This window comes from Spinacia oleracea, chromosome 6 (genome assembly GCF_020520425.1).
Source record: "Spinacia oleracea cultivar Varoflay chromosome 6, BTI_SOV_V1, whole genome shotgun sequence".
In the NCBI taxonomy this organism is placed as follows: domain Eukaryota; kingdom Viridiplantae; phylum Streptophyta; class Magnoliopsida; order Caryophyllales; family Amaranthaceae; genus Spinacia; species Spinacia oleracea.
In genome coordinates, this window is record NC_079492.1 from 148,861,715 (window position 1) to 149,004,533 (window position 142,819).

The window sequence follows — 142,819 nt, forward strand, 5'->3', positions numbered from 1 at the left end:
CTAAAGAGTCTCTTAGCAGATCTACGGATTTGAAGAACTCGCAAAACTAAAGAGTCTCTTAGCAGATCTACGGATTTGAAGAACTCGCAAAACTAAAGAGTCTCTTAGCAGATCTACGGATTTGAAGAACTCGCAAAGTCAAAGAGTCTCTTAGCAGATCTACGGATTTGAAGAGCTCGCAAAAGTTAAAAAGTCTCTTAACAGATCTACGGATTTAAAGAGCTCGCAAGATCAAAAGGTTTTTGGCAAGTCTACAGAAAGAGGAGCTCGAGAAATCTACGGATCTAAAGACCTAAAATTGCGAAAGTACAAATTGAAAAGAAGCAGCCAAGTAACAAACATTCATTTTTTATTCAATATTTGGGGGGAGTACAAATACACTGAAAACCTCAAAAATTGAAAACAAAATGAAACAGTTAAAATCGGCAGCCATCAACAGACAATACCGGCCTACCGAAGTACTAAAGAAAGCAAAAAGAAATGAGTACAACGCAGCGCCGAGGCAAAAGGGGGAAAAGCAAGCACATATTCGGAAGTCCTCAACTGGAACCGACCGACTCTGAAGAAGACGACTGCCCGAATCCCTAACTCTTGGGAGTCTCAGGAGCGGCCCCTAGGGGAGCATCCTTCGAAGAACCCCCAGCAGTGGTATCACCTTCGGAAGTTGCCTTCTGGGCCCGAGCCTCTGCAAGAGCAGCTTGGCGTTCAGCTTCAGCTTCATCTCGATCAGCTTGGCATTCCACCAAGTGGTCCTCGGCCTGCATCCATAGAGGAACTTTCTCGTTCCAAGGGAAGTGAGGCATGTGCTTCGCAAACATGCGCCGAGCACCCAGGATGCCGTTCCAATACTGCTCTCTACACTGATCAGCAGTGTAGAGGTTGACTCGCTCCTGCTCCAACTTCCGAACATAGTCATCCTTTTCCCGAAGCTTCAGCCGAAGGACAGGCACCTTATCAGCTTGCTGCTGGATCAGCTCCCGATGCTGGACAAAATGGTGGAGCCTTAACTCCGCCTCTTTATGCTCCTTGTCGGCCGCTTCAAATTTAGACTTCATCTCCTGGAAGAGTCTATCTTTTTCCTCAAGTTCGCTAGCGAACTTAGCGGCCATATCCTTCTTTTCCTCAGCAAAGGAAGCGATCTTCTCAGCATCCTCTTCAACTCGGAAGATGAGCTGGCCAACCTCGGTCCCGATCTTCTCAGCAGACTCTCTAGCCTCGCGACTATAGTGAAGGTACAGCTGCTTGAGTTCCGTAAGCTCGGAGAGGAGTTGCCCAGCCTTCTGGTCCAAAATGGGAATATCACGAGCATAAGCCTCACGATATTTCCTCAGTTGTTTCTCCTCAACCGAGCTACACTCGGAAGCGAACGAAGACCAGAAAACAGCCTGGGAACGAGAGAAAGATGAGCAAAATAGGAAAAACATAAAACAAAAACACAACTCAAAGAGAAAAATCTAGCAAATTACCTCGTTCAGATAGTACTGGGCCATCATAGCCGGATTCCTCTCTTCGGCCCCAGGAACCCTCCACTGCGGGTTAGCACGAAGCAGATTCTCCCGAGCAGCCTCGGGGCCCACCAAGGATCCCACGTGAGCCAAGGGGTCCTCTCCCAAAATCGGAGCCCTGGCATATCGAGCCATCGTCTCCCTTACTTCTTCGGGGATCCGTTTTAGCGGAACATCCGAACAGGGATCAGCATGGATCAGCCTATCCAGGGCCGAGGTAGAAGTAGAACCCAAAGTTGAGTGGCGCCTCTTCCTCGTCAAACCTTGCTCGGGCTGCTCCTCCTCTCCAGCAGAGGGAACCTCCTTCTGAACCTCGGGGACCGCAGCTTCGGGGCCCGAGAGATCTATCATCTCCTTGTCTGGACTCTTCTCCCTCTCGAAGGGAAGATCAGCAGACTCCTTCTTCTCCCCAGCTACCTCAGGGACATCCGAACCAGGAACAAAATCGGCTTCAATCGCCTCCATCACCTCGGTGATATCCTGGATTTCGATCCCCAAAGCAGCAGATGGTTTAAGGGGAGAAGGGATGATATCTTCCTCGACCAGCGGCTGATCCACGGGCGGCGGTTCAGCAACCACCACACTCTTTAACTTCTGCCCTGGCAAGGGCATGAAGTGAAGAAGATTCTTAGGAGGAGGCATGACTTCCGAAACCGCTTCCTACATAGCAAGCGTTCAAAGATTAGTTTCCGAAAAAGGGAGAAACGAACTACAAAAAATCCAAGTCAGAACAAATACCTTCTCCGAGGGCTGAGAAGCCTTCGCTTTCTTCGGATGCGTGGACGGCCTCAAAAGAGTGCTACCCTTCCTTTTGCGTTGATCCTAAAAAGGGGAGACCAAGGGTCAACGAATATAAAAGAAGAAAAAGGAAGAAATAGAGAAAAAAGCGGGAAATACCCGGTTCCTAGATAAAGTGATATCTATCCGAGCCGGAGATGAAACCGAAGGAACGGCACGCGGCACAGCGTCAGTCCCAGGACCCTAAAAAGATGGTCCAGGACCAAGACGTTAGCCGACGGCCAACCGAAAAGAAAAAGATAAACAGAAAATCGAGCTTATAAATGAACACTCACCGGGTCCGAAGTTGTCTTCAACTCAGGAAGCACAACCTTCACAGGAACAGCTTCAACAGAAGAGGCGGAATCCCACGGATCAGCTCGAACTTCGGATATCCGAGCAACCCCCGAAGGAGACAACACGTAATCCTTCAGACGAGGATTACGAGGGTTATCTTTTCCGAACTTGTACTCGGGAGCCGGGTCGTGAATAGTCTTCAAATCCAAAGAAATGCCCAACTTCTTAGGATCAATGCAGCTAAAGCCGTACTCTGCAAAAACAAAGCACAAAACATGTCAGCAAAACGAAACAGGAAAGAGGACAAACTCACTGAAAAAACGGTCTCAGCCGAAAGACACCTACCCCTGTCAAAAATCCTGCTGAGACCGGCAACAGCAAAAATGTCCTCCCTCAAAATGTAATTGAGATTCGGGAGCCAGCTAGACGGCAGTCGATGGTTATCCTCTTGAGCCAAGAACCACTGGAGGAGGTCCACATAGTGGCGATGGTTCCGATCTGGAGCTGCCACACCCCTCATATCAGGATCAGGAGCCACGAACCACTTCGGAGGACGATAAAAGTTGGGATGCTTCGGATCCGTCGGCACACGGACGAGCAACCACTCCGTCTTCCAATTGTGGTCAGAGCTAAGGTAGGGGTACGCCGTGATGTAGTTCGGATCCCCCCTCTTTCGGGACTTCTTGTTGACAATGGTCCACCAACCATACCCATCACCCTTGGAAGCATGGTTGAGAACCAGATCGTGAAGATCCCGAAAAATAGCGACAGAGCAAGGGAAATTGACGAAGTCACACACCCATCTAAATCCGATTATGTGCCTCATAGATTTGGGTGTGAGCTGGGCCAAACTAATGTTGTACGACACCAAAAGCTCGGATACGAACGGATCCAAAGGAAAGCGGAGACCATTCTCCAAATGGTGAGTATACACGGAAATGAACCCCCTCGGTGGATGAGTCACCCGAGGACGCTCTTGTTCAGGAAGCTCGCACCAGTACCCCAAGGCATGCTGAATTCCGTATAGCTCCTCGGCCTTCCGATGATAATTCCCTAACTTCGCTTCCACCAACCAGTCACCGCTGACCGATTTCTCCAACGGACCGTCGATCTGCGTGGTCTCATGCAAAATTGAGGCATACTTGCCCTTCGGATCAGCTTCCGTCCAATGAACTGGAAACTCGGAGTAACGACGACGAGCACCCGAAAAGCCAGCTCTCTCACCAGAGGTTGCGCGTTCATCTTCGGAAGCATCCCAACCAATCGAACTCTTCACCAACGGCCTCTCCGAAGGTCGACCCCTCGAAGATTTCGGTAACCTCCCCGAAGGCACGTTCTCTCTCTCACTAGAGGAACCAACAACGAACTTGCTTTTGCCCCTATTCTTTGCCATGGTCGCGAAATCTCGATCTAGGGTTTAGATTGAGGGGTAGAAGGAAGAGCGAAGAAAAAAAGAGAACTCAGAAGCAAATTACCTTTTTCCGAAGCGGAATTCGCCGATAAAGCGAACAACACAAGTTCCCGAAGTCTAAAGTTGGCCGAATTTCGTAGATCTGAAGAAGCAAATTGCACTGCGATCGCCGGAATTTAGAGAGAGAATGGGTTTGAAATAAGGAGTAAAAAGTTCAAAAGGAGCAAAGCACCCAGTATTTATAGAAAAGATAAAGGGCGCATCAACTTCCTCAAACCCACGATCTCCATGACACATTACAATTCCCAACACTTGTCATCAATGCAAATCATCCCTTTTCAAAAAAGAGAGGGAACCTTCGGACTTCTGACAGCTGGAAACCCACCCATTTAATTCTAAATGGACCGGGTCTGGGGGGCATGTTGTTTGGGCTCCCAATTGATTCTCAATTGGGCCACTAAGTCCAAAGCCCAATGGCTCTAAACGACAACATCAAACCTACCAATGGCTATTCAGCCATCCATTAAGGCCCAAGGCCCAATAACAATAAATGACCTATGGGCATTTATTATGCAAACACTATAAATAGGCCGCCAAGGCTCACACCTCAAGGTACGTCCAATTTATCGCCTTAAGACTACTCTTCTAGAGAACTTCTCTCTAGAATCCGAGCATCATTCTTACTTAGGCATCGGAGGGGCTTTCCTCGGAAACACCCCCGAGGCTAGTGACTTTGCTCTTGTGCAGGTGAATTCGGACTCCACTCATTCAAACAAGCAAGATCTTCAACACATACAAAAGGGCCTTCATTCGAAGCCCATTGTTTCCATCTTTACAACACCGGAACACACGGATCTGTACAAATTAGTTTCATTCAAAAGAAAATGAAAGATAAATTTGGAAGTACAATGGAGGGCCATCATCAAGCCCATGATCAATAATTGAAGTGTAAAGTGATGGTTCATATTTTATGGATCATTCTCATCTGCAAACTGATCGATCTACTTTCCTATTTCTGCAGATAAGCTGCATTACAGATTTACAGCATGCAAAAGAGAAAACATTATTGTTGCTACCTTTTATGGCCCCCCATTTTCCAGTTGTTTAAGTCGTTTAGATTCTGAATTGGGTGCACGTAATGTGTCCGTATATTTCGAAAATTTAATTTGTAAAATTATTGTAAAATTATTTTTTACCACCTAAAAAAGTAAAACTTGTCTTTTACCACTTAAAAAAAAAAAAAACATGTTTTTTACCACCAATTTTATACACTCCTTCCACGATTTTCTTTAACTACTTCATCCTCCTCTCTTCATTTCCATTGAATTTTGTTAATTTTGTGAATTGATAAGAGAAAAAATCATGTGAATTTATAAAAATAATGAAGTAGGAGAAGATAACGGATTTAAATACATGAAAACGTGGAATACAAGAAAAATATTAGATGTAATATCGTTATTGTGTCCCTCTATATAACGGTTTCATCTATTTTTTCCATTTTTAGATGGTAAAAAAATAAGCTTTTAATGTTTTTAAGTGGTAAAATACAAGTTTTAGTTTTTGGACGATGATATAGGTCGCAAGTTGCAACAACATTTAGTTGTCGCAATCTTACGTGTCGCAGTTTAATTGGTACATATAGGCGCCACGTATGCTATGCGTCATCATAATATTTTTACTATCAATGTAATATATTTACTATGAAAATATGTAAATACGGTAGTCGATATGAAAAAGGAAACAAATTAGAATATTAAGATTTTCCTACATTTTTTTATAACATGTATAATAGGGTATATAAGTTAAATATTTTAATTTCCAATTTAAATCATGACACATAAGCATGCCACGTCATCATTGTGACACGGCTTAAAGGTCGCATGTTGCGACCTTTATCATTTTCGTTAGTTTTTTATGTGGTAAAAAATAAATTTTCGATTTTTTAGATGGTAAAAAAAAGTATATCCTTAAGGGTATTATTGATATTTTACGTGGACACCAAATTGTTCAAGAGTTGCCTTGTATAATTGAGATCAATTAATTAATGAATTATTAAGAGTAGCAAATTATTATGTCTAATTGATACAACATTATCCTATAAAAATAATTAAGAAAAAAACATTATGACAATGATTGATTAAAAAATTAAAATAAATTAATACCTAATATTTGGTTTGGATGGAAACGGTTCATAGTTGATGAAATGGCATTGATTAACTTTGACTTTAATACATAAAGTGAGATTAATTATATAATGTGGTTAGGGTAAAATCTGACGGCTAACTGTTAAGTGGAAGTACTTACTTAAACAAGTAGAGAGGACAACAAACTGACCTATTCAGAGTTGAAAGTATACAGATTAAGCCAAGTTTGAAGTTATTAAGTCAACTCTTTTATTTTCGTGAATGAAAATAACAAATTTCAAAAATTCACAAGAATTGTGCATTACTACAACTTGCTTTTATTGTTTAGTTGACCTAGACTATTCCTTCACGATTAGGTTATACCCTACTTTTTTTGTCCGGAATTAATAGTTGTGTTGACTAGCAACTTTTTAAAAATACATGTCCAAGACACAGTTTTAGCGTCGAGGATTATTTTGGTACTGTTAAACAGAAAAGGGTAATATTATTGGACGATAATATAGAAAACCATAACATAACTATAATGGATATAAGATTTATAATGGTGGATTCCTAAACCAACACTAGTTCCACATTCCTAAACATACGTAACTCTAACACGTACCTTTAACCACATACTAATTAGATTTCTTAGAAGAAGTACCTTTTTTTTTTTGCAAAATACATTTAACATTTTGACTTTTAAGTTAGTCAATCAATGTCTAACTTTATTTATCAATATCTCTAATTATATACAGATTACTAGCAAAAATTATAAAAAATTAATATTTTAAAAATAATACCTCATTTGACAACAATTGGTATGTAATAGTGGAAAAGTTAACTATTTTGATGAGTGTATGACTGTCTCCGAACATGCTAGAATGCTAATGGGCAATTGGGAATTGTGGGCCGGACATAAATTCCAGCCTACAAATCATAGAATCAAATTCAAGGGTAAACCCAAACGGCCCAGCCCATCTCCAAAATCTGTTTACATCGAATTGAGGGACCTGCTATGCTAATACGGAGTATCAAAGTGGCACTGTTGGAACATTGGATCAGTACTCTTCTAAAAGTTCAGGATAGAATATAGTATAAGCCCAGTATTTCACTGGGCCTGAGTAGCTCACCCAACTTTTCACTGGGCCTGTTTGGTAATGAATCTAGGAAAGGAAATAGATTGAAAACATTTAACAAGGAGAAACGATTATGTCAAGTGTTATCATTATTTGTTGTTGGTATACCTAAGGAAGGCAACCCCTTGTATCAAATTAGGGATTGAGGACGGTAACACTTTGTTACTACAAGGTTAAGAGTGGTAACTGTTATAACGGATGCAAAGAAAGAATAAAGAACGTAATAAAGAACGCAGAGAATTTAACGTGGTTCACTAACAATGTGTTAGCTACGTCCACAGGCAGAGGGTAGGAAAGTTTTATTGATCTTGAGGAATACTGATTACATAATACGAATAGGTTATGACCTAAAGAGTTTATATAATACTCTCAGCGAGATCCTCGTGCTGGGACGTTGCAGTAGGGGATTGACCGATTCAAGGCATTATTCTAACAGTAACAAAGTGTGGTAATGCCGTAATGATTATCCTTTGGAAATGAATTTTGCTACTCATTTCTCATACCAAACAATAGGTAATGGAATTAGCTACTTCGTAATTGATTCTATTTTCAACCCTTGAAAAATATTATACCAAAATAACCAAAATGCTCTTAATAGTATAGAAATCGGTGGTCAATGTTGGAAAATTAGGGTCAACGTTGGAAATCCGGCACAAAGCCAGTCCTCACAAGTCACAACAATGTGTCTTCTTTTTTTTCTTTTTTTTTTGGTTAAACACAACAATATGTCTTTAAAATCTTCCAAAATCATATGAAGTTTTAGAGACATATTTTTGAGATATATACTTCATATGTGGGATTATGTTTGGGCCTATTTGTAACATTTGTGTTCTTACAATCAGAAAAAATAAATCACCTGCCATTTGGCCCAATTAAAAGTGTAATCAATTTTTGCAACATGGATTGAGAGACGGGCAGTAGCATTTTGACTTAGTCGAGTATCAAGACGCTAATTGCAAATTTTGTAAGTGTTTGTCAAGTTAACGGTTCAGGTAACGGTTTGATATCTTTTGTCAAATGTTAAAAGAATTAATGTTGAAAATAGCGGATAAATTTATGATAAATTTAAGTAAATTTGAAAAAAGTACATATAGCTTTTATTGTATTTACAATATCAACAACTACCCTTTTACCGAACCCTCACATTGTAACCCGTTACTTTAACTAGGGGTGAGCACGGTTCGGGTAACCGAACCGATAAGCTTATCGGTTTGGTTACCCGAAACCCGATAAAGGCAAAACCAATACCCGAAACCGAACCGATAAGAATCGGGTACCCGAAATTCCGGATACCCGAATCAATTATCCGAACTTAACCGAATTTTGATTAAATTTATAATTTGATTCCCAATTTTTATTATGCAGCACTTATTTTTATAAAAAAAAATGTTTAAATCAGATATAGCATTAATATGGTCCTTCTATGGGCACCATACTCCATAGTTGATTATCTGCTTATGAAACCTGTAGAGGGGCTATGATTACTGAAAAATATATGACGAGATGTTGTATAAATAAAGTACTCAACGCTCACGATTCGGGCGTAACTAATTAATCAACTCCATTACACAAGATAAAATAAAAATAGTTCTCAATTAACCAACATTACATATATAATTTTCCACAGAGGCAAGACAAAAGCTTTAGGCATTTCAAGCTTGATCTTTGAAAATCTGGTACAGAAACACCATCCTCCAATTTAACTTGAAACTTCAAGTAAGTAGCAACAAAGTTGAGGGACACCAGCAGCAGGAAGAGTTCTTCAAAAATACAAAAGAAAAGAAAATTAAGATGTGGAGGATAATTAAAACAATAAGACAATAGAAAAACAGAATGTTACCTACATAGCAGCAACTTTAATCATCATGAACAATCAAACTCAATCACCACCACAACATTTAGCATATTTAAACTAATTCACACAAACCCAGATGCAAAAATAAACCAAAATGCAGAATAAGGTCTCCTATTCACTTTCAACTTGATTCACAAAGCTAGCCTACGCAAATTGTTACAGGTAAATATGTTCCCTAGCATTGTTTATGAAATGACAAGTGCAGATGGGTGCTAAGTGCTAACTGCCCTATCTACATTAAGAGTCGTTGGAGAGCATTATCTCTTCATAATAACATGCTGAACAATGGCTTTAATGTTGTAAACTTTAGTGGGCTACATCTGCAAGGTCCATGCCCAAATGAACCCCGTTATTATTAATTGGAAGTTAAAGAATCACAAGGTCGGTCAAAGTACCATCAACAATTAACATATGTCTTACTACAGTTCTTAACTCACCCTTCACCCCTTCAGCATTTTAAGCTCAATAAAATCAAGAAACTGACAAATTAATTAATTCTAAGCTCAAATAGATTTTGAAATATGAAATATGAAATATAACAATTAACAAATCCTTGTAAAAATAATCTACAAACAGTACCCTGAATATTAAAAGAAGTAAAATAATTTAGTGAATGCATTTTAATCTACTTACTTACACCAAGTATTAACCTGTAAGAAAGAGTGGAATAGTAAACCAAGTCATGATAAATTGATAATTAACTGCTCTCACAAGCAAGAATTTCCTATAAATATGATGTATATAGCATCCGGGATAAAAGAGACTAATCTAAACATTGATTTGCAATCCACAAAAGGCCGGTTAAATTACCGTCAACAATCAACAATACTTCTTAGTTCTTAACTCACCATTCAGCATTTTAAGCCCAATTAAATCACGAAAATAACAAATTAATTAATTCTAAGCTCAAATAGATTCAAATAATGAAAAATAACAAATCCTTGTAAAAGTAATCTACAAACAGAGTCAAACACCATGAATATTGAAAACTCACGATAACAAAAAAATTCAGAAATTAATCACATTTAAAGTTAAAGATGGAACTAATTACCTTGAAAACTCCGACGAAGTGGTGAACGGCCGGTGACGACGGTGAGTAGTGAGTGTTGATGAGATGATGGAGAATAGTAGTATGAGATCTAAGACCCAAAGAAGAGATGATGGATATCTCAGATCTGTAGAAATATAGAATGAGAAGAGAGAGAAAGAGAGTGAGTGAGAGGATGAGCGATTGAGCGGCGGTCTGGAGAGTGGATGAGACCAAGAGAAGGAATTAGGTTATTCCACATTTGCGACTCAATATACTTCTTTTCAGCTTTTTTTTTTAAAAAAAAAATTGAAAACTGAACCTTTTCGGGTAATTCGGGTACCCGAATCTTTGTTAACGGGTATCGGTTACCCGATCCGTTAACAAAGTTTCGGATCGGGTACCCAAACCGAAATCGTTATCGGTTCGGGTACCCTAATATTCGGATCGATTTTGGTTCGGATTTTCGGGTTTTTGGTTTTTCGGATAGTTTTGCACAGCCCTAACTTTAACAACTAATTGTTACCCGTTACTATTCACCGCTATGGCTAATTTTCAAAATTTTAAGTAGGATTGAAGCTCTAACTCTCTAAGTCCCTAACATCAAAAACAATTTTTAACCCCAAAGTTAAAAACATCATAAGAACATTTGTAATCATCGAAATACATTCACCTTTCGGCGCAACCCGCAAATCCCGTTATAATGATGCTCATAATTTTTTCAAAAAGTCCCCTTCTCAGTCTTCAATAAACCCCACAAAAGAAATAAAAAATTCTTGGCAAACGTAAAAGAAATACAATAAAATAATTTACAAACCAATAAACAAAAAATTACATAAAAAAGTCCATACAATCCAATGTAGTTAAACTCAAATTACATTAACATGACAATTACATAAAATTAGTAACATTATTGTTATTAATTAAGTGTAACCTTGCTTATATTTTCTAAAAATCTCCTCCGTTTTAGCATTCCTAAACGCACAACAGCCAACAAGATAAACACAAATAAGCGCGATTAGCGTAATAATTAAGATTATATTAGCCTTCCTCCATTGTCTAGCAAGACTAGCAAGTAAACCAGCTTTACAAGATTCACAAGAGTAACAAAGTTGGTTTTGTTCATTGTTCCATGACAAGCAATCCATATCAGCAGCTGTATCAATTGGGCTTATCCAAAATGTTGGGTTTATGAATGTGTATCCACATGCTGTTGGTGGTTTACAACATCCTGTCTGAAAAAAAATAAAAATAAAAGTTTGGAATAACATCAATACAAAGGAAAGAATATATTTAGGGTTTATTTAATTAATTAATTAACATTGATTTACTTAAGAGTACATAGATTCTTAAACATGTGACATGAGAATTTGAGATGTATTACATGGGTGGAGGAATCTTTAACTTTTTTGATCTGTTTTTTTACAGATCTGTGTTACCCTAGGCGATAGAATATCGTATGTGATACAGTTACGTTTTAGTATCTTAATTAATACCTAACAACCGTTAATGTTACTGTATCCGTCGTCAAATTATAGTGTTCATTTTGATTTACAATAAGTAAGACTAGGTACGAGTAAGTTTCTGAAATAAGGTGAAGATAACTAGTCCTATATGTTGAAAAATAATTACTCCCTAGATGAAATTCTCCATATCATTGAGAGTGAGGGCTCCCGAGTTAATTTTAGTGATAAAGAAATATTACCAATCAAATGGCAATTTCGTAAATAATTGATTTTATTACGAAAATGCCATTAAATGCATGATTCAAATACATTGAAACATACGTTCAGTGACAAAAATCATATTTCATCCGTTCTACAATACATGAATCATTTCTTTTTGCACGTATACCTACACGCTTCTTTGAAAATTAATATCTCTAAATACGTATAAGTAAAAAATTATAAAAAAATTTGATATTTAGAATCCTTGCATTAATACGAATTTAACAAGATGTCACTTGACTATGTGTTTTCTTAGTGAAAGAAAGATTGTAAAGGTTGATTGATGAATAGTGCGCAAGTACGTAATATCACCTATAATTTTTCAGCCAAACATTTACGAAAATGCCATTTGATCGGAAATGTTTCCCAACCACTAAGATTAAACTTGAAAATTGGAATTTCTCATTGACACTATTGAGAGTGGACAAAAAGGATTATCTATCATCTTTTCTTTTTGAAAGAAAAGCTTAAAAGAGGTTTATACCTCAATTTTTCCATTTCTATAGCTTCTAACAGATCTTAAGCTATCTACTCATCTCAATCACAATACAAAATATAAAATCCAAGTTACATTTTAAAAAGATATAAACAAAAATGTATGAACATTGAGTAAAATTACCTGGATAGGAGAAAGAGGAGCATTGAAAAAATCTTGAGCCATAGTATAAGTCTGGTTTAACTCAGGACAAACACTAGTAGAGCTCAAACAACTCTTAATCAAAGCCCACTTAAACGGGCCATGAACCCTCCTTCGAAGAAAGCCCGAGAACCCATCAAGCCTGTACTCCAAGTAACCCCGGCTAGGGGCCGGGTGACCCGACCCTCTAGAGGTAACCATGAACACAAAAACAACCAAACAAGCTAACAAAATGATCAAAACAAGCATACCAATAAGGTAAAATATAAGCAAAGGGGCATTACGCCAGAACCCGCCCACAAACCCGGCTAGGGCAACTACAAGGGTCAATGCACCTATGATAATAACGGGCCATTGTAGGATCCGAATACATGAGGTTTCCGGGTCACTGGCTAACCATATTCCGGTACCGATAATGGGGATTGCAAGTAGTATGCCTAGGAAGTTTATGGCTCCTATCACATTGTTGCTTAATGCCATTTTTTTATGAGGGTGTTTTCGACTTTTCAGGGTGGGAAATTCTTTCTTCAATTCAATTCAAAGTTGAGGCTAAAATCTGCATTTCTAACATATGAAAATGGGGTTGTTTTAATGAGGAGATTTTTTTGGTTTTGTGATAGAAGGAAGGTTTTTAGGTAATGTAATGTACTAATGTGTAAAAGGTTTGTGTTTTGGAATAAAAAGTCTAAGATTAAAGCAGTATAATTGGATGTACTTTTTTGGCTTTTGTTCTGTTTTTGCCAGATTGAAGGGTTGGAGATTAGGGATTGTTGTTTGTCCTCGAGATTGGGATAATTGGAGCCCATTTGTGGGGTAGGGTATGTTTTGGGCTTTTTTGTTTGTTTATTTTGGATCATGGCTATGAAGCCCATCTAAATCTCTTGCAATAAAGTTCAAGTAATTAGTGTTGTGATAATTAAGGTTTGCAAGTATGAAAGAATCTAAAGTTAACTGAACTTTGTTTGGAACTAAACTGGAATGAATTGAATTACTCGATATAGTATTAGAATAAACTGAACTAAATTGAACTAAATATGACTATATGCTGTTTGCCCTGCTAGTCTGACCCAAAATTGTCTAGGTGTGGGCATATTTCTTGGGCCCATTTTGTGGACATGACTCGGCTTGGCCTGATTTTAAATTTGCTAGGTGGTTCAAATTTAAAATTTTAATTATAAATTGGCATGACCCGAAATAGCGTATCCTTGCACCCAGTTGTCCCGACTCGACATCATGGAGTGATTTTTTTGTTACGGCCTGATCCGTCATTTGATTAGTCCTAAATTGAAATTAAATTGAATCGAAAAATTGAAAACTAAGTCTAAAAGAACAAGGATCGATTCGTGTTCTTCTCAATTAACTAAATTCACCATTAGTTTAATCAGACTTATTTTCACTGACCAAAAAAGGCATTAGGATTTCATTCATGATTAAAGGTCGTATCTCTATTGGATTCGTCAATAACTCCAACTTACAATCAAGTACCTCTTACGAAATATGTCATAAACTAACCTAAGTTGGGAACCAAAAATAACCAGGTAAAATTAACTTATTCTCCGCGTTTTGAAAAATAAACTATATTTGAAATATACATTTGAACTAGTAAAATAGACTTGATATGCTAAAATCCGACCCTCTTGCTAAAAGTAAATATAAAATTGTACTTATTCTACCAAATCGATATGATCCAAACTTGACAAAACTCGAAACCTTTCAAAATTTTGAACCAATACCATTCTTTGTAGTTTCAATTTCCATGTTTCGAACACTTGACTATAAAAATTAAGCTGACGTGACCTCAAACTGCTTGACCTTTTTTACATGCACATTTACACCTATTGAATTATGTGTCTCGGTGCATCGACCTATATGGCTATATTACCGGACTTGGAAATCCATATCGGACACGAGTACGTGTCCAAATGTCAGACACAACTATTTTGTGAAAAAAATTGCATGATATTAGTCCAAAATGAAATGTCCAAGTATCCATATCCATGTCCGAATATCGAGAATTTGGTACGCGTATTTGATGTAAAATGAAGAATACTGGTAACAGACAACGACTACAACAACCTCAACAATTCAGCATTCAACAACAACCCCAAAACGTCACGTTTATAAGTAAATGAATCCATAAAACTCATAAAACGTTGCGTTCCAAGCATAAAGGAGAAAAACTAAAAACGAAAGGAGAAGAAACACGTTAAAAAATCCAGGACTCAGAAACAGGAAAGGTAACCTTATCAATGGAGGCAACAACAGCAAGAACAAGTTCTATCCTCTTCTCTCACCTCCACTCATCACTCCCATCTCCCTCACTCTCTCCTTTAACCAAATTCCCATTTAAATCTTCATCTTCTCTAATTCATCTTCGCATTTCCAATTCTACCCTTTCATCTTCACTCAAATTCCCACTCTATCCCTCCAAAAACAGGTCTACCTTTGAACTACAATCTTCTGTTGAAGGAGTGGTGGCACTAGAGGAAGAAATTCCCAATGAAACCCAGGAAAATATCCAAAAGAGGAAACTTTATGTGGTTAATTTTCCCTTTTCTCTTTCTTCTGATGAATTGAAGAAGTTGTTTAGTGAGTGTGGGACTGTCAAGGATATTGAGGTAATTTCTTGATTTTTGAGAGTAATTTTTGTTTTAATTTGGTGTGTTGAGAGCCGCAAAGAACGATTTCAGGTCTAGGGTATTACCCCCAACTAATTATTGTTTTATTTCTGATTTTGTTATTTTGTTTAATGTTGTTTTTTTGTTGGGATTTGTTTTAGCTGATTAGGGATAAAGATGGGAAGAACAGAGGATATGCATTTGTTACAATGGATTCTGGAGATGAAGCTCAAGCTGTTATTGATAAATTTCATGCTAAGGTAAATATAATTGTCTCTTTTTTGTTAAGAAGTTTGTTTCTTTATCACTTCTGTTGTGTAATTATATGTTGAATGAATTGTGATAATTGAACAAAAAGAATTTAACAATTGAATTATGGGATGTTTGAATTTGTGTTATCTTTCCACCAAAAATAGGGGTGGGAGTAGAAGGAAGAAATATATGGTTCATAAGGGTGTCTCAAACATAATCTATTCATGTTTTGACAATCTAAAGTGTAACTAGTAAGGTCATTGTTGCATACTTTACCTCCCCGAACACGACCTTAGGCAGGACAATGGGGTGTTTGTTGACCGTTTTGTTGTTACATTATGACATTGATATGAGAAGAGTAGAGTTATTGGAGAAATAGTATGATATGATGCCATGAAATTCGCGATACTTTTTAATATAAGTGGACTTGTTACCTATTACTCTATTAGGCTTTATTGAAATACTAGTAGGTTATAGATGAAAAGATAAATGAAAGCCTTGTTACAACAGATTGCTGCATTGTTTGGATTAAGTCTATTAAGATTAGTTGAAATGTGGAATATTCTACAGTTTTATGCTGTTGAGGTTTCTGAATGGCAATAACGATTGTTATTGAAGATTGGATGACTTTCTTTGGGGTAATTTGAGCAGTCTCTTATGCTGTTTGAATAGGTGGAAGATGCTAAGAGTGTGTGGTGAGAGCAGATATACGATAGATAAATAATGGGAATTTGTCAATGATAGACAGTGTCTGTTGAATATGAGTCCAACTGAGTGGATCTCAAGAATAATCCATGAGGACCATGACCTCTTGTGTTTTACAGGTTGCTGTTAAGGCTCCGTTTGGTTTGGTGTAAAACGTTTTCGGTGTAAAATGATTTTCCATGGAAAACACTTTCCAAGGAAAAACACAATTCCAAACTAGCTTTCCTTTGTTTGGTTCCTTTAAAGAAAATGGGAGAAGATGGTGAAGATTGAGGGGAAGAAGGGAGAGGGAGGTAAGGAGGAAAGGTGGAAAACTGGTTTCCCTTCCTTTCAAATGGAAAAGGTTTTTCATCTTTGAGGGAGTTACGGAAAATTGTTTTCTATCCCTTACCATACCAAACAACGTAAAATGATTGAATCGTTTTCCATGAAAACGTTTTACACCCTACCAAACGGAGCCTAAGTGCTAAATGTAGTTTCCTTGGACAACTTTACACGGAGGTGATACACTGATACATGCATTTAACTGCAAGGGAAGTTAGTATGGAAGGGGGCAAAGGCGAATCAGTGGGTAATGATGTAATGTGCAGCATAATTGTTAGGGAATCCTTTCTCACTTTACTAAGATAATGTTTCAGAAAAGAAACAGGCATAGCCTCTCACTTGCAGAAACCACCAGTAATATTTTGAAAAACAAGATTACTCTATCTCTGTCCTAATTTCTGATGCTCTCTTCCCTTTACCCCAAACCTCATAAACACGAGAAATAGAGAGATAATTGAGGCTCTGATATCTTTCTGTGGATGTAGTTTGTGACTTTGTGGCTAATTTCTGACACGGTCTAACCTCTGTTAATCTTAGTAACCTCTCATGGTATGATCTAGTATGTTACGGAGAGAATTTATAATGCCCTCATTCAGTCCTTTTCAAGAGTATAGAAGTGCTGTTTTGCTGAACAGCTATTGACAAAGTGGAAAGAGAATAATCAAAAGTTGCATTACAAAAAGTTTGCTAAATTCCTTATTTTATTAGTTTTAACTTTTAATTGGTCAAAAGGATGGCTTGGCTATCTGAGATGGCCGTACAAGTTATTGCTGAAATTTGCACCGGATATCCATCTTGAAATTTAAGGAAAGGCTTAAAGTGTTAACTGGCTGTCATGGATCGATAGTGCCGTCCTACCTCTTTCCCATCCATGTAGTGTTTTTCTTCTTCCCCTAAGTTACTCTTCCATACTCTTTGCTATTGTATGAAGTACATTTTAACTATGAGCATAACAAAGGAGCGTTTCTCTTGGTTTTTATATGTGATTTATGTCAACCTATCATTCCATTGTTCATTTGGTGGGAGTATGGAACACATTTTTTTCCCAAATACTTCCCTTGGCGAAAATTGTACTTGCCTTGATGTGTTGTTGGTTATTTCTTGGTAAAAGTTGTTGCAACAGTTTTGCAACTCTTTTGACAAATAAAAGATACTTCGTATCATTTATCTCAATATAGAGTTTGGACTTTGGAGCTTGCAGGGGTTCTTAACAGAGATGATATAAATAGTGTCGTAAACCCTTCAAATATGTTTCCTATTTCGCCCTGTTAGGATGGCGATAACTTAGAAATGAACATAACCACTCTCTAATCATAAGTTCATAACCACTGAAGTTATTCTTGTTAGGTACAATAGCAACATTCTTTTCGTCGAAAACAAGCTGATAAAAATTAAAGAGAGATTTCTCTCTGCTAAGATAAATTTTAAATTAGATTTTCTTTCAGATATAGCTCGATTCATATTTCATTGCAAATGAAATGAATATTCACATTCTTATCATACTTGAGTTGAAATTTCACTAACTGCGTCATGTGTTTTGATGTTTCAGGAATTGTCAGGGAGAACTATTAAGGTGGAGTTTTCAAAGAGTCTAAAAAAGCCTCGACCTAAAACTCCTGCAATTCGTCCTGTTAAAGAGACACATCATAAACTTTATGTATCAAATTTACAGTGGAAAGCGAGATCCATTCACCTCAAAGAATTCTTTTCAGCCGATTTCACACCTGTTTCTGCTAGGGTTGTTTTTGAGAGTAGTCCATCAGTAAGATCTGCTGGATATGGTTTTGTTTCATTTAGCACAAGGGAGGAAGCGGAGGCTGCGCTCTCTTCTTTGGATGGAAAGGTAAGGGCTCGTTCGGTATCACTGTCAGTTTTTGGTTTATTGGTTTTATAAATCATATGATATATACTGAATCATGAACTAAAAAATAATCATACATATAGTAATCATATTAATTTTGTAAACTGGCAACAAAAAACTGAAAACAAAAAACGATACCGAACGGGAACTCTTTGTTTTGCTTTTAACCTAATACCCTGTCAGCCGTTATGAAAAAGACTCATAGAACTCTTCCCTTAAAGTTCAGGGTTTTATTTATAGGTATTCTTATCAGTCATATAAGTTAGTTTCGTTCTTGGTATTGCCACTGATGAATTTCAGTCTGAATTGAGTAGCTCTTGGACTTCAGTTCACTGCTTGAAGCAATTCCAGCAATACCTTTTAACCATAGTGAAGGCTGAAATGGAATTTGATGTGCCAATATCCAATGCTTTCGCCGTAATCCAATGCCACGGGATTTAGAATGAAATAAATCAAAGGACTATTAGCAGAGTTATTCTTGGAAATACGAGTGCAGTTTTTTGCTACTTTTAAGCAATATGACAACCTTTTCCAGACATCTCAATATAGGAGTATAAGAGTGACTGTTATTTTCAGAGCCACGTAAAGCTAATATTGTCATACCTGGCTTGTTTCTGAAGCTTATATTCTGTATTGTGGATTAACTAGCATGTATCAACTAATCAACTGTCTATAAGCAACTTCTGTAAGAGCATCTCCAATGGTTGTAGCTAGGGACTAGCTTGAAATTTATAAAAGTCTCAAGCTAGTAGCTAGACCATTGGAGTGCAAATATTAAATTAGCTTGGCCAAGCAAATTAGCTTAAACAACCTAATTTGCTTGACAACTAGCTCCCAAATTTGTCAAATAATTAATTGACAAGTGGGACAAGTGAAACTAATTTAATTAACAAGCTAGTTGCTATCCATTAGAGCACAAATTAACTAAACAATGAAATAGCTTAAAATCTTATGTGGCACAACAAGCTAATTGTCAAATTAGCTTACTATTAGAGATGCTCTAAACATGTAGAGCATGTTTGGTATAACACTTTTCAAGTGTTGGAAATGGAATCAATTAACTAATTCTATTACCTGTTGTTTGGTATGAGATATGGGTACGTAACACACTCCATTTCCAAAGGGTAACCATTACCACCAATTTGTTACCTCTAGTAACCTTGTGGTAACAAAGTGTTATCGGTTATCCTCCTCAATCCTTAATTTGATACAAGGGGTTGCTTTGCTTAGGTATACCAAACAACAAATAATGAAAACACTTAACATTACCATTTCGCCTTCTTAAATGTTTCCAATCCATTTCATTTCCTAGATTCATACCAAACATGCACGTAATATGATGTCTGGAACTTTGATGGTAAAGTAGATTCATGTTGCTCGTCTGTAAATTTAATAAATTAAATTTTGATATAGGAATTATTGGGGCGTCCAGTACGCTTGAAATTCAGTGAACGGAATAGTGATGTCGAAGCTACAAATGAAGAGAAAGAGACAGATAACTTGGATGAATCTACAGTCGTGATTAGTGAGAAAGAAGTTTCCGATGATCAGCCTGACGAGTCATAGTCTCATATAGGAAGAAGTCGTGTTCTCAGAAATCCGGTGTGTACATTTTTGCTATATTCCATTATTCTTCTGCACTAGATGCTTTTTCAACCACTGTTATGCTCATTATTATCATTACTGGTATTATTTTTGTAACACATGTGCCTTACCTTAGTAAACCCTAGTGTAGAACTTGTAATTGCATCTCAACTTTTCATTTCATAGGTATACAGCAAGTGTATAATATTTCCATGAATACAGATTTGCTGCAACTGCAAGAAACATACTGTACTTTCTATGTGGGTAGTGTTTGCCCCTTTTGCAGAATCTGTATAGTTTTCATGTGGGTAGCTATTATTCAACTTATTGTGACTCAACTTATATTATCTAAACTTATCTGAACTCATCTGAAATTAACTCGTATGAAATTAACTGAACTTATTTTGTGCATATTGGAATATGCTAGGATTCCTGTAGATAAATGTTTACTCCTTAATTGGCTATATAATGGAGTTTAAACTCCCCTATTTCATCATCTTCTTATCTAAATTGAGCTAATTACATAGAGATTATTGTACTTTGAGCCGTGTGCCGTCCACGAAAAGATAGTTGTTGACATCTATGGCTGTTAGTGATTGAGGTTTTGATGAGGGAAACAATTACTACACTCAACCACATTCTTGGGTTTTTCTTGTTATCCTTATCACTTTGCAAGTTTTGCATTGATAAATATGGTTAAGGAGTATTATTCTTATCAACTCTCTACTTCCCAACTATCCCACATAAATGTCTAAGGCAGTTGTATTCTTGTGAGAGCTATTCGATTCCAAGATTCAATCACAATGCATTATCCATTTTAGACAGAAATTTGCATTCAGAAAACTGTATGTGAAACTGTCATAATGTTACTGTTATGTGGCGGAAATAGTTGGCTGAAAATAAGGTAGCAAACACCACTCGAACCACCCTGTATCACATTAAGGTCTTGTTCTCTTCATAGGACCCGGTCTGATTTTTCTAGTTTCTGGTTTGGTATGAATGTTTATGTAAACTAAGGCATCGGTCGTGCCGGAATCGATATCCTATTTCCAGCTGAATGAGGGCCGCACAGCCGTCAACCCTTTTTAAGTGCAGTGCCTAGATACAATCTTCTGGTCTTTCGTCCGCTATTCGAATTTCTCTCTTAGAAAATGGCCCCGGCCCCAGCCGGAAAGAGTAAGACCGGAGATTATGTATGTTTTCTGCGAGTGTTTTTTTGCTTTTTTGGTCTGATCTGGTATGACTTATCTGGTCCGGTGGTCTGATATGGTATGATTTTCCCGTTCTGATCTAATAAGCAATAAGAATAAGGTGATTGTGGGATGAAAGCCTAAGACTTGTCTTATTTTCTTTTATTTTAGGTTTAATAAGTTAATATTCCATATTGTATAGGATAAGTTGAGTTTGCTTCGGATCTCATTCTAGTATGTTGAAAAACTCCGTTATAAACTTGGGTGTGACCCTTGAACGTATGCCCAAGCACATGGACAATGTGTGGCAAACGTGCTTGGACAAAACGGTTTCAATAAAGTATGGTACGTATCTCCTGTAAAGAAGAGTTGTTCATGGACGGGACAACTCGGATGATTCGATTTATCGGATCCTCGAAAGGGGGCTAGTATGTACAACGTTGAAAACTTGGATGGTTTTCAAGACTCAACTAATTTGGTCAAGGTGGGGTACATGTTTCTTATCCAAGATCATTTCGAAGTTATTGAGTTTTCCAGCTTCCACCAAAATATTTCGTCGTCTTTCCTTTCAAAGATTCGTTAGTTTGGAAATTCCGGAAAAGTGATTTCGGTACACCAATTTTGAGAAGAAAATATTCTATGTTTTAATTAGATATAGATATGTTAAATCAGTACAGTAGTGTGTCAAATTCAGTTTCCGGAAAATTCTTTATTCACCAGCTTGTTGAAGCTCATCTATGAGTTAAAAGCTTTTGTACCCGATTGTCTCAAAAGAAACAACAAAGAGGGTAGGGCCAATGTTGACTACGTTTCCTAACCCTCTTCAAATACACACCAATCATTATTGATTTATTGATATACTTTGTGTATCTTTCATCAAAAGGTGTAGTTGTAAGTTGTAAGTACCTTTCATAGGGGTTAATAATGCCAATCTTCACAACAAATTTGCAGCCCGTATGTAACAACAAATCGTGTACGAGTCCGTCTCTAAAAAATTTAGGTTCTGTTCTATTCACCTTACTCTTATTGCTTATAAGATCAGATCATATCAGAAAAATCAAAGCAAGTCAGATTAGAAGAAGCAAAAAGACGCTCACGTAATTCATTTACATTAGAATAGACTAGATTCGATAAAACAGAACAAAAACAAGAAAAATCAAATCAGGTTAGGTGAAAAGAACAAAGCCTTATTGTGATCAAACGGACTTACAATGTATTTGTAACCTTAACTACAACTCTTTAAGGATCCTAATAACTATGTTAAGGAAAATCTTGAAACTTATTACCTTATACCATATTATTCATCATGTACTTATTTTTAATGGGTAAGAAGAAATGATCCTACTGAACCAACACCTAACACGTGTATTCATCGTGGACCTGTGAAACCATACACTCCACATAGTTTTGTGACATTAAAGTATAAAGATCATAAAAGATGAGAAGCTTAAAATTTAAAGGCACCTTGACCTGGTCCTGTGGTGTCCTCTTGTTCTTATTGTGGCTCAACTAACTTTATCTTTTAATTACAAAATATTCCATTCACCATTTATATTTCTTTGAGATCTTGGTATATTCTTAAAGTTCTGTTATGCTAGATTTAAGTTCAGATTTGTATATTTGCTAGATTCTTTAATTTTACTCCACAATTTTATTTCCATAATGTGATATGTGATATAAAAGGGTACACAAATATTATCCACATACAGAAGAATGGACAATCTCAAGTTCATGGGGGTAGAATGAATGTTCTGATATATGCTGTAAATTTGCAATGCCCACAGTTCTACAATGCAAATATGTTTTCCAGCTCATTTATTTCTTCCATTTTTGTCTTGCACGTACAAGATGCACAATACACTTATCGTAAACCAAGACACAGAGTAACTTTTACCCCTTTTTTATAACTTTTACCTGATTAGGTACAAGTAGTATACAACACAACTAAGGTATGGGTGCACCGTGCACCCTCTTACATTTTCTCCTTGTATTTGCATTATAAAAGAGAGAGAATATCAATTGACATAAAAATACCTTTGGAGTTTGGATGCACCTAAAAATTTCAACTCAGTGTGTGGCAAAGCATCACAAGAGAGTACGCGACAATTTCACCAAAAAGAAATTGGGACAAATTTAGTTTATCAGATGATGTTTAATGTCTCTCGTTAAATCAGTGTGAGACAGTTTCATACTTTTGAGAAAAGATGTGTATATTAAATATTCTTCATGCATTGAAGTATATAATGCTGTTGATTTCTATTGTTTGTGCAGTGGGACAGTGGTCCTAACTAACAAAGTATCCTATGCCTCTAATAAAAAGTATACTTATTTGACAATTTAGACATGCTAATTAAGTAATTTTGATTAAAGAGATTCTTAAATTTATAAGCATATATTTATCTCATTGGTTAATTGTGGGATGTAGTACGACTTAAGGGCCTTTGATAGGAATGGAGTGTTATACACACCAAGCTGACATTCCTTAGCACTATAACATTCTGATTTTTGATAGTGTATTTTTACTTTTTTTTTATTCTTAATAAGGAATTAATGTGACTAATTGGGGTTTTTTTTTTTTTACATAAGTAATTGGATCATTTAGAGAGGTTGAAACTTGATCTTGGTGGAGTATAGAGATTATGAGGAATCATTTGCTTTTAGCAATATTTGCTTAATAGTAAAGAACTCTTTAGCAGCCACTCTCACTGACCGGGTTCTTAGATACAATCTCGATGTTTTTATTCAAAAATTATCACCATATTTTACTACGATAACCTCAGATGAGATAAGCTTTAGTGCAAGAAAGTACAAGGAGTAGCTCAATTAGTTGGTTTTGCTAATCATCGAACTTTTTGTGTTTGAGGTGATCAGTTTTTAAAGAGACCGGATCATATCAGATTAGATCTGAAAAAGTAAAAAACACTCACATAAAATATTAAGTCCAGACCAAAAACTAGAAAAATCATACCAAATCAGATAAAGAGAACAAAACCATAAGTTTTGACAGAGCATAATTGGTTATGATTGTACTTGGGAAAAGCAAAATCAAATCAGAGAGCTGACTTTTATTATCAAGTTGATGATGTTTAAGGAAAAATAATATTCTTTTAAGACATGTTTAAGATTTAATTAATTGCTTCTTTTACACATAGAAGGTGTATGATATGTAAGAACATAAGGTTTGAATCATGAAAGAATATATGCTTGTTGCTACTTGCTAATGCCTAGTGGGTTTACCACACTTTGGACATATAACCCATTTCATTTAATTAATTAATTTATATGATCAGTTTTTATACTGTAGTTAGTGTGTTAAGCAAGGTTTTGTTTAGTCATTTGAGTACAGAAGAATGAACATACTACATAATCTTGTTTCCAACCTAATTTAGACCAATGAAATAGTAGTACGGATTTACGGAATAGGAGTAGTAAGTTTCTATTTTCTGATTTCTTTGGGCATGTGTTTCGGATCAAATCATAGCTGGGTGCAACTGCAAGGGGGTCCACCAACTCCCTAAAAATTCTGGATACGCCACTGTCGACCACCTCGAAAAAAATTCTGGCTACGCCACTGCATATAATTATGGTGGTGTATAACGTTGCCGTTTTATGTTCCTGGTATATTAGATGATTGTGATTATTGCGGAAGTTAATTAATACATCTAGAGATTAATTTATCGTTACGCTGCAGGCAGTGGCGGATGTTAGGGCGGAAAATTTTGTAATGTATTTTAGTTATGTCGCCCTAAAATTTGTGTATAATTGTACTAAATTACATACTATATTGCTTAATTTTTCTACAGATCCCCCTCATAAAACTATTCAAGATCCGCCACTTATTACAGGGCAAAGGGCATATAAGTAAATTCCAACTCCGATATACAACTAACTTTCTACCCCATTCCCCCCCCCCCCTTCAATCATGTTAAAGAAGATTGCCCTCATGGGCCATATGTTAACATTTCTACACTTGACTCACAAAAGTGATTAGGAGAAGTGTACAAAATTTGGGCAACCAGAAAACAAAGGCATTCATTACTTTCATGAATTCCCAACTATCCCTAAACCTTAGTCAACAATTTTTCTAACCCCTTCACTTTCTTTCCTCAAAAGAAATGCTAAAGTAGTAAAGCTAAAAAGAAAAAGGAGGGAAAAAAAAAAACAATTAGATATAACACCCAAACACCCTTAAATCCCCTCATTTCCCCTGTATTTTCCTCCTCCTATGTTCAATCTTGCTAAAAATTTGATAATACCAATAAATATTTCAATTATTTGAGATAATATTATAAACAATCTTATGCAATTTCTAGGAAAACCAAAACCATTGTTACCTTACATGAACATAGAAGACTGTTCTCTAAGGTTATGCACCACAAACTGCCCTAAATGGTGTGATGGTATTTTCATACCGTTAACTCCACCACCACCACCACCTCCATTTTCTTTCCCTGAAGAAAACTCTCAACTTAGCCCAACTTTCTCACCTCTTGTAATTGCAATCATTGGAATTCTTGCAAGTGCTTTTCTTCTAGTAAGTTACTATGCCTTAATCTCCAAGTATTGTGGAAAAAACAACAACAACAGGGTTAATCAGCTTTCGAGTAATAATGGAGGAATAATTGTTGATGATGATTATGATGGTAATGGTAACCATCAACATGAGCCATGGTTTGTTACAACAACTGGGTTAGATGAAGGTTTGATTAAAAGTATCACCATTTTTAAGTACAAAAAGGGTGATTGTTTGATTGGAAGTAGTGGTAGCAGAAATGGTGAAAGTGATTGTTCTGTTTGTCTTGGTGAGTTTGTTGAAGATGATGATTTAAGGCTTTTGCCTAAATGTAATCATGCTTTTCATGTTAGTTGTATTGATACTTGGCTTAGGTCTCACTCTAATTGCCCTCTTTGTCGCGCTAATATAATCTCCTCAGCTTCATTAGTGGTTGCTAATATTGATAATAATAATAATAATAATAATGGTGTTCAAGTTCAAGATCATAATGGTGTGTTAGAAAACCAGGGTCAAAGTGAAGAAGGGAGTGATTTTCTTGTAGAAGAAGCAAGTGGGAATTTACCAAAAACCCCATTTCGAGCTTTGAGTGATCTTGGTGTTAGAGGTTATGGAGGAGAGGATACAATGAGAAGGTCAATTTCCATGGATCATAGATATGAAGCTCGAGTTTCAATTCCTGATCAATATCATGATCAATCTTTGAAAAGGGTAGCCGGTGAAAGCAGCAAGTTTGGTGTTTGTAGTGGTGGTAGTGGTGGTGGTGGTAGTAGTAGAAGGGTGGTGTTGCACGGTGTTTCGAGTGGTAGATTTTTGTTCAGTAAACATGGCAGAGGGAAAAATGCAGTGATAATTCCTCTATAATGATACAGTATTACAGTATATCACACCCCAAAACAAATGTAAGGGAAAAAGAAACTTTTTTCAGATTGTTAAGAATTGTAAGAATTATGATTTTGCAGATTGTCTTATACTAATTAATTTGTTTGATGTAATTTAGATGATTAGGACTGAAAACCTTGTCTTAGAATTATTTTTTCTTTCCTGTTTTTTTTTTTCACTTATAATTTTGATTTTAATGGGAAGTTGGATGACTTTCCTGATTGTGACCTGCACACCTTGTTTATATGAATATATTGTTTTAGGCATTTTCAGATTGGTTATAGACTTATAGCTGTTCTACTTGTTGTCTGGTTTGGCCGACTTTAGGGCTTACTCTCTGCGTTCCATAATGTTCGGTATGGATAATCTGGGTATTATTATTATCAGTAATGGAGGTAAAGGAGTTCAATTAAGCCAGACATCAATAAAATAAATGCTTCTTCAAGATTTGTCTCATAATCACTGCAACATTGACAATGTCTCCTTAAAGTCGAACCTTAGTTCTAATACAATTTGTTGGGCGCCTGCGCGTGTACTTCTTTGACATTGCCGAAGGTAGTCACTCTCTGTGCACCACTCAACTAATGCTCGAGGAAGGTCGTGTCAAGGTTCTTAACTCGGCCTTTAAACAATAGGGTTGTCAAATCGGGTCATTGGTCGGTTACGGGTCGGGTATAATCGGGTAAGGTATAATCGTATGATGTTTTGTACGTGGTCATTGTGCTCATGCGGAATTGCAGATTTAATGTGTGAACCTTTTTTTTTTCGGGTCACTTCGATTTTTGTCAAAAATCAGTTAAATCGGATTATTTTTTGACAGCCCTACTCAACAGGGCCAGTGCAAGGACTGAATCCCTTTCTGCTTGCACAACTGCACATGTACCATCAGATTCACGTTCCATTTGTATAGCACTGTGTAAATTTACTCGTTAAAAGCACTTATATTCTCTTACATAATGTGGGCTTGTATAAAAAGGCTGTAGGAATGTTTTCATATCATCAAATGGGCCGTTGATAGTTAAAACTTAAAAGTACTGTCAGTAAAGCCCAAAGCCCAATAAATACCAAATTGGGCCGTTGAGAGTTAAAAAAATGTTAAGGAAAATGATGCAAGATAATGTTAATATGGCTGGCTGGAAAGCCTATTTTAATTAGCAACTGTTCATATTTGAGAGAGGGAAAAGAAGAAACAAACAAGAATATTACAGTGTTACCTAATTCACTAACCCACCTCTTTAACCACGATTCAGAACGTGTGAGTTATTGGTACGTGGTGGTACGGTACACTTTTGGACGAGTTTAACAAAACTATAAACTAACTACGTGATGAATTATGTTATAGTACCTCCTTTTTACGTACCAAAACGTGTTGTGTTTCGGGTAACACTGGAATATTACAGTGTTACCTAATTCACTACCCACCTCTTTAACCATGATTCAGAATGTGTGACTATTGGTACGTAGTGGTATGGTACACTTTTAGACTGAGTTTAACAAAACTATAAAATATGTGATGAATTACGTTCTAGTACTACCTCTTTTACGTACCGGAACGTGTTGTGTTTCGGGTAACACTGGAATATCCCAAGAAACAACATCTTGGAGCATTGGCGGATGCAATGTTTGCTGAGTGGGGTCACTTGACCCCACTTGGCTGAAATTTTTTGCATAATTGTAATCAATTTTTGATTAATTCGTATTAAAAAGTACTTGATTTTGTTAATTTTTCAGTAATTTTGTAATAGTGACCCCACTTAGTACAATTTCTAGATCCGCCACTATCTTGAAGCTTAATAAGTTAACAAAGAAGGAGCAACATCTTGCTCAATTATTCTAAGCATGTGATGAACTGCCTCTGTAATACTATCTACAGTAGTGAGCTGGCACCCTTCTTCTACCTGCAAAAGAACATCCAATTCCATAAAGCTAAAACTGTTTAAACTTCCCCAAATTATGACCAGATGATGGCATCTCTATTTTTAGCAAACTCAACAAACATTGAAAACTAGCCTTTCCCCTATAAGCTAGGTAGGTAGTACTAAGTACTTTTATTTTTGCCAATAAATGAAGCTAAATTTGCACAATCATCAATTCTTTTCTTAATGACCATTGTTCGGCAATTAGAGTTTAACGTTTGGCTGTTTACTTTTTGCATTAGCAATTAGTTGATTCTCGTTTTGTTTAGCAGGTTAGATTGCAAATTTAACTAGTTGTTTGTATAAATGTATTTAGTAACGCATAGAGGTTCGCTAAAGTTGTTAATTATTTTACTTTTATGTACTCCTTTATAGCATTTATTTAATTTTGTTAGGTAAGAATAGTAATTATGGACAAAAATGTTTTTACAATGTTACATTAACAATTCTAAGCAAAAAGTTGGTGAAATGAGTCATTTTCAAAATGAGAGGTTTTATCTCAATCATCTTTTCAATATTTTTTTTTTACTAAACACCCCAACCTCTAAAAGACTAAATGTGGTCCAAACCTCTAAAAACCCTCTAAACCTCTCTTTACCAAACAAGGCTCTGATGTGTTACTCCAACCATAATCCCAAATATTCTCTGTAATAAGGAACGGTACCTTTTAAGGTATACGGCTAAAAATGGCAAACAGGTTGATCAGACCGGATTTGGTTTGGGTTAATTATGTTCATATCATATTTGAGTCCTTAATGCAGATCAAACTGAAGTTATCTAGTTTCATACACAATTCGGGTGAGGTATATATCGGTCAGTTTTGCCAAGACTATGTATAGTACACTATAAATGCATATAGAAAATGTAACAAAATGTGGCAAATGCAAATACATACCTTCAAACTGATGGAATACAGGACTAAAGGGTCCAATGTGGTGACACTGAGATGAAGAACAGTGAACCGAAGTGTTTGGAAACCAGAAACCAATTTTGATAACTGTCTTGGATTTTTCTTCGAAAGGATTCGAAGATTTGCATGGGTTTCGATCAAGGTGACCTCGATTTCAGCTACTTCAGCTTTGCTCTTTAAGGTATACTTGTTACCAACTTCAGAAAAAGTTTGATCAGAATCTGTGAAAAATTCTGGGAATTGAGTTGACAATGTGCTGTTGTAGGTTGTGGTTGGAGTATTGTTACTGTTACTGTTACTGTCACCGGTTTCTGATTTCATAATTCCTGTTTGTTGCAGAAAGATCATCTTCTGAAGTTCAAGGGATTGTACAAGATGTTCAAGCTCCTTCACAAATTCTATGGCACCACCAACTATTGAGGCCTGATCACCCTGCAAAAACATTGACATCAAATAAGGAACATTTACAGAAAACTAAATTTTATGTGTTTGAGTGAACTGTGAAGTGACTAATTCTGTTAAGCCTTAAACTATAATTGTCAATCTTACAACAGAGAAGAGTTCAGAATCAAATCCAAGAAGAAAAACAATATCCCTACATCCCAAAATAGAACTAATTTCTTTTTAGTTCGTCCCAAAATGAAAGGTCATCACTTTCTAAATTTTGTGAACACAGTAGAAAATTTGAACTTTCTCATGCGAATCTTGATCATAATACCATATCCTAATGAGAATTCCTGAGAGAGATTAGAATAGTAAGGTGAAGATATAAAAATTTAAACAGAGAAGAGTTCAGAATCAAATCCAAGAAGAAAAATAATACTCCCTCAGTCTCAAAATATGACTCATTTCTTTTTAGTTCGTCTCAAAATAATAGGTCACTTTCTAAATTTAGTTAACACGGTATTAAATTTGAACTTTCTCATGGACTCTTGATGATATCCTTAACTAGGATTCCTGAAGATATAAAAATTTAAACAATGAAGATTAGTTACGGTATTTTAGCTCTAAATTCGTTAAAAGGACCACAAATAGCCCGTATCAAATCAACAATTATTTAGGGACGGAGGAAATAATAAAGAGATACCCAAAACAGAATAAATAAAAAGTCAAAGTTCTCATGCATGTTTACATCAAGCTCTCATCCAAGACAGTTTAGTTTATGCATTATTGTTTATAAATAATGTTAGCAAGAACAGTAAAAAAAGTTATGGAAATAATAATACTTACCCTTTGAGCATAAGATTCAGGCATAAGAGAACGAAGAACAGCAAGGTGTTCATTCATCTGTTTCCTGCGATTCCTCTCAACAGTAATGTGAGTCATCCTCTGTGTTTCAGCTTCTTCTTTGTTCTTGCTAACTTTTGGCCTTCTCCTTCTCACCTTCCTTCCTTGTACAACACCTAAGTTCACCCTCTTGCTAGCTGTTCTACTACTCGGACACTGATCCATGGATCCCAATCCGGATATACCACCAAGATTTTCAGGGTTTTCCATTACAAAAAGATCATCCATAATGCCAAAATTACTTCCATATATAGGAGCATTATTCAGAGTTTCATAGACCATGAAGTTGAAGAAATCATTATAGTTAGGCATCATTTCTAGGGCCATCTTAACCTATGCATAAAATAAAACTAGGCTAACAAAGAATTTTCTTTTTAGCAAAGAAAACAGAGGAGTAAACTGAGTAAGAGGATTATTGTTCTTATATCAGTATGAAACTTAAGAAAGGTATAAAAATTCAAAAAATAGATGAAAGCAAGAAAAGGGATGCACGTGAGAGGGGGAACCTGTTTCAGGAAATATCTGAGTATTTCTGAAATATCAACGGTGCTAATATGAGTTTAGAGAACAGAGTAAGTTTTGTTTTTGTTCCACCCTTCAAAATTCATAAGGATGTAATGTATACCCAAGAAACTGCCATGGTTTTCTGCTAGGGATGGTGAGAAAGGGGACCCTACAAAAGTTGCATGGAAATGAGAATACTTACAAAGTTACACTATAACAAGCTGTGGAATAGCTACATAACATAATAGGGACCCTTGAGAGAGGGAGGGAAGGTCCTTAATTTGTCAGGTAAAACCCACAGATTAGACGCCTAAATGTACCACTTTGTCACTCACAAACACACAAGTCATTATCGGCTAATTTGCCTTAACTTGCGCATTATTACATTTAACTAAGGCTCTGTTTGGTTCACCTGATGATATTAACTTATCTGAACTTGTTTTCCTTAACTTATACTGTATTTGGTAATAGTATAAAAAAAACTTACTTTTTTGTGAACTTATCTAAACTTATTTTTTCTGAACGTGTGCAAGTTTATATAAACTTAGCTTTTCTGAAATAAGTCAAAAATAAGTTAAAGTAAGTTGAAACAAATGGATCCTAACTTTATTGCCCAACATAACATAAACTAGTGATGTAGCTGAAACAGAGGAACTATGTTCATTTTGATTCTTAGGGGTCGAACTTAAGTAATGGTAGAATATAGTTCACCAAACTACTAGACAAAGACAATAGACAATTGTTTAGCGACTAGATAAATTGGTGGAAACGATATAATTATTTCACCACTAAATAAGAGGTCACTCTTTAAATTTTGTTAATTACGTTTTAAATCTTGTACATCACGAGAAATGATTTTGTCACTCCAAAAGTTAATTTGACACTTCTTTCGTAACTTTGTGATGTGATTAGGAGAAGTGCCAAAAACTTGATTCGGAGTGCCAAAATCAATTGCCTTGATGTAGCATTCACAATCTAAAAACAAAGAGACTACTACATAAGCAAATGTGGGGATGAAAAAGAAAATTGAATTTAAGATAATTATGGTAATTTTATTTAATTTCATAAAAATAAACCTGATCAAATGTACCAAATTATTTAGATGACGATAGACAGAAATCCAACTCTACAGAAAGAGTGAAAACAAACAGATACACTGACAATTACATAATGCACGTAAATCAGCAAATTAAAATCAAAGATTGTGTAAAGTTTAAACCATGAAAAGTCCATTGAATGTGACCAAGTTTAACAAAAGAAAGCGATATATGATTAGAACACTAACATCCATATGGTCCCGACCCGAACCCGTAGGGAATCGACATTAGTCATTCACACCACTCAAAACCCTGTTAAGAGAAGAGATTTTATTGAACTGGAAAGGAAAGAAACTGTTTTCCTAAACAGGTGAAGAGGACATGGTGGTGGACCTTATTGGGCCCATCATGGACCCATTATGGTCCAAGATGCCAGATTACGCATCAGAGGGTTCCATGTGAAATCTTACCCCTCAATATAAGTACATGATTATGATTATATAAAATGTAAAGAAAAATAAGGATATTGTTTCGTTTTTCTGATGTTTCATATCATACATAATAATAATAATTATTATAATAATAATAATACACAGAATAAGGACAATATATAATACAATCCCAAGACTAATCTCTTTTCTATTCCAGTGTCCTTTTTTGCCAGCTGATAGAAAGTCATACCAGAAAGCTAACCTTTGCATGAGGAGAAACAAACATACAAAAAAACATCTTCACATTATAATGACCTGTAATATTGTGATTATGATATTTTTTATAAATATTATAGAGACAAATGTCCCCATGATAAACAATGAACCAGATACATGTGGCCGATACGGATTGCGCCCCGGGACCGACAAATCAAAATATGCAATGTAATTTGAAAATAAACCTGTGAATTTGTATTTATCTGTTCTGCAGAATACATATTATTCAGAAAGACAGCATCAAGATTAGGAGAAAAATGTTAAAGCTTTGGGAACTGATGAAGTCTTAGTCTGTTTTGATTTCTGGTCAATGTAAATCAGATCAAGCAAATTGTTCAATACACATTACACATTCATAAAAAAAAAGTTTATAAATAAAAGATAATGATAGAAATCAAATCATAAAATAATTTGAAACTGGGGTATGGTGCTGAAATGATCCATCACTACCAAAACTTCAACCGGAAATTATAAAATTTTGCAAGTCCAGTGAAAAGACACAGAACAAATGCATATAGTAGTAAAATAGCCAAGGCTTGATTTGAAGAGGCAAATAGAGTATCAAAAGATAAGTTTACCAGCCCTGTTAGCAGATTTGCCTGCACAAGAAAAAAGAAAAAAAACAGAGAAGAATTAAACCTAAAATGTACAGATCAAGAGATATATAATACGAGAAAATAAATATAAGTAACTGAAAATATAGAAAGTTCACTTACCAGAAGAAAGGATGCTAATAGATTTTGGTCAAAAGCTGCTTCAAGAGCTGTGAAATTACTTCCAGGAACGAATTCGGAAAGCATAAAAATTGCCAGAACCTACAAATTTTAGCATAGTTTACAAGGAATTATAAAAGATGAAGACAGTCAACATAATAAAAAGGCTACTCGGAAATTTTGAAATATTAGCAGTTTTCCCGTCAGCTAAAGGTAGAAATTTACATAATAAACTGAAATAACATTGGCCAATACCAGCAATTCAACTTGTAACTTTCATTGTACACAAGGAGAGATAATAGAAAGGCAGTGGGAATTGAATCAAATAAATCAAAACCAGTTTCTGTTTAGAAAGGTATTGAATTAAGGAAATGATGATGGATCTTCAGAGTAATCAGCACTTATTGTTCTAAATGGACGGTCAAGGTAATGCATCCCTTTAATGTTCTTTTTCCACTACTATCATATGTCAGTTAGGGTGCTATAATCTACCATTTGGTACCTCTCCAATTCAGCTACATATTAACAGCAACTGAATCCTCCTTTCAGTCTCTTTTCTCAATTTGAAGTACACAACAAGAGTCTTAACATGCCAATGTAGATATTGAATTAAGAATAAAAACAAATCTTAAGTCATGTAATACAAAGAAATAAGTAGGTATTAGGTCCACCGAGAAATAGAGTTTGCACATAATAAGGCACAGGCCAGACTTTTCCAGGGAATGAGAAGATTGGGACTACTTACATGGTTGTTTCCTTAAGTTTAAGCAGAGCAGAGGGGAACACACAAGAAGTCTAATGTGCATTTTGTATTCATCAAGATAATTTTGGAACTATGGAATACTTTTTTGAGGTTTTATCATATTGCTTCACCACATCCAGAAAAAGTGGTTCACTTGCTTTAGAACTAATAAGGCATCTCATAAATTTTCAACAGGAATGTTCAGCAATAATGCTAGAAACAAGCTTTAGACATGTTATAACTTATGTGGTTCATTTGCTTTAGAACTAATATAGCATCTCATAAATTTTCAACAGGAATGTCCAGCAATAATGCTAGAAACAAGCTTTAGACATGTTATAACTTATAATGGTTTATCCATAAGAAAACAAAAATACTGCAATTAATATAAATTGGGCTCACACTAACCCCACTAAGCATCGGCCACAACCACTGACGTAGTTGAGTTGAGGCTCTAAGCTGCAGTAGAGATCCATAACAGAAGGCTATTCACCTAGTTTATCTAGAATCTATTGCAACCATCCAACAACAGAAAAGTGTAGTTAATTCTCTTGTTAAAAAAGTAACTGTAGTATACTTGATTGTTCAGGACATTAACTAATTCCATTTCCTATAGGCCTAAAAACAGCAATTTTACTCTGGGATTGGAGTCCTTTCAGAGTTCAGTATATAGAACGAGGGTCTCTAAAACCCAATGGTGAAGGTTCAAATCCTACTAAGCATAGTTTCCAATATTATAACTTTATAAGAAATGAAAACTAATTGTTCAAATTGCGCTTTCTTTTACATGGTTTAGAACTTGACTTAAAAAAATTAGGCTTTGATAAGAGATTCGAAAAGACTCTTAACCAATAGAAGTTTAAGTCATACATTATAAAGATGACGTAAGATACAATACCACACCCAAGAAAGATCTTTCTAACCAAATTGATTATATCAACTAAAAAGAAAATAAAGGGAAGAGGTATACCTCAAAAGTTACAGCCAGCACAAGCATCACATACGCCATGTTGCACTGAGAGAAAATATAGTAAGAATTTACTTAATTCTGCAAAATTAAACAAGAAGCTAAAAAATCAAATCATAACCAAGCAGTATGGTAACTATACCATTCTTCGCGAGACTTGTTCCACATGCTGGTTTAAAACCAGAGTCAACAACCTACATTGTTCAGAAATGCTTAGCTGCAGCTAAAACCACCTAATGGAAACTACAAATAAGTTCAAGGAAAAAGATACTATACCAGAGTACAACAGAAATGGCGCAAACTTCCTTTCTTGTCTGCTGATCTCTATGTGAAGAACAAGAATTGTTCTTAAAGAATAGTTGGTAGCTCAGCTGAACACCAATCAGATACATACTCATATATCCTAAGAATTAGAGACCCGTTAATATGTTGACAGAAATACACTCTTTAAACATCATAGGATGTTCAAAAAAAATTAAGTACAAAGAATTAAATTCAAATAAATTGTTTTCGTGAAAGGCAAGAATAATGGATCTAAAAATTAATGCACACATTCAAGAAACAACATCTAATGATACAGTTGATTAGCAGGGAATTTTAGTTCCACGCCAACCTGAACTAGCAATTTTTCTTATTTTTCTGCCATAAATCAAAAGTTTTCAAGGAGCACAAAAGCGAAAGGAGACTGCTTAATGGCACTTACCAAATATACTGAAGACACCTTCCTTGTTTTCGCTTATAATGTCCAATCCTCTCACATCAGATAGCAGATATTTGTTTAAGCCCTGCACCAAAAAGATTTGGTACCCTGAAGGACTGATTAGTCAATTGAATTAACTGGGTATGGGTAGACTACTCATAACTGTCTAAAGTATAATATCAGCAAAAAGGAAAGGGAAATTAATAATAATAATTGTGAGGTTCACAATGTTCATTTAGTAACCTTTACTCCATAGTTACTGCTCACGGTAATCCTAAGGTGTTTAAGAATTCACATCACACCAAAACCATTAACTTCACCGATTTTATAAACTTCAGTCAATATTACAAAAACTTTTAATCTATTACCAACAAATTCATGTTTTGATTTTAATTCTGACAATCGTAAGGTGCTTAAGAATTCACATCACACCCAAAGCATTAACTTCATCGATTTTATAAACTTCAGTCAGTGTCACAATAACTTTTAATCTACCACCAGCAAATTCATGTGCTTATTTTAATTCTTATAAGCACCGTAAGCACTCTTGCTCCCTAGTTTTGTATAGTGCAGCGCAACGCTAGAGTTTAAGGACTGAAGAAGTTTGATTAGCTAATCCCCCCCCCCCCCCCCCCGGGGTTAGGGGCGGGGGTGAAATATGAGAAAATTTCACAAGATTGTAATGAATTTGGAAAAAAAAAATAGCTATTTCTAGCAAGAGGTCTTCTAAAGACTCATACTCACCCAGTCACCCGTCCCTTATTGTTTCCCTCATTTTCCTTTTTGGGTTGTCCCTTTGAATTTGCCCAATTCTATATAGGGACGACTACTTAACTCTCACACCACTATATTTGGTCCCACCACTTTTCTCTCTCATCAACTCCTCCCAACCAAAAATTATAAAAGTGACTTCACTCCAATGGGGCAAACAAAAGGGGGCAGAGGGAGTGGAAATCAAGGTTAGCGCACGAATTTGTTCAGCCTCAGATTACTAAGTTTTGCAAACTATAGACCCGAGGTTATAAAACTAACAGAGTTAAAGACTGACAAAAGATGGAATGATGTAAACTTTTACAAGCCTCAGGCTGCCATTGTGCATGAACTATGGGACAAGATAATCATATTAATTATGAAAAAAATACAAATAACCATGTAAAATTTTCCACAACGAGAACATACCTGTAAGAATGGACAGACCAAGAATCCCACAGTATTGTGGATGAATATTTATTGCTGATGTCAGAAGCGAGATTGCAGCAAGAGTAAAAAAGAAATTCCAGTGCACACCATATTCCCCCACATGGACCTAAAATGACAAAATGACTAGCACGTGTTACAACTTACAAGAGCCTCTTTGACTAACAAACAACAATACGCTACATTTTCAAGGGTATGTTTACAAAGCCACACTATCAAAACCAAGTTAAACTAGTACTCCCCAGTTAGGACTAAAATACAATGGACATTTAATAAACCTGCACAATATACTCTCAGTCAGAGGTTACTAACAATAAATCTCTATTGAGTTGTCTTCAATTGGAATGTATGATTGTCAAATGGGAAAACTAAACCAGATACAGGGTTATACAAATTTCTTAACAATCTTCACCTGATAATCCACTCCTGTAGTTGAAACGAGACGAGCAAAACCCAACAAGATCAGTGGACAAGTAGACTGAAGGGCAGTCTTCCATCCTCTGTGGTCACATAAGCAACAATGGGAATTAAATCCAGGGAACTAAGCTAAATATTGTTCTAGTAAGGATAATATGGTGTATATAAAAATAAAAATTAAATTACAATGCAGACATAAATTTCATAATAAAAAGTATTTTCTCCCTCAAGCCAGAAATCAATTGAGCACATGGGACAGAATGGACAGTAAGCCAAAGAGAAACGTACATAAAGTACATAAAGTACATTAGAGCCATTGAATGAATTGAAGACGCAAAAGCATTTTGGTCTAGATTCTAACCCAATTCATTTCAAAACTACATAAGCTCCTTTTTACAAATAGCTTGAGAAATTAAAGCACAAAAGCAGTTCATTCTACTTATGCATCTCTCGGGGAAGGAACAGAAGATCATGAAGTCTAGATGAAAACCACTTGCAAAAAATGAGTCAGAAACATTGATATCCCAAAGAAACAGAAACAATATCACAGATGACACTTACGTAATGAGGAGAGGGAATGGACAACCTAAAAAGCACCTACTTTTTAGCGTCTCTATTTTGTTCAACGTAATCTACTTCTGGTTTCAGCAATGATTCTTACCCTTGCCTAGTAATTATCCCATTTCCTCCAATAAAATACTTTTTTTTGCCCAAGATTAATCCTTACAGTTTCGTGGATGTTACATGTCAAGCCTAACAACAACAAAACTCACCCTGAATAAACATTACGTGCGTGTCGTGAAACCAGGGCATTTGCCACCACAAATGATCCCACGCCAAGATCCATCTGATACAATCATACTCAAAGGGATAAGTTACCAAAAATGTTAAATGGCCATCATAATGATTTACCATAAGGCAAATTGGTGAAGATCGGGTCACACTGAGTAAGACAGCAAGAGACAGTCAATATTTTACAGCCATGTGGGATTTTGTATAACTTTCAAAAACTATTAACTTTTCAAAATTTAAAGAAATACATAAACAAAGATAATATGACCAAAGCACTAAATTAGAGATGGTGAAAAAGAAAATGTTGAAACTGATTTCAACTTCAAAATAACTGTGGACCTTAAATTTTGAAGTGTAGGTAATACAATAATAATGCCCACTATATGTGGAAAAACAATTGGCGCTTTTTGGTTTTGGCTTCCATAATTTACTTCATGCATCACACTTTGATGCAGTCAAGGTCTCAGGACGATGAATATAGAACTATACATAACTCAGTCAGAACTGTGAGACAGTGACAAGTACAATGCAGAAAGGCCTTAATTACAAGAACTTTTGCATTTCCTTTCTTATTCAATTTCAAATTGTACATGCTGCATTATCTCACTGGTCTTCAATTCAAAGTTCGCCCATAGTATTTGCAATCAACCAGAAAGCCAAGAAACTTCCCATAGAGAGATTTTATTGATCTTTTCTTTTGAATTCCAAAATTTTGTGAGTTAACTAAAGGTAGGAAAAAATACTTGAGTCTACAACACTCTTACCCAACTAGTTCCATAGGTCTCTGTCTTCGCATATTTTCGAGGGAATATTTTGAAGTCAACAGCAAGTATACATACACATGTAATTATCATCTGCAGCAATCATCCTTGTGAGACAAGAGGAACCTTATGAGAACGTAATCTTAAAGAAGTGAAAATTCGTCAAAAAATTAAAACAAAAACAAGGTGAGACGTATACCATGACAACTCTAAATGATGATATACTTTTCCTTACAGTATCACGTGGTTGGCCGCTTCCAGAAGATAAAAAGATATTATATCTGCACACAGAACATTAGAAGGTTGTAAACCACCAAATTCATGTACCAATAATCAATAAGATATGTCAATCACACTTTGCATGACATTATAATTACCTTTTGACTAACATACAGAAGAGAAGAAAGAATGTCAGTGATAGTGCTAGTTTATGTACATATTCTGACAAAACCTGCAATCCAAAACAACCTTTTGTCAAGTTGATTAATTTATCTTTGACTGAAGTATATTAAATATTGAACAATATACATGTATGATAACAAATTTCAAAGCATTTATATGCCTACTGCCAACAAGTTCAAAATAACACGGCATATAACATTACAACCCAGCACTCAGGATCAATTGCTTCAAGAGATTGGTTTGGTGTGTCGTAAAAACAAAATAAAACTTAAATCCGGACTCAAAGTAGAACTAAAACTTAATACAGTCCAGCCTTAAGCAAAACAACCTGCACAAACAGTGATTTGTGAACAACAAACATACTGGAAAATATTAACACGCGGCTGGCTCTCGCATTGCAACGTACTTATGTACCTAACATTAATATACAACAAGATAAACAACTCACTTGTCTTCATGATGATTTTTCTTTTCTGCACTTCCAATTAAGCTATTTTTTCACTTCAACAGTTTAAAGAAGGAGATATTATTTGCTAGTAAATCACTTCTTGAAGATGAAGCGGAAGTGCAGGAGTAGTGAAGGACATAGACTTTTACAATGTACTCATCCCAAACAAATTTAACTATTCTACAATATGCTTTCACACGGAAGTTTTGCAAAGATCATGTGTCATAATATAGGGGTCTATACCTAAATAGTGTTGTTACTTGTTAACAATATATTCCTCACCAGAATACAAACCCAAATCTCAACACAATATATTAACAATTCACAGCCCTTTTCATTCACAAGCCCAATACTCAGCCAGGTAGGATCTCAAGAGTGGGTGCCATTGTGGTCTCAAGTAATTAGCCAGTCGGTTTGGCTTCTTAGACACGGGTATTTAGAAGTTTGTCAAGAAAACATTCTCAAACTAGGGATTTGTTTACCAAGCAATCCTATTGAAATAATGTAGATGAAAGAGGAAGCAGCTCTATGAAACCCACACTTTGAAGACTTCCACTGATGGTTTACTAATGTGAAGTGTAAAACCGCACAATGCACAAAAGGAAAATTACTGAATAAATCCAACCAAGACTGATGTTGGGCAAACATTGAGTCCAATGTAACAGACATGTTTACCAAGAAAGGGCATCTTCTCATAAGCCAGCAATGGATTAGCAGTTTGGAACTAGAAGACAGTTTTAACAGTGAAAGCAGACCAGTCGGCGACTGAATAACAATGGGATCTTATGCATGATTTGAATCAAAACAGGAGGGAGAAGATATAGCACTGAGAAAATTTAGATCAATTATACTGAAGCAGACAAGGATATGTATAGATGAGGTCCTCATACTTGTTTCCTTAACATTATATGGCAGTAACTTACAGTGTGGACAAAGAGGATAGGAACAACAATGAAGAGAAAATCCACAGCCACTGACACCATGTAGGAACTGGAAGACTTTGCAGTAGCTGAATCACTATCATCTTTCTTTGACGACCTCTGTGAAATAATGGAACCTGAAGAAAGAAGATCAGTCTTCTAATCATCCGCAACAAAGAATAATGATTCATCCACAGACTGGAAGACATAGAATGGACACATAGGACCACATTTTCAATTTGTCTTAATTACTTCCTCTTCGTTTGATAAGCAATACTACACAGAAAATTCTTCAGACAATTTTTGCCCAAAGAGAACAGAATGTAAAAGGAAAATGTAACGGCAGTTGTGAACCTGGATCGGAGATGAGAAAAGAAGATAACAGAGCTTCAGAAAGGAGGGGGGGGGGGGGGGGGATCAACGCTGCATAGAAGTTTGAATTTGACTATCATGACATGTAGACAGAACAGAAACAGGAACAAACATGGTCAAGATAAGCCCACTTTATCCTCATCGAGTTCAAACTTCACAAACGGGAAGAAACAATGAGAAATAGGCTTGTATAGTGCAGAAATAAGGCCAATGCTGACATCTCATCTGCTCTGCCAAAAACAACATTTACTCTGAAGTTTTAATTATCAAAGTACGCTAGACGAAATTTCATTTCAATGAAAACTACAAAAGAATATCCTCATGTTATCCTTCAAGGCCAGGTTGAATCTACATCCTCACTGAAGCACTCAAAAGCTGTGACGAGAAAATGAGAAAGCTGGAGAAAAAAGAACCCTATAAGTTATAACAACTAAGGTTTTGAGGCTGGAATCTTTAATTCACTAAACAGTCAAGGATGGGGCTTAGAACACAACCAACAGATGCTGTTATTTTTCAGCAGAAAGCTGGAGAGAGCGGAAGAAAATCGTAAAGCCAGTAGTTGTATGACTTGTATCTATGATACTTTGGATTCAAAGAAGACTTTTCTTAATATAATTGGATCTCTACTGCTTTACAATGTTAACATTGCAAGCTTACTTTCCAACCGCCCGAGACTGAACTTCCTATTTGCCTTATACTGTTTCTCCACCTAACAACTAAAATCAGGAGGGAAAAAAAGGGTAGAAATTTGGCAAAACATAGTGCCAACTGCCAAGAAAGTTTTAGACACTATCACAAATACTTCCGGAACATGCATCAACAATAACCCAATGCCTCTAGAGATTGAGGCTCCCACCCTTGGCAGGGAAAGGGAGTCGGTTTCATGTAGTTCTCCCTTTCCGTTATCACAGTTTAGTGAATTCAATTTGATGAACCAGGAAACTCCTTTGGTTAATCATGTAAATAACGAAGTAGGCATAGGTCACAATCAAACCACGCTTTGCCAACAGGCCCAACACCTTCTCTCCATAATCACAAGGGTAAGTATGTATATTAGCTGCCTAGTAACTTCGGCATAGGTGATAGTCTCGTACGAAGCTACAGTATTTCCTAACATCCATTTTCCTTGGTCTTCCTTACTGCTTTCACAAGGATGCTACTCAACCAGATCTTAAACATCATCTTTCATCTTTGTTTTCCTTAGTCTCTGAGCAAACCACAAATATGCTACTTCATATTAACCTTCAACCACATGATCAATTCTTTTCATTCACTCCCCAAATCTCATCCCAATGATTCCAGCAGCCACATTGAGTCGGGGTAACTAAATTATAAGTTTATAACCTAATTCATTTCAATACTATAACACAAACCCTAGTCTGTTGTACTCCTTCGGAGAAACTTCCCAATTGCACAAGAAAATTCATACCTAATACACAATTATCCTAAGAAAATAATCAGTAGCTAGTTCCAACAACTCCCGTAACACTAATTAAATGCCGCTAATTCAAAGCCAAAAATACATACCAGAAACATAATTTAACCCAATTGCACGCCGAATCAGCACAATTACCTGAAAATTAGGGTAAGAAATTGCAACAGAACTCAACAAATGTATTCCATTCCACAATTAAGAAATTAAGGAAGCAGAAATGTTGAAGAAAACATACAGGAATAACGAGTGCGAGTGAGAAAATGTCGAGTAAAGATGATCCAGATAAGTTGCTAACAAACCTAACAGTGATACAAACATGAAACTAAGAGTCAATTAAATCAGATTAGACTCTGTTGAAATTGAATAAGGAGAGAGAAAGTTGAAGAAATGAGTAACTGTTCTTTGAGATGCTTGTTGTGGTTGAAGGACGTTGTTGCAGATGAATCCGCCATTGTTGATGATGTATACGGCTCTGCTATTCAAGTTCTGCAATTTCTTTGAGTTAAGCGGAAGCGCGGGTAAAGTTGGTCATATACGAGACATGAGGAAGACGATGTTCATTGAATCTGGAGATTGGAGACTAGAGAGGAGAGAATGGTAAAAAATAAAAATAAAAAATACAAAAACAAATAAAAAGTCTTTAGATTACTCTTAAGTTCTTTACCCTCGGTAATTCTTGGCCCTTATTAACTTAATCAGGATTTCGTGGATACCAACGAGTTTAATTGGTAAAGTCTTGAGAGGTGGTATTCCGTATTAAAGATCTGAGATTAAATCTCGTCTACATTATTTGTGTAACGTTAACCTAATTGTAAATATCCATCTATCATCCACGATCCATTCAACTGTTATTCTTACATTGAATGTAGTTTTGTGTAACCTCATCGGCAATGGGTGAGCATGGGTTGGGTACCCGAACCAATAACATTATCGTATCGGGTAACCGATAACCAATAAGGCTAAAATTGATACCCATGATCGAACCGACCGTTAAGTTCGGGTACCAATACTTCGGGTACCCAAACTTTCGGATCGGATATCGGGTACCCGTTATGATATCTAATTAGATAAAAAAGACTTTATAGCTAGATTATTGTAATATCATTAACACTAAATACCAACGTTAACCCATGATTTTGACTACATTACTAATGAAATTAGAATTTACTCATATACATACCATTTAGGATTCTGAGCTCTTGGCAAAAAATATTTAAATTGGGAAAAACTTAAAAAAAAGGGCTTATCGGATCGTTATCAGGTACCCGTTATTTATAAAATGATATTCGTAACCATATCCAATAACCAAATTTTGGATCGGGTACCCTAACCGATAACCATATCGGTTCGGGTACCTTCTTTTTCGGATCGGATACCGGTTCGGATTTCGGGTTTTTGGTTTTTCGAATAGTTTTGCTCAACCCTAATTGGCATCATATAAAACATTGTAGTTTCGTGTAATTTATTTTTTAAAGAATTGAGAGGAATAATTTCACGATTATTGTTTACCTAATTAAACACATTAATGTGGTATGTTTTGACAAAGGGTTTAGAAATTGCATACTCTAATGCCATTATGAGTTCTATATAGCCAACTTTTAAATTTATGTTAGGATGAAATCTAACTCTATAATCCAACCGGTACAGAAATTGTATCTTCAAACTGCAAGTATTAACATAACACGATCCCCCGATAAAATGACCCAACGTACTTTCTGGAAAATCCGTTTCATCTACTCCGTACGAAATAGTATAGACTTCCCCTGTTTTAGAATACTTGCTCCATTTTGATTTCTTACACTAAATCTGACTACATTTTATTACTAAATGTAATTATTTTAATTATTATTGGGTTAATCTCTACGTATGTTTTCAAAGTATCGGCTTTTTATAAACTTTTTCTAACAATTAAAGTGATGAATATCCAAAGTTATTTCGTTGGCAAACATAAAATAAAAAATGGTGCATGTACGGGTGAATAATTTTCAAATTCTTTTGAATGGTTAAAATGCCATGACAACACTTGCAAATGCACAAACAAGCAACATAAGAATAGATATATCTTGATTAATAAAAATTGTTGTACTCTGTATTTCTCTGTTACATAATGATATTATATGTAGCAAAACATGCATTAATATTATCAATCTCCTACAAAATTTGATTTAAATATATAATCTAAACCTACAATAATAATAAAAATCCTAATCTAATAAGGGACCATCTCCTTTATTTTCAAAAGCAGAAATCTCTCCAAAACCTTCATGCCTTGTTCTTGATGTTTTGCATGAAACCTCCTCAAATGTTGTACAACTTAATGTAACTTTATGACGATGCCTTCTTTTGATGAGTTCTTTGACATGATCCGGTATTCTCAACGTGTATTTATCGGCCTCTTCTCTAGGAGCCCTATCCCTAAATATCGAATGTCCCGTTGTATGTGATCTTGCAAACTTCACGCATTTCAATGCACAATCTTCACTGTTCTTCTTATTATCATTCGCGTCATAATCCTCCTTAATCACGATGCTAATAGCATCATTATGATTATTATGGTTATGATTATTATTATTAGTATCCAAAGAGGATGTATTTTCCTCGATAATATCATGATCTACATTATTGTTTCCAATACTACCATTTCTTCTAATACTTCTGTTGTAGGGAAGTTTCTCCGGTGATTTCTCCATTTCCAAGGTATCCAGGTTTCTCCGACAAACCGGACACGATTTATGTAACTCGAACCATAGATCTATACACTCTCTGTGAAAGACATGACAACAACTTGTCAATAGTCTAAGGATATCATCATCATCAAACTCACACAAACATATAGCACATTCAAGGCCATATTTCTCACGTCTATAATCTTTTACACTTGAATATGTAAAAGTAGGAAATGAGTTTACAATGGTTAAATCTAGGCCAGGAGGAGTTAGGGTTGTAGTAGTAGTATTTGGATTAATAGGAGTTCCATTAGGAGTTTGCCTATTATTTAAAGAATTGACTATATTTTCTAAAAAACATCTACAAAAATATATGGAAAAGAAACCTACAAAAAACATAACTAATAGAAGTATGGTTAGAACAAGTGTAACCGGTGGTGTTGGGTCTTGAGGGAATTGTGGGTCCGGAAGTGGCGATTCCGTCATCGACATCGGCGTGTTGATGATATACGGCTTGGTTATTGGCCGGGATAATGGTCCTCCGGCCTCAGCTTTTTGCATCTGAAACTTACTGAGTTACCAAACAACCATTATTTTTTTACCGTGATTGAAATTTGTGACTTTTTTTTTGTGAGGAATGTTTTGAGAAACTATAACTAAGGAGAGAAAAAGAAGATGTATGAGATTAGTGGGGTAGATCCTTAAATAAAGGTGTGACGTGCAAATAAAGTCAAGTGTGTAAGAGTTATTACCATATAAGTGTTGAACGAGTCCTTTGTGAGAAGAACAAGGGAATTTGTTGAGGAGGTTTATAAACATATGAATTATAAATTATGGTTTTTCTTGTCAAAGAGATAATAATTAGTGGTTTACAATGTTTTTGCTACAAAACTTGAGTTTAATACTTTACGCAATTTCCTCGAGTTGTCGCATATATATTGCAAGTTTAATATACTCGATCTAATGCGTTATTTTTCTTCTTAAATTTTAAGTACTACTATGTAAACAAAATTGGTTAATGTTAGAGTTCTATATGACTGTACATTTGGATAAAATGTACTCATATATGCACATAATAACAACGCATTTAATAGTTATATTATAAAGTATATGAAATGTGAATATAATATTTTGTCCGCCTTGGTTTATTTCCTTATAAAAATAAAATAAAATAAATAAACACCAATACTTCGTATAATATACAATATATATTGTATGACACGTATTACAACAAATCTCGATTTTATTACTCAATATTGTACATGATGTATTAGATAATACAACAACAAATCTTAATTTTAAATGATAGAGTTTAGACTAATTATTTACGTAATACGAAGTATAAGCTAACTCTTGAGGACCGTTGGCGTAATTTTAAGAGACTTAATTTGTAAACAAGTTGCTAGAAGGTTCTAGAGTGTTGTGACGTTGCTGAAGAAACAGAGGAACATTCTAATACTCCGTAGTTGATCATGCATAGGATGTGAACATTTCTAGCAAGTTGGAGAAACAAATTTAACATTGAAGAGTATGAATAGAGAAGTGTGCGTATGTTATTGGTTCCTAAGTGTTGTATGTGTAGATCAAAATGTTTACCCCATGTATAGATGGGAGTGAGTTTCAGACCAAAAATATTTTTGTACAATTATTTGGTACCCATTTAGAGATTTTTACTATACCCTGTTAACGTGTCAAATTTGTTTAAATTAAAAAAATTATTTTTGGAAAAAAAAATCATTCCTAGCGAAAGAAATAAATTATTTTCACCCACCTGTGCAATTATTTACCTCTTCAGTTTCCTTATAAAATGTCATGTATGAGATGCGTGCATAAACATTAGTGTGCTAATAAACTAACTTACATACATAAAAAAAACTAACCTGGGTAAAAAGAAAAATATAGAAATTAACAATCTTTCCAGTTTTCATATAAAATGTCATAAACACTAGTGTAAGTAATAAACTAGCCTATTTAAAGTGAAAAAATATACCAATTAATGAGCGGATATAATTTCAATAGTAATTGAAATGATTAAATTTTTTTCTGCTTATTATACGAGTTAAAGAAAATAGAGATTCACAGATTACAATTACATGGACTTGTTTTATGGTCAATTATTATGAAACAGTTTGTGTCGAAAGATATAGGTTTATGAGAAATAGTATAAATAGGTTTTGCTACAACAATTGTAAAACCACAAAGGATTGTGTTTAAATGGAAGACCGAATATCGATATACCAAAACATTTACTCCGTAAGAAGATACGTATTTGATGAATGCGTACGGAATAAGAAATTACGTAATTAATGAAGACTTACGCACTTCTTTTCAGAGGCACGTGTGGATAACTTAATGCAATCCTGATTGTATTTCTTATAGTAATTGATTATGTTGCGTAGGCTCAGATGAAATCATAGGAAAAAAAAGTTCACAGCAACCGGTTTATAAATGATTAACTTTGTCGTAGATGAACTTGCAATGGATGACTTCCACAAACAAGTCATGGGATCCGATCTTATATGAAACACTTGTAATATTTTATGGCGTTACTACACTCGTAATATCTCATGGCGTTTACAAAAGCTCTAACTTCACCAAATACTCCAGGTACTGCATCAACATTTCTTTGCTTAACATTTGCGCTAAAACCTGAGCGTGCTAGTTGAAATATGTTGATGGAGCATGGGTAAGATTCACAAGGGTTTGGCCGACCCGTTAAAGATTTGTTCAACATAATTTTGTGTATCATAAACAACGATATAATACCCCGTACAACATATAACTATCATGTGATATATTACATTACAACTATTGCGCATTTATATCATATGAAAACTACTACTACATATACGTATGTGTTAAAATCTACAAGTACGTACAAAGATACCTCCTTTTATAATATATTGCTAATTAATAAGTGTATGTATCATCATCATCTTGTCGCCGCATGTTATAATTTATCTATATCTAATTATGTATAGATATTTATTTACAACATATTGTATGACACTTCTTTTATTTAACGAAAGAATGGAGCAGCTTGCGCTTTGGTATTTTGTTATGCTTTCAAGGTAAGTAAAACTTTGAATTATAAGTTGATATCTTGATCATCATGATGAGATTCAAATTCCATGATCAATTTCTTCAACTTCTTGTTGGTAATCCTTTGTTGAATCGTTTTGTCGTCCTCTTGAAAACTGTGCGTACAAAAACACTATGTAAATATTCAAATCCATACCTAAATACTCCGTATAATATTGAAATAATTGTGATAATGTAACAACTAATTAATCTCGGGTTTATAGGTCATGTACCTTTGGGCTTGTACGGGTGCCGAGGGCAACAAGATCTTAGCGAGCTTAATCGCGCTTTCAGGGCGATTAACGACGTGATTAAAGCATAAGTATCGTCCATAAGTTGAAATGTCTTCAAAAACACAAATGTGGGCATCAACCAAGAAGTTCAAATCAACGGTCACTAATACTCCATCTTGGTACATCTCAGCCGCTCCTTTTAAGTAAGGGTGTCTTATGGAAAGATCAGACACCAACAATCCACCGTTGATTGTTACCATGCTAATCCCACGGTCCATTGCCAATGCCCATGCACTCTTCTCGGCTAAAGTCTTTGACAATGCATGCCATAACTATAGAATAACATTTATTCAAATTAGTCTTTAGTCACATTTTAGAGTTTGACTTTGAATTTTCATAGTCAAATTACTATTCTTACCTTAAATTTACGACAATATCCCACATCACTCCAGTGCCTCTCGTCGAGTTCTGACATCATCTGGCGATTTTCTCTCCAGAGAATGGTTGCTGCCGATGACGTGAAAACAACTTTGTCAATTGTGTCAATCTGCGCACACGCTTCTAACACATTGTGTGCCGCTCTTACTTCCGTATCCACTGTATATTCCTGAATCACAATAATTTTAAAGATTAAATTTTTATTACATTGACTTAAAAGCAATTTTTGCAAGGACCATGACCTAATGAGTAATGACCAACACCAATTAATAAAGGGGACAAATGAGCAAATAGACCCACAACTTTTGCTACTCCTTTTCTTTAAGGAGACACAATCTTGTTATCCAATTATCCCTAACTTCTAGAATTCCACAATTTGGTGTCAAGCCATGTATTTCCACATTCGTTGGCATAAACTAATGTGATATTATATGGACTTGGACACCATTAACGCCTTAATTGAAAAGTTAACACTTCTATTTTCCACTCTTAAGTCTTCAAATGTCTACTTGAATTGTATGCAAACTAGGAATATTGGATTAGTGCATAACAATTTTGACTGATAGCTAGACCTTCTTTCACGCTTTTGTGCTACTAGAAAAGTAGGGATTTCTAAAAGTACTATGTACGAAGTATATTTTGAAAGCTACTTATGAGTCACAACATATCTTAAATTTAGTGGAAAAAACAACTCTGCCAGATGCTAGTCATGCAACTACTTATACTTACTTTGATTTTACCAATTTTTTGTTGGTTCAGTGGTGATTGAGACTAAATTTGGTAGGAAGGATCCGTGTTCGATCCCCCGCAACAATAATTGGAAGGGGACTGAAACCTATCCACCCAAAACTCGCCCCGAATCCGGATTAGCCCCTAAGGGTGAACTGAGTGCTAACACACACAAAAAATACCTACTCTGGGTTTTTTTTTTTTTTTTTTGATAAGGAAAGAAAACTTAGGCGGATTACCTGACACCATACTTTCGAATGGGTGAATTACAATGACTCATTTTTTATAATTGTATCATTTGTTATTTCACACTTGTAAATGCATAACTTTAGTCATTAATACTTTAATTATTCATTAGTTAAAGTTATAAAAAAAATTGAAAATATATATGTGGACGAATCTAACAAAATCCCAAATAACTATATAATTTCTTATGTGTAATTTTTTTTTTTTAAAGGAGGAAATATAAGGTGTGTTCCACACTTTTGCTAGATCTTTTCAACATTTGCAAAGAAAAGGTTGCAAAAACACACACTCCATTGCAAGTTTGCAACTAAATTAGCTTTAATCAAGTTTGTAATTTGATCACATCATCACATGCCACGATGTGAGTGATGAGAAAGGTAGCTAAAATGGACGGTGATTGGTTGATTATGTACACAATGATGTAATAATCATGTGGAGGAAAGTAAAGAATATGGTTGATTCAAATTAATTGTTCGATCTCTCCAACCTAATAATCGGCTGTTGTTTATTTAAAGCATTTCAAATCCAGCTTCAATTTTGCTGTATTTAAGTTCAAGGAGATTGATAGGTAACCATCCTAATCTACTTCCAAAAGTTGCAACTCTTTTCCAAAAGTGGCTTAATACATGGACGAAAACGGTTACAGTTACTTTCTCTGTTTCTTTTTGTTTATGATAGAATACTTCATTTTTTCTTATTTTTAATAAAAATACAGAGTAGTCTATTAGACTTTTTTTTTTTCTTTCCAATTGTTCAAATAATTTTTAATAATATCCCATTTTTCAAATTTCATAAGTAGAATTTTTTAACTTTCTCAAATGTATTCCAAGGAAAAATGTGTACTATATTGGACTGGCAAAGGGTAAATTTTAAAATGAAGGATAATTATAATATTTAACACAATTCAATAAATATTAATCCTACAATCAAGCCAAATTCGTCTATGGATATTATATCTAATGGTGCGTTCTATTCACCTAATTTTGACCTTTTTTTTTTTTCCTGAAGTTAACTGAATTTATCAGAACTTATTTTAGTTATAAGGATTTTTTGGATAAAACCACCTTTTAAAGTTCAACTTTTTGAAATAACCACCTTATATGTTTTTTTTAAAAAAAAACCACCTTAAACTTCCAAAGTTTAAGAAATCACCACCTTCTGTTAACTTTCGTCAAATGTTCCGTCAGTGGGCCCCACATCCAACGGCCAAACATTTGGAAGTTAACGGAACATTTGACGGAACATTTGACTGAAGTTAACAGAAGGTGGTGATTTCTTAAACTTTGGAAGTTTAAGGTGGTTTTTTTTTTAAAAAAAATATATAAGGTGGTTATTTCAAAAAGTTGAACTTTAAAAGGTGGTTTTATCCAAAAAATCCTAGTTATAAATTGTACTTAGATAATCCTTATTTTTTCATGAACTTCTATTACCTGAACTTATCTGCATTTATTTTTCCTGAAATAAGGCGAGAACCGGGCCTAAATTATTCATTAAAAAAGTAACTTGCTAATAATAGAAAGAGCAAAGATCGAAAATTTTGTAGTTTTACTAAAATTAGTACTTAGTACTAATCTAGGTTGTTTATCAAGAAATTATTATGTCATAAGTTTTGTTAAAGGAAATTAATCTTTTTTTATCATAGTACTTAATTAAGCTAACAAAAACCAAAAAGTGGGAAAAATGAAACTTACATCATAGACAGGTTGATCAAAAGGAAGTTCAAAGTTATAGAACAAAGCAGAGCAACCCTTCAAAACATCAAGTATACTATGATAATCAAACACATCACAATCAAATATCTTCAACCTTTCTTTTCCATCATCATCACTTAACCCCTCCAATCCCTTCACTTCACCTATAATAACATACAAAAAACATAATGAATTAATAAATTAACCTCAATTAATAATCAAAATTAAGCTAATTAATCAAAATCATTGCTAATTAATTACCGTGAGGTTGAACCGCGGCATGAACAATGTAACCACGTTGAAGAAGCCGGTTTACGAGACTCGAACCGAGTGAACCGGACGCATCCATAACACATACTGTGTTTGAAATGGGGATGAATGATGCAGGGGCCATTTTTGGTGGTTTATGTTGGTGGGAAAATTGTAAGAGTAAGTTAGTGAAGAGAGTGTATTATTTATTTATATAGTTATGAAAATAATAATAAATAATAATGGGGTTTTAATAGAAGAAGTTGGTTTAACATGAAAGATGGGTTAAGTTAGAGTTTATATATATAGTATATATAAAGAAGAAGAAGAAAGGAAGAGCTGGCATTCAAAGAGTGTGGGATGGTGATATATTATTAAGTTGGGGCGGAAGAGTTGGTTGTTAGAAGGGGAAATTAATTAATTGTGTTTAGTCAACGTGTATGACTTTTTTTTAGGAAGAAGAATATTAGATGAAGCTAGACCTGATTAAAAGGCGGGTCGGATCGAGTTCAACTTATTTAATAGAGGATATTAAGGGTATACTCGTAATTGTATAAATCGCTGACATTTTTATGAAAGGTTTGTTAGGTCGGTGTTTTGAGTTTTTACGATCCAATCTGCACGTGGTTCCCCCTGTACAGATTTAGGGGGTGTAATAGAGGATACTAAGCGTATACTCGTAATTGTACTACTGTACGATATTTTTATATACATGAGTCTCAGGCACCCGTATTAGGGTAAGCCGTATCATTATATTCACACTATTATATCGGGTCGGGCTAAGCTTTAAGTCGATTTTGTGTTCCAAAACCCTTCATTTCGGGCATAAAGTAGCGTTTTTTTGAGCTATTTTCGGGTCAGGGTAAGGCTCCGTTCTATTAGACTTATTTTGTCTGAACTTATATTAACTGAACTTATCGGAATTTTTTTATCTGAAAAAAACTTATTTTGACTGGAAAAAACTTATTTATGTGTTAAAATATCTGGAAAAAACTTTTTTTTTCTTAACTTATAGTATCTGAACTTATCTCACTTTAACTGAATTTATTTTTTCTGAAATAAGTCAAAATAAGTAACAAAAGTGTAGTTTTACGTTGCCTAAAACCCGTCAATTTTTCTTATAATCGAGCCCGAAATGAAAAACATGCCTAAAAATTCTCATTTAATTTTGGATCAGATCAGGTCGGGCCGGGCCGGACTCAATTTGATCAGGTTTAGATGAAGCTAAGAGCAAGATTAGCGCTAGTATAAGCTAAGACTTCCACGTCATCTTTTTTATTTATTTTTAATTAATCTGATTCTTGTTGAGACCCTTTCAGACTTACTTAATTTTTTCACTTCACCCCTCATACTCATTCAAGACTCCTCAAACTTATGAAAATAATAAAATAAAAATAAATAAATAATAATAGTTAAGATTAAATGTACTGTTTAAACGTCTTAAGTAGAGTTTTGGAATTCCAAGACTCTTGCTCAGACTTTTGTCATACTCTTCCACTTAAATGGGAGGTCTTAAGTTAATACTCAATAAGACTATTGCTCAGACTATTACTCAGACTACCGCTAATCTTGCTCTAAGGTCAAGACTCAGGTGGCTGGAAGTTGGGAAGGGGGAAGTTATTAGTTAATTATTATTATTATTATTATTATTAACGAAGTGGTGTTATAGGAGTTAAGCTAATTAATTTAGGGGATGATTTGAGGGGGAGTTTGGTAGAAACGTGTGTTTGTGAGAGTAGCCACATTGGCAAGAAACCCTATCTATGCCTTCTATAGTTCTATGTTTAATGTAGGGAGGACATTATTACACCAACAGGATGTGTTGAGTTCGAGCCGTGGAGGATTTAAAGACGTGTCTTAATTTATTGCGTTTGTTATTTGAATGTCAATAGACTCAAATAGGAACATACATGAAGGATGTGACCACCCAAAATTGCAAACCTTGTCATTGGATTAAGTCTTGCTTAATTTAATAGTAGGGTGTTTTGTAAAAAAAATCGAAATCGCGAACCGTATCAAAAATCGGAAAATCAGATTAAAAGCATGGTCAACCGACCCGGAAAAATTAACATAAATGTACGGTACAATAATCAAACATGTAAAAATAGTGGTTAAACAGATTGGTTATGACGCAATTTAGAAGGTGGACCATGGTGCACATAGAGCATGGTGCACCTTAAGAACACTAGTATATAATTGAAAGAACATCTGGTTACTAGAAAAGAACATGAGTATTTTTTTTTATTTAGGTTTTTAATAAATAGTAAAATAATATATTATTTTTATAACAAAAAAGTGAAATATTATATCGCATGTTCTTTCGCCGTAGTGTCATGTTCTTTTGTTTATGCACATATGTTCTTTTGGTGCACCATGCTCTATGTGCACCACGGTCCATAATTCACGGATTGTGGTTATGATTACCATTTTTGACAAAACGGTTAATCGAAAAAGAAAAGAAAAAAGAAAATATAACTTCCTCCATATTTTAATACTCGTAACATTTAGACTTTTTACACTATTCACATACAAAATATTCTACTTTGACTACTTTTCGTGATTTATAGATAAGATAAAACATAGACAAGTGAAATTTTGTTAGATTCATCTCAATGTGTGTATCAAAATTTTATAATTTAATTAAGTTAGAGGGGACAAAATAACAATATTATGGCAGTTAAGTTTTTTAGTGTAAAAGTTTTGTTTGTGCTGGCCCAATAAATATGAACTTGTGTAATTTAAGTCTTTGTTCTGATATTTCTTTTTTCCCCTTTTCCTGATCTTCAATTTCGAAATGTTATTTTTTTTAAATACGGTAAAAGAGATTAAAGAAAAAAAACCGAGTACCAATTTATGGTTAATAGGATATATAACCACATTGAAACCGGGATTAACCAGTCAAACGGTAACCGATTTAAACAGTAACGTTATGATTCATGAAAATGCCGAACCAAAGTAAGTTTTGAGACGGATAACTACCTACAAATAGACCTGTTAAACGGGTCGGTCGGGTCGGGTTGTAAAAAGTTATTTTGGGTTTGAATCGGGTCGGTTACTTTCGGGTTCGGGTCGACCCAACGGGTTGAGAGATTTTAAAATGCGAATTATATTTTCATTAATTTAGGTGATAAATATTCAAAATATGGGCACAAATACACAAGTTTATATTTAGTCAATTTCAACCATAAAAAGGACGTATAATTCAAATTAAAATTATATTACACACAATAATAGTAAAAACAACGTGTTTATTATGCTTAAATTTTCTCATAATCTCATTTATTATTATAAATACAATGATTTTCAATCGGTCTGGTCCAAAACGGGTTCGGTCGAATTTTGACCCATTACTTTTCGATTTGCTCGGGTTCGAAAAAAATTGAGTTACGATCACAAAATCTTGTTCAAGACCCAGTATTTTCGGATCGAGTTCAGATCGATTTTTGACATGTCTACCTACAAACACCCCTACTTGATAGTATAAAATAGGTAGTATTATCACAACCACAAAGCATGTGTGGACCCACACAAGTAAAAAAAAAAAAGGGAGTTTAACATTTTTTTGTGGGGAGGAGGGTGTTGTTTGGTAGGGAGGTTGGTTAGTTCCGTGGGGTGGAGGGAGTGAACGTACAAGCTACAAGTATAACATTTCGGGAAATGATAAATCCAAGGAAGAATTTCACTTCTTCCAAGGAAATCAACTTAAAAAAAATTGGATTTCCTTGGAAGAAGTAAAATTTTCCTTGGATATATCACTCCCTCACATTTCATCCATGAAACTAGAAATTGCTATTAATTACTATGTTGTTGAAATGTTCGAGTGAGCTGGCCAATTTGCCTACCAACTTAAACATACTATTTTCACTCAAATTAATCTTTTATGTTAGTACAATTTACAACTCATAGCTTTGCATCAGGGACAACAGAAGAATAGCTGGCTTATTAATTCAGCAGCAATAGTTTTATAATACAAGTAGTTAGGGTAAAATGGTAACTTCACTTATTTAATGAGTTTGGTTTACGCAAAAAAAAAAAAATACCTTTGATTTGTGAGAACCAAACTAGTATGTTGTTGGTACCAAATGATATGCAACAATTGTAGAAAACACATACTCCGTATATTGTTATTTTATTCTTAGTATTGTCTTAAAGACAAAACTGACTTCTTCGTAGCTAGAGCACAACACAACTCGACCCAGCACGTCACATATAAGAATTCACAGGTCGTGTTTGGGACACAATTTTTTTGGGTGTAAATGTGTCTCAAACGCAACAATAAATTACAAGAGGGGGAGAGAGTTCGAACTTGATATCTATCATACACATGCCCAATCTTTACTACTAGACCAACATGACTTTGAATAATCTACACAATAAAATACATTTAATTGAGCGAAATTGGGCTGATACACCTTACGTCACGATACAAGGGCACGTGGCTTGAGCTTCCTTTTAAAAAAAATTGGCCATGATGGCACAAAACAAAATTAGCGGGCTTGACATGGGATGAAATGTACCTATTTAGACCCCAAGACATACTAGATGGACACGAGATAAGGACCACAACCATCTTTATTCTTTTAAGTTGGACTACTACTAGTCTACTACCATTACTCCGTATCATTGAAAACAAAAAGAGTATAGTTATGAACTTATGAGTTATCATCCCATTAATTGGTGATGTCACTGATGAAGTCACTTGGTTTGGCTTGTTTTTTTTTTTTTGACGGAGGTTTGGCTTGTTAAAAGAGAAGCTCAACCATATTTTGTTAGAATTAAATTTATGTGACATTCTGACCTTTTCCTAATTTTCATGAAAGTTAATGTATTTTGAATTTTAATTTAGTGGGAGTAATCTTAACTTTGTCCAACAACAATTTATCAAACTAGTAGTCGTAGCTGTTTTATTTTGAAGATTAAGCCTCTGGTGTGCAATAGACTGAATAGAGTACATGACTTTTGACCCAAAAAAAAAAAAAAAAAGTCCAAATTGACTTTTGTTCTTAATTTCTTACTACGTGACTCTTAGTTTTGCACTTTTGACCGTTTGTAATTTTAAACTATTGTCTTTTACAGACTATTCCCTTGTGTTATTCAATAGTTGTTTTAAAAAAAAATTAAAAAAAAGTTACAAAAATGGTTTTAATTAAGGTGGAGTTATTCATGCAAGAATGCATTTGGAATTTTTTAAGGATGCGTTCTATTCACCTAGTTTTCACTTATTTTTTTTGAACTTATTTTAGTTAACTGGACTTATTAGAACTTATCAAAACTTATTTAGTTATATATTATACTTGGTCAACCCTTATATTTGTTGAAGTTATCTTATCTGAACTTATCTGAACCGATTGTATCTGATCCATAACCGACCGATGACCCGATTTGACAGTCCTACCTGCAATCGAATTAAAGCTCATGCTTGTATTATTGGACTTCTACTCCATAATTTATACTACCTCTGTTTCAGAAAGTTCTTTATGCTTTGAAAATTGTGTCCAAAGTATAAAAACTTTGACCGTAAATTCTCACCATTATATACATCAAAATGTTACATGTAAGATCTTGTTAGATTGGTCTCGAAATGTATTTTCAGAGTATCAAATTTTTATAATTTTTTCACATACAAAATTGGATATATTAGTAGTTAAATATTGCATTGGAGTCCGTGTAAATAGTAACTGTAATTTTTTTTTTGAAACGGATGTAGTATGAACAAAGGTCCAACACCAATAGGTCCATTAGGCAATTTCAACCTAGAATGTTTGCATAGACTATGGGTTGGACCGTTTTTCCTCAAAACAAAGAATGGTCCAATATTACCAAATCCTAATCCATTATCCAACGTCCAAATAGACTTTCAATCTCTGGTTTTTGGTGCGAAGACTTTGATTATCTGTACTCTGTAGCTCACACACACAAAGTGAAGGAGAAAAGGAAGAAGAAGAAGATCGATCTAAGAAAGTAATCAATTAGTAAAGATGAGTGCAGCAGAGATTGAATCAGAAACCCCAACACCTTCGTCTTCATCTTCTTCCTCAAATTCAACTACCACAACTGTTAATACTCCCACGATCGGCTTACTTTTATCAAACACAGAATCAATACGCTCTTTCCTTAATCTATCATCATCATCGTCATCAAATCTCTCTGAAAATCTCCGGAAATCCGCACTTTCTCTCTCATCCCAATCATCAATTCCTTATCAATCTCTGCGATCCATCTGGGCTTCCTCTGATTCCACCACCAGGCCCTCTCTTTCACTCCTCCTTCGCGGTTCTTCCTTCCTCTTCACCAGCCCTGAACCTCGAGAAAAGGTTAATTCACCTCATTTTATTTTCCTGGGTACTTTTATTTTGATGTTACTTAGCTAATTTAGTTTATGTTTGTAATTTTGTTATTTTCTGAATGTGGTTGAAGTTGCATTTTCTGGTTACTTCCGTTTTGATGATAACTATGCAATTTAGTTTCTGGGTATTTTGTCATTTGGTGTGGTTTTGGGTGAAATTGCATTTTGTTGTCATATTGGATTATTTGATTAGGGATTTAGGGTTATTTAAATTCATTAATGTTGTTAGAAACAGTTGTTTGTTGAATAGTCTTTTCAGATTATGTGAATTTTGACAACGATTGATGAGATTATTGAAGTGTATGTGTAACAAGGTTAATTATTGCTGTAATGCTGGTATGCTCCTGTCATGTCCCATTTTTCTTTGGGTATATTTGTGTGTAGTTGTAGTTGGCATTGATTATTCGAAAGTTTAGGGTTATTGGATATGACTGAAAAAGAAATCTGAACTGTATACAGTTATCAGAGGCTATGATTTGTTGATTGGTTACTGGTTATGTGTATTTCAGTGATGATTGATGGAGTAGTTGAAGTTATGTGTAACAAGTTTTGGTTCTTGTGTTATAATGCCTGTACTACTTGAAAGTTTAGGGTTACTGGATATGGTTCCTTTGTTTAGCTGATAGAGCTATCCTGAACAGCCGGAACTGGTTAGCTGTTTTTCTGATGCTTATAGTTTTTGGTTATGTTTAGAGCGAAGAGCTGAAAGCAAGATTGAGGAAGCTAGAGGAATTGGCTGAGAGGAAAGCATATGCAGAACTTGTGAAGGATATTACTCCAAAGAAGCCAAATGAGCCTTTCTCATCTTACAAGGACCAGCTTGGATTTGGTATGTAACATTGAACTTTTGCTTGCTTTACTCACGTCTTACTAATTGTAGCTCAACCTGTACGCTGATATTATACTTTGTATCTATTGTTATTGATGTTTCCTTAACAGGATACTTGTTAGTTGTTACTACGTGCTTTCAGTTTTGTGCTAATGTTGGTTCCATTTGCTCTTCTTTAAGAAATTGTTGCTTACAATCATTGTAAATTTGGTTGATAATATTTCAACTGCAATTTGTGTCAAGGGCTTTAGGTTCTTATTAGAAGTGAAGTTCACACCTCAACTGACGGGTCAACAGACAACCCCTACATTATTGTGATAGTGTGATGTACTAAAAGCTAGATTAGATTGATTTCAGGTTTAAGTCCCTTTAAAAGGAGTTCCTTGATAAGGAGTACTCCCTCCGTCCCGGAATACTCGACCCGGTTTGACCGACACAGAGTTTAAGGGACTTGAATTGACTTATTTAATTTAATAGGTAGTAGTTGATAGTGGGGTATTATTTTAATGTAGTTAGTGGGAGGTGGGTTAAGAGGTGGGGTTGGGGGAGAGTAGGGGTTGAATTTTTAATTATTTTTTGTATGGAGTAGGGGGTAGGTGGGTTAATAGGGGTGGAGTGAGAAATAATATAATATTGTTAGAATATTTCCATTTTTAGAAACAGGTCAAGTAATAAGGGACGGTCCGATAAGGAAAACAGGTCAAGTATTCCGGGACGGAGGGAGTAGTACCCTTCGGAGATTTACAAGTGCACTTAGAATCAAGTTGATACCTAAACAATTTCCTTCTTTAGAAATTTCTCTATTCCTACTTATCCATGTTGTATAAGCGTCTGCTTCTTCATTTAGGTCCATTCTCGATAAATTCATCCTTTTGACTTTTTCCAGCGAGTTACTCGTCCATTTTTATAGTTTTATTCATCTCTTTTCACAGTTTTAACTTTTAAGTGGTGAAATAGGTTGCACATTTCATGATCTTGTGAACTATAACGGGGAGTTTGCTTTGACAAAGGGAAAGGGAATGACATCAAAAAGGGAAAGGAGGAGAAAGGAAAGCAAATCTCATTGATTTGATATGTTGTTTGGGTTAGAATGTTAGAAAATTTCCAACAGTAAGTCAGTATTGTAACCATCCTTCCCTTTCTACAGTAACCACCACCTTTGCCACCCTCTTTCCCTCTGTGTTGCTCCACTTCCCTTCGCCTGTGCTTCATTCCCATTCCCTTCTCCGCGTTCCCTTCCCCTCCATTTAAGGTAATTTTTCTCCCCTCTCTCCTCTTTCTCTTAGATCAGGTGGCTGGTTTAGGGTTGTTTGGTAGTGGGGTTGGTGTTTCAGTTGGTTGGGGTAGCGGGGTTGGTTTTTTGGGTTGTTGGTTTAGTACTTTAGTGTTTTGAGTGGTGGGTTTGGTATTCCGGCTAGTTGGTGAGGTTTTTAGGGATGTTGTGGTGGCTTTTTGGATGGTTGAAGTTGAATGTTGTGGGTGAGGTGGTTTTTCGGGTGGTGAGGCGCTGGTAAGAATGACAGTGGTGGATCGGTGCTGATGAGGGTGGTGATAATGGTGGGATGGTGCTGGTGGGGCACTGTTGTTGGGGGTGGTAGTATAGAGAAAGGGAATGAAAATACCGTGTGGGGAGTCAGATTAGAGGACTTTGGGGGTAAAGGGAATGATTAAAATGACAATACAAACAACAACATAGGGAACTTGTTATGTTCATTCTCTTTCCCTTTCCTGGATACCCTTAACCAAACCCCCCCCTAAGAGTTGTTTCTCTGTTTTCTGCGACTTGTCGTTTCAGTGCCTATTAAAGTTCTGAAAAGTTTGCAGTTTGGAACTGCCTGAAAGCACCAGGTATCCAGCTTTTCTAATGTTTCGTGCTGGATAAAGGTTTTCTCTTGACTATGATTTATGACCTTACCAAACTTGTGGCAAGATCCTCTGTCTTGCCTTGTTTATTGTTCTCTTGAACCCCAGCCTCCTGAAAAGAGGTTTTGTTTCCACGAGTTAGGATGACCGACCAGCTTGAATGTCCGGACTTTTGATTTGTAGAAGCTTCAAAGGTTATAGGTTTCTGTGATTAAGGAATGCAAGCTCACTTCCAATTTGCCTGTATTCACTTGTTAAGTTGATATCCGATCTCTGGAGTCTGTAATTTGAAACCACCTCACTGTATTAAACTAGCCACTCTCCTAATAACCTAGGCCCATAGTTTAAGCTAGACTTAATGGAAAGCACCTTATTCCACTATATCATCTTAGATTTTCCATCGAAAACTTCCATCAACAATTACTTTGATTGAGCCATGCAGCAGGTAGAGGATCTCAAGCTGTAACACTAATATTCATGTAGTTGAGTTTTTAAATTTGAGGAAATAATAAATAAATTGTTATGAATCTAGCACAAGATAGAATAATAGTGATTGTTACTTGAATTTCTTATTAGGCTCTCATTTGAGCCACCACTAGGACTGTACCTTGGACTTGGTTGCAGCAGATATTGTTTCTTGAAGGTCGTGAAAAAAGTATCATAATCAGTATTTAAAAATAAAATAAATAACATAACAAGGTCGGGTGTGCTTTAGTATCTCCTATTTCTTCGCTTCAAATAATCCAAATTGTCACACATAAACATCATACCATTCACATCATGCTTTAGAAAAAGTGAGCTTAGACAACAAATGTTTGATTTTTCAGTACTGAAATATGAAAACTTCAAAGGCATTTAACTTCATCAGATAGATTATATCTTGCCTCCAAACCTTAATTTTGTGGAGGACTCAAAATCTGAAATTTTGGATTTCTAATTTTTCAAATAAATCTCTCATGTTTCCAACTTTTTGTCATTGTACATAAACAAATCACTCATGTTACCAACTTTATAGGCATATTCTCTATTCTGTAAGTCAGCTGGACTTCATATCATTAGCATATTATGTAAACTCTTATATTATCAAGGATTCCATCTGAAAGATATTGGACCCAAAATCATATTTTTTTTCATATTCATGAAGCTCTTCCATTAAAATCAAGATGAAACTTGCCATTTGCGTTTGCATACTATCCAATTATCACCCACTCTCTCCCGTTAAACTGCATAGAGTTTAGTAAGTCTCCAATCTCCATCACCATTCTCTGAAATAGTTAGGTTCTTGTTCCTTTTAGTCGCTACTTTTAGTCCCTTCCAATTGCTTTTACTTAAAACCCTGGAAACAAACTAACTTCCCTTTCACCCATGCTTTACCACCTATATAAGTTTCTGCTCCTTTTTAGTATTTTATTAGTACACTTCAACAGGGAGTTGACTTAAGTTGCATAATAACCTTGTCACGAGACTCGTGACATATTAAATGACCGAGTTTCACCAAAATGGAACTTTTCTGTTTGCAAAAGGTTAATTATTCTCCAACTTCTCATTGATGTACTGACCCATGGTCCACCAATATCTAGAACTGAAGTTTTGTTTGCTTAAACTAAATTTGGAATACAAATTTTGGAAACTAGACTAGTAATTTCCAGTTTTCTGCTGTCAACTTTCAAGTTTAACATGATTAATTTATGCACGGCTAGTTTCAAGTTCATCGTGCAACATATATCATACACATTTTTTAATCAAAACCTAAACCTGAAAAGTGGCAGTGTACGGAACTCCCTCAGCTGCTTGGTTGAAGAAAAGGAAGATCAACATTCAAGCTGTGTATAAAATGTACTTTTTGATAAAAATAAAATAAAATAATTTCTTCTATCCATGATTTAACTTGTCAAAGATCATAGAGTGCGCTTCATGTATTGCTTGTTCAGATTCTGGCTTTTTGTAGTACTCCGTATCAAGCATGTTTATGCTATCTGCTTGCTCGCATATGGTTTATATTCAGCTCTATCTAAGATCATGGCAACTTTTTGCAGGTTTACATGTTGTGGTCATAATGTTTACTGGTTTCCTATTTGGATACTTCGCCTTCAACGCATTGTTCGACCACAATCCCGTCATGGTAATTTACTAATTTATTAGAATTCACATAAAAACATGCTTTAAATTGAAGTGGTTAAATTGCTAACACTTTTAACTTCAATTTTCAGAGTACTGCAGGAGGCATCCTGGGTTTGGTTTTCGGCATGCTTGTGGAAACACTTCTTTTCATCATTAGGACTAATGATTTCAGTGATAAATCACCGTCTTCCCATTCTCCTTCTAACTTGACGATTAAGAAAAACCAGTAGACTACCAAGTCTCGTTGTATACACTTTTTTCCGAATAAGTAAAGTTCATTTTATTGTATACAGAAAAGAGTAAAAGTTATCAAAGTGGATACCTTTACTTAGTTGACAGGTTTTTTCAATCCTCGCGAAGAAGAAGGAACACTGCACATGTTTTGAAGATTGCTTAAGATTTTTTTTATTTTGTTTTGTTAAGTTCTTGAAGGAAGCTTGCAAATCTTCACTGAATCTGAATTTACCAATATATGTTCAGGAATGCAACTAGTTGATTGGATATGTGGGTGAGATTTCTAGGTTGAAGTGGCTCAGTTAAAGTTGTACGGAGTAGTAATTTTTATTATGTTTGATTGAGTTTCAGGTTGGTTTGTGTCATGTTGGGTCTAGTATCAATAATCTTGTACAAAATCATACGGGCATCAGTTTCAGTTCAAGTCAAAACCGGGTCATGTTGATTCGGGTTACAATTCAGATATCAAATCATGTATTGATGTATGCATAAAGATGGCTTTGGGTTGGGCCTCCGCCCACATGAAAAGTCCGGCTTGACACGGACACGGAGTCCTAGTCCGGGCCTGGCCGCATTTTTTTGGAAAAAATACGATAAGTCGCGACCAGACACAACAATTAAAACATAAATTTAGTAAATTTAGGCTCAGGTACGACGGCTCGGCACGTGGGCATGTGGCGTGCTTTTTTGAAATTTTCAGCCCTGGAGTGTACTGGCCCGTTAAGGCCTACGGCTCGCAACCATCTTATGTATGTATGTATGCACCAGTTTTGCCAGATCTCGTTGGATAACTCGTTAATGCATCCAATGCAAAGCAGTAATGAGTGAATTAGTGATCATGATAGTTTCGCCCTTTATTTTCGGGGTAGATCAACAAAACTTGCTCATCTCTTTAAGTTGGGGGTATGACCCGGAGATGTTAAATCGGGTCATCGATCGGTTACAGATCGACTATAATCAGATAATGTAATTGTACATGGTCATTATGTTAATGCGAATTGAATGTGAATTTTTTTCCGGGTCAGTTTGATTTTATCAGAAAACAGTTGAATCGGGTCAGTTTTTGGCAGCAGTATGAAAATCGGAGGTAAAAGCATATTGTCTTGTGGTCTCATGATCGGAAATATCTCATGTGATAGCGTGAATGTAAATATCTTAAAATCACATGCAAGCTACAAAAGTGGGTATTGACTATTGAGGTTCGCTGTACTTGTTCTTCTTTAATTTTCTATTGTAATAATGTAATTATCTTTGGTTATTATGAGTATTTATCAAGTTAATGCTTTTACTTATGTGGGCAAAATTCTCATGTGAAAGACCAAAAACAGGGGACAAATACGAGGTTATTGAGGAATAACCCATATGACACGAACATCCCGTGGTCACATCAATGCAGTAAAAGGAACTTAGAAAATCCCGTGCAAACTACACTCATCATTCAAAATATACAGGATATTTTCAATTTTCTCGGCAATTGAAAATTAAGCACGTCTACCGAGAAGTTAATCGAGCAGCAGATTGAATAACAAATGTTGGTCATCTAATTAACAACACTAATATGTTATTCTCCCTCGTGCGGAGTGGCTCCTAATATGTTATTCTCCTTTCCTTTTCAAAAAACAAAAATAATATGACATGAACATAAATTATCCGATTTGATATAATTAACTTGTTTATCACACTATGTAATCGTGTTACGTATGTTAAGTATTTTTTTTATACAAGTTCTAGTTTGATTTTGATGTTTCTTGTTTCTTTACAAGGTTTACAAAGAGGGGAATGGATCGGACCATAGTTTTATTGCCATTCCAATGAAATGAGTATGCCGAGACACCACTAGAACAAACCAATTGTGATGGAAAGCAACAATCAATTTCTCATTCATCGTTGAAAATATAATTTATTTAAATATTTGGGGAAAAAATAACTTAATTCTATTATTGTTGTCAAACTCCCAAGTATAACCCACATATATTTTGGGAATATAGTAAAATTCTAGGCAATAATAATGGTTCAATATATGATTGTAGAGGGGACCTTCATAAGAAGCCATAAAAGGGCACATAGTTTGGACTAATAATATTATTTGTGGCTTTGTGCGGTTCATCCTTCTTTTAGCCGAAATGTAAGCAGTAAGGAATCTAAGGATTAACAACCTACTAAATTATAATTAGCACCTATCACATGTTAGACAGTTTAGCTACACAGGTCAAGATTGAGTCAATCTCAAGCATTTTTGCAGTTGACGGGGCTCGACCATGTGACATCCAAGTAATGATGAGTTTCCCATCAACTTATTTTGGTTATGTATTCGGAATTTGTGATGAACATATATACATAATACCTAAAATAACTTTGGGCGAATTTGATAATATATAATTGATTTTACGACTAAAACTTCATATAAAAACAATTTACATCTCTTTCATTTTCTAAATTAAGGCCCTGTTCTGTTCATTTTATTTCCACTTATTTCAGGAAAAATTAGTTCAGTTAAGTTCAGATAAGATAAGTTCAGAAAAATCAAGGGTTGACCAAGTACAATATATAACTTAAATAAAATTTGATAAGTTTTAATAAGTTTAGATAATTTCAATTAAATTCAGATAAGTTCAGAAAAAATAAGTGGAAATCAAGTGAATAGAACGTACCCTAAATAAATCGATCTAGTTGAATTACTACATGCCTCCAAGTTGTGAACAATTGAACCTAATTTCATTCAAGCTCGACTTATTTGTTAGTCAAACACAAAAAATTAATTAAAGTATGCTCCTTTTTACGTACTCAAATAAAGCTTTGACCAATATTGATCAATACGTATTAACTAATATAGTGCTGCATTTACATTATTTTTTTTTGATGTTACCACCCGTTTTATCCTTAGAGCTAATTTGAATTCGGATCGAATTCTGAGTGGATATATTACAGATCCCTCGTAATTATTATTACGGAAGATTAAACACGCGACCGCCCTACTAAATTTAGTCTCAATCACCCTTGAATAAAAAGACAATTAGTTCTATTTACATCTCTAACAGCAGTGAACATTTGAGTTACTCTTTATGAATTATGATTGAATTATTTATGATTGAATTATTTATAGTAGGACTTCGATCTATCCTTCTATCTATAGAAATCCGTACCAGTATGGTCCTTTTTGTCGTTTTATTCCAAGTGGCAATCTATGACTCCTCCAAATTGCATTTTCCACATTACACGTATACAATATTCACCCTTTTTTCCCATTAAAAAAACATACACACTCACAGCCGCCTCCTACGCGTGTGCCTTACGCTCAGCTAATCACGTGAATTTTCCTACACGTGTCACCATCTCATTCATCTTCCTCTTATATATATCCTCCTAAAAGTACACCATCTTTTTACTCAGATCTTCTCCTTCAATTCAATTCCCTCAAAACTCGAAATAGATAAAAAAAATTCATGAAATCTGCACTTTCAAGAACCGGCTCAATCCCGGTACAAACCTTAAACCGGACCCCTTCACTTAACGGAAGCATTCCTTCGTCCCCAAAAGTCTCATTTCGGTGTGAAAATAGTGGGTTTACTAAAATTAGGCTGTCTAACTCGGATACTGATTTGATCCGATCCGAGTTGAGGAGCTCTCGAGTTACCCGAGTTGGATCGGTGTCGTTCCCTGATTTGGGTATGATTGTTGAGGAGGAATTGGCTGGAGGAATCGGAATTGGAATCGGAACCGGAAATGGGAAAGGGAAAGGGAATAATTACGGAGGTAAAGGAAAAGGCGGGAGTAATAACAAAAATAACAGTAATGAGAAAGGTAATATTGGGGATTATTACCAAAAAATGCTCAAGTCAAATCCTGGTGATTCTTTGCTTTTGAGAAACTATGGGAAATACTTGCATGAGGTAAATTTTATTACTTCCGAAATTAATAATGACATGAGTTTATATTGGAGCTCGTAAATGTGTCGTGTCGGGGTCGGGTTATGTTCGTGTCGAATATAAACGGTTTTTACACCACTAACCCAACCCATTTAATAAACATGTTGGGTCGTGTTGATCCGCTTACCTAATCGTATCGGAAACTCTTGATATTAATTCGTTTCTTCGTGTCTGTTTCGTGTAGTGTTGTTGTGTTTGTTCGATTAAGTTGAATGCATCATAAAATTTATAACCCTAATACATTAAGTTTTTGGTTGTTTTTTCGAAAGCGGTTTAAGTCGTGTCAGTTTTGTGCGGTGAATCTCAACACTAACCCGACTCATTTAATTAAACGTGTCGATATCGTGTTGACCCGTTTAATTAAACGGGTCGTATACCTTGACACTATCCCGCCTTTTTCATCCCCGGTTCGTGTCGCATCAGATTTTACCAGCTCTATTTTATATACGAGTAATATAGATAGTTATGTATCTAACAAGTTCAGATAAAATAAATCATAATTTTAATGTTTGTTGGGATTGATTGGTTGATAATGTTTTGACAAAATATATGTATAGGTGGAGAAAAATGTGGAGAAAGCAGAGGAATGTTATGGGAGAGCAATATTAGCAAATCCAGGAGATGGAGAATTATTATCATTATATGGGAGTTTAATTTGGGAAACTTCTAAGGATGAAGATCGAGCTCAACTTTACTATGATCAAGCTCTTCATGCCTCACCTAATGATAGGTACATTAATTTTTATAGATTATTCTTGCGTGGATCTGGTCCACAATAATATTAGTGTGTAACGAAAATCAATAGTTTTATCTAGCACATTTTTACGTTCATAGGGATCTGTATTGTTCATATAGTAACTATCGTAAATTTAACACCAAAATTTTTAGACATAATAACCATTTTTTACAGTAACCTTATGTTTTTTAAAGCTATTGGACTTAAATCACATTATTCAAGAGCACAACATGTATCAACGATACTTTTTTATATATTTTTAATAATAATCCTAATAAAATGCCAAAATAAATTAAGAATATGTTATTGAATTTATTTTAAGATAGATTCACAATAAATTTGGTATGGTCCAAGTCCCTTTAAAAATTGGTGAACTTTTATTTATTTTTTCTATTAGTGATAAAGATATATGAATATATCATTGTATGAAAGTTATTTCATCTAAATATATTTACAATTTTTATTAATTTTTTTAATATATAGCACGGTATTGGGATCATATGCACACTTCTTATGGGAAGCAGAGGATGATGAAGAAGATGCAGATATTATGAAGCTTGGAAATGATGTTGTTCTTCCTGCTATGGTTGGAGCTCACTAATTAAACCCTTGGCCCGATCCATTAATCCGGACAATTTTCTATATACAACCGGTTATATAACGTATAAATGTTATTTTCTTACTTGCTTACTTGCATCTTATGATCACATGGGTAAAATAATCGTTCAGAGTTCTTGGTAGGACAATCAGTTGTACGATGAAAATTCCTCTTTTAAAGTGAGGATGTAAAAAAAAAAACTTATTTTTTTGTTAGTTTTCTTGCTTTTACTAACTTCTAAGTATTACTCTATTACTCTAGTAGGCAATAAATAGAATTCAAGGATGTAACAAGAAATACAAGACTATGTAACAATTTTCTTTGTACGAATATGACCGAATAAAGTTTGATCTTTGATGAGCTTAACAATATTTTACCTAGATGATAAAGGTCATAAGTTGCGCCAATATTTAGTAGTCGTAATCTTATGTGTTGGAGTTTAACTGGTACATATAAACGCCACGTAGACTATGCGTCATCAAAATATTATCAATGTAATATTTTTACTATAAGAATATGTAAATAAGGTAGTCGATATAAAGTAAGAAATAAATTAGAATATTAAGATTTTCTATATTTTTTTGTAACATGTATATTAGATTTTATAAAATAAATAATTTATTTTTCCAATTTGAATCATGACACATAGACATACTATGTCATCAATGTGACACGACTTAAAGGTCGCATATTGCGACGTAGCTTTATCATTTTCGTTTTATCTATGGGTGATTTGACTTAAATTTTGATATTTCTTGTGCCCTAACTACCTTAATTGTCACGTGATCGAGACTGTCCCTTTCGGCTGCTTCATAATCCAGCATAATCTGATCTTGGATAATGATCTTATCTTATCGATTGAGTACATTATTGTGATGACTAATTGAAAAAGGGTCTTTTAGACTTGACTAATTGTTAGCTAGATGATCGAGCATACAAGAATTTTTTTTTTTTTTTTGAGGGAACTCATAAAACGGTGATTCGATTAATAAATCGGTTGCAGCTATATTTAAAATGTCAGTCGAGAAATCACACATGTAATCCGCATTACATTTCTTTGAGATAAGAGCGATAAAAGTTTTATTCAATAATGTGGCACTGCATTTCTTCTCAACGCACCCAAAACCGTTGCATTATTACTTAAGCTTTTAGAGATAATTTAAATTGTGAAATTATCGAGGACATAGTCTATTTAACAGGGGACACCAAAATGTCATTTACTAAAATGACCTCAAGAGTTCCCTTATAGAATAGAGATAAACTTTAGTAGATAATTTAACTAATACTCCAAAGATCTTATCATCTTGTCCTTTGCTTTTTAAACTTCATAGTATTACTTCTTCTACTCTTTCTCAAACTTGACATTTGAACTTCATTCATCACTTGATCCCTCCTCCTCCTCCTCCTCCTCCGCCGCGACTTGCCTTTCAGATGAACAGAAACTTGCCCTTTCTTCAACCTTACACTCTTTCCATGATTCATTCTTCGCCGTCTTCTTGTCTCTCTCCATGATTTTCTCTTTCTACCAAGACTCGAACCATAATCGTTGAAACCACCACCCTCGTCAGCTGAACTAGAAGATGTACTAATGTACCCTAACTCAACATCCCTACTTAGTTGTCGCCTAAGACGACGTCGTCTGCCACGATAAACCCGTTTGGTGTACCGAATCTTATGCCAACAAAAACAACAAATGTAGTCTAGTGTCAAGCATGAAGTTTCACAAACCGCCCAACATAGCTTACATAGTGTCTTTGCTATGCATTGGCATAATCCCAACTTATATAACAAGTACACGAAAATTAGGCCTACAACAATCAACAAGTTACAATAACTTAATTACAAGTTATACTTAAACATGTACGTAGAACAAAATTAGATGTAAACAAATAATTATATAGTGTTACATTTACTCATTAGTCTCACCCTATAAAGTTAATGATATGACCGATGGTACAATACATATTCACCAAAGTTTTATTGATCTTCTCGTTCCTCAACCTTAGTTGAGACCCTTAAGTTGGGACCGCCCGTGATTAATCAAAATGTGAGATATTTTAAAGAAGATAAGATATAATTGAGACTGGTAGCTTCAATTTTTCCTATATATTTTAAAAATACCAATCTTATAACATAATCTTTGACAACTTTTTTTTTTTCGTATGATCAAATTTAAACAGTATGTGTGCGGTGTTGTGTATAGCGGTATAGGCAACTTTTAATTTCAGAGAACAATTAAATCTATAGGTGAAGAGAATACAAATAAAGGATCTTACATATGTATAAGAGACAACAAGCTAGCAGAAATTTCACCAAGTCGGCTACGCAAATGTGCTCGACAAAACAAACAACATCCCATCTTCCATCACACACGTCCCTATAACATCAAAGTATCAAACCAATAAATATTATTTTTTCGCTCAATTGAGTCAGAAGGGCAATAAAAACTCATTGGTACAATCAAAGTAATTAACAATAACATAACCATATTACATTAACAAATCATATTGAATATTATTCAATTATGCGGTTAAGCCCAATTGCCAACTAACGTTACCTAAGTTTCAAAAGTGTACCCAAAACACTAATACAAGAACATAACCGTTCGATATTGCATAAACGGTTTGAAGCTTTGTAATTTTTAAATAGTCTTTTAGAGTTTTGGCGTTTCCTGTTTGATTGTAAAACGTTTCTCAGATTGTGTCTATTTGCACTTGGCCTCTTAGACATAATCCAGTTTTACGCTTACTTGATTATTTCAATTATTACTTCTTAGAAGAAAAAAAATTAGAAAAATAAAATGCAAACAAATTAAATGGGAGAAAACTTACTGGCATGATCGACCAAAGACGGATTTGAATGGTGTTGCGATAACATTTCCGATCAAAGAACCAATGTCACTTAGAACTTTGCTTGTAGAGTTCCCCATAATAGTTCTACAATAACCACATTCACATACTCCTAATTATATTTTACTAATCACCATTAACTTCTAACTTCCCTTTCATACTTCTAAAATCTTGCTCAACCCTATTTTTTCGGGCTTTGGGGGGAAGAAAGAATGAGAAAATGATGAACAGAAAACTAATAACCACTCTCTTAACCGAATTTTTCCAAGTGTAAGTTAAAAATGGATTATGCTTTAAAGAATAAGTTAACGCTTAAGTAATCGGATTAATAAGTTTACGCATAAAAAGAACAAGTTAAATAATAATTTTGCTAAAAAGAACTTGTGTTGTTCAAAGGAGATTTTTTATGAAGTAGAGGACTTTGTGATGGAATTTTTTTTATGCTTTAATTTATAGTAACCTATTTTTGACAAAATAAAAGACAAAATAAGTTAAACCATATAACTATATAAGTGATTAAGTGGGTCGTGGGTCGTGGATAGTTGACACACAATATATACATAATGGACACATTACATAATGGGTTGTGAGTTATGTGGGTCGTGGACGTGGTGGGTTGCGCAGGTTGAGTGGGTCCGGTGGGTTTGGACAACCTTTGGGGCCTAATGTGCCTACAATCGGTTAGGTGGGTTTGGTGAATTTAGACGGGGTTCGAGGGCTGATGTGGGTCAAGTAGGTCCGATGGTTTGGACGGTTACTTAAGCGTTAAAAAATTACATAATTCATAAGAACTTAAACTAATTTTTTTTTTCGATACTAATCTTTTTACAGTATATCCAGAAGGAAAGAATGTTTATGACAATATCAAATTGTCGTTGTTGTATTAGATCGTCGTGTTATAAGATTGTAAAATCGTAGAATAAAATCGATCGTATTTTAGAATTGTAAAATCGTAAGTTCTTTAATTCAAATCGCAATTTTAACAATCATGCCCCTGCTCAGTACACACTACACAACAATCCTTTTACACAATCCTTGATCCAAGTAACAATAGTTGCAAATCTCTATTTATGTGTCCGCAAATACCTCCATCAAATTCTTTTAAACCTCAAATGGTCAAAGTTACAAGGTGAAAAGTCCCTTATTTTTTACGGTTCCCATTTCTTTGAAAAACATTGCCAAAATGGGCCGAAATTTGACACTATTGATTCCACAATCGGGTAACCCGCCCCAAACACAAACAACGGGCTAATCAACCGCCGTCTTCAACCTTTGCTTCCCCCTTTCTCCTTCTCCTTCTCCTTCATCTATCTCTCTCCTCCAACACAGGCTTCAATTTCACAACAATGGCGAAGAAATCAAAGGAACAACCCAAAAAACCTCCAACTCCAAAATCTAAAAAAGTCCCTGCAACGTCTGTCAACATTTTAAACCAACTATTTGGCGAAACCCCTGATGCCGAACCCTCTAATTCCTTGTTTTCCTCTGATAATCCCTTCCGCAGAAAACCAACTGATTCATCACAGACACCCCAGATTCCAGAAAACCCTAAAAATGACGAGGTTGCGAACCCCGACGTTGCGACTAAGAAGAGGAACAAGGACGACATTTCTCCAGAGGAGGTTAAGAAATTGAGGAAAGAGAAATTGGAGAAGAACCCTAATTTGGAAGCTGTTGTTAATGGGTCGGAATTAAATGTGAATTTGGAGGAGAAGAAGGAGAAGAAGAAAAGGAAGAGAGATGAGTTAGAGAGAGATTATGAGGTGAAGAAGTATGGAGCTGCACCGGATGAGGAAGAAGAGAAGAAAGAGAAAGTGGGTGTTGGGAAGAAGAGGAAGGCGGTGGATAATCCTGCAGATTTGATGGTTTCCCAAGAAGGGTATGATGATGAGAGTAAGCTTTTGAGGACTGTTTTTGTTGGGAATTTGCCTTTGAAGGTTAAGAAGAAGGCTTTGTTGAAGGAGTTTAGTGTTTTTGGGGAGATTGACTCTGTTCGAATTCGTTCTGTTCCTACAGTGGATGTGAGTTCTATGGCATTTTTCTTTGTTCTTTGGTTTGATTTTGATTTGGTTTTGTGTAATTGAATTGTTTTTTTGATTGTTTTTGTTGTTATAGAGCAAGAAACCTAAGAAGGCTTTGGTTATCAATGGGAAACTCAATGAGTCAGCTGATAGGTAATGGCAAATTCCTTTTACGTTTATGAAAGATGAACTTATTGTTATACTTCATTTATTTGGGTTACGTTCTTGTTGTGAATAAGAGATGAACCTCTGCAATGTAGTGTACTGGGGAAATGCTCCATCAAAATGTGATGACATTGCATTGATCTTGTTGATTGCTTTGATTCTACCATGAAAATGAGTAGTTTGAAACTAAATAATTAGAAGAGATTGACATAGGTAGAAGAACACAGAACAGTTTAAGATAACTAGTGGCGTGATTGGTAGAGAAATGCATTTGATATGAACAATGTGTTGACCTTGTTGATTGCTTTGATTCTACCATGAAATTGAGTAGTTTGAAACTAAATAATTAGGAGAGATTTAGATAGGTAGAAGAACACGGAACAGTTTAAGATAACTAGTGGCATGATTGGTAGAGAAATGCATTTGATGACAACAACATTTGTGTTGGTGGGAAAGAAGTTTGAATTCCTTGTCTGGTTTTTAAATATGGGAATGAGGATGGGTTCTATAGGAATTGTTGATCAGGATTCAGGTGAACTCCTTGTATGGTTTTTTACACTGTTGTTCCCTCTCCCTCAACTTTGATTCCGTTCTAGTGAACGCATGAAACGGGCATGAAGGAATAAAGTCTTTTCTTTCTGTAGAAAACATGCTAAGGGAAGTTCAGATTCAGATTTTTTAGGTGAATAAAACGCATAAGCATTTATTACTCGATATATTGGCTGATTATCTGATTTTCTCATACATTGGAAATCTTGTTTGTGATGTGTTGTCTTCTTCATGTGTTCATCAATTTAGATTATCCATGTGGAATTTCTTCATATTTTCTGATGAACACCTTTTTGCAGCGTCAATGCCTACGTTGTTTTCAAAACAGAGCAAGCCGCAGAAGCATCCTTGACCCTTAATATGTCTATGGTATGCATGGTGTTGGTTGAGAATTTATCTGCTAATGTTTTTATCTTTTTTTCCCTTGGTGCAATTTCTAGTTGACTGCCTTTCCTTTTTTTATTGACCCGTTATTAACTTTGATACAGATTGGAGGAAATCATATCCGTGTTGACAGGGCGTGCCCACCTAGGAAGAAATTGAAAGGAGATGACTCTTCTGCTACTCTTTATAATAACAAGAGGACAGTTTTCGTGGGTAATTTGCCATTTGATGTCAAGGTATATGCTTGATATGTCTTCCCTCCTTTTTATCATTTTTTTTAAATTTCTATGTTGGTCTTATTGCTGATGTTGATCATTGTCTTCTTTCCAAACAGGATGAGGAACTTTATCAGTTGTTTTGCGGCATCAAACAGCTGGAATCTGGCGTTGAGGCTGTTCGAGTTATTAGGGACCGTCACACAAGTCTTGGGAAAGGGATAGCGTACGTCATGTTCAAAACAAGGGTATGTCTCGTGCTCTGTCTCTGTAATATTCAATTATTCATAATACGTGCTTGTGAAATATTAGGTTGATACAGGGAGAGGTGGTACATCTGTAACTTAAAAGATACTCTGTCTCACTGTACAAATAGACAGATTTAACTATTTATTGTGATTCTGCATCGGTTTGCTACTGCATATTAATTCAGAATGCAGAGTAGTGAGAACATCATAAAAAGGTTTCTTTTGTATACTTTACTATTCCAGTTCCCTTTGCATTATGCTGGGACTTGGGAGCTTGGGTCCATGGGAAGCTTTGGCACTTGTCAGGTTGTTATATTCGGCCGTCATTAAAGAGCTATGCTTTGTAATTGAACAGACAGGTTTGTGAACTTCTGCACTAGGCCTAGTTGTAGGCTGTAGGTGTTAGGATTAAGTTCTCACACTCTTTTCAGATTCCAAGATTTTTTTTCCTCACCTTATGTGAATCTTGAAAGTAGGTCTATTTTGTTGCATGAAGTCTATCAGCAATCAACATTAGTCACTTTGCTAATATTAGTTGTAAATAGCCAAATTTGATATATTATATGTGGTACTAATTGAAGTGGTAAAATTCTTTCCAGGTATGATATCTGTCTTGTTTATTAATTTTTTACCATAAGTGAATTATGCTACTTATCAAATATTTTCTTCTGTAGTAAGATATAAAGATCCATGTGGTTAATCTCTCACGTTCTTTGGCGTTAGTATTAGTCTTTCATATCTTTCATTTTGCATGTATTGGAGCTTGCATGGCCGAGCCTTTTCTTTTCTCCACTTCCCTTGCCTGTCATTTAGGTGATAATATACATTGGTAATGACAAGTATACGTCATTATGGCAATGTGTGAGTTATTACCTTTGTTCCAAAACATCACTTCATCTTTTTCTTTCTTTCTTTCTTTGATTTGGCTAATGCTTTTACGATCGGACAATACTCTGTATGCTTTGGCATGTGAACTCTTATGCCACGAGTAATGCTTAGTATAGCCTTCCTTGCATAGCCTCATTAATGGAAGATTTATTTTAAGAATGAAGGTCTTGACTATGTCAATTTCTCTAGCATCTCCTTTCTAGCCTTTTCTGTCATTGACCCTTAGAATTAGTGATAGTAGTATCTCTGTCGATCTATGGTGCAGATTATTTGCATGATAGTCACATTTGTTTTGATGCTTGATAGATTATTTTTCACATAATACTACCTCTGTTTTAAAATGATCATTACACTTTCTGTTTTAGTCCGTTTCATAATGTTCTTCACACTTGCTTTATTCTATTTTTTGACATAAAAATTTACTACCTTACCCTTCTTACTCAATATTTACAATTTCCCACTCACTTTTCTTACTTCATTCATTTTTTTTCTTATGCCATCCAAAATTTTACACATTTCTCTTACTTTATCCATATTTTATTATTTTCAACCAACTTTTCCATTTTTGTGTTAGTATGTTTGCAAATAGTAACCGTAACGATCTTTATGAAACGGAGGTAGTGTGTATAGAACACTCTTCGACTGGGTGAAAAGTGGAGTTTAAGCTCATCCTTGTTTGCTTTTTAATTTACTTCATTGCTTGTTTATTAAGCATTGGTAGTTATATTTTTGTAATTTTTAGGTAATGACAAATTCTTAATAATGTGTTTCTTGTACAGGAAGATGCAAACATTGTTTGTAAAAAAACCTTGAGACTCCGAGACCGCGAACTGAGAATTAGTCATGTCAAGTCAATTACTCAATCCACCACACCTACCAAGAGGAAAAATCCATTTTCAGGTGACTCAGAAAATTCCCCTGCTAAGAAATTTTCATCGGATTCGAAGACTCGTACCCCTGCAAAGAAAGGCGCAAAGACTCCTCCACAGAGTCGGTACAGGGTAACCGCCAGTGGGGACACCTCGTACCAAGGTTTACGTGCGAGTAAATCCGGTGAAAGTAAGAAACAAACCCCTGTAAGAAGATTTACTGCTACAACACCAGCTTCTGTAAATTCTGGAAAGAATAGTGGAGTCAAAATTAAACAGAGAGTTGATAAAAGACCATCAGTAGCAGCAAGAAAGGCTAAAGCAATTGCTATGCAGAATGGTGGTGCTTCTTATAAACCAGGGAATAACAAAAGAAAGATGGATGCTAGAACTCCCACAAGTTCTAACAAGAGAAAGAAGGTTATGAAGTCTAAGTAAAAGAGTTTTTAGTGTATAATTGGCTCTTTTATAATCTGTTTAAGTTTTTACTAAAAAAGAGAGACTTCTGTAGTTTGATCTAAACAGTTTATACAATGTCTAAATCGATACATTGACATCTGATTCTTATGATGCTGTAATCATAGTTGTGTTTTTTTTTCCAAGATTTCGACTTTCTTTCATGTACACTTGTGAATTTGCATTTTGTGTTTCATTTGTAGAATCACAAGTTCTAGCTAGCCAGTAGATGGTTCACCATGTAAGGAAAAATGATACTGTAATCATTGTCTATTTGTCTCTGTAAGCATCTGAGACAAAAATTTAAGCTCAGCATTTAAGAAAAAACAACTAAATTTCCGAAAACTGCCTATACCTTTTGGCTATTCTATAATCCATCTATATATGAGTATTACTCACTCTGTCCCTTAATATTCGCACCGTTTTGACTGAACACGTTTGTCAATGCACAATTTTGACCACCAATATCTTTAATTACATATTATAAAAAACTTATATAAATATTAATATTTTGAAAATATAATATTAAGATGAATCCAACAATATATTATATATTAACATTCGTTTTCATATACTATAAATAAAATAGGATCAAAGTGAATTATGTGAATAGTGTAAAAAGTCAAAACGGTGCGAGTATTAAGAGACAGAGGGAGTATACTAAAGCCAATTGTTTTTTACCTCTAAACTTCACATATTTTTATATTACTTTAATTTTTTTATAAGTTAAGTTATTGTACAACCTCTAATAAATTCTTCTAATGATTCTGAAAATTTAATGTGGCGCAAATTACAAAATGATCAATTTCTTTAATTTTTTTTATTGCATCCAAAAATAACTCTTTTTATGGTTTGAATTGAAAATCAAAATAAACAAACTAAACGCGCAAAAACATTAATGAAGTCATGTGTTGCACGGGAGCTAACTAGTCTTTAATAAAATGTAGTCTATTATTTAAGAACTGAAAATGTACAACCTTTCTTGTCATAATTGTACTCTGTAGACAATATATCATCAAAACTTCATTGACAACATTCACAAATCAAATTTTCTGCTGAATGTCAAATCACATTTCCAGATTTCAGCCATCATTCAGTAAGACAACAAATGCTTTTGTGAAGGACCAAGATGAAGATTGAATATGAAAACAGACATTTCATAAAATCTAGAAAATTATTGTCACATCATTTATTTTACATTCCAAAGTGAAACCAACCAACCAACAAACAAATCGACTACTACTACTATCCACAAACTACACAGAATTTTCGCCTTCAGCATAGCATTAGCATATGAGCATATGCCCTTTCAGAATGCCATTTCAGAGTATACAGAGTCGACAAGTTTTATACCCCTCGAGTTCATTCTCTGTGGTGGTACGAGATGCAACAAGCAGTTTTATGGGCCGTAGGATCTGTACAGAGATAAGCGACCACGAATAGGAGGTTTAGCATTAACTGAGAAAAGCAACAAGGTTTTGTCAATTATGTTTTGTTCTTGTTCATCAAGGTAGGGGTGATTGAAACGATCCCAATTAGGAAAAGTGTGGCAATTGACTGAAAGTCATACAAATCGCCTATTGATCGCAATTCTCCAAGAGCTATTCCAGCCTGCCATTACAGAGGAAAAGAGACCGTGTCAGGCAATATCATCGATGTTCATGCCTCATATTCATGCTTTGAAAGATGGGGTTATGAAAGAAAAGATAAAAAGTACGGAGTACATCTTAATTTAGGAGAAACTTGATCAAAATAAAACACCAATTTGCTTGAAACCACCTCTAACTTTCAACGATATTCACCAACTCATTCTTTTCCCCCATAGAATCTGATACCGGTCCAAACATTTTTTTCGACTAATGCTCTGTTTGGTAGGGTGTAAAACGTTTTCATGGAAAATGATTTTCCCCTTTTCAATCATTTTACGTTGTTTGATTTGGCAAGGAATGGAAAACAAATTTCAATTTGAAAGGAAGGGAAACCACTTTTCTATCTTTCCTCCTTACCTCCCCCTTCCTTCTTTCCATCACTCTTCAGTCTTCACCCATCTTCTTCCATTTCCCTTTTTCATATTACTTTTCTTGTAAGGAACCAAACAAAGGAAAACTAGTTTGGAATTGTGTTTCCCTTGAAAAATCATTTTTCACTGAAAAAAGTATACGCCAAACCAAACGGAGCCTAAATAAACCTTAGTTGTTTGTTAGGACATGTATGCCCGTGCCCTGGTAGATGGATAGTAGTACTTGAAGAGTGGTGCATGACACATCAATAAGGGAATATAACACATGGATGGTCAAACGAATGAAGAGTTCTGTGCAGATTGACATAACCGAGGATGGTTTCAGGCAAATATATCTTGAAAATTTTACTTCATCAAAGAAAACAATAAAAAATAGTTTGCCTATATCATAGTAAAAACACATACTCTGACAGTGACAAAAGCAGCAGGGATCAGTCCAATGAATGTCGCCAAGAAGAAGGTGTGGTAAGGTATATCCACAATTGGTGAAGCCACATTGATAAATGTATTTGGTAGTGTGGGTGTTACTCTTAGGAAAAGCATGTAATTCAACAAGTTCTGACGTCTTTTCGCCACCTGAATGAAGGTAAGGGAAGAAATAAAACCAAGATCAGCCTCAGAAATTGGTGGCGTTGTTCAAAAAGAAAACACTTACTCCGTTATTTTTTAGATGACACAATTATTTAGGCACGTTTGCCACCCCACGATTTCAAACATTAATATCACAAAAGGAAGTCAAAGGAGCATGTGTGAATAGTGTCCAAAACTCAATTCTGTCATGTAAATAAGAATGGAGCAAGTATTTTTTAAGGACCAAGCAGAGATTATTGTTACCTGTGCTTGGAAGAAAGTCAGTTTGTCCGGCCACATTGAAAAAACAAGAGGTCGGCCAATAAGTTTTGACAAGAAAAAGCAAGACGAAGCACCAGCTGTAGCAGTGAAAAGGACCAATGCCAAACCTCTAAATACACCAAAAAGGGCTCCAGCTAACAAAGACATAAACACAGTTCCTGGAATCATGAAAGTCTGCATGAAAATGTAGACCACAGAGTATCCAACCAATACTTGCACCGTATAGTCACTTGTGTACGTCTCGAGATGGTCTCTAGAAAACAAAGGATCAACATTAAGATAACAACAAAACTTCACTTCCATTTTTATTTTTATTTTTTGAATATTGTAGCATGTCAAGGGAACATTATCAGTAATTAATCAGAATATTAGTAGTTGGGATTCTGGAAGATTAGGGGGTGCATTTTTTAGAAGCTGTTTGATGGATTCAGAAGAATGACTAGTGAAAGGAGGAATTAGCATAATATTTCCAATTAGAGGATTACATCTAGATCATTTCAAACATATGAAGTGAACCAATGAAATGCAAACAATGTATAAGGTTTGTTAAAGACAAAACTCACAACCAGTACCTAAACTTTCTATGACATCCAATTGCTTTAGACAGTTAGGCCCTGTTCTGTTCACCTTACTTCCACTTTTATTTCAGGAAAAATAAGTTCAGATAAGTTCAGTTAAGTTCAGATAAGATAAGTTCAGGAAAAATAAGGGTTGACCAAGTACAATTTATAACTAAAATAAGTTTTGATAAGTTCGAATAAGTTTAGATAAGATAAGTTCAGGAAAAATAAGTGAAAATCAGGTGAATAGAACGCAGCCTTAGACTATTAGACCCCTCAGTCTATTCTACAGGCACACTACAAGGTTCAGTATTCAGATGCTCCCACATTAAAACTCTAACTAAGGCACCAGCAAACTAAGGCAGGACGAGGCAACTATATCAAGAAGAAAGACAAGCATTTACGACAGAAGTTAAATCAACCGAATCACTCAGCCCAAGTAACAGTGCACCGTCACTGAAGCCCAGTATAGCAATTAACATGAGTTGTTAGCTGGCTAGTTGTTAGTTGGTTTGACTAGCGGATTGTATTAGCAATTTGTGTAAAGGTGTTTTGTAAATAGCGGTTAGCTAATAGCTACTTCTTGAGTAAAATGACTAATAAGGATATTGCGATGTTTTATTTACAGGGGAATTTTTGAGAACCCTTGCTAAAGAGTACAATAGTAAATTTGATTAACTTTACTATAGAATAGTCATTTCACTAGTATATTACAAACCTCTTTTCCAAAAATCTCCTTAAACCCGTTTTTTTCCTTCAAAATTAGCCTATAAGACTCAAACCTGTCTTCCATTCCTCTCTAAACCAAACGTTCTCACAGTCTCATTAGAGCTTTGAATCAGTCCAACCTCTTTTTTGCCTCAAACCTCTCTTTCTGCCCCAAACCTCAGCTTGTTCAATGACACGTCTCAAAGTTGGGATGGGTAAAGCAATAGAAGTTGGGTGAGCATCAGAATGCTTTTTATGATATTTGGGCTAAATCAAGAGAGCAAAGGACAATGATGCGCATGTGCAAAGCTTTTAAGAGGCCATTATTTATTGTATGATCCAGTCGCTGTAAACTGCAATGTACACCATTTCCAGCCAAATTCCATGAAGGTAGCAGATTACAGCTAATGAAATTTTAAGACATCAAGTTTACAACCAGATGAATGTAAAAGACATATGTCAGCCTACACAAGACATGAAGTTTTAAGAACACATGGAATTAGATCCCAAGCACTCAGTTCAACAGAAAACTAATTTAGTCATAGCTTTTTTCCACTTCTCAAAACTCAATCTATATGTGCCCAAAGGAATGGAAAACATGTCCTTAAAACTAAAGGTTCTTTGTCAAAAAGAATAGCATCCGAAGAACAGCTTCCAATGAAATACCAAATAAGAACAAAGGCAAAGTTCAACAAAATAACTGATGAAAATGTCAACTGATTACACTTTCATAAACATAATACTATACCAGCTACATCAAGTTCAAACTAAATTCCCAAATTGGAAAGAAATCCGAACTGGCGAATAAGGCTTACTAGTTACTTTGATCATCTGGTGAAAATACTTAACTAAATCCCAGAAGCTACAAGCTAGATTGTCTGACAATGAAGGTGGAATAGTGATCAATAAGCTCCTTAATCTACAGAGAAAAAGCTATGCAAACAGCTGAAAAAACTTCAATAGTTTAAGAAATTTCCAACACTAAGTTCTACTTTCAGTTATCACATTGAATTATACAAGAATTTGCGTATCATAAAAGACGAACAACACAGCAACATTAATGCACAATCAAACATGGTACAATCAAACAAACAGCTGATAACCCCCCATTAATGCACAACTGTAAAGATTCAATCTTTCCCCCCTTTTTGAACAATAAAACAAAACAAAAATCCCAATGTTTCAGATCTAATAACACCATTCATATAGAAATAAACCACTAAAAAAAGTCAAATTTAACCAAAACAATCATAATGCGAAACTATAATTGCTGAAATAAATAAATAAATAAAATAAAATAAAATATAGGAAGTATTTTGTGGATACCTAAGAATTTGTAAATCTTCAAGGGTGCGAGGCAACTTGAGGAAGCTATAATCAGAAGCAGGCATGGTTAGATAAACACCCAAAAGCCCTAATCCATATGCTAATACAACCATTAAAGCTGCTGATACTTCCCACATTGTTAATGGATACTTCGAACTTGTTTTTTCTTCACACACCAATCTTTCCTCTGATTTCTCCATTTTTATTTCTTAATTTTCTCTTAACCCCACAAAATTTAAACCCAAAAAGTTAACAAATTTGAAGTTTTGGGTTTATCTGGGATTGAATTATATAATGCCCCAGATGAAATTTCAGACCCAGATTTAAGGAGAAGATGAGGAAGATAAACGGAAGAAAAATTGGAGAATTTTTGAGAGATATTCTTTCTTCCTTTTTGTTTACTTTCTTCACACTTCTCTACTACGGAGTATTTGTGTGTTTTACGTTTGAGCTTCTAATTTTGTGGGAAATAAATTAATTTGGAGAATATTCGTTGGAAAAAAGAATAGAGAAATTATCCTAATTCATTATTATTGATTATATAATTATTGCCAAGATTTGTTTATATTTGGTGGGATTTAAAAATCAAAAAAGGGTAGAAATGGGAGAGAAGTAGAACCAAAAGTTATGGTCCAACTTTGGTTTTTTTTGTTTGTTTTCTTGTCTTTTATGTATTGTGATTAGTAACACTTGACATTAAAATGGAGACGTTGGTTTCATTCATAACCTCAGCATGTTTTTCTGTTAAAACTTAAAAGTAATCTAGGATGACACGTAACACATTTCACACAAGTCTTATTCGTGTCAATGTGTCATGTGCATACATGCGAATTGTGCTTGTTACCGACTACCTAGTTTACATACTCTGTCGTTTATGAACCAAAGTTGTTTGGTCATATGGTGTATTTGATGGTCACAGGTGCGAGCCCATAAAACAGATGGATGTTAAGGTATTGTTTAATTGACATACAAAAACATGGGAAGTTAGAATTAATAGAAATTGCTAAGTTTATGAGTTATGGTTGACAAAATTTTGATGAAATGGGAAGTGAAACTTCCTACGAATTTCAACTTCCCAGTAAGTAGAGGAATTTGTTTACATAATTCCCCTTAGGTAAGTAGAAATTCTCATGAGAACTCACATTATTAATCAAACAAATTTAGGAAAATTATGGAACGTAACTAATTTCCTATGAATTTGCATTTCATGTGAAATTATACTTCCTATGTAACCAAACGACATCTAAATGTACCAAACAATGGCGAAAACACTAGGAGACAAGGTCACCCACCCAACTTTTATAAAATAAAATGTTTATATCTTTTATATATTAGAAAAACTAAATTAGTATGGACTTAATAACTTTTTGCATTTTATTAACATATCGACATTCCAAGTTAACAATTATGGCTCGACCACTAATACCAAAATCAGTTTCCTTAGAAACATTGGAGACTATACCTAAAGATGGTTGTGGGATGGGTCGGGTCGGGTACGGGCACAAAATTATGGGTCAAGCATGGGCCACATTTGTTTGGGAAAAACACAACCCTACCCGACCCTACAAAAGCCCGCTTAATTTAGTAAAAGTAAGTTTAGGCATGAGGACGTACCCTTGGGCACGGGCCTCCTTTTTTGAATTTTTTTGACTCGACACGGCTCGATCAGATACAAAGTGAGCTTGGCATGGGCATGTTCAGGCCCTTGGTGCGGCCATCTTTAATTACTCTCTTCTAAGCTCTATGCATGTGGTGTTAATCATGGAGGGCGATCGCTTTTGTTCTACTACACCTGGAGGTAGGAATCGTCTTTTAGGACAATGGTATCCACGACATTAAAATTGTTAATTCTATATTCGTTCAATTGTTCGCATCATCGAGATAAGTCTATTTTAACTACATTTCTATATCAACATGATTATGTTATTGTTTTACTCTGTAATATGCAACATGTTATTATTCATTTTATGTTAATCCGATTGTTCACATCATCGAGATAGGTTTATTTTAACTACATTCCTTTATCAACATTATTATGTTATTGTTTTAACATGCTAACATGTTGCACCTCCTGAACGAATGAATGGCAAAATGTAGCAGACGAGCAAAGAGCACGTCTGTCTGCACGTGACAATGAGTGTTGGAAACGGCGACGGAGAAAACAAAGGAGAAAGCGGCCGCAAGTGCAAATCCGCGAATGGTGGGGCCCTGTGGTAATTTCCGGTGTTTTTGCATGTGCTATAAACTTACTCCAACTTGATTAAACTACGCGTTTTGTGCTTACCTCAACTTATGGAATTACAATTTTGCCCCATTAAATGTCGTTTTCTTCACCTCATTTTTGTTCACATCCATATCTCTCTTCTCTACCAAATGGGTTTTGCTTATCTTTGAAACATATCATATGACGATATTGTGATTTGTGATTACACCTCATTACGGAGTATTAATAAACTATATATACTCCATAATAACAATAATGTTAGATAAATTATCATTTTCCCGTTACGAGCGTTGTTAGTGGCAGGAGCCAAGGCTCTTCACCCAAAGGACTCCATCATATTTGTTGAATCTTCGGCACTTCGAGAAAGAATCAAAAGTGCGGTGGCAATGGGGTGTAAAAATCTCATTATTGAAGGAGATAACTTGGTGGTGATCAATTCAATGAACAAGATTTGGCAGGTTCGTGGGAGATTAGTGGGCTCGTTGAGGGGATTCTAGTTGAGATTTATCAAATTTGGATTCATTTTTGGCCATGCAATGTTAACAAGAAGACACTCAAGCGGCGGATTTCTTGGTGGCAAAATAAAACTGTTGTTCTATTATATCGTTATGATTTTTGTCTGAAATGACGAATTAGGTGTTCCTTCTCAAAGAGGTTAACCTGATTTTTTTCCTTATAAAATAAAAATTAAAAAAATTATTTTCCCGTTACCTCTTTGTTGAGGTGGTATAATTTTATTTTAATTTTTTTACGCAAAAACGACTGGAAATATTATTTAGGCTTTAGCTGTAAAATTCAAAACTAAAATGACTTCCCTACGTACAAGGAAGAGAATAACCTTTTAAGCCCCATTTTTCATCAATATCTTATATACCCCAAAAGTCCCCATCGAAAACCATCTACAAGAAACATAATCAGCTACCAACCTATATACATTGCTTCATATGTTGACATGTAAACCTAATGAGCAAGACCCAAAAAATATCACTCCTTCAAACTAGTTGTTAGTGATTTCTCCATCTTCCACATCAACAATAGCAATAACGATTATCTGCAGTTGTTGAACCATCAACAACGAACGGAGCAAAGTTTTTTTTTCTTTGAAGAAGAAGCCTCGTTGCCATTCTTACCCTTAGTAACTTGAATATCATCTTTGAGAGGAGAAACTATTGTTTCACATGTTGGAGTTTTGTACCAATTGAGGTTGGCATGAGCGGTTAAGGGCCTCTTGCTCCTTAACCAAGGTCTCGGGTTCGAGCGTTGGGAATGGAAAAAATCTCAACTGGAAGGGATGCTGCCCATCGAGGTACCCATGCAAACTCCCGCGGTAGATTAGTCCACTCACCGAAGGCGGTGAGAACTCCTCGTAGTAGAACCAAAAAAAACATGTTGGAGTTTTGTTCACTCCTAGTGGTTTTGTTTCAAACGAACAAATTAATGTTCCACGTTGATAGAATACCTTCATATCGTTTTGGACAAAATCAGTGATTGGCCATTCAATTGGATTTCCCTTGATTTACTCTAACTAGTTATGGCCCAATTAATTCAACTTCTAACTTTATTGTCACGAATTGATTATCTTTCATTTTTGGCTCATTGACTAAAGTATATATAAAGTATTCTCCGTCTTCCAAGAAAGAATACACGGAAAATATTCTCTAGCTTTTCTAGAAGAATTGATTCAAGCACTTTGTTCTTCTAGTTCTTAGGCAATGTCAATTTGGTTTTCAATCTATCTCTTTGCTACACCAACGAAATAGACGATGTGTAGCCTTAGAGGTTGATTGCTAAGAGTTCGTGTCGTGTGTATGTAACGTGACAAATTCAATTTTAGGGAGCAGTGGTATTTTGTCACGGCACGACATTCTCAAATAAGCAGTTCTAATTTCATATACTATTAGTCATATTTCCTACACCAAAGACAATTATATCTCAGAAGTTGCGGAAGTAGTGGCAAACATTGTTGATAATTGAAGCATTCTGAGATAAACTCGCTATTTCTTTTGGATCAAAGGTTCATGCAGGTCAATATGTCATGTTCTTCTAGGAAATTTTGACTATATGAATTTATTTGATTTGAAAAAAACTTATTTTGTGTGAAATAAATTTATTTATGGGTGAAAATGTGTGGAAAAAGAAATTTATTTTGTCTGAAATAAGTCAAAATAACTCGAATAGAACATAAGTCTTCAATCACTATATCTTGTATTTTTTTTCCTATTCTTATGCTTCCTTACCCTATATTACTGTCAATATTACACCACTTACTACGTACGGAGTAATGTTTTGTAAAAGAAACTAGCTCTTGAGCTGAGCCTATTCATAGAACGGACAGTTATACACGGATTGTTTAAATGTTATATGAAGTTTTAATTTTTTTGAGAACTTGTGAATTTAGTGGTAATATATGATTTAAATAGAGCTTGAATGTGAAGGTTGAAAAAATATACTTCATCAGTTTAGAAATAGTTGCACCACTTTGACTTTCACGTTTGACAACGCACAACTTTGACCGTTAATATAGCTAATTATCCATTAATAATTTTATTTTTTTTATAATTTGAAAAGTAGACATTGAGACTATTCTACCATTGTTTTACGATAACATATTTTTTTATAGGTGTAAAAGAAGTGTCAAAGTTAATATATGAATAGTGTATAAAATAAAAATGGTGCAACTATTTCTAAACGGAGGAAGTATAAATTAAATGGAAAATTAGTATTGACTATTGAGTGTTATTAAGGAGATGAAGTGGCAGAGTACCATGTAGCAAACAACAAAAAAAACAAAAAAAAACAAATTGATGGATAAATATGGGATGACACGTAGCATCTATTTACTTATGGTTTTGCTTTTTAAATACTAATAACTAAGGTATAAACTAGGTATAGATGTAACTTGAAGAAATTAGCTGTTTTGAAATTTTGGTATTGGTCTTGGGCCATGAATAGTTGATTAGACACATGAAGTTCGCTCAAACGGATAATTAGATTTGGACTTTGTATGTTAGGCCCATAATTATGGCCTACTTATCTCCCTAACTGTGTGAGGTCGAATAGGCCCAAGAATGTAGAAACTGATGAGAGAAAGAAAAAGAAAGATTTGAAGCATAGATTATGACCTTATTTAGTACAGAGAGGTTTGTACCACTTCTAGAGATTTAACTAATAAAAACCTCTACAAAGGGTATTGTCTGGTAAAAAAAGATTACTGAAAAGATGATTGAGCTAACACCTCTCATTTTGAAAATGCTCATTTCACCATTTTTTTGCTTGGAGCATTGCTAATGTAACATTGTAGAAGACATTTGTGTCCCTTACTTAACAAAATTAAATAAATGCTATAAAAGACAATTGTCATAAATATTTTACATAATAAAGGAGTTAACAACTTTTAACAAACCTCTATGTGCTACCAAACACATTTGTACAAACAACTAGTCGAATCTGCTAAACAAAAAGATAATCAGCTACTCCTCCGTTTCTTTTTGTTTGTTACGTATTCCTTTTAGGCTGTTTCACAATGTTTGTTACGTGGAAGAATTTTTCCTTTTATAAACTTATTATACTATCATTTTCTGTGTCATTTTTTAATTTTAATTGGTCCAACTTTTTCAACTCATTAAATATCTTTGCAACTTCCCAAATATGTTAAGTTAGCAATCTTTGTGCTTTTCCATTATTGGTTCATTTTGATAAATAAAACAATCTTATTGGTTGTTATAATGATTAGTGGATTCAGGTTTTACTTGGGTTTCTTTTTTAATAAAAAAAAATATCTTTATTATACGTTAATAAACGTGCAAAAGACCAAACCTAACAAAAAAAAACGGAGGGAGTACTCCGTACCTTTTTGAAAATGCGAACAGTAAATAATTAAAGGAAAAACTCTAATTGCTAAATAGGGCTATAATTATACATGATATGTTTCATTTATTAGAGAAAACACGAAGAAATTTCATGATTAATAAGATTTCAACATAGGTTTTATAATAAACCTAAAGTTTTATATGTGACCAAGCGCTTTCAAAGCCCATAACGGAGGTTAATGGACGTTTTGTTTTAGGGAAGTTACTTTTGTAGTTTTAGGCCAAATATTTTTATAATTTTAGTCAAGATATACTTATATAATTTGTATGGGGTTACTGTTTTAAATTTGTACGTGGTTACTGTTTTGAATTTGTACGTGGTTTAGTTGGTAATTAGCAGCAAATCAGTAGCTAGTAGATTTCCGAATTGCAGCCCAAATGCCCAATTAAGATAACATAACGTCATATTATTTTCTGTGAAATATTATCTTTTAGGAAGTTGAATTAGTTTAGGAATGTGTTTCCTAATTCTAAACGTATACTACTTGTCTTGTATAAATATAATCTCAAAGCTTTACCCTAATATTTACATAAAGCCATACATAATCGATTATTATATTCTTAAAATCCTATTAGCAAATATGGCGGTTGTCGATATAATTGATGGGTGCTTACCGCAGGAGCTAAAAATTGAGATCTTGCTTCGATTACCGGTAAAATCATTGGTAAATTTTAAATTAGTGTGTAAATCTTGGAATTCCCTAATCTCCAGCCCCGATTTCATAAAATTCCATACACACAATTCAAAAAACAACCCGCCCATAACCTTGTTATACAATTATAACCTACAAGTACTTAATTCTGTATCCCTTCGTAAAAGGGACGACAATCTAAACCCTACTGTGTTACCCGTAAACCCTCCTCTCCATGACTATGTACTAAAAGGACACCTTATTGGATCATGTGACGGCCTTATATGCACGTATCGGCACCTAGGCCTGGAACAAACCTGTATCTACATCTCTAACCCTCTCACCAAAGAAACGAAGGAAATTTCAACCCCATACCATATACCACCCGGTCGTGGTTGTCTCAATATTAAAAGTGTTTCATGGTTCGGGTTCGTTCCCTCGATCAATGACTACATGATTTGGTTAGTAATTGACAACCCAATTCCAAAGCCAATAGTTCATGTATACTCAATGAGGGATGATAAATGGAGAAAATTAGATACTAGTGCTTTTAAAATCATTGGGTTAATGTTATGGGGTACGAATGCGGTTGTAAAGAATGAGACATTGTATTGTTGGTTTGGCACCTTTTACAAGGACTTCATGGTTAAATATGATTTAGTACAAGACATTATGGAAGTTGTGCCAATTAGTTTGAATGATAAACAAGGTTTAATTTGGTATAATGAACCAATCATTGGTATCCTTCAAGACTCAAGTGTATGCATTTGTAAGGTTGATCCTTTTCACATGATGGATGTTTGGAAGTTAGATCAATATAGCAACTCGAATTCTTGGAACAAATTGTTTAGCCTTAATGTGGCTACATCATCGCCTCTTAGATCTAGATCGCGCTTTTATTTCCTTTTGGGATTTACATCTAGTGGGGGTATTTTGGTAAGATCATCTTCTTCTGATTGTTATCCTATCGTTGATCTTACCAAGGTTACTAACGAGCTCTTGCTAATTGACCCGAATCAAAATTCACATAGTCCAATGCAACTAGGAAGAATAGAGAATGTTCTTTACATGTTGGATTACGTGGAGAGTCTTGTTTCTCCTTTTTCATTGCTTTTTTAAATTAGACAAGCCTTGGAATTGTATTATTCGATCTTGTTGTTATGTTATTTTCTTTTTTAGAATCAAAGTTCAAATTAGAGGAACGATTTCTCTTTGTATTTTATCATTTTGATAATCTAGATTTTGACCATTGTTTTAAATTACATAATTATATGTAGGGTTTCTATATTTGTAGGGTTTCTATATTGTCAACTAGAGGTGATTGTATACCAAATATGTGAACGTTAATTAGAACTTGAATTGGTACGAGTTGAGCCGATGTACTTAAAACTCGATCGCACTTGGCTTGACTCTCTCTAAACTCTATGATTTCTTTCACTTAATTAATATTTCATTAGGTACTGGCAGGGGTGGAACCGGAATTATACATATGGGGGCCAAAACTTAATATATACGAAGTATATAGTTTTATAACTATGATAAACAAAAAATAAATGAAAAAAAAATCAAGTATAAAAGTAAGGAGTTAAGACTAGAACGTTGTACCTATAGTGCATACTTAATATTTAAACATATCATGGGGGACCATAGCCTCCGCCAGCCTCCTAGTTCCGCCGCTGGGTACTCGTACTAGTTTTTTATATAACATTTGATACTCCAATACTCCGTAATAAACAATGAAGTATTACACGAAACCAAGTAATTTTTTTTTTTTTTAGGTTTAAGAAACCAAGTAATTTATAGAACATTTATACTCCGATAATAAACAATAAAGTACATGTATAAATTGACATATCATGAAATAATTTTGTGAATGTTCAATGCAATATATATGCGCTCAATCTCTATAGATTCTTTAGACATTTTTTGTGTAACTGATACCTCGTGTGACCAAATGCTTATTACTCCTTCCGTTCCACAATGTTCCTCATATTATTATTCATATGGTCAAAATTTAAAAAATTTAACCGTAATTAATAGTATAATTAATTAAGAGTGAAAATTATTAACTTGTGGGATATACGGAGTAATTGAATTCGTTTCAACATAAATTTCCTAAATATTATTTTTTTATATAATTTTTACTAATATGAAATAAAAAAAAAATTAACAGTCAAAGTAGTGCATTGGAGACCGCGCATAATGAAAAATTGAGGAACATTATGTAACGCGGGAAGTACTTATTAGTACCAACTTACCAACAATTGCAACCCAAGTTCCGTGCACAATACAAGCATAGTTGTATTATGCATCCATCGTTCTCTTAGCCATTAAAGACCTCATTTTCATACATTAAATGCACACAACCACAACCATCAACCTAACTCCTCTCTCTCCACATAACATCCACAACCAGAAACTCCATCATTATTTTTATTATTTATCCCAATTTTATACCTCATCACATATTCCACATTTTATTCCTATTTCATACACTCACAAAATTCCCATTTTCTTAGAAAAATAAAATAAAAATGGCAGGCATAGTAACAAAATTATCATACAAGAGGCTAAAACAAGAAGTGATATTTGAAGAAGATGAAGATCATGATCATCTTCCTCGAAGCAAAAGTAAAACAGAAAGAATCTGCGAAATTATTAGAAGATCATCATCTTCAGTCAGATCAAGAAACCGCATCATCAACAACAACAACAACAACAACAACTACAACAACAACAACAACAACAACAACAACAACAACAACAACAACAACAACAACTGGATTAGTAAGCTGAAATTAAGCAGGAAATTCAAGCTTAAATTTAAATTAGGAAGTTTCAGAAGGTTTTTCAGGATTAGAAGAGTTAATAAGCTTAAAGTTGCAAGATTATCATGGGCTAATAAGGTTTTTAAGAGATTGAAGGAAAGTCAATCACATTTTGGTGAACTTTTTGCTGGGAATTATTTGTTTATGCAAGTTACTCCTGCTTCTTTCAAGAACAACAACAACAACGTTAATCATCAAATTTATAATCATAATCTTAGTACTGTTAATAAGCTTTCTAGGTTTCCTTCTACTAATTTTAGTAGTAATTATATATATTCTTGAAACTTTTAACTTGTTTAATTAGTTAATGTATTTATTTGAAGCTTTTATGTATTTAGTAGACTTTGTTTATGATAAGTTTTTGTGCAACTTTTTATTTTATTTTTCTCTTAATTTTCATTTCTAGTATATATGAGTACAATTAGCAAGAGCAACTAACATGATGATAATTAAGTAATTAATAAATTGATGTTGGTTCTTGTTTTAGTTTGTCACTTGTTTGGTATTTTTGTACTACGTACTTAAGATATTTCTTAAACAAAAAAGAATTGAATGATTGTTTTGCATAAGTAATTCATAACAAAGAAGAATGATTGTTTTGCATAATTAATTCGTAAAAAAAAAGAATAATTGTTTTGCATAAGTAATTCATAACAAAAAAGAATGATTGTTTTGCATAATTAATTCGTAACAAAAAAGAATGATTGTTTTGCATAATTAATTAATTCAATATTGTACAACGAGATACACCCATGACTATACTCTGTACGACTATACTCGATCTATGTATGTGTATCTAGAAATCGGTACAATGAGACACGCCCATCACAAATTTCATCACAAAAACCAATAACACATACGTACATAGCACATAAATTTATCGTATTATCTGTACAAAGCTTTAATCATTTGTTATACGTAATAGTACGGACGACCAAATAACACCTAAAGTACTCCACTTAATTAATTATTATTAATTATTTATTATTATAACACTATTCCTTATTGTATTAATAGCGTTAGTACGTACCCTATCTAACAAATGTTAACGTACGTACGTACCCTTCATTTTGACCTAAATTTTCATGCATTAAATGTTTGAATGTCCGTAGTACTCCTTCTGTCCCTTAATATTCGACTTGTTTTGACCGGACACGCTTGCCAATGCACAACTTTGACCACCAATTTCTTTAACTACATATTATAAAAACTTATAAAAATATTAATATTTTGAAAATATATAGTAAGATAAATCAAACAATATATTATATACTAACATTTGTTTTCATATACTAGAAATAAAATAGGCCGGGTCAAAGTAAATTACTCCGTATATGAATAGTACAAAAAATCAAAACAGGTCGAGTATTAAGGGATGGAGGGAGTAGTTAAAGTTAATTAATTACAGTCTTACTACCATATAACTGATTCATTTATTATAACCTAACTTCCACCAGCTGTCTCTTTTCTTCCCTAAAAACTCACATTACCCAAAAAAAGCTATCATCTCTTCTTCCAATTCAATTCCTAGCTACCACCAAATTAAGCTTCCATTTTCCTTAGCTTTTTCCTGAAAAAATAGCAGGAAAAATGTCCAAGTTTTCATACAAAAAGCTAAGAAAAGAAGTCATATTCGAAGAAGAAGATGATGAAAACAAAAAAGATCGAAAATTCGAGGTTATTAAAAGATCATCATCATCATTATTACCAAGAATCATAAGCAGGTGGTTTGGTAATAAGCTGAGAAATAGAAAGTTGAAGATTAAAATTTCAGGGTTTCGAAGATTTTTCAGGATTAGATCAAGAATTAAGGTGTCAAGATGTAGATTATCATGGGCTAATAAGGTGGTGAGAAGATTGAAGGAAAGTCAAGCACATTTTGGTGAGCTTTTTGGTGGGAATTACTTGTTTATGCAAGTCACTCCTAATTTCAACAACAAAAAAAACATTAGTGTTGCTAATCCTTTTTATAATCCTAACATTACTACTAATAATAGTAATAAGCTTGCTAGATGTTCACACTTTACTTTCATGTATTGAAGTTTAGTGGAAGCTTGTATCTAATTAAGATGAGGGATGATATATAGGTAAGGTGGTGTATGTATCAAGGGTACTTTGGTAATTTTGGGGGTGATTTTAAGGGCACTAGCTCTAGAAATACCCTACAAAATAAGGGTTGGTTGGTTAATTAAATATTTTCATGTAATCTCCAAGTTCTTCCTCTATAGAAATAGGGGTCAAGTGTAGGGTAATCTGATCTGAGGGGACTAGGGGAGTTATGTAACTTGTCGCTGCTCAAGTTTTATGGCAAAAAGCTAGAATTGTAGCATTGAATGGAGGCATATTTAATAATTCCGGTCTAATCCAGTCTAAATCAGGATCGGATCGGAAATAACTGGCCCGGTCCAGTTACGGTCGCGTTCACAAATTTTCTTGATTTCGGTTTCAGTCCAAATCGATTTCGGTCCTGTTTTAGACCGGTATGTATCCCTAATTAATTGATAAGTAGACTCATGAGGCCACGATTATGGAAAACAAAGTTGGTGAAACAAGATAACATTATAAAAATTAGTGAAACAAGAATTGTTATCTTGCTTCACTAATTTTCACATTTATAATGTTTTTGTTTTCCATAGCCGTGGCCTCATGAGTCTACTTATTGTTATCTAGTTTCACTAATTTTCACATTTATAATGTTATCTTGTTTCACCAATTTTGTTTTCTATAGTCGTGGCCTCACGAGTCTACTTATCAATTATAATTGTATGCGTGCTAGCTCGAAGTACTTGTTGGCATGAATCAATACATATGTATTTAGACATTATCTTTAATTTGATATAATATATAAGTAGTTTAATTATATGAATTGTATGGGAGTATAATTAAAGAATTCGGAACCTTATAATTATATCCAGCAAGACAAAACAAAACAAATCATTTAGAAGACACCCATGAGTCCATCCATGATCCATCCATAGTTCCATACCCATAAATTAAACAAAACAAACCACATTTTCCAGAAAAAATTGGAAATAGTTAGAATTCGTTCTATGGAGGGCAAGGTTTGTAGCTCTGCTCACTCGTTTTATTCCTAATTAGATACTCGATCGTATTAGGCCTTATTTTCGATCTTCACCTGATTTGGTTTGATTTTCTATTTTTTTTTGTTTGGTCTGATATAGTCTAAATGTTTTCTGTAAGTGCTTTTTAGTTTATCTGGTCTGATTTTTCTAGTATGATCTCATAAACAATAAGAATAGGTCACGAAGGGAACAAACACTTAATGGGCTTATGACATTGCTCTTTGAGACCCCCAACTCTACCTACACCAAACTACTCCATAACATGCAACTTTTTACTTGCATCTCATTCACAACAAAATAAATTTAATTTTCATGTTACTTCGTAACTCATACTCCCTCCGTCCCGGAATACTCGCATCGTTTTGACTTTTTGCACTATTCAAATAATTCACTTTGACTCTATTTTATTTATAGTGTATAAAAACAAATGTTACTACTCCGTAGTATATAATATATTGTTGGTTTCATCTTAATATATATTTTCAAAATATTAATATTTAATAATTTTTATAATATGTCTTTAAAGATCGATATTGATGGTCAAAATTATGCATTGACAAACGCGTCCAGTCAAAACGGTACAAGTATTTCGGGATGGAGAGATTAATTTCTTGACGTTCAATATTATGCACTACTAATCTACATTCATGAATAAATCATGATGACATACATGGGCCTGAAGTCCTGGACCGACACACATATGGCTGATATGGGCCATTAAATTGACCCTCGATTCCATTTTCCATAACCCGGCCCAAATCTGCATGGAATTATGGGCCCATTCACCACCACTGACCTTTCCCAATGCAAAAGATATACTTTTTCAACATGAGTATTAACAAATAACAATATAGCAAATGCATAAAATAAATAAAACATGTACATGCACGCACTCTAGAATTAATTAATTAATTAAATAAATTAATAAAAGAGCAAAGTGACGAATTCCATAAACGCAAAAGATTTGCATGTCCAATAATAAAACAAATCAAGATTGGATAAGTTATTAAGTTGAGCTACTTGTTTATAGACATGAAAATGATAGATACCGGAATATCTTCATACTTTTAAGTATCATTCCATCCACTTACAAAGGAATCAATAAGGATTATACCTTTTCATTAGCCCACCTTTCAATCCATTGTGTGATCATTCTATGATTACACTAAATTTAGTTGGCTTAATCAAATCCCCCTTCTTTGTTTTGTTTCCAAATTTTTCAACATTTTTTTTTGTTTTTCTTCTTCAACTATACAAGCAAAGTCTATCTTTATTCTTTCTTATTACGGAGTATTCCGTATCTAGTTCATGTTAATTTCGAGACTTAATAGTTTACTACGCTACATAAGAAAGAAAAATTATATTTTCATATCAAATATATTTTCAAGCATCAACACAATTTCTTTTGTACGATGAAGGAAATACGATATAAATTATCATGTGTTACTGTCCTTATTAGGCCTTGTTTTCTTCACCTGAGTTAATCTGTTTTTTTATTTCCAGTCTGGTCTGATATAAATGTTTTCTTTTAAGTTTTTTTTCCCCTTTTTTGAGCTGATTTGTTTTTTATCTGATCTAATAAACATAGGGTGTTCATCGGTCCAAACCCGGACCGGACCAGACCGGACCGAAGACCGAAATTTTGATAATTCAAGATCCGAAGACCGGACCGATTATGCTTGGACCTAACCTGGACCGGACAGAAAACATTGGTCCAAAACCCGGAACGGACCGAAAAAATCGGTCCAAAACCCGGACCAGACCGGTTTGGACCGATTGTAGACCTATTTCAATATATTTTTTTATTTTTTCTAAAACTTATGGTAGAAAAGAAAAAATATATATAAAAAACCAATTGTCTAATGCCTGTTTTGGAAGCTAAAATAAAATATATCACAATATAGTAATATTTACAACCTATTATAGGAGAGAATTAAATTTTTAAATAGATTAAATTTTATTTTATTAAGAAAAAATCAATCCGGTCCAAAATCGGGTTTTGACCAGACCGGACCGGACCAGACCGAAGACTGAAAATTGATATTTCTCGACCCGAAAAGCGGACCAATTGCCTTCAGTCCGATCCGATCCGATCTAAGTCGGTCTATTATTCGGTCCGGACCAATTTTTGCACACCCCTTATAAACAACAAGAATAAGTTCAAGACAACCTAACTAAATCCGAAATAAAAATTGAAACATGTAACACACCATACCTAATAATGGAATGAAATGGAATGAGCTATGAACGCATGGTACTACTACTCATTGAGACATTTAGAGGGTCATATATTCATTGACTCGTTGTCCCATCGATTCTTCATTCTTTACCCTCCCTACTAAAAAGGGTTTCTGATCCTTTAAATCCTGACCGTTGATCTTTTTAAAACAAAAAAGAGGCAAAACTGTCCAATAACGCGTCCCAGAACTATCAACATAGACCCTCAGATCACGCCACGTGTCTTCACATCTCGTCATTTCCTTAACTAACCATGGTTAAGTTACTTGAAACCCACAATCACAGTCACACTCACCCCCTTTAATTTAACCCTAGTCTAATCTAAGCTATATATACCCACCCCTCTCCCCACATACATTTCTCCATTTTTCTCTCTCCTCTATTGTGCTCATTGATTCAGTTTTCTCTCGCAGTTCTTCGCTGTTCTTGAGTTTTCGACCCAAAACCCTAGTTTCGTCGCAATTTCGCTAGGGTTTTCCCAGCATTGTTATGAGAGTTGTTTTTCTTTCAAGAAATCGAACTAAGTTTGCTCAAAATTGTCGTTAATGGCGGAACATCCTCGGCGTTTTTCGATCGGCTACGCTTTAGCGCCCAAGAAGCAGAAGAGTTTCATACGAGAATCGCTCATCAACCTCTCTCGTGACCGTCTGATCGATTTGATTAAAATCGACACGGATATACCGTTGATAGATCAAGGACCGTTCGATTGCATCCTTCACAAACTGTACGGTGACGATTGGAAGAAGCAACTCGTTGATTACAAGGCGAAAAACCCTAATGTCGTGGTTCTTGATGCTCCAGAATCTATTGAGCGCCTCCATAACCGGATTTCGATGTTGCAGGCTGTTTCTGAGTTGAAAATTGTGCAAAACGACCGCGAAACCGAAACGTTTGGTATTCCGAAACAAATCGTGATTTACGACGCTGAAACACTTCGTGACCATAGGTCTTGGGATGGATTGAAGTTTCCGGTGATTGCTAAACCCTTGGTTGCCGATGGAAGTGCAAAATCGCATAAAATGTCGCTTGTTTACAATCACGGAGGATTGAGCAATTTGAAACCCCCGATTGTTTTGCAGGAGTTTGTAAACCATGGAGGAGTCATATTCAAGGTGTATGTGGTAGGTGAATACGTGAAATGCGTGAAGAGGAAGTCGTTGCCAGACGTTTCAGAGGAGAAATTGGAGAGTTTAGGTGGATTGGTCACATTTTCTCAGGTTTCGAATTTGGCAAGCAATGAGAAGACTGATGAGAAGTACTACAAGAAGATGCACTTGGATGATTGTGAAATGCCACCGCAGGAGTTCATCACTGACATTGCGAGAGGATTGAGGGATGTCATGAAGCTGAATCTCTTCAATTTCGATGTGATAAGGGATACAAGGCTCGGAAATCGGTATCTTGTGATTGACATTAACTATTTCCCAGGGTATGCAAAGATGCCGTCGTATGAGAGTGTGATGACTGACTTTTTCTGGAATGTTGTTGCCAAGAATGAAAGAAGAGAAGTGGCAGAAAATGAGGAAAGTGGAGAGAGGAAGTTAGTTGATAACATTGGTTGCTGAAAGTGTTCGTCAGTGATGAAAATGCAGGACTAAATTTGTTACAATAGGTGACAGTTTCTTCTTTTACTTCTTTCCCCTGCCCCAGAAGTGAAAACACAAAAAGAAAGAAAATGGAGGATTAACAATTTCTTTGGATAGGTGACAGTACAGACTGGTGAACAATTAGGCTTTCTTTTTTTCTTGTTGAATATTTCTTTGTTTCTTTTGTTTGTGGAGACCTGATTAGTTGGGTGTTTGATGTCAAATGATGTATATTCCATCTTGGTTTTGGAGTTGGTGCTATCTGAAATACTTCTTAAATGTTTGTAGACGAAAAAGAAGGGTTGCTTTGATGTTTTAGGAAGGGTTTAGTTTGTTCTTTCTTGACAAGTTTTGTAATCTTGTTTCCTAAAGGAAATGTTCAAATTTGTGCCTTTTTCTGGCACTTTAGATCAATGAATTTGTCCATTTGGTTTATCCAATTGTCTTCTTCCATTCCCCACTTATTTATAATTATAATGCATTACTATTTGATTTTCACAAGTATTACTGTTTGGTATAGTTTGGCAAATGATTAATGGTTCCAGGAGCACGGTTGAAAATCACCTTGTCTTGGTTATCTCAAGCTAATACTTCGAATAAGGTTTCAACATGTCATTTATTCGGAACTTTGTATGCAGTCAAGTTCTTGGTTCATAGTAGTCTGCAGTTTAGCAGCATATTGATTTGTTTACAGAAACTGATTACAATCACTGTCACTGCTACCTAAACTGAATAATCTTGGTCAGTTAAATCCAATTTGACCTTTTATAGAAGGTTTAGGTATCATTCAGCATGTCATTTATTTAGAAATTTGTATGCAATCAAGTTCTTGGTTCATAGTAGTTTGCAGTTTAGCAGCATATTGATTTGTTTACAGAAACTGTTACAATCACTGTCACTGCTACCTAAACTGAATAATCTTGGTCAGTTGAATCCAATTTGACCTTTTATAGAAGGTTTAGATATCATTCAGTTTTAGTCTGTTAACTGGTTCTCTGGTTATTACATCAGATGCAGAGTGTACTATTGGCCTAGTTTTCCCTGTGTTGTCTGCAGCCCTTACAAGCGTGCCATTGATGGACATCGCTCTGCGTGGTTACTAATTAAAATCTTCTATTTAGAAGTTTTCCTTGTTTTATCCAAAATGAATTGGTAAGTTGAATTTGCTTATGTACCATGTCTCTGTTTTACACCACCCTGCTACTTTTATAGTTTCTGTGGACGAACAACTTGAATGACACTTAAAGTTTGGAGGAGGCATTCACAATTTGAAGATAGTGTATGTTGATGAAGATGTTTTTGATGACATTTTAACTACAGATGTTTGTAAGAGTTCTATTGTTAGTCAAATGTAGATCGTAGAAGTGGAAGCAATCTCATCCTTTTGGAACAGCAGCTAATGAACTTCTGTTTGCTGGGACATGGTGTATGAGTAGGATATCTTTCTTATTTGCAGCTTGCCCTCTTTATCCGTTAATATAATCTGTTTTTTTACATAAAAAAAGAATTCTTTCTGATCTGATAGGTATTCTTTGTGGTGTTTAATGTCTAACAACATTTTTATGGAAGATTTAAATTCCTCTTGTGTTGGAACTTGACATCTTCTTAGTTCTCTATTCCGGAGTGTTTTTCTTATTTTTGGTATGCTTTACTGAATTTTTCGTTATAATTCATGAAATATCATACTCCGCACTAAAGACCGCTGAGGACATCTGTAGTTTGGTGAGATTTTAACTGATGGGGCAACTTGATGAGATTGTAATTATTTTGATTTCGGATTGCCAGATTGGCTCAACATGGACTTGGTTGGGCTGTTTATTCCCTCGTTCTGCTGGTTTGAGACTATAACTTTTGATCCGTCTTTTTTCATATCTTTTTTGTTATGAGCTTATGACTGTTGTTAGGGTGGTCTCTGTATATGTGTATATAGTTTGGGAGAGGGTGTAACAATTGTTTTCTAAGGTGAATCTAGGTTGTTTAAACTTTCTGTTTTTCAGACGGTTTACTATTCTGTTTCCTAAGTTTATCATTCTATTTTCTTGGGGAGTGGGGATATCTGGATATGTGACCAGTTCTTTCGGATGGCAGGAATTTATATATGGTAGCATAATGTTTAGATTTTTTCTCCTTGGGGAGATTCCTTTGTTTACAGTGGATGTTTATGTAGTTGGTTGCATTAGGTAAAGCCAGCATTGGCAGCGTGGGGGAAAGCAGATGAGTCACATTTGTTTCATCTGTTTGATTTCTTGTGATCTTAATTGTGACTTTTTGGTGAATTTGGGATCAATTTGGCAGATTGATAACAATTACTTCATTTTAAGTGTTAAAAACTGATGCAGTTTAACTTTGGGTCACAAAAATTTGCTGATAAGATATGTTGGTGAGTTACACACACTCACATATATATAATGTGGCTTTTCCCCCAAATAAGGTTGTGGTGGAAAAAGCAATTTTAGTAAATTGCTATAATCAACTTGGAGTTAAACTTATGAAGAAATGGGATTCCTGCTGTAAAGTAGAATTCCCGGTTGTCTGTTGTGGTGTCAACTATGATTCGTCCATGATTTGCTGTTTTCTGCATGAGTTGAAGCATGATACTCTGACCAGAGAATGCATGCTAAGAATAATTGAGTAAGATATGATAAGGTGTGTAAATTCCTGATTATTTATTGAGGTGCCTGATATTATTTGTGACTGTTCTTATTGCAATATGATGCTCGAGTATTGTTGCTAGCCAGAAACAATGCAGAAGACTCTGTTTTTGTTACAGTGATGGGCGATGCTTTAATATGCCTGCTAATGCCAGAAATCCACTGTTTGATCTAGTTCCTTCTGTCTCAACATGATAGGATGTCGCCTGCTGCATCGGACCGGGTAGGAAGAGGTGAAGTTTTTTTAGTTGGAACTCCCTTTCTTTGTGTGCTTGTATTTTTATGGTAAATCTAATCAGCATACCTGTGTATTTGATCAAGTTCTTATACATCGACCAGAGATGGACGCGTTAGTGCGTTACAATGTCTTCGGCTTTGTGCTGCAGCATCTGCTAGTATCTATTCTCATTTTTTACCATGTCGGATGTGTTGACATCAATCAGGTATGCGAATTTAACTCCCTTTATTAACTGATCTGCTAGCATCAAGTATTTTGTTTAAGTAGTAGGAAAGTTGTGGTTTACTGAGGAAAGTTTTAAATTTGAAGTATATAGTGGATTTCAGAGGAGGATGTGGGCCCAGTATTTGTTGGGCCAATTCGATATGTGATTTCTGTCTATTTAGAGTGTACGCAGACCCCATAATTTGCTTCAGGTTGGGCTGTATTCATTAGTCATTACCCATTTACCCTTTTAGACATTTTGCGCGCAAAAGGTGTACAATAAATTTATTGTACACCAAGATAACTTTAACCCCTTTTTTTGTAACTTTAACTTAGTTTTGATTAAATTTTATATTAGTAAAAAAAAAAATTGATAAATAAATATTTTAAAAGGTTAAGTTATTAATTTTATATATTATTAGTAATTTTGAAGAAATAAGTTTTACTAAAATAAAATAATTTATCACTTAAAAATAGATAATTTTTACATATATAAGCCTAACTTTTAAGCATTTTGAGTTAACTTTTACTTCGGTGTATAATATTTATTGTACACCCATTGTAAATAAGAATTTGTGAGACTGCTTTTCAAAGTCTTCAAGGAATATTCTTGCGTCGATCAGGTCCACAATAATATTAGTTTGGATCTAAGATCAATAATTTTCTCTAGCACCCGTTTTACATATATATAGACCTTTACTGTTCATATAGTGACCATAATAAATTAAACACCAAATTTCTTAGATATAGTGACTTTTTAAAAGTGACTTTTGACTTATTATTCAAGCACAACATGTATTAACGAAACCAAGTTGATATTTTTTTCCCATAATAATCCTAATCCATGCCAAAATAAATTAGGAACAAATAATTTACCTTTTTTTAGACATGGTCCACAATAAATTTAGTGCGGACCAACTCCATTACTTTCTCCCGTCCTACGACCTACGGGGGCTTCGGGCACGGATATTGTGAGGTTTGTGCCTTCCATTTTACAGTGGTTCTCACTTCTCAGTAGTCGAGTTTAACACTTGACATTAAGGCATTTTTCATTTTTTTGGCATAAGTATTTGAGTTCAAGTGAATTTGTTCATTTCTCATTCATATGCCCACTGTTACTTTCATTTTTATTTTTCAGTAATGTAACACGAGTTGGAAATATGTTCGTGTTTAGTCCCGTGTTCATTTCTTATTGTTATAGACTTTATTTAAAGCTATGTAAAATGTAGGATAATATAACGAACCGAACTAAACGGGTCATGTCGACTTTGTGTTTTGTCGATAATATACAGAGTAACATAGCTAGGTGGTGCATGTTGTTTAGTCTAGAACGCTGGTAAATTACAATCTATACCTTAAAAAGGAACACTACTCCGTATAAATTATTAGAAGTCATGTGACATCTCATTATTAGAAGCCATGTGGCATATCTCCTTTCATCTATATCATTTTGTTTTGTTTTTTTTCAACTTTTCTTTATTGTTTATATGATTTACAACTTTTAATGCCTCTTCCACTTCATTTTCCTTATTCAACATCAAGTTATTAATAGTCTAATATACTCATTAGTCTCTTCCACTCCACCCCTTTAACATCCAATATTTATTCAACATATAATTTTTATATTTTTCCAACCTTCAAATTACACCTATATTTAATTCATATATTACCCAAAAACTTCAAAAAGACATCTGAACAACCACTATACAACTGCCCGTTTTATGAACGGGCTCAAAAGCTAGTTAAATTTAATTACATTGACCTTATCCATTACTATTTCTTGGACAGAAAGATAAACAAGTTGAAAAACATAGGGAGGGGCTGAAAAAGCGCATACAAAAGGGCGATGGGAAGAATAAGATGGCATTAATTAATTAGTAACATGATAAATAACATAGGTTAAAACTAGTAAGCTACTAACCGATTAAACTTGAAGTACAAGCGTGTTAGTTACCGTTTTTGCGTGTTTCTATTAATTCCTAGTGTAGCTTTCTTTACAAGTTACAATGCATAACATTTGTCCTTTTTCTATCTTAATCCTCATTTTCACCAAGTTACCTTGTTTTTCTTTGTTTTGTGTGAGGGGAATAGAGGGACTTTATTGGACCAAAATCCCTTACAGATAAATCAGCCTAGCTATGTAAGTCAAATTATTGAAAATACTATTGGTACAATGTGCTATATATATTTCCCTGTCAAAAAAAGAGTGTTGTGAGTGAAATATGTTAGCTCTCCAGACCTGCGTAGCTGAACTGACTAACGTATGATAGATGTTCGTTTAGTAGGGTGTCTTTTTCTTATCTAGTTTTTTTTTTAATGTTATTTTTTCACTACGGAGTAGATGGAGGTGGAGGAGTCCGGATCCTCTAGAGTTTTAATAAAACTCTACAAGGTAGAGTTGTATCTAAACCATACATTTTAAAATCATATGGCTCATATTGATGAGAAAAAATAGGGGAATTTTGGAAAGATAATATTTGAACCATTGATTTTTCATTCAATGGTTGATATGTTCAAACTCTACGTTGTAGAGTTATCTTAAAACTCTAGAGGATCCAAAACCAACGTGGAGAGGTGAGTTCAATGGTAGAATGAGAACCTTCCGTTTGTATAATTTCTCTTACATTGATATGAGTAAGCGTCAGATAACCCTAGCTCCCAACAAAAGTAAAGATAAAATCAATTGACTTGTTTTGTTAGAGGGGGTTGTTGAATCGAACAATATCCGAGTGTTTTTACAAATGTGCATGCTTGCTTATCAAATGGTAAGTTGGTAACTATCACTAAGTATGTTCAAAATTCTAATTGAACTTCTTAATTTCCTATTTCAGGCAATTTTTGTATTTCTTGGTGTACGTATGAGTTGTGATACTCCCTCCGTCCCGGAATACACACATCGGTTCGAGTCGACACACTTGCCAATGCACAACTTTGACCACCAATATCTTTAACTACATATTATGGAAACTTATGAAATATTAATATTTTGAAAATATATGTTAAGATGAAACCGACAATATATTATATGCTAACTTTTGTTTTCATATACTAGAAATAAAATTGGGTCAAAGTGAATTATGTGAATAGTGCAAAAAGTCAAACCGGTGCATGTATTCCGGGACGGAGGGTGTACAACAAAGTGAGTTTGCTTTCTCTTCTCCCTCGCCCTATATATGAGAATTGTTGTACGAAGTATTAGATTTGATTATACATTTATACCGTATGTAATATAATTTTTTGTAAATTTATTTACTCAGTTGTCGAGCCTTCTTTTATTTGGGGTGTATAGAAGTTATAAAGGGCAATGAGCCAATGATGTAGCTTAGATGAGATACGTTCTCAAAGTTTTGATAAGATACTTCTAAATGCAGTAATCAACTAATCTAGTTGACATCTACGTTGCTGAATTAAAGTTGCTAATATTTACTACGTATAATTCTAAGTAGTAGATGTTAATAATTACTTTACTAGACCAATAAACTAATTAGAATTAACTAGATAAAAGAAAGTAAATAAATTAACCTAGTTGATAAGTATTTTGACTTAAAACGATATTGCTTAAGCAGAATTGAAGGTTGTGGTTTTCAACTTATGAGACAAAGATGGATAATGAGTGGGCAGTAAAAAGACAAACAATTAAGGAATAAGTTTAATTAAGTGAAGTGTAATGTTTCGTGGAAGATGTTGGGGATAAAAGGTCGTAAATTATTGGACTATCCTAATCTCATATGTTTGTACTTATGTTTTTTTCAACTACGTATACTTAATTGAGTCGTCTTTGTTATATAAAAATGCAGTGTTTTTGGGCGAAATGAGGTCAATCTCAGTTGCTTGTATTATAAGGATATCATCTTTACCTAATTTGTAACCACGCAACCAACATTATGACCTTATGTCACATTTTACTCTACATTATTCATCCACCCTTTATTATTATTATTATTATTATTATAATTATTATTATTATTATTATTATTATTATTATTATTATTATTATTAACTATTTCCTTCTTTCGTGATCAAGTTTTTTCCAACACGGGTTTATTGTAATATGGGGTGACTTTTTATACGTATACTCCCTCCGTTCCGGAATACTTGACCTGTTTTCCTTATCGGGCCGTCCCTTAATACTTGACCTGTTTCTAAAAATGGAAATATTCTAACAATATTATATTATTTCTCACTCCACCCCTATTAACCCACCTACCCCCTACTCCATACAAAAAATAATTAAAAATTCAACCCCTACTCTCCCCCAACCCCACCCCTTTACACATTTCCCACTAACTACATTAAAATAATACCCCACTATCAACTACTACCTATTAAATTAAATAAGTCAATTCAAGTCCCTTAAACTCTGTACCGGTCAAATCGGATCGAGTATTCCGGGACGGAGGGAGTACTATTTTGTGACCGGAATGACTTTTGAGAGTTTGGGACGGTTGGGGTACAAAGTATGTATTAATTGTGTTATTTCATGATAATTAGGAGAAAGAGAAGATTTGTCCATACAGTTACCATTCACACTTGAAATTAGGATTTAGGACTATTATCTAAGTAGTTAGATATCCAAAACATTAAACTTTACATAAATCAAATCAAACCCAAATTTAGTGGCATGTATTACGTATATGCATGAGTAGAGTCTAGTATTATATTTGCATGTTTGTATCACTCTATTTTCATTGAACTCTGAGCTCAAGCTCAAATTAAAACTTCATTTAAACTCTAAAATATATTCAAACTCAAAGTCACACAAGAAACTTTATCGTACAGTAATTTGGTGCAATGTACGCTATGGCTATTGATGCTACTCCCTCCGTCCCGGAATACTTGGCCCGTTTTCCTTATCGGTTCGTCCCTTAATACTTGACCTGTTTCTAAAAATGGAAATATTCTAACAATATTATATTATTTCTCACTCCACCCCTATTAACCCAACTACCCCTACTCCATATAAAAAATAATTAAAAATTCAACCCCTACTCTCCCCTAACCCCACCTCCCACTAACTACATTAAAATAATACCCACTATCAACTACTACCTATTAAATTAAATAAGTCAATTCAAATTCCTTAAACTCTGTGCCAGTCAAATCGGGTCGAGTATTCCGGGACGGAGGGAGTAATTAATTTGTCATTTGAAACTTCCAAATGAACAAATAAAAGCAACTTTTCTTGTACCTTGTTCAAGGTACAACCTATAAAATTCCTAGTAGCTTTTGTCAAGATTTGAACACCAATCAGTGGACTATGGTGCACAGTGAGTATGCTGCACCAAAAAACATGTGTGCATATAACAAAAGAACATGACACTACGCCAAAAAAATATGACACTACGACAAAAGAACATGCGATATAATATTTACTTTTTTGTTATAAAAAATAACACATTATTTCACTATTTATTAAAAACATAAATAAAATATATATTCATGTTCTTTTCACGTAACCAAATGTTCTTTTAATTATGTACTAGTGTTCTTAAGGTGCACCATGCTCATTGTGCACCATGGTCCACCTTCTAAATTGTGTTTGAACACTGTTTCGCGCAAATAGTTAAAAATTCAATCGATATTACAATTGAGTGGCCTGGCGACTGACTCACTACAAGTCTACAACACTGATTGAACTTCTAAACTACTTAAATCTGGTGATTCAAGATCAAGGAGATGTTACCAACATAGAGTTGGCTCAAGTGGTAAGCAGTTTGATGCCGCTTAAGGGAGGTCTCGAGTTCGAGCCTCGCCGTATGCAGAAACTCTTGTTAGGAGACTCACCCACCATAAGCAAGGTGTGCGACACGGGTCGAATCCGGATGTAGTCGGAGCTAAGCTCCGGTGAACCGGGTGTGCTATGGGTTGAAAAAAGATCAAGGAGATGTTCGTATTTAGAATGATTGGAGCTCCTTTGTGATTTTCAATTTGGGCTGAGTTAAAAGAATATGTGGACATAACAAAGTCAACTTTAATTAAAAAGTCAACCCTAGTAGTGATTGGTGAGAAAGAGATTTAAAACCTTTATCAAATTTGTTTGTTATTGTTCTAGAACAGTGAGTCTAAGGCTAATTGGTTAAATATAAGCTCAAATTCAGCTAATCTTATCAACTCCACATAAAGTAGTTAGTCTCTAGAGAAGTGATGTTCCTTACGCTTTCAAAGTTAGTGAGCATACGACCTTAAGTTTGTTTGTTAACATAGTACGTAGTATATTACTATTTTTATTCTCTTCTAGATACTGAAAAAGTGCTCATTAAGTACATAACAAGCAAATCGAACCAATAAATTAACCATTTATTTAGTACGGAGTAGCATTTGATTAATTTATAGCTCGATTGATGTCTTGTTTGAGGTAATAAAGTACTTAATAGCGCGTTGATATTTTTAATGAAAAAAAATAATGACGAATAAATGTAATAAGTATGAAACGAGAAAATTAAGTTAAATAGAATGAAGTATAGGTATAACAGAATATGACTAAATTATTTTCGATCCTAATTATATATAGAAAATACTTCGTACAACTGTATTCGATCTATATACTTCTATGTGTACAATAAACTCGACAAAATGTGACAATCTCTACAAATCAAACAATGAAAAATTTGATCCGACCCGTAAGGCTTTATACAAGTGTGTATGCCTTATACGTATGTTCAATCACCCCCTAATATACCAGAAAATAAATAAATAAATAAAAAGAATTTGAAACAATTTTTTTATAAGTGTTTAACTCAGTTCAACACATTTTTCTTGAATCTCACGGAAGAAGATACGGCCTCCATGCCGCCATGCGGCCCATGCATGCACGACGAAGTTGGTGCTGCTACGAAGCTTATCGCCGGGTTAACTGCATGGCAAGTAATAAACCACATTAACATTTTTTTTAAGGAAACCACATTAACATTTGTGTATTTTTTTTTTTTTTTTATAAAAACATTTGTGTACTTCAAACCAATTAATTTACCAATTGAGTTAAATTATAATTATATCAAAATGCAGCTTAATAAATTATTACTTGATCTTCTTTTTCACTAGCTCAAACTTGAATTTGTAATACATTGACAAAATAATACAAATATTTTTATAAGTTGGTGTAACTTTTTCTAAAACATACGTACTGAGAGTAACTGTGTCAAAGTTGTACCTTCAAAAAATGAAAAATAATTATACTTGTATCCCGTTCGGTGTCTCGGCTAGTTTTCAGTTTTTCAGTTATTTAAAAAAAAAAATTAAAATTCGTATGATTTTGATTGAATCATAAACTAAATCATAAGTATGCATGTTGATTTTGAAAACTGACTACAAAAAACTGAAAATCACTTTTTTCGACTTCCATACTTTTGTTTTTTTATTTTCTAAAAAACATAAAACTGAAAAAGAAATAGTATTAAATAAACCGTTAAAGAAAGAGTACACATATAAATAACAACTACTACGTACTTACTTAATGAATTCTTTCCAAAAGTCACTATTGCCATCATCCAAAAGCTTCTCCCAACCTTCAAACAACTCAGCAGTTGCCGTGGGAGTCAAGACACAGGATCCATTTGTAGAGTTTGTGTTACTCTCAATTTGGTTAATAGTTGAACCCTTTGGAGAAAAGTTAACCAATGAAGGAAGTCGATTTTCGTCTAGGGTTTCACAAGTTGTACTACTACTTAAGCTCTTATTATGATTAATATCCAAACTTGTATTATACAATTCTTGTGTATAATCATACTTATTATTATTATTATGATCAACTATAGTTTGGTTTGGACCGTAATTTGGAGCTTGATAAAACCCTTGAGAGGTTGAACACATAGGATTATTATTATTATTATTATTATTATTATTATTATTGCCAATAATACCATTAACATTAGGAATTAATCCCAAGTTTAATGCCATATTATGGTCAATATTAGGGGATGAATTATTGCTTGTGTTTAGGATTTGGAATATGTTTTGTAGGACTTGTAATTTGGCTACTTCAGCTGCAACGTTTGGTTGTATTCTAAGGGCATTATTGATGTCCCAATTTGATAAAGGGTTGTACCCTAAATTTTGTGGGGTTGTTGAAAGAAGTTGAGAGAGATTAGCTAAGAGATTAAGATCATTTCTTGGTTTGTGAGTAACTGGATCAATACCCATTTGTAGAAGCTTCTTCCTTAAATGTGTGTTCCAATAATTCTTAATCTCATTATCTGTTCTTCCTGGTAGATGAGCTGCAATTCTTGACCACCTATCAAAATTTGACACACAATAAGCAAAATTAATAAATCTCTCATAATGTTTTGGATTTTTTTCATAATTATTACTGCTTGTAAAATCCAGTTTTTCAAACTTACTGTTTTAAAATAAAAATCTAAATTATCAGCTTAAATTTGTCAAAACTTTCAAAGTTATCACCATTTACTGGAAACTGTTAAACTTTCCGTTAGTAGGGCCCATTTTTTGGTAGGTATTTTGTAAGGCGTTAATTATAAGGTAGCTTTAGACCATTAGAAAACGTACTAGATTGAGAAGTACGCGAAGATTTATAGAAAAAGAAGTTTATTATCGAGTTACTGGAGAAAACCCCGATCCTAGCTAGTAGCTACTCCGTAGTATGTACCAAGCATGTTAGGAATGTACGTAACATATTCGTAGTGTTTTAAGAAGAAAAAAACATAGAAGGTATTTTGAAATGGAGTAGTAAAAAGTGAAGAATTTTATCGTCGAGTTACTGGAAAAAATCCCGATCCTAGCTGGAGTAGTATATATGTACCAAACATGTTTGGAACATACTCTTAGTTATTTTTATTTTTTTTTTGATATTTAACATACTCTTAGTTATTTAATAAATATAAATAAATAAATAAATACCTCCCTAGAAATTGTGTTGGGTTAGGTTGTTGACATTCAATCAATATTATGAAATTAAATTAATTAGAAAACATTAATACATGCATTATTTGTATGGAAAAGGATATATACTTACTTGTTCCCAAGAACAGAATGAAGCTTAATAATCATGTCTTCTTCATCTTCAGTAAAACGACCACGTTTAATATCCGGCCTCAAGTAATTAGTCCATCTTAATCTGCAACTCTTACCACACCGATTCAACCCGGCCGCCTTAGGAAGAGCACGCCAACTTCCAAGGCCGTTTTTTTGGATATAAGAGACCAGCAATTCATCTTCTTCCGGTGTCCAAGGTCCCTTCTTTAGCTCACTAACATCATTACAACATGGAGATCTACCCATCTTAATTAATTCGATCTTAAACAACTTTTAATTAATTAGTTAAACTTAATTATTGTTGTTTAATTATGAAGATGAATTGAAAGAGGAGAAATTTGAGGAAGGAAGGGAGCAGGAGAGTTGATATTCTTGGTGGGACTAATGAGGGGGGATTATATATAGGCTACAAAAGGTGAGCTCTTCAAAAAGATAAGTGTCATTTTCAAATTAGGTTTACATTATATAATATAGTATTAATTAAAACTATATGTTATAATTTATTTAATGCATGGAATTATTAGAAGGGGTTCCGAAAAGAAAGCAAGGTTCTTCTTGGGAGAGGGTGTGTTTCAAGGATTTGAAGCCAATTAAATGAAAGCATAATCAAGGATTAGGTATTGCAATTGTCATCATTATTGAAAGTATGACTAAAAATAACTAGCTTAATTCTTCTTCTTTTGACACCTCATGACCCTATTTATTGTAGATTAATGTATCATCATACTTTGTATGTTTTTTTTGTAGGGTTATTTCAAGATAATTTCCCCCTTTTTTTTTTTTTTTTTTTTTTTTTTTTTTTTTTTTTTTTTTTTTTTTTCTGGTGCGTGTAAGCTGTAAAAGCAATACAAATTACATGAAGAGAGAAATTTTAACATAAGACTTTTCAATATACGGACCTCAGCCTAATCAGTTAAATCAAGACCTTATTGTTTTTGTTCCCCTTCCTTTCCGTATGTATTGTCCGCTTTGTTTTTTTTGGTTTTTCTAATTTCTAAAAGTTACTTTTCACGTACTTTTCCAGTGAATAGTTACTCTGTATCAGTTTATTACTACGTGTCCCCTCAAAAAAAAATAAAGTTTATTACTACTCGTACAATAACAATGTACTGCTTCATAGTTAGAAGTAGCAGGCCCGGCTAAGGCCCTGTGCAACCTGGTCCTTAGCACAGGGCCTCCGGCAAGTTGAGGGCCCAAAATTGGAAACCCAGTTATTTTACTTTTAAAGCAAAACGGATTCCTTCAATGCCTTCCCCGTTTATCCCATCAATGTGATAGGCTTTAATCACTCAAAACTCTTCCCTAATTTTGATTTTTCTCGGCACTATCAATTCCCATAACCCAATTATAATTTCCAAAGTTTTCATTTACTATGATCTTAATTCCTTGATTGAACCAAAGTTTCCATTAACACTCTCACCTCAATTTCTTGTTTTCAATTTTTTTTGTGTTTTGAGAGAAAAAGAAAATCAAATATGCAGTACATAATCACTCAAGAGTATCCATTTTCTTTTCAATAATGTGTATTAAATTCCTTTTCTTTATGTACGGAAAACTCACAAAACTGTAGATGAAGAACAACCAGTAGGCAAGTGGAGTAATTGCATTTTCCCTTTTCCTTTCTTTGCTTCTAATTATCTAATTTAATTAACTTTTTTTAATGTAATTTAGTCATCCACTTCTACATTTTTTAGGTTCTGTAATTATTTACTTCGTACTATTTGCGTATTACTAACGGTTGAGATTAGGATATTTATTATTAATGGTTGAGATTATGATATTTATTTTCTTTAGTTTTTCTAGTCAGAAATTATGATGTTTATTAAAACAAAAAATTTGGTTGAAATTAGGAGTAAATTCAATTTCAATAGTGTTAATAGGGCCCCAATTTTTAAAATTAGAACAGGGCCTCCTAAATGTTTGAGACGGCCCTGAGAAGTAGTAGTTATTTACTTAATTATTTTCATCAATTAATAATATTTATTGTACCTAGTAAATTTTTTCTCTTCCATTTGCAAACAATATTACTTTGTATAATTTTTTTGTAACTTTTTTGTTTTTGAAATTTATGGCTAGGGAGCTTCAAAGACATGCAATATATATGGCGAGTATATATGAACTCGGCTAAATCTTGTATTTCAGCACCCACTTGGTTGACATCTTAGCTTATACTACTACGTACGTAGTAACTTTTTCTTGGATATTAAAAAAATGTTTTTACCTAATCTACTTTGAGTAACACCATCTAATTTTTTCATATTATGATCAACGTAACATGATTTTATAAATATTATTTTCCTCCCAAGGATAGTACGATAAATCGTAGTTGAAAGTGCAAACAAGGTCCTATTAATAATCAAGGGCTATCACGAGGGGTTCGTACTATCTTTAAGTTTTTCAGTATTATGGTTTTTACTTGTTTAGTACTACGTAATTTGGTAATGGTCTATAAAGGCATTAGCGGTGTTTTCGTTTTTTTAGTTTGTACTATATATGTAAACAATTTCAATTTATGCAAATTTATCCTATGTAAAAAAAACACTCCGTAGTATAATTACGAATATACGCTTAGTATCATTTATTAATTTCACCTAATTAATAAGTCTATGAGTTTGCGGCTTAAGTGGCAAAAATAGCAGCCGTATATATACACAATTATACAGAGAGATTATCACAAGAAACATGCACTCCAATTGAAACACACATATAATTAAGTATATATAGTATAACTTTGATTAGTTTAATTGTTTTAATTATGTAACATGATCTGTGTACATGTTCTGACAAGTATTAATTAATCTAAGATTGATACGAGGATATGTACTGAAGTGATAGTTGTAGATTCCCTGATGATTATCCTAATTAGGCTGGCATAACATAATTCTACTGTTAATTAAGACATAACATACATTCTTAATTTGATTTGCATGCATGTGCTATGATAATATAAGTATTCCCTTAATCATACCAAATGGATATATAGAATGATTAACAATCCAGGATTACAGTACGTAAAACAATCTTTAATCAACTCTTTCTAATATTAAATTTCATAGTTTTGTCATTAGCTAGCACGAAGGGAGCTTCTACGGTACGTCGGTACTAATAAATAACATAATCACTGATTAAATATGTGATTAAAATGATACTAGCTAACTTATCTTAATACGGGTATCTGGCCTCATATATATAGGTATGTACAACAGGAGCATACTACTATTAATGAAGTATTATTACACTACAAAATTTGTATCTTTAATAACAACCTAATAACAACGGATCAAAAATCCCGTCGCAAAAGGCTTTTGCGACGGGGATAACAAGTAAACAAAGACGGGAACAACCGTCGCAATTGTCTTTTACGATGGGTTAACGGCGTGATTTTTCATTAACGACGACCCCCTTTTATGATGGGTTCGCGACAGGAAATGCCGCCGTTTATCAACGATTATTGGCCTTTAATGACGGAATCTCCCGTCGTTAATGGTACAATTTTTTGTAGTGTTAGTATCCTCTATAGCACCTCTCAATCCACTGCAAGAAATTGTACTATTAACGACGGGAAATCCCGTCGCTAAAAGTCAATAATTTTTGATAACAGACGGGAATTTCCGTTTCGAAGCCGTCATTAAAGGGGGCCGTCGTTAATGAAAAATCCCGTCGTTAACCCGTCGCAAGAGACATTTGCGACGGTTGTTCCTGACTTTGTTGGGTTGTTATCCCCGTCGCAAAAGCCATTTTACGACGGAATTTTTACCGGCCCTTCGTTATTAGGTTGTCATAAAAGATACAAATATTTGTAGTGATCTGTGCAGGAAATCAAACCACTTACAGATTAAAAACTCAAAAAATTAACTTGACAAACCTTTGGTAAAAGGATCAGCGATTTGTAACTCAGTAGGAATATAACGAACATTAAAACCAATCATGACATAGAATGTCAATTTTTGACTGATTTTATTCCATGTTGCTCAGATCAATTATAATGTCTCAAAATCTAATTAATTGATCAATTCAAATCCCTCTAAATTGTATCATCAGCCATTAAGTCATGTTGTTTGTCTGTTTACTCTCACTATTATCCGCTAAAAATCTTTGAGTGGTTTCATGTTTAGACCTAATTAAGTTAGCTAATTTGTTATTTTACCAACCAATTTTATATTAATAATTAGGGTATGTAGTCTTCAACTACTTTTTGTTTTCATGGTTCATCTTCTTTCACCAAAACTATCCTCCAATAATTTTTCAACTTTAGATTTTGCGGTTATTTTTAATAAATGCCAACATGTGTATTTGTTATTCAATATCTCCTAGATCTATGCAATGCTCCACACACATATATGGCCATATACCTTTGAATAATAACGCAAGCAGTGAAGCAATAAGGATCGTTTATCGGATATATTTAGTACGGACTATGGACTGGAAATATCCAGTGCCAGTTCACAATAATAATATTTTCCCCGTTTCATAAATATTACAGTTATATGATATCTTGTTAGATTCGTATCGATATATATTTTTTAAATATAAATTATTTATAATTTTTTATTTATACATAATTCGAGATATTAAGAGTCAAAACATGCGTTGGAAAACGTAAAGTCAACCACTACAAGAATTTGTATCTTTAACGACAACCTAATTACGACGTCAAAAATCCCGTCGCAAAAGCCTTTTGCGACGGGGCTAACAACCAAACAATGACGGGAATAACCGTCGCAAATGTTTTTTACGACGGGTTTACGATGGATTTACGACGGGATTTCTATTAACGACGGTCCCCTTTTATGACGGGTTCGCGACAGGAAATCCCGTCGTTAATCAACGATGATTGGCCTTTCGCGACGGGATTACCCGTCGTTAATAGTATAATTTCTTGTAGTGCATATTGCAATATTTAAGGAACGGATGATGTATATAATAAAAAAAATTACGTACGTGTGACACTGTCTCAACCAATAATGGCTTACATCGTCGATCTTAAATATATTACAACCTCTGTTCTTGAAAGATTGTCACTCAACTCATTTCACTTTATTAAGAAAGAAGGTAAAAGAAAAGCAATTGGACCGGGTTGATAGTCTTTTTTTTTTTTTTGCTAGTTTAAATTATAGAATGTGAGAGGAGACGTGTAAGGACAACCATAGAGTATAAATGGTATGAGACAAATTCAAAGGGACGGATCGAAAAGGAAACTGGGACAATCGTTTAAGGACAAAGCATATGGAAGCATGTATGGGCTTAATTAAGCACTTGACCTAGCTTATTCTTAATTCCTAAGCTAGCTTACTTGCAAACCTAAAAGCCATAAACGAACCATTACCCTATTAAGAATGTTTTGCAGAGAGATAGTCCAATTCTCACAAGGGCATATAGCAATGATGTAGCCATATAGACGTGAATCGTTCCCGGTAACTAAGATACTTGCCTACCCATCTATTTCATAATACTCGTAACAATTTGACTTTTACGCTATTCATACATTAATATTGACCACATTTTCTTACTAATATATAAAATATGTTATCGTGTACTATGTTGTTAGATTAGTCTTAATGTATATTTTTTGAAATAGGAACTTTTTATATATATAGTTCTTATAATAATTAAATATAACTGCATATACTTATTGGGTGATGATAATCTTACGTGTCGGAGTTTAATTGGTACATATATGCGCCACGTAGGCTATGCTTCGTCACTATATTTTTACTATCAATGCGATATTTTTACTGTGAAAAATTGTAAATAAGGTAGTTGATATAGAAAAGGAAACAAAATAGAATATTAAGATTTTCCTACCTTTTTTCTTAACATGTATAATAGATTATATAAGTTAAATATTTTAGTTTCCAATTTAAATTATGACACATAAGCATGTCATGTCATCATCGTGACACGACTTAAAGGTCGCATGTTGCGACCTTTATCATTTTCGTACTTATATATAGTTTGATTAACTGCATATACTAATCCGTATAGTTTTTTTTTTTCTTTCAAAAAGAAAAATATATGGTCAAACTAATGCATTGAAAAATATGTTAATCAAACTGTTACAACTATTTAAAAACGGAAGGAGCAGTGACATCCATGATCATGTGTATATATGCAGCATAATAACAAATTAACAACCAAATTAAAAGAGAGAAGTTGACATGTTAATGTCAAAGATCGCCATAAATTGGAGCGTTCCTAATGGTTGTACTCTAAATTTTCATCCCATTTGTTATGACTTATGATGGTTAACCTATGATTCTATAACGTGCAATGGCAAGGAACAATTTTCTTTATTTTGATATATAAAAGTTATTAAGCCTTCATGGATCACTTATCGAATATCCTACATTCCATCCATACTCTAATTAAGATATATCAATCAAAACATAAAAATATTTTAAATATCATGTTATAAACCGGTGATGTCTAAACCTTATACTGCCTCCGTTTTTAAATAGCTACATCATTTTGACTTTTAGCAATATTAATTTCACTTACTTTGGCCGTAATTTTCTACTCATGAATAAAAACAAATATTATTATGTGTCTCATTAACTAATTGTTTTGGTGAAGTTAAATAACTAATTATAACAACATACGGCTGGAGACGAGTACGTATATAGATAAAAAAAAAAAAAAAAAAAAAACAATTAATTACTTAAACATTTATTAGGTGACATCGCCGTCTTCACTTAAAATGTGACACGTACGACGAAGCAATGTAAATAGGAGGCATGACCGAATCAAAATCCTGAAAGCTCCACTTAATTACGGACAATGATAGAGTGACCCTAAGGGTTGATAACCCTTTCAATATTGAATTTTGATTGGTTAAAAATGCATTGAAATTTTACATAAAACACTTTTTCTCTCCAATTAATTATGCTTATATATTATTTTATGTTATATGTATCTTAGGGATTGTCAACCCTTAAGGTCAACCAAACATTTTTCCTTAATTACTACGTAGTACGCCGTACGAGTACATGTTAGTGAATGTTACTAATACATTTTGCATTTTTGCTGAATAAATGATGGTACAAAATATCAAAAAGTACTTGTTTTAGAGGGTAGAGATCCAACTTGTAATTTTGACGTCACAAGTTCAAGAATCTGGTACCCGTACCAGTGACGGATCCAAGAATTTAGCAATGGTGATAGAAATTTTTCTTCAAATTTTATTTTGTTATTGGTGCTCATGTCATCCACCACCCAAAAATTTTCTTCTTCTTCACATCTTGCAGATTTTCAACTCTTTGGGTTGGTACCCTTGTTACCAACTTGCTCCAATGTCATTTGTTTCTCCCGATTTTTCTTTTGTTGTGGTGTTCATGCATGTCACCACCTAGCACTACTAATGCTCATGTCATTAGCAAACTCCAAAATTTTCTTTGTGAATTTTGTTTATTTTTTTTCCCTTTCCCTTGTCATTAGCATCTTCAAATAATTTCTTCTTCAAAACATATTTTCTTTTCAGCTTTTTCTATCCATTTTTCCATTTTCCTCAATAAATTTCTTCTTCTAGTTTAATTTTCCCATATTTGTTATCTTCTTTAAGAAATTTTAGATTTAACACTTATCTCTTTTTCTCTTCCATATTTTTTCAAATCTGGTAACCCTTCATGTCTTGGGTCTCCGGTCTTCAATTTTGCCGTAATTACTTTTCCGGCTCTGGTACCATGATAGAAATTTGATGACGCACGCGGAAGTTTTAATTGGCCCAAATAATATAACAAAATTGTATTTTATCATTGATTACATTAACAAGAATCTTTGGTAGAACTCTTGTTTCTAAATATGGGTGAGAGGTAGAAAAAAGAGTTCTACCAAAGATTCTTGTTAATGTAATCTGATAAAATACAATTTTATTATATTATTTAGGTCCATCAAAACTTCCGCGTAAATCCTCAAATTTCTATCAAATGGCAGCGCATGTACTTAGAAAAACATACAAAGTGAAAACTAATTTCAAATTACAACTTAATAATGCTAAATCAAGATTTCGTGTTTTGGTATCGTTAAAAGGAATAATTTCAAACTAAAAAAAATCATAAAATGTTATATAGCCTAATTTCAATCCACAACAAACAAATATATTATCCACAAAGCTATGGTAAATAATGTTGCTATAGCTCATAGCACGATAATTCAACAGAAACCAACTTAGATATGAGAGATTAAAGAGTCCAAATGTCCAATCAAGACATAGAGTCGTTTTTCTTAAAAAAGAAAGTGACGTGAATATACATGCAGAGTACAATTTAAATAAGGAAAGGAAAATACGAAGTAGAATTTTGATCCACCTGACGTGACACTTTATTGGCAGCATTGGTGCTATTAGTAGACAAGTGTTTACTCCCTAATATTTTGTACACAATTTTTTGTACACATGGGTATAAAAGACTTTTGTTCCATCATTTGTGTACGAAGTATCACTTTATTCTATTACTTGATATTAATGCAATTTTAATTAGAAAATAAAAAATACTCCCTCCGAATCTAAATGTTTTTCCCATTTGTAATTTTGACACTATTCTCTTGAATTACTACCAATGTATAAAAAAAAAAATATAGTCATATGAGGTTTTGTTTTATTCGTCTCAAAGAGTACTTTGACTATATGAAAATTTTATAATTTTTAATAACACTTAGTTAGAGATATCTATACTAATATATTAAAACGCGCTGCGGAAAAAGTTTATGTACCACGTAGAACTCTCCTGTTACGCCATGTCATCCACACACCAAGGTTACGTGATGTTAGACAACCAAAAATCAATACAATAAGGTTTGAACACAAAACCTCAAGTTTGGAGAATAACTCTCATTACCATCTTAACCAATTACTAATTGTTGTTATCTATGACACATTAATTTATAAATATACGTTAACATGAAGTCTAAAAGAACTAAATCTTCATATTACCTTTTATTTCTTATGGACCATATTGAAATAAAAATAGCAATTAAAGCATTAGGAAAACCATGTATTAAATATGATATCATAAATCTCATAAACATCAACTATTGAAATGTCCTGCATAATCTAATTTGGTGATTATTAATTTAAAGTACGTTACATTAGAAAATAAATTAAACGAATTGTAAGATGATCTAATTGAAAAATTATTTGGCATGAGAAATGACGTAGTGTACATGTGTAGTTGATGAACTTAATGATCTTTTCACTTTTATGGACTACATCTATTTTGGTAAAATATTGAGCTGAAACAAATTCTCGACCTTTAATTATTCTGAGTAACAACCGGGGCATCGCTCGGACCACACACTAGTTAATAATGTAAAATACACATTGGCAAATGTGCCAAAATGAAATGGGAAAAACATTTAGATTCAGAGGAAGTAGTAAAACAACGATAAATATCAACCAACAGGAAAAAAAAAATGACATATCATGTGATATAAATTGTAAGATAGAAGATACGGATTCTAAAAAACTTTATTATTATTAGGAAAACAAAAGTTAGGAGCATATTATAAGCAAGAAGTTAGTTTTGACCTTAGCAAAGTACCTTTGACCTTTAGTGTAAAGTTGGCTCAAGGTTACTTGTTCAAAATAACAAACATTTATTTATATACTTGGTACTTATTAATAAGAAGGTGACATCGTTTCTTTGCTTTTGTCAATGGAGGAGTTATATAGCAGTAAGATATGCTGCTTGATTTTCCATCCTTCTTACCTCATGATTCAACTTTATACTGAATTTTCCACTTTATTTTTATTTTAGTATCCAAACGCGGTGTAAATTCATAAATTGAATAGGATTTGAGGTTAAAATATGTCAAAGGTTTTGGTAATATTTTAAGAAAATTAAATTATGAGTAAAGTAGTCAACTCTTTCCTTAACTTTCAACATTTTATCCTTATATTATAAATAAAATTAATAAATGAATAAATAACCCTATAATTTCTAGAATGTTTTTCATAATAAATTAACCATCTAACATGATAAGGATAGCTTGAAGATGATTTGTGATTTTTTTAAAACATTATCTTGTTCCACTCGATATATAATTTCCATTATTATTTCATAAATAAATCCAGATAAATGAAAATCAATAAATGAAACATATATACTCGTACTAGCTATTGTGCTAGGTTTGAGGTCTATAGCAGCTCCTAGATTAATCTTACCATGGCGTTTTGTTCAACAACTTAACAAATTAAGTAATGAATTATTAGTAATTTTTGTATTTCATGGAAAATTTTACTTTTCCATTGTATTTTCCCTCAAAAAATGTATAATTATTTTATGTTGTGTACATTATGTGCTTTTGAAAATACGGAATTATCGAAATGAAATTAATTCCAAGGACAAAAACTTTGGGATGTCTATTAGTTGCTTCACATTGACACTACAACAAAAAACACACATAAAATTTTCTACACCAATAATAGACGTTTCAATTTATCCAAAATCTTATACCTTTGATTACATTCAAGCTGTTGAATTTAGAAAAAGAAAATAAAAAAAATAAAAAAAAATTAATTTTACTTTTTCTTAATTTCCCTTCCTAGAAACTTCAAGCTTACAAAAAGTGGTGAATTTTGTTCTTGTATATTTGGCATTTAGTTAGACGAAATTTGACTTGATTAGAATTAAAGGTGAAACAAAATTATATAGTGGTCTAAATGATCTCATCTTTTTATACTTTATTAATTAAAAAATTAAAGTAAAGTCTAAAGTCATTGGATAACAAGTACTCTGCCAATTTGACCATTAATAATAACTATGGAGTATTTCAATAGGAGTATTCTTTTTTCATTTCTTTAATTAATTTTTTGATTTAAATAATATTACTCCTTCATGGGAACATCTATAGTATAATCCTATGCTTATGTAGTTAGATTATATACTAATAACTACTACTACTACGTACTAATGAGCTAGTACAAGATGTATAATATTTATTCATTATAGTTTACCTATCTTAACATAGGTTGACACTTGTCCGATGTCCATTCATCTAGGGGTTTTGTAGTTGTAGTTGCTTGTGACACAAGACTCTAAAATAGATAATTTAGCTCATAAGTTGTGATCAAATATTCCAATAAAATTTGTCCATTAGGAAACATAGTAGAGGTATTATGTTGATTGAATTGTCATTCTTTATAGTACGTACTTTTCTTTTACTTACAACAGTTTGACTTTTCACGTAAAATCCTTAGCCTTTAATTTTTTAAAATTTCAATTAACAGAGATTTAGAAAACATGACATTACTATGTTTCTTCATCAATTATATACTAATCACCAAAAATAATTAAAAAGAGGTTTGTAAATAAAAGTTAAAATTTTGTGAGTAAAAAAATAGTCGAATCATAACACGAGCAGGAAAAAAAGTACAAAGGAAATTTCTACAAGAAAGTATGGAGGAAGTATTTTCAGATATCAGATATGTGCTTGCAAATGCATATCATAGCAAAAAACAAAATAGGAAAAAGGACAAAAAAGAAATTAAACAAAAATGGTACTCCCTCCATTCCTTTTTTATCTTCCTGTTTCTATAAATGTCGTTCCTATTTGATCTTCCTGTTTCTATTTTTGGACATGACTTTTTACCATAAATTTCCCCACCATCCCTTATTTAATTTATTCACATTTCCCCATTCACCCATCCAACCCCACTTTTATGATTTTTTATTACTTTAATAAAAATATCTTATCTCTCCTTCATTTCTTTATTACTTTTATTAATTTATTTATTATTTTCTCTTACACCCAATCATTACTCTTACACCCAATCATTACAAGATTCCATTTTCTTATTTTCCACCCCAAACACCAAATAGGAAGATCATTTAGGAATGGAGGGAGTACTTTTTTTTACTGAATGATACTTTTTTGACATGAATGATACTTCTTTTTTTGTCTTTTAGCTAATATGTGTGTTGCTACACATATCTGATATCCGAAAAAATGACCTCAGAAAGTATGTGCATTAGGTTTCAAATGCTCATTGAAAAAAGATAATTTTATTCGAATATTTCTCTATATTTACGTTCCATCATCTATGTTACTATGTATCATTTGAACAACATATACTATGTGCCTATGTGGTATTGATCTAATTAAAATTGCACTCTTAAATTATTTTTCATTTTGGAGGAAGAAAACAAACAAGAACCAAAGTATATTGGAAACTTTGGAGTCAAGTCAAAGGTATAATTCAAAAGTTTATGGGTAGATTACTCAAAAATCAAATAAAATCGAATCAAATGAAATAAAAAACGAAATGTGTTGCTAATAAAGGCGATGTGTTCTTGTATGTGCAAATGTTATAAGAAATTTCGGACAACATGGTGCATTTTGTTGGAGAGCATTTGTCATTTTGCATTTGGATATATCTCATTATTCAAAAAGTTTAAGTTATAAATTGGATATTTTCATTATTCTCACTTTTACCAAATCAAATCTTCATCCTCCGTCATTACGAATCATATTATAATTAGAATTATTATATACTTGTAATTTCAAAGAAGCCACTTGAGATTATGCGTTTACTTCATGTTTATGGCTTTGTTTCAAAGTTTGACATTTAATAATGGTATTACTACCATAACATACATTGCATTGATTACATGTTGAATGACGTACATATTCGTTTTTATGAAAAAAGAACTCTATCATTGTTAATGTTGTGTACATTAAATGACACGTATAATACATAACGCGTACAGATTTAAAAAATATCTCTTTTACTAGCTCGACTTGCATTTTATAGCTCTCAAAATAGATAAAGTGTTTTAAGTCTTGAATGAATTGTGACCAAAGTTGTACTTTATTTAATTTGACAAGGTGGTTATGTGATTCTCATTATAGTTCTTAGCCCTAGAATTTATTGTTGCCTTCATTGTCCTTTATCAAGAGAATTGTTGTTGTGTTGTCGTATATTAATTATTCGTAATTGTGGTACTTGCATGCAAATGATTCTTGCTAGTCTTTTCAAATCAAACTTTGACACGCCAAAAAGAGTCTTCTCATTAACCAATTATATTAACTTAATCACTGCAATTATCGTAATCAAAATCACCTTCCACATTTTCCTAGTACCCCAAACTTAAGTGACCTAACTCCTTCGATAGATCGATCTACGGGGAATACGACATATAACCATCTTTATGGCAAAGAAAAACAAATAGGCATTTTTGTATACCATTTAAACATATAATTTTCGCCTTATTGATATAAACTTTGTACACTATCCACATATTTAACCGATCTTTTTAGACGTGTCGAGGAAGTAGTAATAACTATCTTTATCGGAATCAATTTACTTTCTTTTGCAATATTATACGAAGTAAAATTTGAAATTATACTCCCTTCATCTCTTATTGTTTGCTCAATTTCTTTTTTTTTTTGGTCAAATTTTAAAAAATTCAACCATGCATGAATTACAGTTAACCTGTAAAAAAATATTATGATCATGTGAGATTTTATTAGACTCGGTTCGATGTATATTTTGATAATATAATATCGACTTTCTAGGATTTTACGTGAGTAAAATTAGAGAAATTTGTGTATTAAGTCACGTTTTCTAGACCGTGAAAGTTAATGGAGCATACAGTAAAGGACAGAGAGAATACGTCGATACGAACTATAATTTATATACATCCATAATAAGACCAAACCTCCAAAACAAAAAAAGACACCACTCAACCAAACCCTTTAACAAACATCTCAGATTCTCAGGTCATATCACATGCATGCAAGACAATGATCATGTAGTTGGTCGTATCCTCTTCATCATTGGCGCTGTAAATTGAGGACTCCACTGTTGTACAATTTTACCGGGCCTTTCTGTATCACAGATGTTTTGGTGTTCAATTATCTTTTAATTGGGCCTGTACCCTAAAAACCCAGTATGCATAATAACAACATAACTCAACTTCGGAGCTTCCTTTATCAAGGTTCTACACCTCTCAAAGTCTCTCAAATGAAGGTGATCAAAATTCGAGTCGGGACGGGTTTAACACAAAAAATAATGCACAAATCCATAGATTTGGCACGGGATTTAGTTGACCGAAAGGGCTTTTCCGGGCCGAGCTCGGGTTTTGGTCTTAATTTACATGTTTTATGCTACCAAAACCCACATTATTCGGGTCGGGTAGGGTCAACCCAGCAGGCCGGGCTATAGTTGATCATATCTACTCTCAAGCAGCCCAAGACCCATTTGTAATAAAGCACATCCGCATTTATTACCCAAACACTATAAATATGTCGTCTTTGTGCATAACGTTCGTTTATTGTCTTCACACACACTCTAACCTAGAGAGAATTTTCTACTCCCGAACCTAGTACTTACTTAGACATCGGAGGGGCTTTCCTCGGAACACCTCAGAGGCTAGTTAATCTTACTTGTGTGGAGGTATTCTCGACCTACAACATCCAAGAACAAGCTAGATTATCTTACACTAAAGAAAGGATCGGGCCTTCATTACGAAGCCCATTTATTTCATACCCGGAACAACAAATAGCGCGTTGATTGATTTTAAATGAACAAAATAATGAAGAATAATTGTAACAAGTATGTATGAAACGAGAAAATTAAGTTGAATATAGAATGGAATAAATATTACGGAGTATAAGTATTATAGAGTATAGAAAATACTTCGTACAATTGTCACTACAGGAATTTGTATCTTTAACGACAACCTAATTACGACGGGTCAAAAATTCCGTCGCAAAAGCCTTTTGCGACGGGGCTAACAACCAAACAATGACAGGAATAACCGTCGCAAATGTCTTTTACGACGGGTTTACGACAAATTTACGACGGGATTTCTATTAACGACGGCCCCCTTTTATGACGGGTTCGCGACAGGAAATCCCGTCGTTAATCAACGATTATTGGCCTTTCGCGACGGGATTTCCCGTCGTTAATAGTACCATTTCTTGTAGTGTGTATTCGATCTATATACTTTTATGTGTACAATAAACTCAATCATAATGTGACAACATTCTCTACTAATTAAACAATGAAAAATTTGATCCGACCCGTAAAGCTTTATACAAATGTGTATGCCTTATACATATGTTCAATCACCCCGTAATATACCCAAAAAATTAAATAAAAAAGAATTTGAAACAATTTTTCTTATAAAGTGTTTAACTCAGATCAACCCATTTCTCTTGAATCTCACGGTAATGTATACGTCCTCCATGCTGCCCATGCACCACGAAGTTTACTGCCGGGTTAACTGCATGGCAAGTAATTAACCACGTTAACATTTGAGATAAATCAATTAATTAACCAAATGAGATAAATTATACTCCCTCGGTAATTATTTAAGAGATACACTTGGCCGGGCACGCGTATTAAGAAAAAGAATTGAAAGAAATAAAGTAATAAAATAAGTGGGGTTGAGTAGATATTTTAATAAGAAAAAACAAGTGGGGACCATGTCAATTTAGGGAGTGGGGATGGGGGTGGAGTGTAGATATATTATTTAATTAGATGGTGGGATTGATAAGTTACTAAAAATGTCAAGTGTATCTCTTAAATAAATACGGCCGGAAAAGACAAGTGTATCCCTTAAATAAATACAGATGGAGTAATTACATCAACAAATGCATCTTAAAATTATTTACTTGATTTTTTTCACTTAGCGGTGGATTTTTGTAATTCCTTACAAAATAATCAAATATAGTGTATAATATTTTTACAAGTAGGTGTAAGTTTTTCTGAAATATATACACCGAAAGTAATTGTGTCAAAGTTGTGTTTTGGAAAATGAAAATAATTGTATGTGTATCCCCTTCGGTATCACGGCTAATTTTCAGTTTTAGGATTTTTTATTAGTTTTGAAAGTCATATGATTTTTATTGAATCATGAACTAAAAAACCGTTATACCTATAGTAATCATGTAAATTTTAAAAACTGATAACAAAAATCGAAAACAATTTTTTACGACTTTCATGCTTTTGTTACTAGTGTTCTAGAAAAACAGAAAGCGGGAAAACAAATATATTAAATAAACCGGTAAGAAAAAGAGAGTAATTAAACATGTAAAATAGGGTATAAATAACATCTATTACTTTCGTTTTAGAAAGATCTTTATACTTAATATTTGCACGGAATCCGATGTAATGTTTGACCGCTAATATATCCATTTTTGTATAGAAAAAAGTACTATCTATAAAATACATTTTGAGAAGAATCTAACAAGCACTACAAGAATTTGTATCTTTAACGACAACCTAATTACGACGGGTCAAAAATCCCGTCGCAAAAGCCTTTTGCGACGGGGCTAACAACCATACAATGACGGGAATAACCGTCGCAAATGTCTTTTACGACGGGTTTACGACGAATTTACGACGGGATTTCTATTAACGACGGCCCCCTTTTATGACGGGTTCGCGACAGGAAATCCCGTCGTTAATCAACGATTATTGGCCTTTCGCGACGGGATTTCCCGTCGTTAATAGTACAATTTCTTGTAGTGAAGATATCTCATTATAATTTTTTATAGATATAATAGTGAGAATTTATGGTCAAAGTTTTAATTGTTGGACACATCTTTCAAAGCGTAAAAACTTAATGAAACGGAGACAATACTTACTTAATGAATTCTTTCCAAAAGTCACTATCACCATCATCTAAAAGCTTTTCCCAACCTTCAAACAAGTCAGCAGTTGCTGTGGAGTTTGTGTTGCTCTCAATTTGGTTAATAGTTGAACCCTCTAGGGTTTCAAAAGTTGTACTAGTAGTACTACTTAAACTCTTATTATGATTAGTATCCAAACTTGTATTATACAATTCTTGTGTATAATCATACTTATTATTATTATGATCAACTATTATTTGGTTTGGACCGTAATTTGGAGCTTGATAAAACCCTTGATTATTATTATTGCCAATAATACCATTAACATTAGGAATTAATCCTAAGTTTAATGCCATATTTTGGTGTATATTTGGAAGAGATAATGATGAATTATTGCTTGTGTTAAGGATTTGGAAAATGTTTTGTAAGACTTGTAGTTTGGCTACTTCGGCCACAACGTTTGGTTGTATAGTAAGGGCATTATTGATGTCCCAATTAGCTAAAGGGTTGTACCCTAAATTTTGTGGGGTGGTTGAAAGAAGTTGAGAGAGATTAGCTAAGAGATTAAGATCATTTCTTGGCTTATGAGTAACTGGATTAATACCCATTTGTAGAAGCTTCTTCCTTAAATTTGTGTTCCAATAATTCTTAATCTCATTATCTGTTCTTCCTGGTAGATCAGCTGCAATCTTTGACCACCTATCAAAATTTGACACACAAATACAATAAGCAAAATTAATAAATGTCACATACTCCCCTTTTTTTTTTTTTTTTTTGATTTACGCTAAACTCTTGTTTCAGAGAGAGGCGGTTGGGTGTAAGAAAAATGTAGAAAAAGTAAAAGAGAGGTAATAAATTAATGAGTATTTCGTAACAATAGATATAGTAGAAGAGAGAAGATGATAAGGTATAACTATTATGGGAAATAAATTAAGGGTAAGAAGGTAAAAAATTATTGACAAAAATAGAATAAAGAATGATTAAGCGGGTAGAAAACAAAACACCTCTTTCTGAAAAGTAAAACATAAAATAAACGGATTTTTCATGAAATACCCTTCAATTTTCACGAAATTCACCAAATGCCCCTCGACTTTCAGAAATTCACCAAATGCCCTCCACCTTTAACATAACTCCCAAACTACCCTTACACTTAACGGACGTAAAGTCTCCGTTAACATAACTTTACTGTTTTACCCTTATTCCAAGTATTTCTTCTACTTTTAACAGAACAAACTCCTCCCAAAACTCTCTCACTTTCTCTCTCATCAGCAACAATGGCACCATTGATGCAACTGTAGCTTGAGGGTTTGTCAACAACCCACATAATAAAATCATGATTTCATACCACCACCATTCCAGGCAAACTGAAATGCAGCTTGGGATTGCCAAGTTGACGAGCGTCTTCCACCGCATTTTCCGACCTTCACATTCACTAACTTTCTCTCTCCTGCAGAATTAATGAAACCTCCAATCTTCTAGAATCTAAACAAAATTAAGAAGCCCGTGGAGGAGAAGAAGGCCGCTGCGCCGAGAAAGATCCGGTTGAGAAGAAGAAGGGGGGAGTAGAAGGGCCTCCGCCACCCTCACCGCCCTCTCTTTCTTTGTCCTCCAATCACCAATCGAAAGCTTAAACTATTAATCAATAATGGCGATTGCATCAGGTATGATTTCAACTGGAATTTGCAATTCGACACTTTTTAGGGTTTTGGTATATAGCTTTTAGATTTTATTGGATGAATTGCTTGATTTAATTCGAATTGTTCGTGTAAATGGGATGAATTTCTTGATTTAATTTGAATTTTTCGTATATTCAATTGCGTGTAATCCCTAATTCATGATTGTTGAGTTTAGATATCTTGTTAATTTTACTCGAAATTTGATTTTTTGTTTCGCCGGTAAAAATATATCTTGTTAAACTGGAGCTGTATATGAATTGTTCGTGTAATTAGAGGTTTTCGAAACACTGAACGATTATTGCGCTATTGGAGATGTTTCTAAATTGATTATGGGGAAATTTGCAGTGGCGTTTAAGTCTAGGGAAGACCATAGGAAGCAGTTTGAATTAGAGGAAGCTCGTAAAGCTGGGCTTGCGCCAGCTGAGGTTGATGAAGATGGAAAAGAGATTAATCCTCACATTCCGCAGTATATGTCTTCTGCTCCTTGGTATCTCAATTCGAATAAGCCGGTGAGTTTCCGATACTTTTATAATCAAGTTTCTTTATGTTCTTTGATTTTGGTGGTATTGATAGAACATTAAGAACTGACCATCCAAATTTTTGGTGGATCTTCAGAGTTTGAAGCATCAAAGGAAGTGGAAATCGGATCCGAATTACACCAAATCGTGGTATAACAGAGGTGAAAAAGGTTTTCAGGCATCAAAGAGATTGATGTTCCAGACTATGCACAACCGAGTTCTAAGTGTCTTTTATTGGTGGAAAGAAAATAGACCGGTGGTGCTCTATGTGTCTTTCAATCCCTCCTAAAAGCAGTGATTATTGACAAAACAACTTTTGTAATTTTGTTGATTACACCACTTGATTGAAGAAAGTTAGCCTAATCGAGTATTTAAAACCCTGGTTATAACATATTAAGTGAGTATGAATTTAAGGCATAATGACCTTACCAATACTACTCTTGTTCGGTTGGCCATAAAACTTAAAGTAATCAGTTAAATGACAGAGATAACAATGAAATAGTAGGACTATAATATGCGACTGAAATGGCGGAACACCCAAAGAATTCCGCCTTCTAATAAAGAGATTGTAAGACCTTTACACAATAATGTTTCAAGTGTATATAGGAAGAATAAGGGCTCAAGGTTTCGCGCTAACGCAAATAAATCTTATTTCAAATTAGCAACGGTCAAAATGTTTCGGAATTCAGTCTAGCAAATTTTTTGTTTGGTACTTTGTGATGAAACTACAACAAAACAATTTGGTAACAACAACAAGCACTCAGAACATGGTTATTTATACTAAAACAATAAGCAACGGCTATTTTTCAATTCCAAAAATCCGTTGGGCTTTAAAAAGGTAAATTTTAGATTTGGGCATTTGGTGATTTATTTTTTAATTTAGAGATATTTGGTGAAATAATTTACAATATAGGGGCATTTGGTGAATTAGAAAGTAGGCTAACGGAGGACTAACGGCGCGTCATTAGTAAGGGTAGTTTGGGTATTATGTTAAAGGTGAGGGGCATTTGGTGAATTTCTGAAAGTCGAGGGGCATTTGGTGAATTTCGTGAAAATTGAGGGGTATTTCATGAAAAATCCGTAAATAAATCCTCTTTTCCAATTGCATATGTTATATAATGGAAATGAGTTTGCGCACCTTTACATTGAATGTCCATAGACCATAGTCCATAGTATTCGATCTCCATGTGCAATATGAGATTTTTTTTCATTAAATCTATCAAGGAAAATACATAGCTGTAGTGGCAAACATTCACATGAGGCATTTACACATATTCATTACCATTACTTCATTTTATGACTCTGCACACGATCAGCAGATTGTGTATAAAAGCTTCCAAATGCAAAGAGTGTCAAAAAGTTGCATATTGCAGTTAACTTCAGATAAGTGCCCAGGAAAGTTGGGGGAGGAGGATAGATAGGACTCATGGGGAAGAAAAAGGAAGAAAAGCTAAAAAGGCTCAATGATCTATTCATCCAAAAATAGGATAAAGTTTCCCTTCAAAACAAGGGAGTAGTTTAAGACCTGTGATTCGTGATTTTTATGCAATAAATCTTCGTATCATTCATGATTTGATAATAACAGCATCAGAAAGAATTACAAAGATGAAATATGGGGAAGTTTGTAAAAGAGCAAAGAAATGTCAAGAAATAAGGAAGAGCACATATTTAATTTGTAATCTTCTACTAGCCTTTCCCCCCTTGTTTTATAACCTTGGCAATGCATTTAAAAAAAACGAAGTAAAATAACACAAACTTGCAAGCATTCGAACCAAATGCATTGTGAAAGACTTCTTTAAATTATCTGCACCATGAAGTCATGAACAAACGACTCTAGTATACAAGATAAACAGAGCCCAAGAAAGGAACAGAACAAAGCGCAACAACTCATACCCGAGGCTTTCGCTAGTCATTGCTTCACATATTTGTACATGTGCAAAAAACCCGGACTTCACAACAAAGGCTTGAACTGTTCTCACATTTGCAATCACCTTAAAGATATCAAAATGGTAAAATTAGCACAAAGATAATACAAAACCGACACTCTAGAAGACAGCATTTAACAATCACCGCCAGGATTAGTGAATTAGTATTTAGAACCCATGGACACCACAATCACCCACGTCCCACGCTATGTCTAAACCCAGCAATGCAGCAAAAACAAGCCCGGGATATTACAGAAAAAAATCTGAAGTTTGGTATCAGTACCCTTAAACCAAGTGGAGTCCATAGAAAATAGTAATTAGCTTATGTAGCCATGAATGGAAATATGTTCCTTTATTGGTGATGATTGTAAGTATTAAGAGAAAAGCACCTTTATAACAAAATTGAATCTGAGACACAAGAACGATAGGCAAGGACATAGGCCAAGATTCACAAGAATATCAACTGCATAATCTGATCCCAAATATTTCTTTTATTGGTGATTGTTGTTAATTTGAAGAGAAAACCACCAATCATCTTGAACTGAGGAACAAGACTACAAGAGCCATGGTGCCAAGTACAAAAACCAAAATTATCCAAGCCACAAACTTTAGTTTGGACAAAGCCAGATGCAACAAAAACATTCGAACTTAATATAGTGATCAAGCCTGATATGAAAGCAACAACTTTTAGACTTTTAGTTTCAAAGGTTCCAAGTCCAGTTCTTAAAATCCTCTAATTGGCAGGTGTGACAGTAAAATCACATCCATCCCATTATTATCACCTCAATACATCATCACCAGGACGAGGAATCGCAGACAGGAAATCATTAAAACAAACTGACAAAGTGAAGGAGTTACATGCTTCCCAAATCATGAGGTACCCTAAGAGACATAATAAAATTTGAGCTAGAAGTAAACTGAAGCATTAAGAACAAAGCCTTTAATAGCGAGGAACCCTACAGAAGTAGAAAATAATAAGTTCTATCACTTCTACATATGTAAAGCCAATACCAATTAACAGCAAATTAACTGCAAGACTAATCAACAATTGTGGATGTAAACTAGCCAAGTTCGTCAAATCCTGTCTACATCATAAGCCTTCGTGGAACAATTGTGCGAGAACAAAATTTCTATTTACACCTTTCAACCCAAAAGCAAAAACCCCAATGAAATCAAAAGGTGAACATATAAGTTTGGAGCCTACATTGTAGTAAGAAAGCGTAATTGAGAAGTGCGAATTCATTACCTTGGAGTTGATCGAAAAACAGGAAGCAAACAATTGCAGTATTTGATTGGTGATTCAAATTGTTCAATGGTCATAGTTCCAGAAGCTTCATCCTTGAGATATACAGTATTATCCCGATTCCCAATTATTATTGAATGTGATAATTTCAATTTTCAGCTATTGAATTGTTGAGGCCTCCTTTCACCGGGAGAAAGTGGGGGATTTGAACTTGAACTAGATATGACAACGGGAGATATCTTAGAACCCTAACCGCTAGGAGAAAATGGGTTATCTCAAATTAAATAAATATGGTCGTGGGCCAGGTCGGGCCGGAAAATCTGGCCCGATATGGTCCTGAAAATTGCACGGCTCGGCACGAGCACGAAGTCATGGTCCATGGGCCGGGCCTGGGTCACATTTGAAAGTGTCTATCTCGCTATCCGAACGCGGTTAATCCTATAGGCTTTTCGATACTGTCATTCATCTTACCAAAAAATGTTAAAAAATTTACGCGATTTTCTTAAGTACTACTACTTCTTTTTGTTCTTTTATACCTGCACATTTATCTTTTTCACATTTCACAATGTATTTTTTAGTCATCGTCTCATCGATATCTAAAATAATCCAAAATCTAATAAAACCTCGCATGACCAATTATATATTTATTTAAAGACATACCATCAAATACGTTCAAAGTATATATGTGATTAGTTAAAAATTCAAAGCATTTCCTTAAGTAAATATAAGTATTTCCTTTGTGGCATAATGTTTTTCCATTTTCTTTTATGGTTGTCCCAACATGATCTTTCCATTTCAATTCTTTCATTTTTTAAATTCATGTTTTTTCATAATATACTCTTATAAATTATCTTCTAATAACGCGTATGCGTGCCATTAATTTTTATAAAAACTGTGACCACATTGAATAATTTAAATGGAGAAGTGCTTTTATAGTATTAATTCAATGATGAGTTGAACATAACAAAACATTATTTATTATTTTCTTCCAATATTAAAGTGTCTACTTTTTTATAAAAATACAAATAAAAATATATAATAATAATTGCAAATTATATATATATTCCAAATTCCTTACTTAAAGGTGAAAAACATCAAATGGGAAAATTATGAGACGGAAGAAGTACATATCAAACTCTCAAACTATCAGTTCTTCGACAAACATCTACTACCAATGATGTCTTGAACTAGTGGTTTAGACTAAGGGACTGTGCACAATAGATCTCGGGTTCGAATCTCCCCACCCTCATTTGTAATTTATATTGTCCTTGTGACTCATTCATCCCGAAAAAAAACTACCTAACTAATTAGGTCATATCATAGATGTATTAGTGTATCACTTTCAAATTTTCATCAGGGGAAGTTGTTGTCCATTCTCAATTTCTCAGTTGTTAATACGAAATGATCATTTATATTCTTCATTAATTTGAGGGGGAGTCCTGAAGAAATAGGGATATAGTTTTATGTATTTTGAAAATTAAGTCGAAGAATATTTGGTGCATTTTATATCATAACAATCAAGACGGTTGCACGCATGCACTTATTCTGAGAAGGCTAGTTGTATGAGATAATTCCTTGAACTCAATTAAAGGTCCCAAGGCCCAAATCCGTGGAACCTAATTTTGCTCTATGGCCTAAATCCCACGAGCCACTATAAATACCCATTTATAGGGAAATGAAAGTTGGGGGATTCCTTTTCACTATCCCTCCATGGCCCTGTTAGCTGGTTAGTGGTTAAGTAGCGGTTAGCGGCGAATAGTAGCGGGATCATGGTTAGCTGTTAAAATAGCGGGTAACTAATATGAGTGTTCGGTAAAAGTAGCAGTTGATATTGTAAAATAATAAATAGATAAAACTAGAATATTGTATAAAACTTTATTATAAAATGGTTATTCGCTACCTTAAACGATACTGCCGAACACGCCCTCTCTATTACATTATACTAAAACAGACACCAGGAATAACACGTGTCACTTTCTGGTGTAAAATATTCCCGCCAAAACTATTTTCCTAAAAAATCTTTATTTTTTTATTTACTTTTCTTTTTTTATGAACCGTTTATGTATAGAAATATTTCATTTGAATAGATTATGAACGGATTACAAAAAAAATAGTCAAATAATTTTAGATTTTTCGTGCCTGCACGAGACCTAATCTAGTATGATATATCAGACACTAATTTGGGTGTCGGAGGCCCGGATTTGGGGAAACTACCCGAGTACTCGGGCTTGGAGTTCACCTTGCACGAACTCATATCTATGTACAAGATCTGAAGACCTAACCACATCACAAGATTGCAATACAATTAACAATAAGTTTAATAATTAACGCACGTATTTACAGGAAGACTTTTCAAGGGCTACCATAAAATTGTAGTCATTGTAGTTGCTTTTAATCTCAACCCTTTAATTTCTAAGACTAATATTAACCATTCGATTGTTTGACTATTACATTTCTAAAAAGTTAATTTTTTTTAAAAAAAAACACAATAAATAAAATGTATTTTAGTTTTAATTTTTGAGGAAACCGTTCTTTCAAAAAAATAAAAATTCATTGTTCAGTAAACAACTGATACCTCAGGCAACATTTTTTGCAATCTCCATCGTTGTGCCTCCAAAATGAAAGCCATGATATTGCCAAATTATTCCGTATCCGTGTGTTCAATGTTTATTTTATCTTGAAGTGAAGACATTATCATTGTTGTCAACATATCATTATCTCCATTAATGTCCATCCAAATGAAACAACATAAAATTTAACATATCGGAAAAAATGCCAGATACATATATATCACCATTAATAATGATCAACTACTTTTCTTTTCTCTTTCATATTCTATACAATTTGTGAAATTGGTTTTTAACTGCTTCGATCAATAAATTTCAATGTCGTATATGTTTTAACAGACACAATATGATTTAAAAATCTGAAATTTAGAAATCAATTATGGAAGCAGATAAATTGGATGGTAAGAAACTGAAATTTTCGTATGTTGATATTAATTTTATTCTAATGAACTATTTAATTGTTAAGATATTTTAAATTACCAAGTCAACCTAATAAACGGTCTAGATTTAATTTAGAAAATCAACGGTTTTGATCAAATAATTACAATGGCTACAGAATTATTGTAGCCATTGTAAAACTATCCGTATTTACAAGGACAATAATATTTACAAAACAATAGTATGGAAATTTTGACAGTTTAGTATTTCGATCATCAAACGGTGAGCAACTTTTAAAGTGGTAATTTATCTTTGAACGCACAAAAGAAGCCAAGAAGGGGCATGGATGATGCCATGAATGATGAAGTTTTGTGTTGCGGCGAGGTGGTGAACCATGCATATACTTCTTTACTGCAGGCATGAGAATTATAAGCCACGTTAACATAATAAGTTAATAACATCAACTGTAAAAAAAAAAAAAAAAAAAAAAAATCCAAATTTGTGTTTGAAAGTAATATTATTTCTGTCTCATTTTACTTGCATTACTTTAACGTTGTACTCCCCCAGCCTCATCTTTTTGCCCCATTTTGACCAAAAAAATTCTTATAAAAATTGTCAAAATAATTGTGTCATTTAAAAAAGAACAGAGAAATATGGGATAAAGTTATGTTACTCCCTACATTCCACAATACTTACAACAGTTGACAGGACGCATAATTTTAGGACGTGAGTTGAATATTTAAGGAAATTAATAAACCTTACACGGGGATGAATGGGGGTATTTTGTTTGTTGTTTCTCAAAAGTCAAAACCATCAAGGAGGAAGAAATAAGATATTCGAAAACTATAAAGGTCGCAACATGTGACCTTTAAGCCGTGTCACAATGTTTACATGACATGCTTATGTGTCATAATTTAAATTGGAAACCAAAATATTTAACTTATACTAATCTATGCCCGTGCTATTGCATGGGTACCTATTAAAAGTATAAAATCTCTTAAACGACGCTGTTAAACATAATGTATTTGTGTGGCAATACCAAAATGAATCTAAACATTGTATGAGCACGTCAAAAAACATAAACTCCGAAGTAAGAAGCTAAAAAACATCCAAAATTAAGTTGTATATCCATGATGGTCTAAAAACATTTGAAATAGTAAAATTGATTATGTAGATACTTTAATTTTGTTGACATCTTCTTGTAAATAATGAAATTAAATTGGAAACCAAAATATTTAACTTATATATCCTAATATACATGTTTAAAAAAAGTAGGAAAATCTTAATATTCTAATTTTTTTTCATTCTTTATGTCGACTACCTTATTTACATATTTTCATAGTAAAAATATTGCATTGATAGTAAAAATATTATGATGACTCATAGCCGTGGCGCCTATATGACCAATTAAACTCCGACACATAAGATTGCGATAATTAAATGTTGTCGCAACTTACAACCTTTATCATCACCCACTAAGAAAATAACTGTAGTCCCTTACCAAAAATTAATAAAAGTGTCACTACAGCCAAAGAAAGGCAAGTGTTGTGAATATTCTAGATCTGAGGGAACATATCTTAACGTAACTAATATATAACAAAACTCTATCACACACGATATTCTATCATTTGAGATAACTCAGATAAGTATGTTACCTCAACAGAGTTCGTTCAAAAAATACTTACATTTGTAAAGATATCTTTCCAGAAATCGGTCGTCTCGATATCATCAAGTAGGATACTTCCCCGATTCTCAAAGACGTGACCAGTTGTGGAAGTTAAGGCAGAGGATCCATTTGTTGTGTCGTAGTTTATGTTACACCCAATCTGGTTAACAGTTGAAGCCGCTTCAGAAGAATTAGGAAGTCCATAATCATCTAGGGCCAAACTTGAACATGATTCTAGGGTACAATCATTTTTATGATCAACCATTATTGCTTGATTTGGTTCCACGTAATTTGTAACTTGGCATAAACCTTGAGAACTCGAACATGTAACAGTATTGTTATTGGTATTATGAGTGTTACTTGGCATAGTTTTAGTGGGAAGTGATGATGAACTACTAATTAAAGCACCTAAATCTTGTGGGGAGATTTTAAGGACTTGGGACAGAATGTCTAGGAAATTTTGATCAGATTTTGGCATGTGAGTAACTGGATCAATACCCTTTTCTATCAGTTTTTTCCTTAATTTGCTGTTCCAGTAGTTCTTTATCTCATTATCTGTTCTCCTTGGAAGATGACTTGCAATCTTTGACCACCTATTTATGAGAAAAATAGGAGTAAGTTTTTGAATCACATGTAAATTTATGTAGGTAAAAAGAAGGGATTATGCTGAATCAATACATATCATAAGTTAACTAGCCCAACTATTCTTGTTTTTGCATGTTTGAGCCACTTTCAAGCATTTTGTAGATAATGGGGCTTGACCCGGCCCTGTGACCTACAAGTCACAAGGGGAGTTTTCCACCAACTGCACTAATTTGTGTCGGTTATATACGAAGTATATAACTTTGCTAAATAAATACTAAAAAGTATGGTGGTAACTTGTAATTAGAGTTTTACTCATTTCAATCCCATACTTCATATGCATGGAGTATCAAAAATTCGCAAATCAAACACCTAAAGGGATGTTTGGTTCTTAGAATAGTATGAGTTTGGAATCAGAAATGAAACTTAATTGTTAATATCTTGTGTTTGGTTTTGTCCATGAACAATGTTGACATGTTGTTTTCTTTTATTTTATACTTAAAAGTTTGGTATGAGCCCCTATGGCCATATGAGTAAATATTCGTCTCTTCCTTGGATTTTTTTAAACCACATACCAGTACGTAGATTTCTTGTGGGTTTGAGAAATGAGTTTAGAATTTAAAATTTTCTTAAACAAACACGTATTAGGTATGGAATTTGTCTATCTTAAACCCATATCTCATACTTAAAACACGTGAACCAAACACCTTTGATGGAGTGCATGCAATTCATTGGTTTAGGTTAATTAAGACATTCATATAAAAAGAAATACCACCGTTTCAAACTGATCTTTACGATTACTGATTGCACAAATATTAACACAACAGAGGAAAATGTGTAAAAATTGAGTAAATATAGTAAAATAGGGATAAAGTAAAATATTTACTTATTCCCAAGAACAGAATGAAGCTTGATAATCAAGTCATCTTCCTCTTCAGTGAAGGGGCCGCGCTTAATGTGTGGATTCAAGTAATTAGTCCATCGCAATCTGCAACTCCGACCACCCCTCCTCAACCCGGCGGCGTTAGCGACATGTTTCCACCGCCCGTGGCCGTATTTTTTTACGTAAGAGACGAGCTTTTCATCTTCCTCCGGTGTCCATGGACCCTTCCTCAACTCAAAACGTGGACTTCTATCCATTCTAGCTAGAAAAAGGGAGGAGAATTAATGCATGTGATCAATTAATTAAATTGACTGTATATATTATACTTAATTAATTACAGATCGATGAGTATTTATTATGTGAGGGAGTAGGACGTACTCTACAAGATTAAGGGTTTGCGACTTAGTACACGAAAATTGCTAAAACACACAGATACGCACAATGTTCTCTCGCTTTATTAATGAAGGAAACAAAGCAGTACTTATACAAAGAAAAACCTTGAGCCAAAAGGCTTCTGCCAACACACGACACTAGCTAGAAGAATTAGGATAGGAAACAAATTTTACTTTCCTAAACACTATTAAACACTTAACATAAGGTATTCTGTTTAAATATACTCCGTATCAATTAATCTCTTCACCCCCCCTCAAGTTGGAGCGTGTAAGTTTAGAATGCCCAACTTGCTAAGGAGAAACTGAAACTGTTTAGTACCTAACGCCTTTGTAAATATATCTGCCAACTGAACTTCAGTAGGGACATACGAAGGTTGAATGAGACCTTCTTGAATTGCATCACGAACAAAGTGACAGTCTGCTTCAATATGTTTAGTACGTTCATGAAACACAGGATTTTGAGCAATATGAAGAGCAGACTGACTGTCACAATACAAATTAATCGCACTTGGATGGTGAACACCCAAACTAAGGAGCAAACCTTTTAACCACTTAAGTTCACAAGTAACGGCAGCCATTGAACGATACTCCGCTTCTGCAGACGAACGAGCCACGGTAGGTTGTTTCTTGGTTTTCCAAGAGATAGGGGAATTACCAAGGAACACCAACCAACCAGTGAGAGAGCGACGAGTTAAGGGACAAGCTGCCCAATCCGAGTCACACCAACCAGTGAGACTAAGTTTACTATCCCCCCGAAGCAAAATACCTTGTCCCGGGGTACCTTTCAAATATCGTACTACACGCAATGCCGCCTCCCAATGTTCTTGGCGAGGGGTTTGCATGAATTGAGACAAGACGTGGACAGAATAGGCCAAATCAGGCCTAGTGACTGCAAGATAAATGAGACGGCCAACTAGGCGCCTATATAACTCCGGATCATGAATTAATTCACCACTAGCTTGAGCCAATTTATGATTTTGTTCCATTGGTGTCATGATTGGTTTACCGCCTTACAAACCACTTTCTGCAACAATATCAAGAGCATATTTCCTTTGAGAAAGAAAAATACCTTCAGGGCCACGAGCCACCTCGATGCCCAAGAAGTACTTTAAGGCGCCAAGATCCTTCATATGAAAACACGTACTCAAATAATCTTTAAAGGCCTTCAACGCAGCGGAATCATTTCCTGCAATAATCAAGTCATCAACATACACCAACACATTCATCTGTACTTTCCCCTTTGTAAAGGTGAACAACGAGTAATCGGCATACGACTGCAGGAACCCATACGCCTTTAAAGCTGTCACAAGTTTAGCAAACCAACAACGAGGGGCTTGCTTAAGCCCATACAAGGACTTACGAAGTGACACACCATATTAGGGTTTGAAGTCTGAAAGCCTGGAGGAAGTTTCATGTACACTTCTTCCTCCAAATCACCATGGAGAAAGGCATTGTGAACATCCATTTGATGCAGCTCCCAATTCTTACATGCTGCAATGGCTAAGAAAACCCTGACTGTAACCATTTTTGCAACAGGCGCAAACGTTTCATTATAATCAATACCTTCTTCCTGATGATTGCCAAACACTACCAATCGAGCTTTTAGACGCTCAATGTTACCACTTGCATGAAACTTTATCCTGTAAATCCATTGACTACCAAGGGCTTTCTTCCCTGGAGGAAGAAACTCCATGGTCCAAGTACCATTTTCTTCAAGGGCATTAATTTCTTTTTGCATAGCTTCACGCCATCCTGCATCTTTCATCGCTTCTTTAAATGATTTTGGTTCGCTTCCTGCAGTTATAGCTGCAAGGAAGATTCGGTGGAGCACAGAGAATTTGTCACAATTAACATAGAATGCTATAGGATAAGGATTACCTGAGGAAGTGACGGACGCAGATGAACTCGGAGATGGACTATTTTGGCATACTGTATGAGTCACATAATCACGTAGCTTCACAGAGGGAAATTTATTACGTAAACCTTTCCCCAAATTTTCTTCACCAACTGCTTCCACAACCACTGGTTGATCATCCGTATGAGGTACTGAAGAGCTAGAAATAGGCGGCATTGTTGCATTCGGCATATTATGATCGTGAGCACGTAATACACCAAATTCCACATTATCTTCTACATTATTAAATTCATTTACTACTCCACTTAACTCCTCATTTTCATTTTCATTTACTACACCATTTAACTCCTCATTTTCATCTCCAATCAAACTAAATTCTTCTAAAAAATCATAGTCATTGCCTCCAGCAAAAGGAGCATCGTACGTATTATCAAGCACAAAATTTGCAGTGGTTTGATCTATAAACGGGAAAATTTCCTCATAAAACGTCACATCACGGGATACGAAAAATTCCTTAGTATCAAGATCATACAATTTCCACCCCTTTTTACCAAACGGATATCCCACAAACACACATTTACGACTTCGACTAGCAAATTTATCTCCTTTAGTCCGTTGATTATGAGAAAAACACAAACAACCAAAAACACGTAACTCTTCGTAATCTGGTAAGGCATCAAACAACATTTCATACGGACACTTTTTATTTAGGACCATAGATGGGGTGCGATTGATAAGGTGAGTCGCGGCTAGCACACATTCCCCCCAAAAATAAAGAGGCAATTTTCCTTGAAATCTAAGGGCTCGTGCTACATTTAAAATATGTCGATGCTTTCTCTCTACCCTACCATTTTGTTGAGGAGTTCCAACGCAAGAAGTTTGGAAAATAATACCGTTAGCCACAAAGTAGTCATTTAAACAATTGAACTCTGTTCCATTATCACTTCGTACTACTTTTATTTGTTTACCAAATTGTCTATCCACCATTGCAATGAACGACATAAACATCTTAAATACTTCTTTCTTGTCAACTAACAAGTACACCCACACGGCACGAGAAAAATCATCGACAATAGTTAAAAAATAACTAGCTCCACTTGAAGAAATTGTATTATAAGGACCCCATAAGTCACAATGTATTATCCCAAACATACAATTTGCTTTGTTCGTACTTAAAGGAAACATACTTCTAGAGTGTTGAGCCTTGTGGCATATTTCACACATTTTATTCAAACTTTCTTTACTATTACTACTAACACAAGGAAGTAATT

At 34.3% G+C, this 142,819-nt stretch overlaps 19 protein-coding genes across 21 annotated transcripts in view; 9 read left to right on the top strand and 10 right to left on the bottom strand.

Moving 5' to 3' along the window:
- LOC130463698 (uncharacterized) overlaps positions 1-1,640 on the bottom strand; it is a 3,339-nt gene extending 1,699 nt beyond the window's left edge. Inside the window, exons 1-2 of the mRNA XM_056832912.1 lie at positions 1,467-1,640; positions 860-1,385 (exon numbers count right to left, since the gene is read on the bottom strand). Of these exons, the coding sequence (XP_056688890.1) occupies positions 860-1,385; positions 1,467-1,640 (700 nt within the window). The remainder of the gene's footprint in view (positions 1-859; positions 1,386-1,466) is intronic.
- A 7,118-nt stretch (positions 1,641-8,758) lies between these two features.
- Positions 8,759-13,210, bottom strand: LOC110791980 (protein TORNADO 2). Its single transcript, XM_021996764.2, has 3 exons — positions 12,481-13,210; positions 10,159-11,369; positions 8,759-9,012 (listed from the first exon to the last, which is right to left on the bottom strand). The coding sequence occupies exons 1-2, from the start codon at positions 12,976-12,978 to the stop codon at positions 11,058-11,060; spliced, it is 810 nt and encodes a 269-aa protein (XP_021852456.1). The 5' UTR covers positions 12,979-13,210; the 3' UTR covers positions 8,759-9,012; positions 10,159-11,057.
- Positions 13,211-14,684: 1,474 nt separating this feature from the next.
- On the top strand, positions 14,685-20,130 carry LOC110791977 (33 kDa ribonucleoprotein, chloroplastic). Its single transcript, XM_021996755.2, has 4 exons — positions 14,685-15,116; positions 15,278-15,376; positions 17,947-18,240; positions 19,672-20,130. Exons 1-4 carry the CDS (start codon positions 14,748-14,750, stop codon positions 19,822-19,824), a joined length of 915 nt encoding a protein of 304 aa, XP_021852447.1. The 5' UTR covers positions 14,685-14,747; the 3' UTR covers positions 19,825-20,130.
- Positions 20,131-25,010: 4,880 nt separating this feature from the next.
- On the top strand, positions 25,011-26,699 carry LOC110790819 (RING-H2 finger protein ATL52). Its single transcript, XM_021995591.2, has one exon. The coding sequence runs from the start codon at positions 25,333-25,335 to the stop codon at positions 26,407-26,409; it is 1,077 nt and encodes a 358-aa protein (XP_021851283.2). The 5' UTR covers positions 25,011-25,332; the 3' UTR covers positions 26,410-26,699.
- Positions 26,700-28,096: 1,397 nt separating this feature from the next.
- LOC110791969 (transcription factor bHLH71) lies at positions 28,097-32,499 on the bottom strand. The gene is made up of 3 exons (XM_021996744.2): positions 30,484-32,499; positions 29,239-29,685; positions 28,097-28,325 (listed from the first exon to the last, which is right to left on the bottom strand). The coding sequence occupies exons 1-3, from the start codon at positions 30,865-30,867 to the stop codon at positions 28,218-28,220; spliced, it is 939 nt and encodes a 312-aa protein (XP_021852436.1). The 5' UTR covers positions 30,868-32,499; the 3' UTR covers positions 28,097-28,217.
- A 714-nt stretch (positions 32,500-33,213) lies between these two features.
- LOC110791962 (uncharacterized protein At4g17910) lies at positions 33,214-43,258 on the bottom strand. The gene is made up of 16 exons (XM_021996733.2): positions 43,051-43,258; positions 42,890-42,953; positions 42,747-42,792; positions 40,851-40,984; positions 39,455-39,528; positions 39,277-39,358; positions 39,081-39,170; positions 38,298-38,371; positions 37,520-37,607; positions 37,090-37,216; positions 35,914-36,018; positions 35,487-35,613; positions 35,353-35,404; positions 35,214-35,258; positions 33,505-33,603; positions 33,214-33,387 (listed from the first exon to the last, which is right to left on the bottom strand). Exons 1-16 carry the CDS (start codon positions 43,104-43,106, stop codon positions 33,235-33,237), a joined length of 1,416 nt encoding a protein of 471 aa, XP_021852425.1. The 5' UTR covers positions 43,107-43,258; the 3' UTR covers positions 33,214-33,234.
- Positions 43,259-44,701: 1,443 nt separating this feature from the next.
- On the bottom strand, positions 44,702-45,987 carry LOC110790652 (RING-H2 finger protein ATL29). The gene has a single exon (XM_021995428.2). The coding sequence runs from the start codon at positions 45,879-45,881 to the stop codon at positions 44,859-44,861; it is 1,023 nt and encodes a 340-aa protein (XP_021851120.2). The 5' UTR covers positions 45,882-45,987; the 3' UTR covers positions 44,702-44,858.
- A 2,093-nt stretch (positions 45,988-48,080) lies between these two features.
- On the bottom strand, positions 48,081-52,276 carry LOC110791953 (cinnamoyl-CoA reductase-like SNL6). Its single transcript, XM_021996727.2, has 5 exons — positions 52,000-52,276; positions 51,739-51,902; positions 49,053-49,241; positions 48,635-48,966; positions 48,081-48,517 (listed from the first exon to the last, which is right to left on the bottom strand). Exons 1-5 carry the CDS (start codon positions 52,130-52,132, stop codon positions 48,409-48,411), a joined length of 927 nt encoding a protein of 308 aa, XP_021852419.1. The 5' UTR covers positions 52,133-52,276; the 3' UTR covers positions 48,081-48,408.
- Positions 52,277-57,799: 5,523 nt separating this feature from the next.
- On the top strand, positions 57,800-63,649 carry LOC110791945 (suppressor protein SRP40). The gene is made up of 4 exons (XM_021996717.2): positions 57,800-58,301; positions 59,027-59,162; positions 63,062-63,147; positions 63,236-63,649. The coding sequence occupies exons 1-4, from the start codon at positions 57,966-57,968 to the stop codon at positions 63,374-63,376; spliced, it is 699 nt and encodes a 232-aa protein (XP_021852409.1). The 5' UTR covers positions 57,800-57,965; the 3' UTR covers positions 63,377-63,649.
- A 3,107-nt stretch (positions 63,650-66,756) lies between these two features.
- On the top strand, positions 66,757-69,009 carry LOC110791937 (uncharacterized). Its single transcript, XM_021996709.2, has 3 exons — positions 66,757-67,270; positions 67,864-68,036; positions 68,526-69,009. The coding sequence occupies exons 1-3, from the start codon at positions 66,824-66,826 to the stop codon at positions 68,641-68,643; spliced, it is 738 nt and encodes a 245-aa protein (XP_021852401.2). The 5' UTR covers positions 66,757-66,823; the 3' UTR covers positions 68,644-69,009.
- A 930-nt stretch (positions 69,010-69,939) lies between these two features.
- Positions 69,940-71,853, bottom strand: LOC130463699 (uncharacterized). The gene is made up of 3 exons (XM_056832913.1): positions 71,472-71,853; positions 70,917-71,017; positions 69,940-70,448 (listed from the first exon to the last, which is right to left on the bottom strand). Exons 1-3 carry the CDS (start codon positions 71,567-71,569, stop codon positions 69,940-69,942), a joined length of 708 nt encoding a protein of 235 aa, XP_056688891.1. The 5' UTR covers positions 71,570-71,853.
- Positions 71,854-72,666: 813 nt separating this feature from the next.
- On the top strand, positions 72,667-77,430 carry LOC110791928 (uncharacterized). The gene is made up of 6 exons (XM_021996700.2): positions 72,667-73,510; positions 73,605-73,663; positions 74,524-74,593; positions 74,713-74,844; positions 74,943-75,071; positions 76,739-77,430. The coding sequence occupies exons 1-6, from the start codon at positions 72,836-72,838 to the stop codon at positions 77,264-77,266; spliced, it is 1,593 nt and encodes a 530-aa protein (XP_021852392.1). The 5' UTR covers positions 72,667-72,835; the 3' UTR covers positions 77,267-77,430.
- A 990-nt stretch (positions 77,431-78,420) lies between these two features.
- On the bottom strand, positions 78,421-83,302 carry LOC110791919 (uncharacterized membrane protein At4g09580). The gene is made up of 4 exons (XM_021996690.2): positions 82,751-83,302; positions 80,139-80,409; positions 79,710-79,880; positions 78,421-78,895 (listed from the first exon to the last, which is right to left on the bottom strand). Exons 1-4 carry the CDS (start codon positions 82,948-82,950, stop codon positions 78,770-78,772), a joined length of 768 nt encoding a protein of 255 aa, XP_021852382.1. The 5' UTR covers positions 82,951-83,302; the 3' UTR covers positions 78,421-78,769.
- A 6,093-nt stretch (positions 83,303-89,395) lies between these two features.
- Positions 89,396-90,753, top strand: LOC130464146 (F-box/kelch-repeat protein At3g23880-like). The gene has a single exon (XM_056833570.1). It carries the CDS (start codon positions 89,425-89,427, stop codon positions 90,592-90,594), a length of 1,170 nt encoding a protein of 389 aa, XP_056689548.1. The 5' UTR covers positions 89,396-89,424; the 3' UTR covers positions 90,595-90,753.
- Positions 90,754-91,857: 1,104 nt separating this feature from the next.
- LOC130462603 (uncharacterized) lies at positions 91,858-92,684 on the top strand. Its single transcript, XM_056831244.1, has one exon. It carries the CDS (start codon positions 92,010-92,012, stop codon positions 92,583-92,585), a length of 576 nt encoding a protein of 191 aa, XP_056687222.1. The 5' UTR covers positions 91,858-92,009; the 3' UTR covers positions 92,586-92,684.
- A 5,288-nt stretch (positions 92,685-97,972) lies between these two features.
- Positions 97,973-99,645, top strand: LOC110791914 (inositol-tetrakisphosphate 1-kinase 1-like). The gene has a single exon (XM_021996685.2). It carries the CDS (start codon positions 98,170-98,172, stop codon positions 99,187-99,189), a length of 1,020 nt encoding a protein of 339 aa, XP_021852377.1. The 5' UTR covers positions 97,973-98,169; the 3' UTR covers positions 99,190-99,645.
- A 9,101-nt stretch (positions 99,646-108,746) lies between these two features.
- LOC110791907 (transcription factor MYB41-like) lies at positions 108,747-111,544 on the bottom strand. The gene is made up of 3 exons (XM_056833519.1): positions 111,272-111,544; positions 109,754-110,533; positions 108,747-109,156 (listed from the first exon to the last, which is right to left on the bottom strand). Exons 1-3 carry the CDS (start codon positions 111,535-111,537, stop codon positions 109,153-109,155), a joined length of 1,050 nt encoding a protein of 349 aa, XP_056689497.1. The 5' UTR covers positions 111,538-111,544; the 3' UTR covers positions 108,747-109,152.
- A 14,436-nt stretch (positions 111,545-125,980) lies between these two features.
- Positions 125,981-139,558, bottom strand: LOC110791901 (transcription factor MYB41). Of its 3 annotated transcripts, XR_008924356.1 has the most exons (4): positions 133,229-133,485; positions 131,951-132,048; positions 128,468-128,562; positions 126,244-126,512 (listed from the first exon to the last, which is right to left on the bottom strand). XR_008924356.1 is itself a non-coding variant. In XM_056833444.1 (3 exons), exons 1-3 carry the CDS (start codon positions 139,556-139,558, stop codon positions 126,509-126,511), a joined length of 942 nt encoding a protein of 313 aa, XP_056689422.1. In that variant the 3' UTR covers positions 125,981-126,508. The 3 variants fall into 3 exon arrangements, 1 of the variants encoding a protein (XP_056689422.1); XM_056833444.1 differs by lacking the exons at positions 131,951-132,048; positions 133,229-133,485 and adding an exon at positions 139,305-139,558 and having other exon boundaries at positions 125,981-126,512; positions 127,879-128,562; XR_002534234.2 differs by lacking the exon at positions 128,468-128,562 and having other exon boundaries at positions 126,253-126,512.
- On the top strand, positions 129,083-130,420 carry LOC110791894 (pre-mRNA-splicing factor SLU7-A-like). Its single transcript, XM_056833445.1, has 3 exons — positions 129,083-129,524; positions 129,885-130,048; positions 130,155-130,420. The coding sequence occupies exons 1-3, from the start codon at positions 129,509-129,511 to the stop codon at positions 130,344-130,346; spliced, it is 372 nt and encodes a 123-aa protein (XP_056689423.1). The 5' UTR covers positions 129,083-129,508; the 3' UTR covers positions 130,347-130,420.
- Positions 139,559-142,819: the final 3,261 nt, after the last annotated feature.

Coding starts and splice junctions, on each gene's coding strand:
- LOC110791980 (XM_021996764.2), bottom strand. CDS start 12,978: ATGGCATTAAGCAACAATGTGATAGGAGCCATAAACTTCCTAGGCATA. Junction 11,370..12,480: donor CTCCTCTTTCTCCTATCCAG/GTAATTTTACTC, acceptor ATTTTTTTTCAG/ACAGGATGTTGTAAACCACC.
- LOC110791937 (XM_021996709.2), top strand. CDS start 66,824: ATGAAATCTGCACTTTCAAGAACCGGCTCAATCCCGGTACAAACCTTA. Junction 67,271..67,863: donor ATGGGAAATACTTGCATGAG/GTAAATTTTATT, acceptor ATATATGTATAG/GTGGAGAAAAATGTGGAGAA. Junction 68,037..68,525: donor CATGCCTCACCTAATGATAG/GTACATTAATTT, acceptor TTTAATATATAG/CACGGTATTGGGATCATATG.
- LOC130462603 (XM_056831244.1), top strand. CDS start 92,010: ATGGCAGGCATAGTAACAAAATTATCATACAAGAGGCTAAAACAAGAA.
- LOC130464146 (XM_056833570.1), top strand. CDS start 89,425: ATGGCGGTTGTCGATATAATTGATGGGTGCTTACCGCAGGAGCTAAAA.
- LOC110790652 (XM_021995428.2), bottom strand. CDS start 45,881: ATGCAAAAAGCTGAGGCCGGAGGACCATTATCCCGGCCAATAACCAAG.
- LOC110791919 (XM_021996690.2), bottom strand. CDS start 82,950: ATGGAGAAATCAGAGGAAAGATTGGTGTGTGAAGAAAAAACAAGTTCG. Junction 80,410..82,750: donor GAAGATTTACAAATTCTTAG/GTATCCACAAAA, acceptor TTTGTTTTCTAG/AGACCATCTCGAGACGTACA. Junction 78,896..79,709: donor CTGCTTTTGTCACTGTCAGA/GTATGTGTTTTT, acceptor CTGTAATGGCAG/GCTGGAATAGCTCTTGGAGA.
- LOC110791894 (XM_056833445.1), top strand. Junction 130,049..130,154: donor ATCTCAATTCGAATAAGCCG/GTGAGTTTCCGA, acceptor GTGGATCTTCAG/AGTTTGAAGCATCAAAGGAA.
- LOC110791969 (XM_021996744.2), bottom strand. CDS start 30,867: ATGGCCCTAGAAATGATGCCTAACTATAATGATTTCTTCAACTTCATG. Junction 29,686..30,483: donor CTGAATCTTATGCTCAAAGG/GTAAGTATTATT, acceptor ATGTTTTTGCAG/GGTGATCAGGCCTCAATAGT. Junction 28,326..29,238: donor TGTATTCCATCAGTTTGAAG/GTATGTATTTGC, acceptor GTTCTTTTGCAG/GTAGAAGAAGGGTGCCAGCT.
- LOC110791901 (XM_056833444.1), bottom strand. CDS start 139,558: ATGGATAGAAGTCCACGTTTTGAGTTGAGGAAGGGTCCATGGACACCG. Junction 128,563..139,304: donor CATTCTGTTCTTGGGAATAA/GTAAATATTTTA, acceptor AAATTTTGATAG/GTGGTCAAAGATTGCAGCTG.
- LOC110791914 (XM_021996685.2), top strand. CDS start 98,170: ATGGCGGAACATCCTCGGCGTTTTTCGATCGGCTACGCTTTAGCGCCC.
- LOC110791945 (XM_021996717.2), top strand. CDS start 57,966: ATGAGTGCAGCAGAGATTGAATCAGAAACCCCAACACCTTCGTCTTCA. Junction 58,302..59,026: donor GCCCTGAACCTCGAGAAAAG/GTTAATTCACCT, acceptor GGTTATGTTTAG/AGCGAAGAGCTGAAAGCAAG. Junction 59,163..63,061: donor CAAGGACCAGCTTGGATTTG/GTATGTAACATT, acceptor AACTTTTTGCAG/GTTTACATGTTGTGGTCATA.
- LOC110790819 (XM_021995591.2), top strand. CDS start 25,333: ATGCAATTTCTAGGAAAACCAAAACCATTGTTACCTTACATGAACATA.
- LOC110791953 (XM_021996727.2), bottom strand. CDS start 52,132: ATGGCCCCTGCATCATTCATCCCCATTTCAAACACAGTATGTGTTATG. Junction 49,242..51,738: donor TTGATCAACCTGTCTATGAT/GTAAGTTTCATT, acceptor ATTGTGATTCAG/GAATATACAGTGGATACGGA. Junction 48,518..48,634: donor GCACCCGTACAAGCCCAAAG/GTACATGACCTA, acceptor TTGTACGCACAG/TTTTCAAGAGGACGACAAAA.
- LOC110791928 (XM_021996700.2), top strand. CDS start 72,836: ATGGCGAAGAAATCAAAGGAACAACCCAAAAAACCTCCAACTCCAAAA. Junction 73,664..74,523: donor CTCAATGAGTCAGCTGATAG/GTAATGGCAAAT, acceptor ACCTTTTTGCAG/CGTCAATGCCTACGTTGTTT. Junction 74,845..74,942: donor ATTTGCCATTTGATGTCAAG/GTATATGCTTGA, acceptor CTTTCCAAACAG/GATGAGGAACTTTATCAGTT.
- LOC110791962 (XM_021996733.2), bottom strand. CDS start 43,106: ATGGCGGATTCATCTGCAACAACGTCCTTCAACCACAACAAGCATCTC. Junction 42,793..42,889: donor CACTCGCACTCGTTATTCCT/GTATGTTTTCTT, acceptor CCTAATTTTCAG/GTAATTGTGCTGATTCGGCG. Junction 36,019..37,089: donor TGGTCTGTCCATTCTTACAG/GTATGTTCTCGT, acceptor TCAGTCCTTCAG/GGTACCAAATCTTTTTGGTG.
- LOC110791977 (XM_021996755.2), top strand. CDS start 14,748: ATGGAGGCAACAACAGCAAGAACAAGTTCTATCCTCTTCTCTCACCTC. Junction 15,117..15,277: donor GGACTGTCAAGGATATTGAG/GTAATTTCTTGA, acceptor GATTTGTTTTAG/CTGATTAGGGATAAAGATGG. Junction 18,241..19,671: donor TCTCTTCTTTGGATGGAAAG/GTAAGGGCTCGT, acceptor ATTTTGATATAG/GAATTATTGGGGCGTCCAGT.
- LOC110791907 (XM_056833519.1), bottom strand. CDS start 111,537: ATGGGTAGATCTCCATGTTGTAATGATGTTAGTGAGCTAAAGAAGGGA. Junction 110,534..111,271: donor CATTCTGTTCTTGGGAACAA/GTAAGTATATAT, acceptor AAATTTTGATAG/GTGGTCAAGAATTGCAGCTC.
- LOC130463699 (XM_056832913.1), bottom strand. CDS start 71,569: ATGGGGAACTCTACAAGCAAAGTTCTAAGTGACATTGGTTCTTTGATC. Junction 71,018..71,471: donor GTCTTTGGTCGATCATGCCA/GTAAGTTTTCTC, acceptor TTGATGTTATAG/GGACGTGTGTGATGGAAGAT. Junction 70,449..70,916: donor TTGTTGTCTCTTATACATAT/GTAAGATCCTTT, acceptor TGATTGTTGTAG/GCCTAATTTTCGTGTACTTG.